Source organism: Copadichromis virginalis, linkage group LG13 (genome assembly GCF_057382275.1).
Source record: "Copadichromis virginalis isolate Kocher_CV1m ecotype Utaka linkage group LG13, C_Virginalis_male_GT1.1, whole genome shotgun sequence".
Classification (NCBI taxonomy): Eukaryota; Metazoa; Chordata; class Actinopteri; order Cichliformes; family Cichlidae; genus Copadichromis; species Copadichromis virginalis.
Window position 1 is genome coordinate 31,846,501 of NC_140630.1, and position 121,193 is coordinate 31,967,693.

Below are 121,193 nucleotides of genomic sequence, written 5' to 3' on the forward strand. Positions count from 1 at the left end.
CCATATTCAATATAAATCAGGTATCATACAAAAATAAAAATAACTTCATATTCAGCAGGGCTGGACTGGGACAAAATATCGGCATTTTGACTAGTGGTCCCACCATGGTATTATAGGAAAAGTCATAAATCCTTTGAAGCCTTTATAATTAAACTTAAACCTACACCACCTTCCCTATTCTGGTATTCTAAACAGTAACACCTCATTTATAATTACATATACCTATAACTAAAAGGGTTGCTAACTCCCAGCAAAAAAAGAAAAAAAGTAGGGAACCACTCCCCCACCCTCTGCCTCAAGATGCTTAACTAACAAAACCGATTTAAATTTAATGCGCGTATAAAACAAATGCACATAAATCTATTATTTTTCTCCAGTAATTAAATAGATTCAACATCTTTCTTCAACAGAATTGCAGACTGCACAGAAGGTACCTTAACAAAGTAAAGAATACTATAACTTACTAGGGTATATACTAACGAGACTTAATATTTACTGAATACAATAATGGATTTCTATACATTTTACATCAGATGAAAATGTTGGTTGAAAGATTCAGGTAATTATTTGTTAAAAGCGAGACATTTTAAATGAGAATAAGAAAGAAAAGTATTTCTTTGTGCCCCCCTCTCCCTGTTAATGCCCTACATGCCCCCTGGCAAAACTTTGCTAGACCCGCCCCTGCACAGTTACCAGCTGTCAGCTACTTAGAAAAGGATCCTGGTGTTATTTCTCAGAAACAGTTCATAACTTCTCTTCAACTCATGTCACCTAAAAGGTAAACCTGTTTCTCCATCACCTGTTCAGCTCTGATGATTCAGTAAGAACATCTCCTGGTTTCATCTTCATGTTTCCCTCTCACCACATATCCAAACCGACATCTTGACCAGCAGGTTTACAGCTGTGGCTCCAGCAAACATCAGCTGATACTAGAAATTAATATTAAATAAATGCTAACAACAGCTGATCAAGCTTAAACGTGCTGCTGTTGTTTAATGCGACATCAGCTGGTTTCATCTTTCTGGCGCAGAGAGAAAAGCCGATCAGCTGATCATTGATCAGTTTCATGATTGAATTAGCAACTTTCTAGCTGAAGTAGTACGGGACAAATCGCGTTCCTTTTCACCTTAACTTTAAAGTTTGACCTCCTCGGCTGTAATTGGTCCAGGCCAGAGTCGATCATGACCAACTGGCCAATCCACCACCGTTCATTTATACCGTTAAAAAAAGAAAAGGAAGAAAACCCCATCGGCCCATAAAAACGAAAAATCACGAGCGGCCCACTGGGCAAATGCCCGGTATGCCCGATGGCCAGTCCAGCCCTGAAATACAGTCATGACAATAAACATGAGTTCAAGGACTTAACAACATTACTTCAGTTATGTTGTCAGTGACCTCGCCTCTCCACCTCTGCCTCTGTCACCTGATAAATAACAGTGAGACATTCAAATACATGCAGTCACACATGTGCTTCAAATACAGTCATTGAAACAACAGGTCATCATCCAATTCCACCTGTGATCTTGTGTCACCATTACTCTCTGAGCTTTGTGTTGGTTCTTCTGTCACCTGACAAATAGGACATACATGACAATAAGAATAAAATGTGCAGCTGCTTCAGTGTTTCTGTCAAATTGTGCAGATCTTGACTCATCAGTAATGTTTGTAGGGTGAGTGCATTTTTACAACAATTTGTGCAAACTGCACTGCAAGGTGGAATATTTGCAAAATCGTGACTACCTCATGATATTTTGTCTCAAAAATTAACCCTATGAATATGTCAGTGCCATTAGGATAAAATTGTCACCAACATTTTGACTTTAGACATATAATTTTAACAGCCTCTGTAAACTAATATCCCGGCTCGCTCGAGGCTACGTTTTCTCTGACAGTTTCAATCAAAATTAGAAATGCTGCTCTTGGAGTGCTGCCTGTTGTGCAGTTAGTTTCCAAAACACGTTATTAATGGGTACATACAATTTTAGACTAATGTGGGCCAAAGCCTAGCATAGCCTGTAACATTATTATGACGGACACATTTTATGAGTGAACTTGAGTTTAAGTGACTTACAGGTTTCTTTGAAAAATACTTTCTTATATCCAGGTTCTTCCTTTTTGCTGCCATCCTCCTCTCCTCCTGGCAGCGCAGGCTTGCCGCTGCTAAAACTAAACAGAGCTCACTGAAAAGCACAGCCAATCACATTGGCCATATTTCTCACATGACGTAGGACTCAAGTAGAGAACATAATTTAACTCTTTCTGCACCGCTGGGTGAATGAGACGCTGACAGATGTTTTTTTGTTTTTTCTTTCTATCGGGTTGTTTTTCTTTACTCAAAGAGATCAAATTATTGGTGGGGACAATTCAATAATTGCCGGATATTGGTGGGGACATGTCCCTTCCGTCCATGCCAAATCTACGCCCTTGTGTGAAGTACTCAGGAACAGAAACAGAAACTACCATGTTATGTCTCTTTACGCATGACGGAACCAGGGTGTTGCGCACCTGTAACCTGACATCATCTGCTGAAAGTACTTAAACTTACTTCCATCCAGCTCACACCCAGTTACTGAAGCTACAATTACGGTGCGACAGGAAGAACAGGAATATTAAAGAGGGGATTTGGAGAGATGGGGACCGCTTGGTTCGCGGTTTTTGGCGCTTTAGTCATCGTTTTTCAGGTGAGACGTCTTCCTTTTGTTATAATTAATTTCTGCCATTTTCCATTCTGTTTAAAGTTACTTAAAATAAATATGGTTAATGTTACATTACCTGCTGCAATTAAATAAAATTAGATTCATTTTCATGTGGAAAGCACCAAGTCAAAACAACAGTCACCTCAAAACCCCAGCAATCTAAGAACCACCTAGGAGCAAGTACTTGGCGACAGTGGCAAGGAAAAACTCCCTTTTAACAGGAAGAAACCTCCAGGGGATCCAGACTCACGGAGGGGCAGACACATTTGTTGTGTTTATGCATCAAGTAAACTTTTATTGTAAGAAGAACACTTTTATTAGTCATAGCACTTGCTGATGCTCTTTAAATGGGCAGAAAAAACTTGTGCAGGATTTAAAAACTAATTAATCTGTTTCACAGGCATAGCAGGCTTTTTTCCCCATATCCCTCCACGTTGATTCCCATTATTCCACTGATGACGTTGTGTTTTGTAGTTTTATTGTTTCCTCTGAAAAATGGCATATACACATGTCTTAAAGTATTCATATTATGCGATGCAACAAAAGTATTTTAATTGTTGTTTAAAATGCCAGTTATAGTTATTGTTATATTGTCTTGTGTTATTCAGTTACTCTTATTTTCTCTTGCTTATGATTAGTCACTTTATTATTACAGGTCCAACCAAAATACTCTTTCTCCTCTTCTAGGTCTCATCACCAGAAATAGCTGCGAGGTCGACATGTGTGCCTGGATTTGAGTCAGAGCTGTTGATTTTCAGAGTGTGCAGGGAACACCTGAGGACGGGCATGAGACTGGGCAGAGGTAAGAACAACCCAGGAATCTAGTGTCTTACTGGTAACCTGAATGAAATGGTTCATGTTTCTTAACATCCAGTAGAATATCATAATAGATATGTGAGGATTTGTTTATACAAACCTGTGGGAGCATTTAGACGTGAGTTACAGCCCTACATGAAAAAACTTTTGTAAAGGATTCCTCATGCCCAGATGGCCTTTAACAGGTTAACTGCTTACGTTGTTCTCGGTTGAAACCCAAACAACATCATACCATTTGTTCCAGATTAAGTTTGTCAGAATATTCGAGTTCCCAATCAGAATTTTCATCTGGACCTCAACTCCAAGTTTCATCTTGGAAATTAGCAACATCCTCCATTTAATTGTTGTCAGTCCAAGATGGCAGCAATGAAGGTAACAATACTATAATTTTTAATCTGTTCTGCCACAAACTGTTGTTTGTGATCACTAAATAAAGCATATGTAAGGCACTGACAAGGCTGTGTCCAGACACCCATATTAACCCCCCCAACCCCAAAAAAACAAACAAAAAAACAACAACTATGATGCTGTATTGCTTGCAATGTATTAATAGCTCTACCTTGCTTTGAAGTAAAACACGTCTGTTTTTTGGTGCTTTTCCAGCTTAACTAGTTGTGGCATCCAACTGCATCTGAGTTGTAAGGTTTCTGGAATGCAGATTCAGCTCTCACACTGCTCACAAATACTTTTAACCTCAGGTCAGAGCAATGTCACCAAGCCTGTTTAGCAGGTTTTGCTATTCAGATGTTATGAAGCACTGAAAGAGAAGGAGAACTCTGTTGGTTTCATAAAACTGAAAGATGATATAAAACATAAGTGGACTGTAGCCTTTTTCAAATTAACTGTAGTTATGCAGGCTTTAACATGAATATTCACTTGTTGCCTTGCTTTATTTGCCTTTAGTTGCTTTTATATAGTGCCAAATCACAACAAAAGTCACTAAGGTGAAAACAGAGAGAAAGAAAACTATGAATACATTTTGGCACTTCAATTCAAGTGGGGATGAAAAACTGCCTTTTAAAAGGAAGTAACATCAAACAGAACCAGGCTCAGAGGAAAGCATCTGCCATCACCGGGTGGGGGGTGAGGCGAGGAACACTGAAATAATATTCATATCAAAAGTCTTGCGCGACATACAACATAATGTCGAGCAAACAATTTAATTTCACAGATGCAGGTATTCATTGTCATTCACACAATTAAATTCCTTACATGTAAACATTTCGTTACATTTAAACACACAAAGAATAAAGAGGAAGAGCAGTTAGTGAGACAGTGATGTCAGGTGGAGTGAAAGAAACTGTTTTTCTCGTATCTAAAAGAGTTTTAGATACGAGTTTAAGAGTCTCGCAGTACTTGTTACAGTAAATGACATACTGATCTTTGCTGGGGAAAATATAGCAGGATTCCTTCGTCAAACCACCTGCTTAACAAGCTGTGAAGAAGAGTTTACTTTTCAGCTCCCCCAATTCACCACTGTTTGTTTTACACAGCAAAAAAGCTACATTATAGTATTGTACTATAATCACACCTGTAGGATGTGATTATAGATGAACAGATAAGACCCACATAGTGTTTCAGTTGCACAGCAGCTGTGGCTTTCTATCACAGTGCTACCTGTGCCGTGGAGGGGTGGGTGTAAAGAGAAGCATCAGGTTTACTAGAATTTATTGTTTTATTATAATAGATTTTTAGGCTTTAGTAACAAAAATATTGCCAATTTAGGATAATACAAAAGATAAATCGTTTGTATTAAATGTTACTATTTCAAATCATAGAAATAAAAGCTTTTTTGCCTGCAAAAAATGTACAGGGGCCAGTGTAAACTCTGTGCTACTGACCTGAGGCCGTTAAACTGGACACTGAATTATTAAGATTAGTTTTTAACATTAATTAATCTACATTATCAGAGCATCTATTTCCAGCTCCAGGAAACTTCAATGTGCAGGACAAGACTCAGTTCTGAGAATGTTTATGCTCACTTTGCTTCATTTTAGCCGCCACATGTGCAACGTATGCACTCATTTACTAGTGCATGTAGACACACACACAAGAACACATGCACACGAACAACAAACATTTTTCTCTTTTTTCCCTTGTCTCTTGAAAATGTACTGTTGCTCATTAATAAGAAGTATTTCTAATCCAGTTCTACCCATTATCCAGTGGAATCATGGGTAAAACTGGTTAAGAAACAAAGAGCAGCCTCCAGCAAAATTCAGTACTTAGCAAAATAAAAAAGAAATTTCCTGCCTCGGGTGGAAACCACAAAAATATTTATCACGATATACATTTGAAAATTTGCGATAACGATATAACTGACGATATAATTGACACTAGACAAAATACTTTACAACTCCACAACTTTCTTAGTGCAAAAAAAAACATCAATGTATTTTCACTTAAACAAGCAGCTGTTTTTTGCATTAAAGCTATATAAAAATTTAACAGTGCAAATGCAAAATCCTTGCTGACAGTTTAACCAAAAGGCATTTCCAGTGGAAACTGGCTGACATATCCTCAGCATAACCATGTATAATATCCACAAAACTTAAAAAGAGCTTATACACACAATATACGGTAATGTTAAGCACAGTACGTATCACTCCGCGAGGCTCCTCCCTACGATAAACGTAATGCTCCGACAATCCATCAAGTGTTGCGGGTTTGAAGCTTAGCAAAGTCGTACTAAAGCATCAGTCAGTAAACACAACCAGAATTCATACATAAGGCACACGGGATTATATGGGGCACTGTCGATTTTCAGAAAAATCAAAGGATTGATTTTAAGTGTGCCGTATTTTCCAAAAAACACGGTAATAACGACGGCCCGCTAGCATGCGCTACCAAAAATAGTGCTTTGTTGTGTATCTGACGGCTAAACCAGTTCCACACTGAAGTTTTCACATTTTTACAAACCAATTCTGGTTCATCTGTTTCATTCAACGATCCGCTTTCGCCCTTCTCATTCTCTGTCGCCGCCGTGCCTTTTTCGCCATGTGCGTATGAAAACAAAGGCACAGCGCATGCGCGTTTTACCCAAATTCTATTGCGATACTTCATTTTCTTGTCATTGCCCAACATTATATCGGTATTACCGTGAACGGTATGATATGGCCCAGCCCCAGTGAGTATTCTGTTGGAAAACACTAAAAAATACAGCAACACTACCAGCAGGACATATGCAGCAAGGTGGTGTAGACTTGCCAGTTATTTCATTACATGTTCCACATTTATAATGATTCACTTTTTTCTATCCTTTCTCAGTGGGCTTCACTGACTGCACAAACCGCACAATATTTCTTTTCGGCACTGATGACAATCGCTTTGGTGTAAAGGCAGATGGTGTATTAATGGTGAGTTAACTTGACGGCAAAGTTGGAATTACTGTAAAAATCACAGGAAAGTTTGTATAATTGTTCTAATGAAATGTAGAAACTCATTTCTAATGAATTGAAGTGTAGTGGACGCACTAATAAAACTTTTGTTTTTTTACTTTCCAGGTAAACAGAGAAGTTGTTCTTTATAATGGACACCAGAATTTCTTCATCCACTCATGGGACTCTCAAGGTCAGAAAATAACAGTTCCAGTCAGGGTAGTTCATTATGAGCATCACCGTGGACACCATCATGGTCATCAATGTGGAAAGCACCACAATGGAGACCACATAGAATACAGTCATCAGCATCACAGTACTGAAGTGAAGTCTGCTGACCACACAGAGGTAGACACTGTTTCATACGGGACTGTTTAATGTTTTATAGACACTGTTTAATGGGGCATGAAGGAAAAGTTCAAATCTATTTATATTTTTTCCAAAACTACACATTTACAGACAGGGCAGGACTGATAATCTGGCATATTGGACATTTTTCTGGTCCACTGCACACTGACAGCATCCCATTCAATCATTCCACCTGACACAGCCTTCGCTGTGCAAGTTTAGTGTGGAAGAATTGGCAAACAGGTGGAGCTGAAAAGCTGAAAGAAAACAATAAAAAGAATATAAGTGGTACCAGCAACTAGTAACTGGGCCTCACAGTCACAGGATGATGCTGCTAGCACCAGCTGTGGAGGAGTGAGGAAGAAGTGATGGAAGATTAGATTAATGTGGTAAGAAAAGTGAAATGAATGGCTACTTTATCCATGAGCCACTGCTAACAGCTAAAGTGTAACTTTTAATGCTAGGGCCAATTTTTTTGTCGCAATCCATTCCATTCAGATGTGAAGGTTGTTTCTGGAAATCATCTCTTTATTTTGCATGAGAGGCCAGACTTTTACCTAATGTAATTTTTTTTGAAGTGTTCTCCCAGCTTCATGAAAGTCTTTCAAACTGATTTTTCGGACATTGAAAATTATTTAAAAAGTAGCCAAACTGGTCCTTGGTACCCGAGAAGGGAATGTTTTTTCAAGCTTAATTTTAACCTTGCAGCTTAACCTTAAGCTGCAAGTGTTGACTTGATGGATGTACATGGGCGTAAAACTCTTATCAGCTGTTTCTACTGAGTTTTGTGGGGCTGGGATGATGTCTTTGTAAATGTGTGACAGGACTGAACACACTAACACCTCATGGAAAACCTCAAATTTAAAATTCTGCTCCTCAAATACAATACTTGAGTAATCAATCCCCATTTTATCTTAATGACCTTAAAGTACCGTATCACCCCATTAGAGCATTTCGCTCTCAGACTCTGGGCTTACTTGTGGTTCCTAGAGTGTTAAAAGTATAATAGAGAGGCAGAGCCTTCAGCTTTCAAGTCCCTCTTTTGAGGAACAGCTTCCAATTTTTCTAATATTTTGTTCGATTTTTAATCTATGAATCAGCTGTCTTAGGTTAAAAATGGTGTAGACGATACACAGTCACAGATTCTGAGATATATTATAAGATCTGTGGTCCTCATTACAATTTCTGAGTCTTCTTCTGTTCATGCTTTTGCCAACAATATGTCTGCATGTTTTCCCAGAATGCCACTGATCCACAAGCGCATGTTCTTCAATTCCCCAAGTCTGTTGGAGGACTGAGGAGGAGGAAGAGAGACTGGGTTATTCCTCCTCTCAAAGTTCCTGAGAATCAGAGAGGAACCTATCCCCTAAAAGTAGCTCAGGTAAGGGGAACTGAATGACTTTTGTTGACATTATTTGTGGACAGGATTTCTCTGTTGTTCCTCTGCAGTCAGCACGTGTTTTTCCCATTTTTAGTTGTCACTATTGAATCTCCAGAATTTCCAGTTTTTTTAGATGCCTCTTAGTTATGAGCTAACTTTGTTAATTCTAGATAAATAAAATATCTATGAAAGAGAATGAAAAGTTATTGCTTTAGGGAAAGATCTAAAGTTTATGTGCAGTAATGAGAGCAAGATGTTGGCAGTTAGTACATTGACACTTGTTTTATTACTGTCTTTTCCATACTGTGTGTTGGAAATTGTTGGAATAACATAATTATTCTAAGAAAACTACAGAGTTGTGTTTCACGCTATATACTGTATATTGGTTAATTTATCTTACGACATCCACTACTGTGCTGTCTTTCTCTGCTCTCTTATGTTTGATATCAGGATAACCAGGATTCTGTTGAATATTAATGTGCATAGCCTCTTTGCTGTTGTATAAACGTTAAATGAACTGGTTCATGAACAGAAATTTTTTTACTTCTTCATTCTCTTTCTGAGCACTCAGAGTGCTTTATACAACTTGTCCTATTCATACGAGGACTTTTTCCCATGCTTTTTTTGTGAAAGTGCTTTCTAACATTCACAAACATTATAAAGCAAATCATGGTTAGTATCTTACTCAAGGATATTTGAAAAGCAGAGTGAAGTAGATAGGGATTGAACCACCAACCTTATGATCAGTAAATTACCTGCTTGACATCCTGAGCAACAGCTATCCCAGAACTGTTATCCTCATCACTGAGAGTGATTTAAGTCAATGTGGTTTTTTCCAGATCCGCTTAGAGAATCTAGCAATCTTATTGATTTGAGATCACAAGATGACTGAATCATTCTGATCTGTGTATCAGGATAACCAAGAATCTCTTGATATTTTTGAAGATGAACTTGCACAGCTTCTTTATTGTTGCATAACCTTTACCATAGACAGTGAGAGTGATCTAACTCAGTCCTGTGTGTTTTTTCCAGATCCGCTCCAATGAAGATAAAACAAGGAAGGTCTTTTACAGCATCACTGGTCCAGGAGCTGATCTGCCTCCTGTTGGTCGTTTCAGAATGGACAGAGAGACTGGAAATCTGTATGTAACACAGCCACTTGACAGAGAGGAAACAGCCGAATATCTAGTAAGCATCCCCACTTTGTCCAAATGTTTTCCAAAGTGTGTATCTTTTGATGATCATCAAAAGATACACACTTTCATCACACTTGATGATGAAGGCTTTTATTCTGATTATCCTTTCATGTGGAGTGACTTTGGAAAACTTTTTTATAAACATTTTATGTTATAAGTTCTGTTAAAATTGTTTGTTTTTGATGTTCTTTGTACATCACATAAAAGAATCAGCCCCCATCTTATCTTAATGACCTTAAAGTACCGTATCACCCCAATTAAGTGCTCTCAGACTGCAGGCTTACTTGTGGTTCTTAGAATATTTAAAGTACTCTTCTGTGGAACCAGCTTCCAGTTTGGATTTGAGAGATAGACACCCTCTCTACTTTTAAGATTAGGCTGAGAACTTAGAACTTTTTTCACTCATTGTGTTTATACACTGCTCTGCATTCAATTATTAGTTATTATCAATCTCTAGCTTTCATGTCAGCGTGTCTTTTGTTTTGTCTCCCTTCTCTCACCCCAACCAGTAGCAGCAGGTGGCACACAAAAGAAAAGAATCACAACAAAAGTCACATCAAGACACTAAAATCTTTGCTTTGTTTGTATTGTGTGTAGATTAAAGGTGTAGAGATAAATGAATTAATTTAAAGGTGAATCTGAAACTTTCTGAATCAAACATGTTGAAATCTTTTGCCTGTGTAGTTTGAAGCACATGCTGTGGCTGATGGAGCAGGACAAGCTGAGGCTCCTATGGAGATTATAGTACGTGTGATCGACCAGAACGACAACAAACCTTATTTTACGACAGACTACAAAGCAAATGTTGCTGAGGCCACGACCATTGGTATGTTTAAACATATTTTTGACATTATTTTGTTTTCTTGTTGGCACTTATTTGCAGTTTTCTTTATTTTTGCTACTATCTACAATTCTCATCAATAGAAATCAATGTAGTGCAGAGGTTTAAATGCAATGAATTTTAAGACATTCAGAAACCTTCAGAACCTTCAGAAAATTACAATGTGGGTTGGAATGAAATTAGACTTTTTACGCTAACTCTATTTTGATTTAATAAATACTTAAATGAAGCAATGTGAAGACCTTCTAAAACTTCTGCTCTTTATTTCCTTTTTCTGAATTCCTCCACTCCAGGGACTGAGGTGGTTAGGGTTGAGGCCAAAGATGACGATGAGCCAAATACTGACAACTCAGAGCTCCGCTATCGTATTCTGAACCAGGACCCACCGCTGCCCACTGACAACATGTTTGAAATCAACCCAATTACTGGAAGCATCAGAATCACTGGTAGAGGACTGGATAGAGAGGTAAGACCTGTTAAACACATTTAAAACACAAGTGTCCTTTTACGCCTAAGTACTGAAAAAGCATTTTTATGAATCAGGATCAGTAGTCTGCCTGTCACTGCTAGAAATCAATCACAAAGAGGGCACTGCACCAAAAACACTGCTGGTGATTTCTTGGATAATGATAATATTTACCTTTGAAGTAAAACCTGAATTTACTGCTGAAAACAAACACTGTTCTTGAAGCTTAACTTTTACTTTAGAGTCTAATGGTCTCCATTTCTAGTTTGTGTCATGCTTGTCAGTTTCACCACTGCTTGGTGAATAATACACTATATTTAAAAAGTTTGACTAAGGCTAATATCAGATAATGGCATCAGGTTTGCATGTATTTGTCATAAGCAAAATATTCTATGAGTTTATCTTCAGCTTTTCAGCAGAATGCCAGGCCTTCATAGGTGAAGGGTTTTAGTCAGTTTGAAAGCCGTGTGTTACAGAGGTCTGTAAACTGATGTCAGTGTTTCCTCCTTCCTGCTGATGAGCTGATCTACCTTAACAGTCCTCGTCTCTTAACAGAAATATCCACAGTACACTCTGACAGTACAAGCAGCAGATATGGCAGGAGAAGGGTTATCCGGACAAACAAAAGTCATCCTCACGGTGACGGACAGCAATGACAACATTCCAGTCTTCACTCAGAAATCTGTAAGTACAAAGTACTGGTAACTGGAAACTTCCTGTTTAACTGCTGCTTTTTCACTCTGTTAAAGCAGAACACATTCAGTCTGTATCTAGCTGCCTTACTAATGTTGCACTCACACATACTGCCACAGCTAATGCACACCATTTAACAAAATAAGTCCACAGCATGTGCAGTGATGCATGTGAAATAAGAAATGACACAAGGAAAAAGTATTGAACATGCTTACTGATGTTTAATACTCCATCCAAAAGTATTTTGGATTCAAGATGCCTCCTTTATGGAGAAACTAGTCGCATGCATGCACACAAGCAGTTTTCAAATCCTGAAGCTTCTGTGGGGCACTTCTATGAATTCTGAAAATGTATAGACAGAGCCGAAGCTCAGGTGGATTCTGGTCTCAGGACTGGGCCATTCTAGCAGCTTTATTATCTTTCTCTGTTACCAACTGAGTCTTTCCTTGGCTTTGTGTTTGGAATCATTGTCTTACTGAAAGCGACCATCCTTGCCTCATCTTCATCATTTTGGTAGATGGCATGGTGAGTGGGCATGCAGACCATGGCAGTTGAGTGCATTGCTTATTACTTTCTTTGAAACAATTGTAACTACTGCATCCACCCTGCAGGGGCCTGTCCTTCCATAATGGTTCCTACTCTTGCTCCTCTTTCTTGGGTTTCTGCTGCTTGAGTTATTCTCTAAGCACGTGGTCAGTCATGGCCATCTTTTAAGCAATGGTTTAACTAGAGCCAGCTTGAAAGTCTGTTGTCCATCCATCATCTTCTCCTTATCCGAGGCCGGGTTGCAGGGGACGCAGCCTAAGCAGAGAAGCCCAGACCTCCCTCTCCCCGGCCACCTCCTCCAGCTTGTCCAGGGAACACCAAGGCGTTCCCAGACCAACTGAGAGGTATAATCTCTCAAGCGTGTCCTGTCCCTCCTCCAAGTGGGACACACTCGGAACACCTCACCCAGGAGGCATCCTTGTCAGATGCACGAACCACCTCATCTGGCTTCTTTCAATGTGCAAGAGCAGCGGCTCTACTCTGAGACCCTCCCGGATGACTGAACTTCTCCCCCTATCTCTAAGGGAGATTCCAGCCACCCTTCAGAGGAAGCTAATTTCCACCCCTTGTATCCGCAATCTCATTCTTTCGGTCACTACCCACAGCTCGTGACCATAATTGAGGGTAGGGATGTAGGTCGACCGGTAAATTGAGAGCTTTGCTTTTACGCTCAGCTCTCTCTTTATCTTTTAGAGAGCTTGTCCATTCAGACACTGAGTCCGAATGGACCATGTTCAGCACCTCCATTGCCGAAGCTGCTACACTGAGCTGCAAACCGCAAGGTTGTTGGAGTCTGTCGTGATGGTAACCCCTGAACCAAATGGTGGACACCAGAGGTGAAGGGAGGCACCAGGCTAAAGAAGGAGTCCTATTGGGCTTGGTTAGCCTGTGGGACTCCGGAGGCAGCTGATAGGTATCGACAGGCCAAGCGGAATGCGGCTCGGGCAGTGGCTGAAGCAAAAACTCGGATGTGGAAGAAGTTTGGAGAGGCCATGGAAAAAGACTTTTGGTCTGGTATGAATAGCCGGTTATTAGCGATAGGTTCATCTCGGTTGTGGGCAAAAGACCTGCAACTGACAAATAAAGGCTATCTCATCTCTCATCTCATCATATTTAAGATTTTAGTATTAATTAATGGTAGGACTTGAGCCGTCTTGTAGGAATTGGGTCTGAAAGAAATGTTCATCCTTTACTAGAAGTGATTACCAAAGTTAACTCAGAAAGATCTCTTGGAAAAAATTGTCTAAATAAATATCAGTGGTATTAAAAGTAGCTGCACATAATTTTATGTTTGTGATTTGTTGGAGTGTTTTTTTTCTTTAATGGCTAAAATTTTATTTGTGAAGAAATTCATGATGTCATTATTATATACCATCAACAGAATGGTTGGCTTAACAAAGCTCTGACATTTGACATATACATGTGAGTCTGGCTGCGGTGCTGAAGAGAAACCGAGGATTGTTCTTATTTTCTTTAACCTCCTAAGACCCGAACTCTTCCACGGCATGCATTTTAATTTCCCTTTGATATTTGGGCTGGTTGGGACCTGATGAACTACCTGATTTTTTTTACCATGACTTCATCCACAGCAAGGTCCTCTGGTTTCTGTCGATGTGAATTATAATTTTACAGAATTTACATTTACCCTTAGCCAGCAGTTTTAAATGTCCCTCAGTGTCGCCTCTTCTAGTCCCTGGAAGGCACTTGACTATGATTGCTGGTGTCTCTAGCTTCACATGTCCCAGAACATCCATCTCCACTTTTCCAAGGCCGGGTTGGGGGGGGGGGCAGCAGCCTAAGAAGAAAAGTCCTGACCACCCTCTTTCCGGCCACCTCCTCCAGCTTATCCGGGGTAACACCAAGGCATTCCCACACCAGCTGAGAGATATAATTTCTCCAGCGTGTCATTGGTCTGCGCTGCAACATGCTTGGGACACCTCACCCAGGAGGCACCTAGGAACCATCATTGACAGATGCCTGAACTGACTCAACTGACTCCTTTCGATGTGGGGCAGTAGTGGCTGTACTCTGAGCCCGTTCCAGATAGCTGAACTCCTCACCCTATATCTAAGAGGCAGAGTCGAGCCATCCTTCGGAGAAAGATCATTTCCTCGATTTCCTTCTTTCGGGCCTACCCAAAGCTCATAACCATAGGTGAGGGTGTGGATGTAGATTGACCATTAAATTGAGAGCTTTGCTTTTATACTCAGCTCTCTTTTCATCACGATGGACTGGTACAGTGTCACTGCAGCCGCAGCACCAATCTTTGTTGATCTCCTGCTCCTCTTACTTGTGAACAAGAATTTAAATTAAAACTTAAACTCTTCCACTTGGGACAGTAAATTGTCCCTGACACAGAGTGGGCACTCCATTCTTTTCCGGCTGAGGACCATGGTCTCAGACTTGGAGATGCTGATTGTCATTCCTGCCGCTTCACATGGATGTGAACCGCTCCAGTGCGAGCAGGAGTCTGCACAAGTAGAAGCCTTTTGCAGCCTATTACAAGTGTTGTTATTGCTAAAGCAGGCCGATGACTAACTAAACATCTGAGCAGGAAAGTGCACGAGGCACAGGTAAAGAGGCCATGCTGCTAGCGGGTTGGCTATGAGCTAAGCTAAGCTAGCAAATCCCTAAAGACACACTGAGTGACTACTGTGAATGTAATTAGTGGCTGAATCATTCCATAAAATCATCATTCCATAAAAAACTCTGATTAAAAAAACCCCCTGAAAATCAAGTAGCAAATATTTATGTAATTCACATAGTTTTTGAGACGTCATTTTACTGGTTGTTTTCTAATGTCCTGTTTTGTGAGTGCCCCACTTCCCAATTTAAGACATCAGCCAAGTCCCCACAAAACTTAATCCAGACAGCTGATATGAGTTTCACACCCACACATCCACCAGTTAACCCTGGTCTAATACATTATAATTTGAATGACTGCAAAGTTAGAACACAGTTTGAAAAAAGATTCCCCTTCATGCAAAGGCATTGAAGCATTAAAGCAGTCAATGTCCAAAGAACAACTTTGAAATTATGGACAATCTCTACTGCATCTCTAGTACAAATGAACCATCTGTGGATGAATGAGATGCCAGAAAGCCTGATCTCCCAAGGATCCCCAGATGGGACTATTCCCATTCAAGTACCAGCCAATAACTTATCTTAGCACAACATGGAAAGGCCTGTCGGATGTCAGAGGGGCAAGACACTAGCTCGAGCAGTTGCTCAACACTGTAAGACCAGACTGACGAACTTGTGAACCACCTGGATTGTTTAAGTAGTGGGACTGAAAGATAGCACAGAAACGCTTCATCATCATAGCAAGACATGAACGAGTCCTAAGCAGAAGATTGATAGAGAGTGGGGGGCTACCACACCACTCAAGATCCCTGGTGCAGGCTGTGCAAAGAACCCCCTTGAGAGAATCCAACACATAGCAGCAGGATAAAAGATGCTAGCAGACTGGTATAGTATACAAGGTCAATTTGGGATACACCCACTCCAAGATGATTGAGAATGACCAAGCTATGATCCTGTGTGACTCCCAGCTACAGACAGCTACAACTGGTGATGGCTAACTAACTGGACATAATAGTTTTTGATAAGGAGAGGAAGAAGGCTGTAGTGATAGCAAGTAATGGTAAAGCACTTCAGAGCGTCATTATTATGGCCCAAAAAAATCATTGTCCATCCTCTTCCTTCCCTAAAGGACCTGTAGAGCACTCGCTATCTCAAGAGGGCACGCAGCATCCTACGGGACTGTACACACCCAGAATGTTTAAGCTGCTGCCGTCTGGCTAGAGATTCAGGCTGCTGAGGTCCCCGACAAACAGACTCAGGGACAGCTTTTGCAACAGGGCAATAGACCTAACCAATTCTAACAGCTGACCTGAGTGACTACCTCCCTAGACTTTTTGGGGGGCAATAACAATAACAATAATAAAAACAATGTACAATAAACATACGTTCTTTCTTTTTATTTATTAAGATAAGTTACTGTGTTGTGTTGTGTTATGCGCAGTGCTGATGCGGGACAGTTTCCAATTTCGTTGTGCTATTGTACTTGGTATGACTGTGCAGTGACAATAAAGAGTTATCTTATCTTCAATCCCTGTTTACATCCCAAATATGTTACTTTAAATAAGTATCAACTTTACATAAACGTGTATAGTGCTCGTATGCTGCTCTCACCAGAAACAGCAAAACAGCAGTTCTGTGTTACTGATGGCTTCCATATAATAACCGGCCTGTGTTACTTTTTGTCATGTTTCAGCTGTGTGCAGGCAGAAAAAGGACCCAAACGGAAAACTCACAACAACAAAATTAAACTCAAAAAGCTGCTTTATTGTAGAATAGCATGGATAAACTAAACTAAACTGGGACATGGATAAACTGACACACAGGGAAACACAGCCATGAGGGAGACTACAACACTGACAAAGAGAAACACAGGGCTTAAATACACTGAGGGATAACGAGGGAATGAGACACAGAAGGAGAGCACAGCTGGGAGTAATCAGGCTGGACCAGACAAGGGAAGCAAAACTAGAAACACTGACATAAGACACGGACCTTCAAAGTAAAACAGGAAACACACTGACTGAACCCTAGACATGTGAACTTAACAGCAACTGAGGAGAAAGAACATAGGGACCTGAAACATGGGACAGAAAGGCACAGTAGACACAACGTGGACATAACAACGCCACAGGGAAAGAGTAAGACAAAACAGAGAACACAGGACCTCTTACAAAATAAAATAGGAAACATAATGAAACGCAGACATGACTACATGAACTTGACAGCATAAGAAGAGACATGAAACACATGAAGGGCAAGGGAGACTTAACAAGGGTTGAAAACACAAGGGGAAACTAATAACAAATGAACTTAGATAACCTAAAGAACTTAAACATACCATAAACATCAAAATAAACTAAAACTCAGAACGTGACACTTTTGTAAGGGATTACTTTGCCAGTTACTAATTTGTCTGAGCCAGTAGGTGGCAGTAGGTGGCCATTGCCACGTACTGGTGAAATTAAATATCGCCTTAACACCACATCAGGTGGGAGCAAATGAGCTATTCACTCTAGGCTATGAAGTAAACTATTGTCACAACAAAAGCAAAAAAGGTGATGGCAACATTAAAAGAACTTCAACAACAATTCTTAGACTTGTTTTTGATACTTAAAATACTCAGGGTGCCAGACATGTACAGAAGAAAACAACACCCCATCTCCCATAATTGTTTTGAGGATCCTGAAAGGCAGTATAGACCATCCATTCACGTAAACAATGGAATCTACAGTATAAATAATAAATATTGTCTTATTAGAATGATTACTCTAATACAGGAGAGAGAAAACCACAGACCGAATATTTAGCTCCATTCGTTCATATTAGAAGAGAGAAAGAGAAGACTGTGCTGTGAATTCATTAACATCTGTCAAAAATAGCCGCTGCTTTCAAGGAGAAAAATAAAACAAGCATGATTTTTCAGCTCTAAGCTATTCTCTTTTTTTAATAATTTCAACAGAAATCTTTATCTTATTTAAAATAAATTAAATGCTGCATCTAGTACTATGCAAGCGTCTAGCTTTGCTTGACAATGTTTAGAATAAACCTGATGACATGACATTCCAGAAAGTCTACAACAAAAGACGAAGCAGACTGAGCCCAGAAATTGCTAAAAACTTGTGTTACTCTTACAGTAAACACATCAGTCTTGTTAACAAATAGAGAATTTGTCATCACTCTTAAGTAATTAGTTCTTTGATATTTTGCTGAGTGCTTTATGAAGTTAATGGGTTCATCTAACATGTCTGCTTTATCTTTAGATTGTGATTTGTTGTGTTGAGTTTTGGTCAGAAGACTATTGCTGGCTACTTTCCTTTTTGTGTTGTAATCCATTTGACCTTTATTTACCCATTTATTTTTGTAAGTAGAAGGTCTATATTCAGTTGCTGGAGTTGAATTGTATGTCTAGTTTAAGTAAGTTGGTATTTAAATATTAAAAATTCACATTTTTGGGCCAGGTGGGTGAGTTTGATGACTGTGCTGAAGTTTTAGTTGATAATTATGTTTGTTGATTTGGTTAATAATGAAAAGAGGTTGTGGAAGAAAGATGGATTGTCATTGCTGGGGCCACAAATGTTGACTAGCATGAATATTTTATTACTTAGGGATAAACTGATAATCTTATTGGATCACTGAGAGATGTATTACAAATTAATGTTTTTTTCACCTCCTTTACTATTATATGTTTGATATTATATCTTGTCAAACTTTGTACTTTAAGATTTCGGATTTCATAGTGAGCAAGTCAGTTTCTTGCAAGAAGTATATGTCTGCAATAAGATTAGACGGAATTGAACATGAATTATTGATGTACAATTTAAGTTATTTGGCGGTTAGGCGACCGTGGTGCTGGAGGTTGGGAAGCGCATCTGTAACCGGAAGGTCGCCTGTTCGATCCCCAGGCTCTCTGTCCTGGTCGTTGTGTCCGTGGGCAAGACATTTACCCTACCGCCTACTGGTGTTGGCCAGAGGGGCCGATGGCGCGATATATAGCAGCCTCGCTTCTGTCAGTCTGTCCCAGGGCAGCTGTGGCTGCAACTGTAACTTGCTTCCACCAGTGTGTGAATGTGAGAGTGAATGAATAATGGAATTGTAAAGTGCTTTGGGTGCCTTGAAAAGTGCTATATAAATCCATTATTATTAGACTCCGATGACCCATCACAGCAAAAACAGAACAGAACACCAAGATCTGTTTTGACTCCCATGATTCTGACCCATCCTTAATTTTCTCACAGTATAGTGCGACAGTTGATGAAAACAAAAAGGATGTTGTGGTGGTTAAGATGATAGTAACAGATGAGGATGAACCACAAACTCCAGCCTGGAACGCCATCTTCAAGATCGTCAGTGGTGATCCTGATGGACTTTTCACAGTAAAAACAGGAACTAACAAACACGAAGGAATCCTTTCTACTGCAAAGGTAGGAAGAAAATCAGGAATTCATTCATAATATTGGGAGATATTTATCATCAGTGATTAGTTGATGGAAGCATTTTCTGTGATTTGTTGGGACTTAATAAAAATCTGTGCCAACACCCTTATAATGTGTTTTTTTCTCCCTTCCTTCCAACCAGGAGCTGGACTTTGAGACGGCCAGCAAGCACACTCTGTTGGTTTCAGTGGAGAATGAGATTCCTTTTGCTCCTGGTGTTTCTGTGGTCACTTCTACCACCACAGTGGTGGTGAATGTGAGAGATGTGAATGAAGCTCCAGTCTTTGATCCAAAGGAGAAGCTTGTGGTAAAACCAGAGGACCTTCCTGTGGATGAAGTTGTGGTGCAGTACACTGCTTCAGACCCAGACACTGCACGCAAGCAGAAAGTCACGTAAGTCAACTAGGAACTAAACCCCCCCAAACATCTTTTTACTTCAAGCAACATTTGAAGTAAAAAGGTAAACAAAAAATGTGTCACCAACCTCATAAGCAAACATTACATTACTTTTGAAATATTGAAAAAAAAACCACACTATAAAACACCCCTAGTATTAGTCAGAATTTGCTTTTTAACACCCAACAAGCTGACAGACGGGCTTGAAAAGTTTAATTGTTTTCTTAATGTTTTCTTGATATCAGAGGAGAACGGCCAGACTGCTTTGAGCTCATAGGAAGCTAGCCTTGACTCAAACTACCACTAGAGATTCATATGTAGATATTAGGGGTGCAACGATACACAAAATTCACGGTTCGGTTCGGTTCGATACTTTGGTGTCACAGTTCGATATGTTTTCAATACAAAAAAATATTCATGCCTTTTTAATTTGTCATTTATTAAAATTATAAATATATATTTTAACTCAAAGGTACAGTTTTTAAGTTTAATGTTGCTGAAACAACAAAATAATAAAAAAAATAAATCGATCTGATCGAGAAATCACTCATCTTTGGCCATTTCTCTTTATTACAGAGAAATGTCTCTTTCCAAAATAAAAGTTATACTATACGCTTCTTCTGGGCTATATTCTCAGCAGCATATTAAACATATCAGGTCCCCATAAGGAGAATCATGTGCTAACAGCTGTCTAAATGACTCGGGTAAAGTTTGTAGCATGCGTGCTTGTTGTTTTGTCTGCTTCCACTTGTCTTTGCACCAGGATGATGTCAGCGTAAATACGCAGTCATATTCGTTGTGTTCCCACTAGTGCTGTCAGCGTTAATCTCGTTAAAATGACATTAACGCCATAACGCAGCAAATCTCCGTTAACAAGTTACCGCGGATCGCTGTGGACGGCGTCGACACGTTAACAACCTAACTGCGCTAACGCACTAGTTCCCACCAATTGAGCATTGCGTAGCACATCCGACATACTGTTTTACTTTTGTCCATGACTCGCTTACCATCAGGGTCATACTTCACATGAAAACCAAAATAGGTCTAAAGGCCAGATCTGAATGAGGGTGGGGGAGGTTCAATTTCGGATAGCGTTGAGGCAGTTGCCATGTTTCAACGAGCTTAGCTTCTGTCTTGCTAGCTTGCGCTGCGCTCAGTGTATATGCACTCGACAGTGCAGCCTAGGCAGAGTAGTCGAACGCAGATCCACTGAGCGCTCAACACAGACAGCATCGTCAGAAGAAAAGCTGATAAAATAAATAAAAAATGTTGTATTGTTCAATACATGTGCGTACCGAACCGAAAGCACTGTATCAAACGGTTGAATATTGATACATGTATTGTTGCACCCCTTGTAGATTTGGATAACCATCATATGCAGAGCAGCATCTCTAAATGCACAGCACATTCAACCTTAAAGCAGATGGGTTACAGCAGTTAAAGATCAAACCAGGTGACTGGGTGATTTGTTAGCTAAGAATAGATAACTGAGGCTACAGTTTACACCACACCTGGACAAACAAAGATTGGAAGAATATTTTCTGGTCCGAAGAGTTTTGTTTCTGTTGAAAGGAACAGAATTTGTCAGTAACATAAATTACACAGCCTGCTACATGTCCCTCCCTTCAGTGTACCTGCCCTTCTTATTGATGCTTCCAGCAGGACCACAGACCATATCTCAAAGCTTAGATAATCTCAAACTGGTTTCTTGAACAAGGCAGTGAGTTCACTGTACTCAAGTTGCTTCCACAGTCACGAGATTCAATCCAATGGCACGCTGTTGGGATGGAATGGGAGATTTGCATGATGGCTCCAGAGCTGACAAATCTGCATGATGATGTCATGTCAACGTAGACCAAAAACTTTGAAGAATGTTTTCAAGCACAACGGGGTCGAGCCCAAAACTTGCATTGTGCACCAGAGAGAGATAAACAGAATAAATTGGTTCTCTCATTTATGAAAACACTTGATGATAACAATAAGTGTACAATCTTAACAGTACAGAGTGTTGTTGATAGCTGATTGGTACTTCATAATCGTCACACAGACTAATTATAGATTTTAAATAACATTTGCGGAAGGGGCTCAGAGTAGAGCCGCTGCTCCTCCACATCGAAAGGAGCCAGCTGAGGTGGTTCGAGTATATGACAAGGATGCCTCCTGAGCGCCCCGGGGGGAGGCCCCGGGGAAGACCCAGGACACGCTGGAGAGATTATATCTCTCGGCTGGCCTGGGAACGCCTTGGTGTTCCCCCGGATAAGCTGGAGGAGGTAGCTGGGGAGTGGGAGGTCTGGGCTTCTCTGCTTAGGCTGCTGCCCCCTGCGACCCGGCCCCGGATAAAGCGGATGAAGATGGATGGAAATAGCATTTGGTTTATATATTTTTCTGTGATGCAAAATAAATTTGGTGCCCAAATATTTCTGAAAAAGAACATTCTCTGGCTACCACATAGATGTACTGAAATCTCTACTAACCCCAAGTGAATATGAATGTTAGATAGAACACACTTGTTATACAAAAAATGTTTGAATGGGTAAATGTGGCATGTTATGTGCTAAGGTGGAGCAGAAAAGTGCTGTGTAAGAATCAATCCATCTACCAGATTTTGCACTGTCGCTGCAATTAAGTTCTCATTAATGACAATATAAGGAAAACTGAATTATGACAACACACAGTAGAATCATAAAATGATCTCTAATGATGAAAAGCATTTTACCTAAAAAGTAGAATTTGGAACCTATGTCAGCTGTGGTAGAGGCAGCGTACACAGTGTCTCGCAGAGCCAACACAAACAATTATTCACTCTCCCCCACACTATGGGCACGCAGGTCTTTGGACAGTGGGAGAAAGCTGCAATAGCCGGAGAGAACATGCAATGTCCACACAGACCCAGGACTCGAGACCTTCTTGCTGCGAGGCAACAGTGCTAACCACCATACCACCTCCCACAAACTGCCATAGTAGCAGAAACCCCTAAATAGTTTAAAATTACAGCTCAAAGTTAAGTTTTTTCAAGAAACTGGGTGCCACGGTTGCTATACCCTCAGAGTGAAACCATACTTCAGAACTGGTTTTACTAACATGGAAGGAAATGATTCCTTCCTTTTAGCACATAAAAACACTTTGTGGTGGTAAATATGACGATTTTGAAAAGATGGTGCAGGAAGCTGCACCTGGAGAAGGCCTTTGTGGGGTAGGCGCTTTTTCTCTTAGACTCACTAGACAAGGGAATCTTCCAGTAGCCTTTAGTTGAATCCAGTGTCGTCAAAATACGAGCAGTACCAAACTGGTCCAAGAGCTCATCAACCCAGGGTGTCATGGCCAAAAACCAAAAGCCACCAGGTCAGTGGGTGACCTGAACAACAGCACAAGAGTCCATGGTCACCAAGCCGACGAGACATGCTGGCTGCTTGTCTCCTGAACCTCCAGCTGAGGCAGACAGTGGTACTGGGGCCACTGGTTGCTGGGCTTGACCTGTACGTCCAGCAGAAGTTGATGCAGGACCGGTATGGAGACCCCTGGCAAATCAGAGAGCTGAACAGGAGGCTGAGCTGGTAGCCGAGCTGAAGCCTGAGGGGAAACAGTCTGTTGGGACATAACTCCACACTCCGAGAGGGCAGGTGAAAAACAGTCCTTAGTGCCCACAGCTTTTAAGCAAGTGCCAATAAAGTGAACAGTCTTAATGATCACAGATCCTGAGCAAGGAGTCTTTGAGTTCTCAGAGTCTGAGTAAACAGTCTTAGAATCTTTAAAGCCAGAGTTCATTTTCTCAGGCCTAATGTGAGATAATTAGGTCACATGAACAACATTTGCATTGCTGCTAGTGAAAACGTCTTGATGCACTCTCAATCATCCAGGAAAGTAAATCTCCAAAAAGTTGATTCTGTTCATCTGGACGTAGCGTTTTGTGGGAGAAATGTTTGGTCACTCATCCAAGTGACTGGATGGTTGTTTCCATGCTTTCTGCTCAGGTGCATGTTCATGTTTTTCTTTTCCACATGCACCGTTTCAGATTCATGTTTATGCTCTAAAGTCACAGTTAATCATAGTTTATTCCCAGTTTAGATTTTTAGTTAGTTTATCTCAGTGCGCTTTTGCCTTTGTTTTTTCCGGCCTCCAATAATTTTTTTGGTAAATCAGATTCCTGCCTTCAGCATCTTAAATAAGCTCAAGGTCTGCTGCTGAGGCCCCGTGACGTTTATCTTCCTTCTGGTCCTGATGCCCCTGAAATAACTGAATTGCTTTCAGCTGCCCTGCCAGCCTCTCTTGTACTGTCCCTTGGGCCTGCTGAACCAAACCCCCTCTGCAGCAGAGCCACAGACCACACCTCCCTCATGACTTTTAATGACTCCTAATACTACTTTGGATTATCGTTATCAGTAAGGTCTTAAAAGCCATTATTAATATTATTATTATTTCTATTTTTTTCTCTGTTTTTTATTTCTTTTTCTGAAGAAAAGCATTTTTTTTACCCTTCAGCCGTAAAATCCTGATTAATAGGTGTGTCTACTAATGAGCTCAGGGGTAGCACTGGTAGGATACAGGAACCCTGTGACAGTTAATGTGTTTCATGAGATTTGCAAATTGAATTGACTGTTGTTGTGATTTATCACAATATAAATAATACTGAATACTGAATAAATGGCATTCTGCGCCTAACCTGTCACTGTGTATTTAGCCTAAGGAAAAAGTAAGTCTATGTCAAAAATCAAATAACACATTGCGCCACATTGTGAAACATGCTAATTGCAATCACCCCGCCTGCACAGTATTGCCATCTTTTCTGTGACTGTCTTGTGCAGGTACAAAATGATTAATGACCCTGCAGGCTGGCTGAATGTGGACAAGGACACAGGCCTTATTAAAGTGAGAAGATTCATGGACAGAGAAGCTCCTTTTGTCACAAACAGCAGATACATCGCAAACATTGGTGCATGTGATGATGGTAGGTGGGAGTTAAGACTGCTGCACACTATTATCATCATTTGACTCCCATACACAATGACCACTGATATGATTTTATTAAATTACAAGTGTCTGAATAATTACACTGGTCAACAAGAGTTTTGCTTCTGGGATTCCTTCACCTTTACTTCAGGAACTTTCACTTGCTGAATAAGAATCTGAAAACTGTTTTTGTCTAACACATCCTGGTTTACAGTATGATGTTCCAAGTACTGAACAACGAAGATGACTGGACAGAAACAGCAGCGCGTTTCAGCATTTAGGAAATACGTTTTGTTTCAAGAAATATGTTCTGTCTTTAGAAATAAAGTGAAAAAAAAGTGAAGCTAAAATTAGGTTTGTCCTGAAATCTGTGAACTCATACTTGACATTGAGCTCAAAAGGAAACTGAGGCCAACTAAACGATCAGTTTGTGAAGCATTCATGCAACCAATATCAGGGAAAATTGAGTATGATGGGTGAATACTGTTGGTTCTCACAAAAAGAGAGATGTGCAGTACAAGCACAAAAAAGGTGCCTCAGACAGGTTTCAGCTGACTGACCTCATTTTATTTTGAGCTGAATTGAAAGAAATATATTTTAACACATCTGCGGTATTGTCATCTAATTCGCTTTCATAATAAAGACATTAAAACAGTTTTCATGAGAAATTATTAGAAATCAATACTTTCTGTTGATTATACTATTTTGATCTTCACAAGTATTAAAACGATGTGTATCTTAAAAAAAACAGAGGCTCAAGCTTAAATTGGATATCACATCTGAAATCAGTGTAAAAGCTGCAATAGCTGGTCTGAAGTTCCCAGTAGCAAAATAATAGTGATATGAAAGTGTGTTATTGCCCTGAAGTTTTTTTCTTCTCCTTAAACAAAATTCCAGTACAAACTGATGTCCCTTGGATGCTCATAGCTAATAACACTGTAGCCCTTAATTGCTCTGCCTTTATTTGTTTAACAGCCAAATGTTAGTTATAAGAATCAGTCCAGAGCAAAGTTTTTGAGCAATAATACAGATTTTATTTAAATACATTTTGGTCTCCTGATGTGTTTGTTCTGTGACCAGATGCAGTCCCAGCTACAGGAACTGGTACCCTGATCATTCAGCTGGAAGATGTCAATGACAATGCTCCGTTTATTGAAGAGCGTGAAATCACGGTGTGTCTTATTTCCAATAGCTCAAGAGTCGTTTTGTGTTGAACTTGTCTAATTGTGGTGCAGGATGGGTGTGTTTGTAAGATTTCCAACTACAGGATGGTCATCAGCATGAAGAAAAGCTTCACTGTGACTTTGTTTCCTCAGGTGTGCAACAAGGATCCAGCTCCTCAGCTGCTGTCAGTAACAGATAAAGACGGACCAGAATTTGGACCTCCCTACTCGGTGTCTTTACAGGGCATGTCAAAGACCAACTGGACCGCTAGGATGAACGACACCAGTATGTACACTGCTAACATGTGACAAGTACAAACTTATGCTATCCAATAAGATGGCCAGAATTTGAAATATTTTGGTACATAAATTTCACTGATATTTTATCAGCTGTGTTCTTTTGCGATAACAAAAATATTTCCTGTTGTGAACATCAGGGCTGCTTCCTTCCAAAGGCTAAAGTTTAGCTCATACATGATTCAGTTTTCATCACTGAGATTAGAGTGATTGGTGCTTGTGTGAGGAGAGTGAGTACTGCCAGAAAAGAAACCCTAACACAACATACTTAAAAGAAGGATGATTGGCTTTATTCAGATGTCTCATTTTCAAAAATATGTAACAAAACAAATCCATCAACACAGAACTATAAAGCTACATTTCTGCTGTCTTGTTTATTTCAGGAACAGGGGTCATCTTAAATTTAGGCACTGAGCTGCCCAGTGGAGATTACAGTGTTATACTAAGAGTGGCAGACAAGCATGGCCTGGAGCAGGACAGCATCATCAAAGCTGAAGTTTGCCACTGCAAGGGCAAGGGAGCAGAGGCGACATGCACAGACCGTGCTATAGGTGGCAGCAACCTGCCCCTTATCCTCGGAATACTTGGAGCCATCCTGCTGCTCGGTGAGTCACACATCTGTAGTCTCAGGTCAGAGCATTTCTTTCCTTTCCCAGCTAAGTAGGTTTTGGTTGGTTACTGTGTGCTAAACTTTACACTCTGTGTTCAGCACTGGTGCTGCTAATGCTGCTGTTTGCAAAACAGAGGAAAAAGGACAAAAAGAAGCCACTGCTGCTAGATGATAGTGTCAGGGACAACATCTATTACTATGATGAAGAAGGAGGTGGAGAGGATGATCAGGTAAATGGACACATTTACGCGATTACACATTTACACAAGTACAAAGTAATCAAAGCTGCACACGCAGGAGCAGAAAACCTTGGAAAATATGTCACTGTGTTTATTGGAGTACTGGAGAATTCTGCCATTGCCGTTCCCAAGCCTGGATGAAAAAGGAGGGGAGTTGGGTGAAATGCCAAAAAGAAAAACGGAGAGTTTTAAAAGGCTGATTAAATTTGCTGTATTATTTCAGTGATTTGACCCAGGCCTTTTAGTGATAGAAAAGTATGAGTACACAACAGGCCTAAAGCAGTGAGTGGATGAAGAGTGTGGATTGCAGAAGTACAGCATAAAATATTCCATATAATAATGCATCATTAAATCACTTTCTATCAGGACTATGACTTGAGTGTTCTCCACCGTGGTCTGGACAACCGGCCTGAGGTGTTAAGAAGTAACGTGGTGCCAAACTTCATGCCTGCTCCTCAGTACCGACCTCGGCCCACCAACCCAGAAGACATGAACAACTTCATTGAAGATGTGAGTGAGATTCTAAAGTACCTTGAAACTTACTCAAGCATGGTTACAAGATTTCACTTAAGTGGGCTCACCACCCACGGGAGGTACCATAGGGGTTAAGGTGCATTGTGTGTTGGATGGCTGTTATGTGTGCAGGCCCTGGCAGTCTGATCCCTGGCTGTTAAGACTGGCTCTGAGGACATGATGGAGTTGGTTGCGTGGTAAGAAAGGAGCAAGTGCATGAATTTAAAAGTTTAATCTGGTTCACAACTTGGAACCAGTGTCCTGGAAAACAGCTAGACTCTACTCTAGTCTGGAATTTCCGTTGGCAACATGGCAAGCAGGGACGGGTCCTGTTTCACCTTCCCACTGTCACCAGAGGCTTGTTCACAGGTCATCTGATTATTGGGGTTTCTTTCTAATATTGTAGGATTAACTTGATAATTCCAAGTTTCTTGAGTACTACTGTTTTTGTTCTGATCATGAAATGCTGTACCAGCTCTTTATGCTCTAGAGTATTCCAGAATGCCTAAACAGCTTACATGTGCTTTGTCACACTTGGAGAAAGCATTTTGTGCCTTGTGGGCAGTTCTTTTCAAATGAAGGTTTTCTTAGGGGAACTGTGGCTCAGGAGGTAGAAGGGGTTGTCTAAAAGTCATAATCATGGCTGGCTTCCTGGCTCCAGTCCTCATTTTCAAAGGATCCTTGTGAAAGACACTGGACCCTGATGTATCCACTGTGAGTGTGTGAATGCTAGACAAGGCACTTTAGTACAGATAAGGTTTGTATGAATGTTTTTGTTATTGGGTGAATAAAACTAGGTTTCCCCCTGGCGAGGTGTTTAAGGCATCTCCTACCAGGAGGACGCCCTGGGCATGAGCTGGAGATGGTGGCTGATGAGGGAAGTCTGGACTTCTCTGCTAGCAGACGATAGAGGCATGGATGTGGATAGATGTGTACGTCAATTGTACGTCATGTCTGGGCTTTAATAACTTCCACATTCATTATTCTGTTATCTTTATCCAGGCTATGTAAGGTAACCAAAACAAGTTGTGTAAAATTTCTAGAAAAGTTATCTTTGCTCCTCCCTCAGAACCTGAAGGCTGCAGACAACGACCCAACAGCACCCCCTTATGACTCCCAGATGGTATTTGACCATGAGGGAGGTGGTTCTGATGCAGGAAGTCTCTCCTCTTTGAACTCTTCAAGTAGTGGAGACCAGAACTATGACTGCCTCAGTGAGTGGGGCCCTCGCTTCAAGAAACTGGCCAACATGTACGGAGGAGGAGAAGATGATGATATGCTGTAATCGTACCACATGGCATGGCCTCATGTTTCATTCAAAGCAAGCCAGAAGGGACTTTCAACTACACATTAGTGTTTTGTCTTGTTTTTCATAGATATATATATATGCATTGTGGTTTGCCTTCTCACTGAAATGCCATTATCAGTTATCGGCCACTGCTGAGAAGCCAAAGGATGAGCGCTTTTGTTTTGTTGTTTTTGAATTTCCTGTTTTGATTGCATTAGGCTCTGTATGCCTTTTTTACATCCCTGTTTGACCTGCAGGCTGAACACATAAATACTTTGGTAGTTTTCTGTTGAATGAGTGCTGGAGCCATGTGTTGCCTTTTTCATAGGGTTTGTGTTTCTGGTCTCTATCTGTTTAATAAGTACTCTTGTGTATTTTCATTTTTTCATTTGAACACAATAACACACTTTAGTTCCTGATCAGCCATTATATATATCCGTGTGTGTCATTTCCTGTTTAGGTCAGTTATGTTTGTTTGGGCAGTCATTTGGTAAGTTTGCAGTTCTTTGCCTGAGTTTAGTTTTGTTTCTTTGACCTCTTTTATGAGCTCAACATTTATTACTTTTGTAAATATAATTTTTTGGTTAAATAAATGGAAACCCTATTTTTCTGATAATTCCTGTGACTCCTCTCGTCCATCACAGACAGTAATCTAACCTTTGATAAACAGATTAATGCTGTAATCAAGACCCGTTTCCTTCACCTCTGGCTACTTGCAAAAGTGAAGCAATTCCTCTGTTTTAGAGACTCTGAGAGAGCTATCCATGCTTTCATTTCATCTCACCTCAACTTTTGTAATAGTCTTTACTTAGGTGTCAGTCTGTCATCAGTTAGCTGCCTGCAGCTGGTCCAAAAAGCTGCAGCATGGTTACTAACTGGCACGACATATCTCACATACTAGCATCCTTACACTGGCTGCCAGTTAGTTTTTGAATTGATTTTAAGATTTTATTATTCGTTTTTAAGGCGTTGCACGTGTTAGCACCCTCATAACTTTATGATCTTTTAAATTGGTACACTCCTGCAAGATCACTGAGCCCTGCAGTTCAAATGCTCCTGGCTGTCCTGAGGTCCAGATTAAAGCACAGAGGTGACCGGGCCTTTGCTGTGACTGCTCCTAAATTGTGTAACAAAGTGCCCCTTCATGTCAGGGCCTCCTCAACATTAGACACTTTCAAAACGCATCTGAAAACCCACTTTTATTCCTTGGTTTTTAAATCAGAATGATTTTGTACTACTTTTGTCTTGTTTCTTACTCAAATCTTCTCATTTCATGCTTCTTTTTCTTATTTTTTTGTCGTGTATTTATAGAGATAAAAATCTTTTTTGATTATCTTAAATGTTGTTCAACAGTTGTTTTAAATGTGCTATACAAATAAATTTGACTTTAACTTTAATACGACTGGATTTGTGTGGTCTCTAATTTCATGTGAGCCTGGTTCTGCCGGAGGTTTCTTCCTGTTAAAAGGGAGTTTTTCCTTCCCACTGTCGCCAAAGTGCTTGCTCATAGGGGGTCATATGATTGTTGGGTTTTTCTCTGTATCATGAAGCGCCTTGAGGCGACTTTTGTTGTGTTTTGGCGCTATATAAATAAAATTGAATTGAATTGAATTTGAATGGAGGTCTCGCTGACACAAAGTACAGGTTTTCATTTTGTGAATAACTCGAAAATCTTAGCTCAAACAGCTGCAAAACCGATTTCCCCAGCATGGAGATGCTGGCGGTGACATTTAACGTATTTTATCCGATAAATAAACCCTGTAAAATGTATTTACCCCCCCCAACAGCCCTTTTGATTGTCTCCCTAGTATGGCCACAAGACCTCACTCTTGGAGCACTTTTTTTGCCACATGTATCGCAAACGACGTCTCAGCTGTTTGTGGACGTAAAATAAGTCCGCACATGACCCCAATTGCGCTCAGCCATAGTTGTGAGTAGTGAAGTGCGAATCATGAACGAATCGTTCAGTACTCGAGAATCACTTTACTGACTCATGAATCATGATTCACAAGCCCAACTGACTCACTGACTCATCCCTGTTGCTGTTAGCAGCAATGTATCTAGCTTATAATTAAAATTATGGAGAAAAACACAACATTACAGCAGAGAGACTGGATGTGATGTCAGAACCCTCTAAATCTTGTAATTTACAGATGTAAATGGCCTGTATTTGTATAGCACTTTACTAGTCCCTAAGGACCCCAAAGCGCCTTACACATCCAGTCATCCACCCATTCACACACTGGTGATGGCAGCTACATTGTAGCCACAGCCACCCTGGGGCGCACTGACAGAGATATTTAATTCCAAATGATTTGACTGCATCATTGTGTCTTTGAGTTATGACCCAAACTCTCTATCAACTTTGTGAGAAAAATTCATGTGTGCCCAGGTGTATGATGTGGCTCTTTGCGGTGACACAGTAAAAATTGTGGCTCTTTGTCTGTGCCTGGTTGGCTGCCCCAGCCCTGGCCCTTCATGTATTTCAGTAATGTCTTTTTCTCCCGTCTCCTCCTCTCGTTTACATGTTTTGCCCTTGTGACCCATCCCTTCTGTCACGTGTGTTTTCCCCCCCAGCCATCATGTTCTGTTTGTGCTTAGTTATGTCCATGTCTCATCCCCAGTCCCCTTTTCCCTCTCTATGTATTCACAGTGTACGTGTTCCTCGTCGGTTCGTCATGCTAAGTCTGCGTGTCTTATTCCGTCATGTTTCATGTATCACTCCAAATCTCACTACCTTTAACTGATAATAACTGTTTCCTGAGTGTTATGTCTAAAAGGTATTGCACAATTGCCTCTAGTAGAGGATCAGGTTTGTTTTCCACTGATAATGGATTTTAACATGACTGACCAATGATTGTGGAGCACGTCCATGTAGGATCTTACAAATACAACGAGCAAACTTAAATGTTTTAAAATGTTCAAAACTTAATATATTATATTTCTGAAGTATGACGGAAGGAAAAAGTTTCACATTTAAAAAAAATCCAATTTCATATGATCAAATTTATGTCAAAAAGTTCATATTTATTCCCTCCTACGTCATGTGTGAGTACTGTACTGTAAATGTCACATATATCAGATGATACTGATAACCTAATGCTAATTGCAATAACTATGCAGAGGTCTCTAGGCCTCGACTTTTATGGAGCATGTGAAGTTTGGGGCAGAGTGGACAAAGAAAAGTTTCTCAGCAGGTTCAACAGGTTGCTACAACACAGGCCGATGGAGTATTGCACTCACTCATCCAAACTGGCAAACATGTAACATACACCCTAAGACTGATCCTGCTTTTTACTCCTTTGCTATGATTTAATTTGATATTATGTAGCCTTGGAGACAGTTTGCATAGATTAGAATGTTAGATTCCTGTGATGTCATCAATGCCCGATGTTTTGTTTTAATGCCTTGTGATAGTTCTAAGTGCAGACAAAGTCAGAGTTCAAGTGAGTTTAGTCCAATTTTGAACCAGTTTCTGACATGTGGTCAAAATCTTGGCCGACCTTTACCACACCACGTGCTGTGGGTGTGCGTAAATATCTGGATGAGTAAAGTCTCCTTTACCTGTTAAATTCAATTTGTTTGGTCTCTCTGTAGAGGACTTTGAAGAAGACATTAAGCCAGACAAGAAGAAATGGTAGGTTGTCAGCCTCACTGTTTAAATGTCCTTGCCTGCCCACACGCTTAGTGTCCACATGAATTCCTTACCATGAATAATTACTTTCTGGATTTTAGGGACCAAATCAGCCGCTGTAAACTGGCAGGACTTTAATGCCACCACAGCAGATTGTGTCACAGTTTTGCAGCTGGGTGCGGTGATGGTTTGGCTGGTACGTCACATCATCCCTGATGACAACAACACATCTGAGATGCACACTGACATTTCAGAGGGTAGAAACCTCAGGACTCCCTACAGTTTCTGCAGAGCTCCAAAACCTCCTCTTGTCATGGTCCTGGGTCATTTTGACCCAGCGTTTTGTGTTTCCTTGAAGTTCATTTTTGTGCCTTGTGTTTATTCTGATTTTGTACTAGTTTAGGGTTGAACCTGAAGTTTGGTGTATATTCAGCCCTACCTGTGTCTGTCCTTGGTGCTCTGTTCATGTCCCCGTGTTGTGTTGTAAATCAGTCTGTGTGTTTCCTGCTTTACTTTGAAGGCTCGTGTTCTGGATTAGGGTAGAACACTGCTCACCAAAGCCGAGGGTTTGTCTCGTCTGACCTATGCTGCTCAATCTTTACATGTCAATAATTCTACATGCAAATCTGTTGATAAAATATTATTTATTTTTCTGTGGAAAAACAAAGTTCACTACATTTGCAAATCCGTAGTTATGAACGATTATAACAATGGTGTCTTAGATTTTATAGATTTCAGCTCCCTAAATTACACTTTTAAAATAAATTGGATTAAAAAACATCTCAGCTACTCTGCAAGTACAATATTCAGAAAATCCCAATTAACTCTCAAACTTTCATCAACAAGCTCTTTTGGCATAGTCCTTAATCTATAAACATAACTTTTCTTCACAAAGGTTTTATATTTGGAACAACTGTAACACTAATTACAAGAATAAGTCGCTGATCTTTGAAAACTGGTTTAATAATGGTATTCTTCTGGTGAGTCAACTATTCAATACCGCGGGCTTATTATACAGTTCCTATCCAGATATAACATCCCAGTATCCCCAAGGGAGTTTTGTATTGTTTTTGATGCCATACCGTCTGGTCTGTCCATGTTGTTTAGAAATACCACTGCCTCCCCACTCCTGTTCTTGTCCCGCCCTGTCCTGAGAGGCTCCTTTAGGTTAGGTTTGTTTCTCCTCTTGTAAAGGTGTGAATTTGTGGAAAGATATCGCTAGTTTCATCTCTAAGAATATCTTATCAAATGTTGTGCTTTTTTACCAAAATGTGTTATTTGGTTACACTGACTTTAGTCGAAAAGACTCGAATGCTTTTTACCTCATTAATCTGATTTTACTCCTCGCCAAATACCACATCCATAAATGTAAGTTCTCAAGCAAGGAACCTCAGTAGTAATATACCTATAGCTATCTTATCATGTCAGAGGCCAACAGAAACCATGTCCAACAGAGTCTCCAAAGGCTTTCCACCTTTCTCTTTACAACCTGCTCTTTATATCTGCATCTCAGAGCCCAACTGAAACCAAGTCCACCTATATAAAAACACCCCATCAGACACACAGTATTTTCCTCAGCACTTCACAACTGCCGCAAGGTATAGCGTTTTAACTTTTTATTTTTTCACCTGAATGTGCATTGGAGCCGACTTTGCTACCCGCACAGAGCGTTTCTGACAGTCGGGCGCTGCTTATACAATAGAGAAAAGCAACAATACAGAGTGTCTCTCTGCTCCAAGAACTCCGAGGGCCTTTCACAAGGTAAGCATGTCTGTTATACCCAGGGCATAAATGTCTGTATGTCAGTGCTGATTATTCAAACCCTGTTTAAAATGTGACACATATGTTGTCCGAAAACAATTCCTCTAAATTTGCAAAGTTACTGATTTAAAAAATATATATTTTCGAATTTTTAGTTGCATGTCAAACATATGATAGACTCTTGAGCATATTTGTATAGCTAAATTCACAATGGTATAACCGTGCTAAATAAAAGAGGCCCAAGCACCAATGCACTCTAATCCACTCCGCTAAACTGTATGTTGATAAGTACATGAAGCGTACCTCTACCTCTACAGCTGAAAACAGTTTGTATCCGCACTCTGAGGGTCTGCTGAATTGTTTTTAATACGGCACTTTTTGACGAACAGCAGATGATGAAATCCTCTTTATTGTAGAAACTGTCCCTAAGCTATTGTTGCTCATACTTACTGAGGTCCCTAGCTACTTCCTTACTATGTCAGTAAACTTTTTTGAAAAGGAAGCTGTTGTAGATTTAAAGAAACATCTTAACTGAAGCAAAGGCAAAAAAACTGGAATGAATTTTATGTGACTGTTCATATTAATAATGACTTTAAAACATCCATCCATCTTCATCCGCTTTATCCGAGGCCGGGTCGCGGGGGCAGCAGCCTAAGCAAAGAGGCCCAGACCTCCCTCTCCCCAGCCACCTCCTCCAGCTTATCCGGGGGAATACCAAGGCGTTCCCAGGCCAGCTGAGAGATATAATCTCTCCAGCGTGTCCTGGGTCTGCCCTGGGGCCTCCTCCCGGTGGGACATGCCTGGAACACCTCACCCAGGAGGCGCCCAGGAGGCATCCTTGTCAGATGCCCGAACCACCTCAGCTGGCTCCTTTCGATGTGGAGCAGCAGCTGCTCTACTCTGAGACCCTCCCGGATGGCTGAACTTCTCACCCTATCTCTAAGGGAGAGGCCAGCCACCCTTCGGAGGAAGCTCATTTCTGCCGCTTGTATCCGCGATCTCGTTCTTTCGGTCACTACCCACAGCTCGTGGCCATAGGTGAGGGTAGGGACGTAGATCGACCGGTAAATTGAGAGCTTCGCTTTTACACTCAACTCCCTCTTCACCACGACAGACCGGTGCAGCGTCCGCATTACTGCAGCTGCAGCCCCAATCCGTCTGTCGATCTCCGGCTCTCTTGTCCCATCACTCGCGAACAAGGACCCCGAGATACTTGAACTCCTCCACTTGGGACAGGAACTCATCCCCGACCCGGAGTGGGCACTCCACCCTTTTCCGGCTGAGAATCATGGCCTCAGATTTGGAGGTGCTGATCCTCATTCCCGCTGCTTCACACTCGGCTGCGAACCGTTCCAGTGCGAGCTGGAGGCCCTCACCCGATGAAGCCAACAGAACCACATCATCCGCAAAAATCAGAGATGAGATTCTGAGGCCACCGAAGCGAAAGCCCTCCGCCACTTGGCTGCGCCTAGAAATCCTGTCCATAAAAATTATGAACAGAACCGGAGACAAAGGGCAGCCCTGGCGGAGCCCATCACCCACCAGGAACGAGTCCGACTTATTGCCGGCAATGCGAACCAAGCTCTTGCAACGGTTGTATAGGGATCGAATGGCCCGTAGCAATGGGCCAGACACCCCATATTCCCGCAACACCTCCCACAGGACACCCCGAGGGACACGGTCGAATGCCTTCTCCAAGTCCGCAAAACACATGTAGACTGGTTGGGCAAACTCCCATGCACCCTCAAGTATCCTGGAGAGGATAAAGAGCTGGTCCAGTGTTCCACGACCAGGATGAAAACCGCATTGTTCCTCCTGTATCTGAGGTTCGACTAGCGGACAAACTCTCCTTTCCAGCACCCTTTAAAACACTTAACTCTAATTTCTGTGGTTTATTTTAAGTTTACAGAATATAACATGTGGTAAGACGACGAGTTTTACTTCTCACTGTCCGTGTTATGTGTATCTATTTATCATGTATGCTACTTTGCTCTGTGGACTGTAAAATGTTTCATTGTGTTCATGAAATAAACCAGACTTTCACCGTCTGCATCTTTTACTGTTTTTCTGCTTTTGTTCACTCCAAGTTTGACAAAACCTACAGATATCCAGAGTTAACTCACTAACAATGTGGAGCAGTCTCAGTGTATTTAGCTGCTTTTTCCCTGAACACAACCAACTGAGAGAAACGCCTGTAGGCCTCACTTTGGTCATTTGAACGCTGAAGGAGATTTGTTCCATAGACACATACCGTACTAGTGTTTCCTGCACTACTATGTTCTATTTAAATCCAGATTCCTTTTATAGTTTGCAGTGAAATTTGTTAAACCGTTGCTTAATGGGGCAGAAGTACACGTCACTCTTTACTAACACATTTGTAGATGAGTTTATTGCTGAACAACACAGCTAGCAGTCTCACACACTCTTTAGGTTTTTCAAGTTATGTGTGTAAGGGTTTAGTCTCTCAAACCTTACCCTTTTCTCCCCAGTATCACAACAGTACGACTCCCAAAGTACGGCTCAGTAAACAACCAATGATTCTAAAGCCAGAACAGAAAGATACAGTTGGAAGATGAATGATTGCGTTTTTATGATGCGTAGTAAAACGACCCCCTCTTCTTCTTCTCTGTGTTGTTCGTGTGTGTGTGTGTGTGTGTGTGTGTGTGTGTGTGTGTGTGTGTGTGTGTGTGTGTGTGTGTGTGTGTGTGTGTGTGTGTGTGTGTGTGTGCCTTAGAAGTCAAATAATACATTAGCCATACTTAAAAAAACATCAGAATTTCATTTAGAACTGAGATTCTAAGTTGTAAGCAGAAATCTTATGCACAGCCAGAAACATGTTTCCCCACTTTCACAATGCTGAGGTGACAAATCCACAACCCCCAACAAATGGTTTGTTACACGCGGGTGTGAAGGGCAAGCTTTACTTACACAGCCTCACACACAGCAGATTTTTAAAGTTGTTGGGTACAGGGGTTTAGCCACAGATGCAACTTCCACTTTTGATAAAGATCACTCCACCTGTTTATTTCTTAAGAAATTAAGCATCTTTATTAAGCTCTTATTTATAAAAGTCTACACAATAATAGACACCGTGTGCTCTGTGACATTACAGTCTTCTACTTCTGCTTCCATCGGTTTGCATTTTAAACTCCCAGCCTTTCAGTTTGTTATGAGCGACTTATATTTCTAACATTTTGTGATATAAAAGTGAACCATGCGACTTTTTTTATTTTCTGTTTGATGGAAGGACTTAAGACACGAGTTATTTAAACAATTCTAAATGACCGTGTGATGGCCATAGTACTTTATGTGGGCCAAATGTGTTAAGGATAATGTTTATCAATGTAAAATTGCAAAGAACTTGTGAATAGATTATAACATTTTGTAAACAATTACCTCAGAAGCTGTACTGGCAGATCTATGTATGTAAGGTAAAACTTTCCAAAGTACTTCCACTTAAACACATAAAGTCACCCTTAACCAATAATCCACTGCTCCTTGAAAAAGTAGCACAAACAGACAACTGACTGAGCAATGATAAGTAGAGCTACCCGAGGCCGATACTCAAGCAGAAGAAAATTAAAAGTTGTTTTTGTGGCTCGAAAAATTAAAGAAAGTATGTTTAATAATTCAACAAGACCCGCACCTTCAACACATGTACATTCAAATTTTGGAACAGGCTCAACATTGCTGCTGTTCAATAGTTTTAATCCGTTCGAAAAAGTCATTTTACGGCTTTAATGTTTCCAGCTGATAAGGAGAATGAGTGCGTTTCAAATGAGCGTCCAAAGGCTTTAAACATCTGCTTTGTCTGTAACGACAGTATCAAACTACAGAGCATTGTTTTTACTAAAATTCAACATTTTCAGATGAAAATTTGGCTGCTTTTTGTTTTTTTCACTGTAACACCCACCTCAACGCCGTTTTTAGGATATTCTTGGTGATCCCACCTTTTTCATATTTATGCTTTTGGCACTGAGGGTATCTAATACGCATGTTGTCACTGTGTTTGTACTACCAGCTGCGAGGGCTCTGCTTTTGCTTTGAGCAGTCTGTTTTTATTTTGTCTCGTGACTGTGTGTTTTTTCAAACGAGATCCTCGTCAGTTTGATTTTGTTACCACAAACTTTGTGTGAAGTTCACAACAGAGGTAAAGAGATTTAAACACCCCAGTTTAAGGAGGCAGGCAGGGGTTGGACCACCTGCACAGGACAGGTGAAGCAGAGAGTGTCCGGGGAGATGTGCAACAGAAGCAGAGGGAACATTTTACAAGATGATAAATGGCAGATTTAGGTGATTAAGGACTGTTGACAAGATTAAAAGACACGTCCGTCAGAGTTCAACAACATTACAGTTTGATTAAATAAAAAGTTTTTAAACTACACAAGGTTCATTTTCTCCTCTGATAGTAATCACATTAAACATGTCAAGAAAGAAAGAGTATAAAGAAAATAGTAAATGTGTGTCTAATTAAACTCTTCCTGTGAGCCTTACATCATCCTTTAATATGTTGTCATGTTTCGGCTGTGTGGCAGGCAGGAGAGGACCCAAACGCAAACTCACAGAGACAAAAGGTAAACTCAAAAAACACAGCTTTATTGCTGGCGTGAAGTGGGACACGAAAAACAATACAAAATAAACTAAACTGGGAAAACTAAAGAACAAAGAGCCACAGGGAAAAATCACACAGCTATGATGGAGACTACGACACTGACAAAGAGAAACACAGGGCTTAAATACACAGAGGGATAACGAGGGAATGAGACACAGGAGGGCACAGCTGGGAGAAATCAGGACTGGACGAGACAGAGACGCAAAACTAGAAACACTCACATGAGGCATGGACCTTCAAAGTAAAACAGGAAGTATCACACAGAGACGCGAACTAGACACAGTGGAGACAGCAACTAAGAAACAGAGACAAACCATAAGGCAGAGGTCTAAGAACCAAAATACACAGAGGGAAATACTCAGCTTTGAACACAAGAGACTAGACTAGAGGGAGTAACAAAAGACCAACCATGAGAACATAATGCACAATGCAGGGTGACAGAAAACAAGAAACTCAAACATGCAAAGATACACAATAAACAGAACAGAGGGGGCACAGAGAGACATGAAGGGCAGGGGAGACTTAACATGGGTTGAAACACAAGGGGGAACTAATAAGCAAATGAACATAGGAGGCCTAATGAGCTAAACATACTATAAACATCAAAATGAACTAGAACTCAAAACACTGGGTCCTAAGACCCAGGATCGTGACATATGTTCGGTGTTACAAACTTGAAGAAGCACAGAAAAGATCATCAGACATTAATCTAATCACTTTTCAGCCTTCATTCATATTGAAAAGTTGAAATCTTCCCTGCTAGACCCAAGTGCAGCGTTTAACACCGTTGGCCATAACATTTTATTACAGCTATTATTAAATGGAGAGTCCTCTTCACACACTGAGGTTAATTATGAAGCTCCACAGGCTTCTGTGCAAAGACCAGTTTTGTTTACATTATACGTGCTTTAGAAGACATAGCATACATTTTCACTGCTATGCATATGATACCCACTTTTATTGGTTAAACTGCCGGGATGTCTTAGACACATAATGAGCTTTAATTTTCTGCTTCTAAGTTCAGATAGAACTGAGGTTATTGTAACGGGGCGTAAACATCTTAGAAACACTGTGGCTAACAAGATCCTTACTCTGGATGGCATCGTCTTGAGCCGCCTGTTGTAGTGATTTGGCACATTATAAGTAAAATTGAAACATACAATCCCATAGCACAACATCAACATTTATATAAAAAAATAAAAATGCTCTGTAGTTTGATACTGTCGTTACAGACAAAGCAGAAGTTTAAAGCCTTTGGACGCTCATTTGAAATGCACTCATTCTCCTTATCAGCTGGAAACATTAAAGCCGTAAAATGACTTTTTCGAACGGATAAAAACTATTGAACAGCAGCAATGTTGAACCTGTTCCAAAATTTGAATGTACATGTGTTGAAGGTGCGGGTCTTGTTGAATTATTAAACATACTTTCTTTAATTTTTCGAGCCACGAAAACAACAGCTTTTAATTTTCTTCTGCTTGAGTATTATTATTAACATTATCCTTAACACATTTGGCCCACATAAAGTACTATGGCCATCACACTGTCATTTAGAATTGTTTAAATAACTCGTGTCTAACGCTACCTTGTGGCAATTGTGAAGTGCTGAGGAAAATACTGTGTGTCTGATGGGGTGTTTTTATATAGGTGGGGCTACTTTCAGTTGACCTCTGAGATGTAGAGATAAAAGAGCACGATGTAAGGAAGAAAGGTGGCAGGCCTTTGGAGACTCTGTTGGACATGGTTTCTGTTGGCCTCTGACATGATAAGATAAGATAATGGAATTAACTGTTTGTGAAGAAACACCTTTGGGCTGGGATGCTCTTGATAAGGGAGCCTCTTTTGTTGCATCATGACTTCTTTTGCAGACTGTTGGGAGCCTAAACCCCCTCTGTCTAACTGTTACAGGGTGTGGTTAGGTGTAAATATGTGTTTTTTAGAAGTATCTGGGATGGGTGCTGGGATGCTCTTGATAAGGGAGCCTCTTTTGTTTGCTTCATGCCTTTTTGCAGACTGTTGGGAGCCTAAACCCCCTCTGTCTAACTGTTACAGGGTGTGGTTAGGTGTAAATATGTGTTTTTTAGAAGTATCACAGTTTATTTCTAAAAGAATACATGTTCTGTCACCATGTAACCGTATTCTGTTTAAATAGATTTTCCCTGAGAAAGTTACTCTTTAGTGCCCCCTTTTGGCATGACCTGGTGTAACGTGCTCAAATCTGTTCTATGATGTCATCAGAAAGCGCATGTTATTGTTTGGGGAAAGGACTGTCACTACCCGATCCGTACCGGAAACCCGATCGGTACCCCGCATGCGCAAATCTTACGTCACTTCCTCTCTTTGCCAACATTGCGACATTCAATATATTTGAATGGTACGGTTAGCGCCCAGTTAGCTCCTAGCATTTCTCAACAGCTCTGCCTCCTTTTCGACTGCCCGGGACATTTAAACAATGGATAATCCGTATACAAAGAAATTCATGCTTTTCTCCTCAACAGAGAGCGTCCCCCGATTGAGCAACAGCGCCGTAAAATAAGAAGAATGGCGCCTAATTACAGAGTTAATAATGCAGACTTTGTAATATCTCACGTGTAGATTCATCAGCCAGATTAAGTGTTTACTGACAATTGACAGTGATAGCGCACATCATCATCACTATTCCAACAATCCTCTCCTCACAGACAAGCATAAACACACTCGACTATCGCTAAATCAGATTTAACACACGTTTGTAATGACGATAATTCAGTTTATAATAGGGTTTATTCGCTCGGTCAGCAGGTGGCGGTATCCTCGTACACTGGGGAGTAAACTGCCATTAAACGAACAGAAGAAGAAGAAAACATCTGCACATGCGCGGTACGGATCGGGTAGACCCGATTTGTACGGTCAGACTTTACACATGCGCAGTAAGGATCGGAGAGTCCTGATCTGTAACTTTCTTTTTATTTTTCGTTTTTGTCTACATCGTACTGAAATGCTTCATTATTGCAAACATTTTAAGATATACTTGTTATTCTTAACATTTTAACAGATACGCTGACCCATAACTATCGTAAAACGCTACGACCGGAAGTAAAAACCTTTCGCGCATGCGGGGTACCGATCGGGTTTCCGGTACGGATCGGGTAGTGACAAGTAGTGATGGGCAGATGAAGCCCCATGAAGCACTGAAGCTTTTCATCCAATTGGTTCACCCCAACGCGAAGCTTCATGAAGCTTCATTTGCTCTAGCAGGACACCTACTGGACGTAAAAATAATAGCTGGCATGAATTTTAAGAGTGTGGCATTTTGCACACAGCCTGTAAATGTCAACAACAAAAGGAGTGTGTAAAACATGTATATTGTAGTGATGGCAGTATACTGTGTATATTTATAGTGGCAGTATGGGAAATGATTATTTGGAAATGCTTGAAATGGAAATGATCATTTACTGTGAGGTGAGGTATGGTTGGGGTGTGGACAGTAGTTGTGCTTTTGTAACGTTGAGGTATGGACAGCTACACACTGAGGCTTTGAGCCTCAGTCCTGCCTGTTCACATTTTATTCTGTAAAAACAAAATTTTCACTGCTTTTATGACCTTTTTAGTGGGGAGAACATAGCTAGGATTTAATGATTTAACAAATCTTTTGAATCCTTTGTCCTCCACAATGCTAAATAGCTGGGAGTCCTCAATCACCATGCTGACCAGGTCTTCATCTATTTGAGATTGTTCTCCTGAGGAAAGACAATAAAGATAAAGCACAAATATAAATATCACACACGTAACTTATAACAGTTGTATAATATTGTTATATCATTTAGTAACATTACTGCATCCTATATTATCATTGCATTTGATGGCTCACCTGGTCTTGCTCCACAATCGGTGTCCCCCTTATTCTCATGCAAAGCTCTGTAGTGCCTAAGCATGGATGAGGTGTTGTTGTTATATCCCAGCTCCCTGGCACATAGCAAACACTTCACCTTGTACAAAAGTCAAGACAGCTCAACATAAATTGTATTGCACCATCAGTATCATGAAAATACATCTTCTGTAGAAATTTACATACCTTGTTGGGAGGAATAAGAGCAAAATGTTCCCACACAGGGGAGGACATCCTCCTCTTCTTAGCTGGCTCCATTCTCTCCTGACTTTCCTCACTCTCATAAACCTCCAAACGGTCTCCAAACTCTCACTAACCGCAACTCTCCATCAAACACCCACATTTTTGAATGAAGTCTGAGGGGTTTATATCGCTGTCATATCTCGCGGCAAAGTTCGAACCACTTCATGAACCAGTCACGTGGTACAGCCGGGCAGCGAGGCTTCGGACGTCATCATTTTCAGCTCCTCCCATAAATGAGGCAAGCCTCGATACGCGCTTCGCGGAAACGCCCCCTCCATTACTCGACACACGCTCCGAAGCCTCGGTACAGAACGTCCCATCACTAGTGACAAGGACTTCTCCCGTTCTCCCGTCCGCTGCTGTAGTGGCATTTGTCTCCCTTAAGACGGTCTTTAAGAGCATTGTCGGTATGTTATTCTGTTCCATCTTTACTAATGAACAATCTACTTGAAGAAATGTGATTGCAGTGTTTGCTTAATAGAAAAGTTTGTAAAGAGGGAATTAGCTAACGCTTTCGGCTAAACAAGTCATTGTACTGTTATTGTGTATTTCTCCTCATCTATGGTTTCTAAGAGCATTTCATGTCATGTTGTTTCTCAGTTTTACCCTACTTCAACTGGCCTAAGTAAAGGGAGTGAAGTCAAACCCTCTTGTCTGCGTGGTCATTTTGAAGAGGAGTTTAGTCTGAATGTCGACTCTAGCAAGGCGTTAGAGGCAGAGGACATGACAATACATGTTGTTTGTGGTGCTCTATTTAAAACTGTTGGCCTGTGAAACTTTTAGAAAAGTGAAATGCCCCTAAAGTAGTTAAATCATCTATGTGTAATCATCGAGTCTAACTGTTGCAGACTAGTAGATAATTATAAGACTAGTTGCATTAAAGCCACATTGGGGTTGATACAGGTGAATATGTACTTTTAGAAGTATCACAGTTTATTTCTAAAGGGATACATGTTGTTTGTGGTGCTCTATTTAAAAACTATTAGCCTGTGAAACTATTAGAAAAGTGAAATCTTCCTAAACTAGCTAAATTAAATGCTGTGTGGGAATACACGGTTTTTAGAAGTATCACATTTCTAAAGGGATACCTGTTATTTGCGGCACTCTGTTTGAAAACTATTTGCTCCTAAAGAAAAAGCAAAATGCTCCTAACTAGTTAAAATACCCCCAAAGTAGTTAAATTAAATCATCTATGTCTAAATAACAGAACTCTGAGACCTATACAATCCTTTAAAAATAGTTTTAAAAAAAAGTACAGGTATATTACTACTGACATTGTAAAGTTCTTCTTTAGATGTTGGCTGCTTTTTCTTCTGTTCTGTGTCAGGACTATCTTTTTGGGGTCTTTCTGTTGTATTCCTGCTTCAGTAATATTGAGATCCGGGCTCTGGGAGGTCAACCCATCATGGATAGTGTTCTACTGTATGTTTTTCTATCCGGGCCTGCTTTTACTGCATTGGCAGTGTATCATTGGCATGCTGAAAAAACAAAGCTGTTGCCAACCAGATGCTCTTTAGATGGTAGATCAAAATCTGAGGATACGTTTCAGCTTTAATAAGACACTCACTGTTGTATCTCTTCTCCTGACAGTCCTCACATTTTTAAGGATACACTGCACAACATGCAGAGATATGCCAAGATATTCTAATAGCATTTTAACAGAAAAACTAAAATTTTATACCTGTCACACTGTGTCCTTTGTCATTTTTCTTTTTTACAGAATCAACTAAAGAAACGGGAACAATTATGTGTTTTTGTGATTAACAAAGTGCTCAAAGATTTGGTTTTACCTGTGCTATTTGTCAACTAACACCGATTCACCTGTGTTACTTGCCGTTTTATGCTTGACTGAGTAATATATAAAGAAATGAGGAGTAGATCAAGACTGTTTGCACAGGACTGGATATCAGAGATTGTAGCTTTCCTAAAATGCAGCCACAAAAGGATATAATAGTATTACCAGCTAAAATCTGGCAGACAAAAACAAATGCTTGTTGAGTTAAATGGTAATTAGACTGATTGTTATATAGTGTTTTTCTGCTCTCCTGGAGCCCTCAAAGCGCTTTATACAACATACCACCTTCGACTATTCACACAAGCACTTTCTTCTATGCTTCTAAGCACTTTCCAGCTAACCTTCACACACATTCATACTTGAGGGGGGTTAAGACTACACTGAAATATTTAAGTCCACTGGGTTTCCTTAACCAAAACAATGCCAAGATGTGTGAAAAGTAAAAAAAAATAAACAAGAACCCTAACCCTAATTACTTTTCCAAGAAAATAGAAACTTGATGGAAGCTAGCAGCTAACATTAGCTTACTCTTTAGCTTTCAGGAAATCACACCGATAAGCACATAAAACTGATATTAATTAACTTCATATTTAATACACGACTTAGCAGATTTTTAATGAATTGAAAACTGAAATAACATCTATGAAACCATCTAATTAATTTAGGTTTTTGACAGACCTTTACCTAACTAAAGTTTGCCAAAATGATAGTTAACTCTTGTAATGATGACAGCAAATCCTTATTTGCCTAGTATCATGTTTTATGTTGTTAATACTCCTAGACTGTAGGGGGAGCTAGAGAGCAAGGGGAGTTACCTCAGAGTAGACTGTGATGGCGAAGCTTTGTTTACATGTGAACCACAGTTCGATAAAATACCTTCTCTTCAAGTAATGGTGTCATTCTTAAGAACCCACAACAACATAAAGAAACAAGACATGGTGTCAGAAGATGGACTTGAAGAAAGGTAACGGACTACAATATAGCAGTACCGACGGATCAGCTTAGCAGTGAACGTAGTGTAGCTAACTCGCCGAGGGAGAGAAAAGAGACCTAGCGACGTAAGCATGGACGGCTTACACCCACCACCGATTCTTCAGTTGACTGGAAATGTGGCTGAAAATTGGAGAAGATTTAAGCAACGTTTCACGTTGTACCTATCAGCAATTGGACTTGACGAGGCAAGTGAGAGAGGAAAATCTTGACCTGGAAAAAGCATTAACACTGCAGAGCAGCTGAAACGGTGAGGGCACAAGCTAAAGAACTGCTTAGTGACAGCTGCAGAGTGGATGCTGTGAATAAGAACACACACAGAGTCAAAAAGGAGAGTGCTGCCGCTGAAATGAAACTGCAATTGAAATCGCCAGCAAACAGGGACAGAAAAGAAAAGACTTGTGGTCGCTGCGGAATGCAACATCCTCCTAAAAAATGTCCAGCATATGGGAAAAGATGCAATACATGTAACAAAAATAACCATTATGCTAGGTGCTGCAAAGCTCAAACCCTGAAACAAAGTGCAGTCCATACTGTGGATGAAGAAGACACAGAGGAACTCTATGTAGCTGCAGTGACAGACAATAAGACAGGTGAAAAGGACTGGATAATGACACTCAAAGTGAATGACACACTCATGAAAGTCAAGCTGGATACTGGAGCTCAAGTGAATGTCATATCAGAAGCAGAGTTCAAGAAAATCAGACCTAGACCTAAAATGCATGCAACGAAGGTGAAAGTGAGTGGATACTCAGGTGCAGAAATACCTGTGAAAGGAAAATGCATGGTTAAAGTGACACACAAAGAGAAGGAGCATACGCTAACATTCATTGTGGTGCCGAAGACTGTGCAGCCTATACTAGGGTTACATGCCTGTGAGAGTCTGAACCTAGTGAAAAGAGTGCTCGTTGTGGAACCTGATGATGACATGGACTATAATGAGTTGATGAAGGAATATGGTGACCTATTTCAGGGACTTGGTTGCCTTGCTGGAGAACACACAATCAGAGTCGATGAAAGTGCAACACCAGTCATTCATCCATGCCGCAAAGTACCATTTGCTCTACAAAAGCCACTGAAAGCCGAGTTGGACAGGATGGAAAACCTGGAAGTGATTGAAAAGATCGATGAGCCAACAGAGTGGGTGAGTTCTCTTGTTATTGTGGAGAAAAAGACTGCAAAGCTCAGAGTTTGCATGGATCCTAGAGATCTGAATAGAGCAATAAAGAGAGAAGATTTCAAACTACCTACAAGAGAGGAGATAATGTCACAGTTTGCAAAAGCGAAGTACTTTAGCAAGCTAGACGCTTCATCAGAATTTTGGCAACTGAAGCTGGACGAAGCAAGTTCAAAACTGTGCACGTTCAACAGCCCATTTGGCAGGTACAGATTCCGGCGACTGCCGTTTGGCATTGCTTCAGCACCTGAGGTGTATCACAAGACAATACACATGATCTATGAACACCTGGAAGGAGTCGACACGTCAATGGATGACATCATTGTGTGAGGTAGCACAAAAGCTGAACATGACATGAGACTGAGAAATGTTCTTGAAGCAACCAGAAAAGCCAATCTGAAGCTGAACAAAGAGAAATGCCAGCTTGGGGCGAAGGAACTGACATTCGTTGGAGATATCCTGAGCAGTGAAGGCATCAGACCAGATCCTCAAAAGGTGTCTGCAATTGAAAACATGCCGAGGCCGCAATGCAAGAAAGATGTGCAGAGATTTAATGGCATGATAAACTACATGGGAAAATTCATACCCAATCTCTCAGAAAAAATGGCGCCACTGAGACAGCTAACTGAAAAGAGAATCGAATGGGAGTGGAATCATGAACATGAGAAAGCATGGCGTGACTTGAAAGATCTGCTTACAAAGGAACCAGTTCTGAAGTTTTATGATCCAATGAGACCTATTAAGATCTCATCAGATGCATCACAGAGTGGGCTTGGAGCTGTTCTTCTGCAGAAGTATGATGAGTGGCAGCCTGTTGCATATGCATCGCGATCCATGACAGACGCAGAGACAAGATATGCACAGATTGAAAAAGAACTGCTCAGCATAATGTACGCATGTGAGAGATTTCACCAGTTTGTGTCTGGGCAGGCCATCAGTGTTGAAACTGACCACAAGCCACTGATAGCATTGTTCCAAAAACCACTAAATGACTGTCCACTGAGAATCCAAAAAATGATGATCCGGCTGCAACGTTACACGCTTAACGTGATGTACACACCTGGCAAGCTGATGTACACAGCTGACACATTATCCCGAGCTGTTGATCCGAATGAGCCAGCGAACACCAAGATGGATGATGATGTAAGAGCATATGTGAGCATGGTCACAAGTGCACTTCCTGTTGCAGAAGGGAAGATGGAGCTCATCAGAACGGAGACAAGCAAAGATGGAACGTTACAAGCACTGCGCAAAACCATCATAGATGGATGGCCCAGCTGTAAGCAAAACTGCTCACCTGTTATTCAAGAGTACTGGAACTGCAGAGCAGAACTGTCTGTAGTGGATGATGTGGTGTTCAAGGGAAGTAAAATTGTCATCCCAAAGAGCCTGTGAGGAGAGATGCTCAAAAAGATACACGCAGGGCATCTAGGCATGGAAAAATGTAAAAAGGAGAGCACGTGAGGTGATGTACTGGCCACGGATTAATCAGGATGTGACAAATGAAGTGTCGAACTGTTCAACATGTCTGACATATCAAGCAAGCAATCCTGCCGAGCCACTAAAGCCGCACCCAGTGCCAGACCGACCATATCAGAAAGTGGGGGCTGACCTCTTTGTGTCTGGAGGAAAGGACTATATTATGGTCACAGACTACTACTCTTTGTATCCGGAAGTATGTAGACTGCAAACAACAACAGCAGAGGCTGTAATCACCTCTATGAAAGCTGTATTTGCACGACACGGTGTGCCAAGTGAAGTGTTCACAGACAATGGACCACAATTCTCCAATATTAGGTTTGGGCAGTTTGCCAAAGAATGGGACTTTGTTCACACAACATCAAGCCCGCACTACCCACAATCTAATGGACTAGTGGAAAAGTCCGTCCAAACAGTGAAGAGGCTGATGAGTAAGGCGAGAGACAGTGGTGCTGACTTCTACCAAAGCCTGCTAGTATACCGCACAACGCCACTTGAGTGTGGTATGCCACCAGCACAGCTTCTTATGGGACGACGCCTGAGATCAAACCTGCCCATTCAGGATAATCTGCTTAAAACAAAAGAGGGAAACAGCGTGAAGAAGTTTAAGGAGCAACAAAAAGCAAAGCAGAAGTTCTATTATGACAGAGGAACAAAAAACCTACCTGAACTGCATGCTGGGGATCAAGTGAGATTCAAAGACAAAACCAACACATGGGCATAGAAAGCAACTGTTCTAAGGAAAGATCAACCACGATCATACATCATTCAGAGAGAAGATGGAGCTATGCTGAGAAGAAATCGCCGAGATCTTCTTAAGGGACCAGTAGTAGTGGAGCAGAGGTTGGAGGCTGCTGAACAACCCCAACACACACATGAGACACTATCACCTGAAACACCTATGCATACACAAGAACAAACACTGAGAAGATCTGTAAGACAAGTAAAGCCACCTATGAGACTGATTGAGCAGATGTAATGTGTTGACATGTTGTTTGGAAGATGATGTCATAGTATCTATGCAAGTTTCACTATGTTTGGTTACTAGTGTTGAATGGACCATAATTGTTGAAAACTAGTTGTGTTGTTAACGTTACTTTGATAAAGCCTGGTTTAACAAGTAAAAAACAAATAGAGACTGTTTATGTTTGTGAAAGTAGGTATGTTATTTTATTGTTGAAAAAAAAGGAAGATGTAATGATAACAGCAAATCCTTATTTGCCTAGTATCATGTTTTATGTTGTTAATACTCCTAGACTGTAGGGGGAGCTAGAGAGCAAGGGGAGTTACCTCGGAGTAGACTGTGATGGCGAAGCTTTGTTTACATGTGAACCACAGTTCGATAAAATACCTTCTCTTCAAGTAATGGTGTCATTCTTAAGAACCCACAACAACATAAAGAAACAAGACAACTCTGGGAACAGATATTCTTGCTTGAATGTTAGCAGATCCTATAAATATTTGCTAGTTTAGCAAATTTCAGCATACCCTGATTACAAACAGTTTCACAGCACTGTTCAAATGCTGTCATTGTGATGCTGAGGAGCAAATAAAACACCGTTGGCAAATAGTTTACTCACCATGAATGTAGCCAGGCTCAGCCATAGCTAATGTTAGCTGCTGGATTCCTCTTCCCTGCCTCCTTTCTTTCTGAATTCTGTGCTTGGTATGTTTTTGGTACCAAGCACACCATTGCTGATGGATATTTAATTAGAATATTAATACATTACTCAGCAATTCTTCTTTGTAAAATTACAATAGATGATTGGAAATGTGTTATTAGAATTTACATGCAAGGTCTAACTGAATATGCTCTGACTTCCGAAAACATTTTATAGAAGCAAAATTATGAAAATCAACCAGTGCATGAAGCTACTGTTAAAATGACAAGTTAAGCTGAAGATGGTTATTTCAAATACCCTTTATATCATATGTTGTGTAGTCTAATCCTCACAGTTTAAGAGTGAACAGGCATGGAAGATGGGGGATTTTTGAAAAGCAGTTAAGTGATGTTATCTTTTGCGCCTTTCTTTCATCCCTGGTACACAGAGATGTGGGGGTGGGAAGAATGGTCAGTTTACAGTGACCACCACTTAGCCAATAAAAGATCAGTGTGTGACAGAGAGGGAGGGAGAAAGAGGAAGCAAAGAGAATGTGAGGGCAGAGAAGGAAGAAGGCAGTGAAAAGTGTCATGTTGCATTATCAGTTTCTTGAGATGGAAGAGTGAGTGATCCTTTTAAGTCACTGTGTAATGTGTAATCATTCCTTTAATGTAGAAGTTGATTCTCTTTTTGATTACATTTTTTTTAACTACCACGACTTTGAAACCACCTTCATAAATACACTTTATTTATTTATACATTACATACTGGAAGATTAAACTGGAAGAATTTAAGATTTAATGTTCACAATAAATGTCTGTTCAATGCAGGATTATGACACTATAATGTTCTCTAATGATGGCTGTAGAGTTGCACTTTCAGGTATCCATGTTTGGTAAGACTGGAATATCTCAAGGACCATTAGATAGAATTCCATGAAATGTTAAACAGGCATCCTTGGACTTTAGAGCAGGAACTAATGAGATGCTCAAATCTTTCTTCAAGCACTTGGCTGACTTTAAATGGATGCGACAAACATGTCACATTATGCTACGTGAGAGTTGGGGTGGACTGACAAAAACATTCTGGTTTAATTAGATGTTTAATATTAATAACTCTGTGTAATAGAGTGGATTGTTGCCCCCCAGTGTTAAAATACAGAAGTGCCTGTTACAGGGCTAGTTCTTGGTTGACCAATATATAACAACAAAAAAGGGTAGTTTCTGCACCGCTAAGAAACAACAAGTTAGTGTGTGATGTCCTGCTGTTCAATAAAGGCACCTATCCACGTCCTTCTGTCCTGATCTTTTTAAGAGCCTAATCCAGAATATCACAACTGGCGACGAGGATTCTAAAGATTTCCACAGCGTGACAGAGGCTGTAGAAGGGCTGTGTTCACATGTAAAAAAAAAATACAAACAAAGACGTTTTCTTCACGGCTGCAGCGAAACAGCTTTTGGTGAGCTAACATGGCGATGCATGTGGGTCGTGTTGAAGAGTATAATGAATCGAAGGAAGATTTTGAGTCATATTTGGAGCGGTTGGAGCAATGGATGTTGGCAAATGATGTTTCCGATGAGAAGAAAGTGTGCACGTTTCTCTCTGTGATCGGAGCAGATACATACAGGCTGCTAAAGAATCTTGTGTCTCCGAGGGTACCGAGTACCATGGGATATGCAGCGCTGACTGGGGCGTTAAGTGCGCATTATAAGCCGACTCCAGTGGTGATAGCTGAGCGTTTTCGTTTTCAGAAACGTAACCAGAAAGAAGGGGAGGCAGTTTCTGACTATGTTGTCGCCCTGAGGCAGTTGTCAGCCACATGTGATTTTGGACAATATTTGGATGAGGCCCTGAGGGATCGTTTTGTTAGTGGGCTGCGTTCTGATGCTGTGCAGCGCAAGCTACTATCGGAAAAAGATCTTACATTTCCACGTGCATGTGAGATTTCCGTATCCATGGAACTCGCTTCGAAAAATACGATGGAGTTCTCAGGACGCCAGGACCCTCACCACGTAAATGCCTTGACAAATGCTCCAAATTTTTTCAACAAAGGATGGAAAGGACAGAACAGGCAAGAGGGCAATAACAAGCCAAAGAACTGGAAGGGACCTAAAAAAGACACAGGAATGAAGCAACCATGTTATCGTTGTGGTGGAAAGCATTCAGCACGTGAGTGCAAATTTAAGAGTGAAAAGTGTCATGTTTGTGCAAAAATAGGACACATTGCACGTGCTTGCACGAATAAAAAATTCAGTCAGCAAACTCAGTATTTGGAAACTGAGGATGAATGCTCAAGTAGGAATAATGAAGCTGAACTTTTTGGAGTTTATTCAATGTACTCCATCACCTCCAGTGAGAAGGGATACACGGTGGATGTTGCGCTTGGGAGCAAGAACACCACCATGCTGCTGGATACAGGATCAGCAGTGTCGGTGGTATCAGACAAGTATTATCAGATGCATCTCACTCATTTCCCTATAAAACCAGCCAGTGGGCTAAAGCTCAAGTCCTACTCAGGCCAACACATTGCTGTGCGTGGATATATTATGTTACCAGTACAGTATGGGACTCAAAACATCACCCTACCACTGATCGTTGTTCAGGGAGACAGACCAGCTCTGATTGGACGAAACTGGTTAAAGAAACTACAGCTGAACTGGAAACAGATTTTCACAGTACACAAGGTACTGGTGCAGAAAGAAGCAAAGCCAGGAGTACTAGAAGTGATTCAGCGCCATCAGGCAGTGTTTTCGGATGACCAAGGCTGCATAAAAGGATTTAAAGCTAGAATCCACACTAAACCAAACACCACACCAATTTTCTGTAAAGCTCGCCCAGTTCCTTATGCACTAAAAGAAGCTGTGGAAAAGGAGCTGGACAGATTGGAAAAGGTGAAGGTTATTTCAAAGGTTGAGAAAGGTGAGTGGGCATCCCCTATTGTTACTGTGCCAAAGGCAGACAAAACAATTAGGATATGTGGTGACTACAAAGTCAGTGTCAACCAGTGTGTTGAAGAGGAAAGATATCCACTTCCAAATACTGAAGATTTGTTTGCCACTTTAGCTGGAGGAACATCCTTCAGTAAACTTGACCTTTCTCATGCCTATCAGCAGCTACAGTTAGATGAAGAATCAGAGAAGTATCTGGTCACCAACACACACAAAGGTCTCTATAAGTACAATCGCCTCAGCTATGGTGTTTCCAGTGCTCCGGCTCTTTTCCAGTCTGTGATGGATCAAATCCTTCAGGGGATGGAGCATGTGACCTGCTTTTTGGATGACATCCTCATCACTGCTTCATCTGAAAGGGATCATTTGAAGAGGTTGGAGGAAGTACTCACACGTCTGGAGAAGCATGGTGTCAGAGTGAAGCTTTCCAAGTGCCACTTTCTTCAGAGCAGTGTGGAGTACCTGGGACATCGTATTGACAGGGATGGTCTGCATCCTTTAGAGGAAAAGGTAGCAGCCATAGCAAATGCAACAGAACCAACAAACGTCACTGAACTGAAGTCCTTTCTTGGTCTTCTAAATTACTACAGTCGATTTTTGGAAAATCCATCCACCATTCTTCAGCCTTTGCATAACCTGTTGAGAAAAGATGCTAAATGGATTTGGACCATGGAATGTGCAAAAGCATTCAGGGATGCAAAAAGTCTACTGCTGCAGAACAAAGTGTTGGTGCACTACAGCACAAACCTGTCATTGAAGTTAGCCTGCAATGCATCACCTTATGGATTGGGCACAGTCATCTCTCATGTCATGGAAAATGGAGAGGAAAGGCCTGTGGCTTTCGCATCAAGAACATTAACTGAAGCTGAGCGAAAGTATGCCCAGATAGAAAAAGAGGCCCTTGCCATAATTTTTGGAGTAAAGAAATTCCATAAATATCTGTATGGAAGGAAATTCACCCTCATAACAGATCATAAGCCACTGCTGGCTATACTAGGGCCAAAGTCAGCTGTCCCAACACTCGCTGCACTAAGAATGCAACGCTGGGCTCTTATTCTAATGGCATACAATTATGACATTGAATATAGAAGATCAGCTGAACATGCTAATGCAGATGCATTGTCACGTCTACCTCGGAATACGCCAGAAAACATTGCCGAGGAGGGAAGTATCTTCTATTTCTCACATGTGGAAGAGCTACCAATAGTAGCTAAAGACATTGAGAGAGCAACCATGAAGGATCCAATCCTCAGCAAGGTCTGGAGCTACACCATGAATGGGTGGCCGAGTTATATGCAAGACGAATCACTTAAGCCTTACTTTACACGCAGACATGAGCTGTCAGCAGAACAAGGATGTGTTCTTTGGGGACAACGGGTCATCATTCCACCGGTTTACCAACAGAAAGTGCTGGAAGACCTGCATCATGAACATCCAGGTATCTGTCGTATGAAAGCACTCGCTCGCAGTTACCTGTGGTGGCCAGGCTGTGATGGTGATATACAAGAACTGGTTCAAAGCTGCTCAGTCTGTCAGGCTGTACAGAAGTCACCACCCGTTGCACCACTCCATCCGTGGAAGTGGCCTGAGAGAGTTTGGCAACGGATTCACATTGATTTAGCTGAAAAAGGCAAGCAGTACTTTTTAGTTGTCATTGACAGTCATTCAAAATGGTTGGAAGTGTTCCCTATGCCATCCATTACCTCACACAACACCATTGAGGTTTTGAGAGGGTTATTTGCTTCATATGGACTTCCAGAAGAGCTTGTTTCAGACAATGGACCTCAACTTGTGTCAAAGGAATTCAATCAGTTTCTGGAGTTAAATGGGATCAGACACACAGCTGTTCCTGCCTATCATCCTGCATCAAACGGGGCAGCAGAGAGGTCAGTACAAATCCTGAAACGATCCCTGATGAAAAATGTGCTGGAAGCAGATGGTAAGGCCACATTGCCACTCAGTCATCGTTTGGCAAACTTCCTTATCATGTATCGCAGTACACCGCACACTGTGATGGGTCGTACACCAGCAGAGTTGTTCCTGAAACATCAGATCCGGACTCGCTTCAGCCTGCTGAAACCTGAACTAAGCAGACACATTGAACAGAAACAGTGTGAGCAGAAGCGACACCATGATTACGAAACCCAACCTGTTCGTGTTTTTTCAGAGGGAGACGCTGTGCGTATCCGAAACTTCAGGGGGGGGGGGGAAACAAAATGGACTCAGGGAACAGTTCTGAAGAAAATGGGAAGTGTTACTTACCTGATACAAGAGGGACAGAGAACACGCACAATACATGTGGATCACCTGTTACCATGGTAAAAATACTCTTTTGCAAGGTAAAAATACTCTTCTACTTTACTGGAAGAGAGATACCTATAGTCAGCATTTAACCGGTTTACTTCTTGTGCAGTTGTAGATGTTTCATTGCAATGTTTTTGTGAGGTATTTGTGAATTTTTGCAGTTTTTTTAATTCATCCTTTGATGGTCTGGGAGCAGACACACTCTTTATGGGAATGGGAGTTTTGGGGGGATGTCAGGAGGAGAGAAACTGCAGAGAGGCAACTCTGGTACCTGGATATCTGGATAATCATGTTGTGGGGTGTTTAATATAAAGACAACTCCCATTTCAGTCCAGTAACAGCTGCAAACCTGCCATGCAACATGAACAGCGTCAGGACGAGTAAGAGAACCCTGGGAGAATTTCACAATACAAGTTTCTGACATTCACTCTTCTTTTCTGTCAGCTAAGAGACAAAATGTATTTTAACCAGATATCTTATCTTTTGTGGAATTTCTGACAATGAACCATTATTACATTGTCTCACACATACACACACACAGACACACACACTGTGTGCACAATGTGTCCTTGCGTTATCCTTCTGGAATGTCAACACGTTCTCACTCCCAACTCGTCAAACTTGTGACGCATGCTCAGGCTCCCTCTGCTGCACTTATGGACGCGCAGGGTACCCCTCTCGCGTCGGGAATTGACGTGAAGGGTCCTCCGATTGAAGAGATTGCCGCGGAAGTGCCTGTTGTCGGTATATTTAGACATTTTCCAAATCACATTGTAGTGACGTATACAGAACACAATAAATTATATAATGTAAACAACTACCTGAAAAACAGGTAGAACGATACTTTTGTATGGTTTATTGCATTTATGGAGGGAGTGGTGTATGCTGGGTAATGGCACAGCTAGCTACTGGGTGACTTTATTCACCCGCTTCGGCTGTTATCAGTCCATAGATATGGGCCATCTCCAGCTAGATTGTTCAGAAGGTTGTTATCATCCATCCAGATGGAGGATCACTAACAGGAGCGTGGGAAGACTCCAGAATCCACTCTGGCTGCAATCCGGTGGATACAGCAGTGTTTACAGGTAAGACCGTTTAAACGGACAGCATTTATAGAATGACTATTAAAAGTCAGACCAGCGAGTGTCAATAATGTTAATGTGGTTATGTTAGTAATACACCGAGTGCTAATATAACAGCTTTAAGATGCATTTGTAGATGTTATTACGTGTTTTACCGTCTTTATGGTGCTAGCTTAAAGTTACGGTGTAAACGTTAGCTTATATTGGAGTAAAGCTGTTACTGGTTAAACGATGTTAGCACAGAAATATTAGCTTCTGTCATGACTGACGAAGTTACTAGTTAATAAAGTTTCCATTAAAGTGTTTAATCGCAGCCACAGATTGACAGCAAATATCTCGATTAGCTTCAGTGCATCTGTAATAAATATGTGCAAGTTTCAGTGCTTCATTTAAACTGTATGATACTTATACTGACCCAGGGTCAGTGTAAAATACAATCCTAGCTGTGTGAATAAAGCCTGGCTCCTTTAATCCTGCATGAAAAACCTCAGGATGCAGGCTATTATTACTCTTTCCTGCTGGCACACCTGTCACACCTGAGAGTCAGCTAGAAACTTACAGTGACGTGGACATCATGCAAAGACTGCCAGACTCTGTAATGCTGCAAATGATCAGTGACTCAAGTTAACACTAAACTTTAAACGGCACCTCTGTGTCTCTGTGTGCTGAACATCTAGGATTGAGTCAGGCTGCATCAGCTGAAGCTGTTATTTGTATATATCAGTATTTTTTATTCAGGTGTGGGGAAAATACGTAAGACTGCAGTGAAGCGATGCACCAGATTAATCCCTGGCCAAAGGTATCGTACTTAAATCAGACTACTGATCCAGCCACATCAGCCTTTTGTGAGGTCTGTTTAAAGTAGACTAAAAGTGAACTGCAGGTTCCTGAGAGGTGGACTGTGAGCACAGAAACACATGTTAATACATACAGCTGCAGCAAACTTACATTAATTTTAAATAGATTTGTTACTCTGATGTCTGTCTCTGTGTTAGTCCTCTGACAGACTGGTGACCTGTCCAGGTGTGCTCTACCTATGACTACTGGGACAGGCTCTAGCCTCTGTAAAAGAAATTTTCTGTTATTCTCATTTAAAGTATTTAAGTGCTTATGCATGTGCTTAGTTGTGACACTGTTACTGTTCAGTGAAAGTTTCTAAAACTAGATGAACTTACTTCAGCGTCAGCAGTTTGAGAAAACAACTCCCTTTACAAGTGCTGATAAGGCCAAGGGCACCAAACAGCATAACCATTGATCCGTTAGGTTTCATAGCGAGACACGTGAAGTGTGGTAGGATCAGTTCGTAACTTCCTCCCTCTTCCTTGGAATGCATAAATGAGTAGGAGCACCACTTCTGTGGCAGCGCTGACTGTGAACTGTGATGTTTGATGTGTGTTGGCGCAGTAATAAATAGCTTGATCACAGCTCTTTCTGTGTTGCAGACTTTATTTTAAAAATTCCACGACCCCCCCCCCACCCTCCCACTGTGAACATGAATTGAATATTCAGAAGACATTTGTTTAAATAGTTCTACAAATCTGAGCTGTTGGTGTGTCCTTGGATTGTGTGGTAATAATATTAGAGCCTGCAATCTTTCTTACTGAATCTCTACTATGAGTCATGTTACCTGAGATTAATTCTATGTTTACCTGTCAGCCTGGACGAATGTGCTGTGTGAAGGAAATTAAATTAAATCAGATCTGAACATTTAAGGAACCTGTTCATATTTAATTGAAATATGAACCAGTGATTTTTTTGATTGCTGATTCCAAGAGAGTCTTTGTGGAAATCCTGTTTGGTTTTTTGTTATTTTAATTCTCTTCTCTGTTTTCCAGAACAGTTCTCCACAGTCACTGTCCATATGGGTCAGTGGGACCAAGAAGCACTCTGCTAATGTGTGGACTCTGACCAGCAACATCCAGCAGGACCCAGACAGCGTTTTCTATCTCCCAGCTGGAGGTTTTTGTTTGTCTGTGACTGGAGAGTCAGATTTTTGTTGAGCTTCACACTTGCAGAGGTAAGTCAGTTTGCAGAGATCCCTCCCACCCTGGCTTTTATGTGCTAGATTTCTTATCTGAAACAGTAATATTTCAGTGACTGCTGCTTATACCACAGGTTAATACACGCTACTGATCCCTCATAGGAGAATCATCAATTTTGGCAACAAAGAAGCCTGGTGGATGTTTGTTTACAGTCTGATGATGGGACATCATGCTCTGCATCTTCAAAGTTTGCCTCCTCATTATTATTCATACCCAGTAATGTGAAGTATGCTCATATCTACTATAACTGAACCAACCTGGTGCTCTTCATTGAGTCTGAATGTTGGATGTTGTGTATCTCGTGTTCTCTGGGCTTTGTTGTCCTCAGTCTTTTCGCAGGATCAGAAAACAAAACCAGGAGGCGCGTAAATGTTTCTTCTCCATGATGTTTCTTCAAATGTTTCTTCTGGATGATGATAAGACTGACACGGGATGCCACCTTTGGTCTTGTGATGAAGCAAAGCTCAGGAAGAAGTGGGATTAAATGGTACCCACATGTTGAGAAGGATGTACAGGGGCCAAATCTGCAGCCAAATCCAAGCTTCAATTGCAGAACGCTATAGACTGAGACATCTAAGGCATCAAATGTTTGATTAAACAGATGAAAAAGAGAAGTTTCTTCCCTATAATTATCACTTCTTAAAATCTGTAGCAACTTCAAGTCTGTCAGCGTGCTGAGCATGCTCAGAATGTGACAATATATTTTTGTTCAATATTTAATTTCTTTCAGTTGCAATTGTTAAAGGAAAAAAAAAATTCTTATAATTTAGCAAACGAATTTATCAAAAAAAAAAACACATATATCTGTATTAGTTTTAGTAAATTAATTTGACACCTGTATTGAAAATACCATATTGTATTCATACAGAATCAGTATGGTATCATTGTTTGTCTGTTCACTGATTGTTGAAGCTAAGAGCTAGTTTGATCTGTTTAGATCTAAAGTATCCAAAGTTGAGCTCTAATGTTTCTTCACCCCTGTGTGTGTGATATGTGATTCCTACATGCTGGCAGAGCAGCAGTTTGTGCTCACAGATGGTGACGGTGTGGAGAGACGGTGGTATTTCCTCAGAAGAACCAGCAGAGTCACAAAGGACACCAGTCCATCTCACCACCTTGACTTGCTGACTGATGTTCGTCTGCACTGCACAGAGGAAATCAACTGACCGAGGTTTGTCCAGTGGCGTGTTATGAAATGTATATTTGTTTTATGCTTACAGATATGTTTTTCTTGACAGAGGCTCTGCAGAGGTCAGACAAAGCAGAGAAAACATGTGCTTTACATTTTGCTGTGATTTATTGAGATATTTGTTGCCTGATGTTCAGCAGGAATGGAGAAATGGAATCAAAGGGAGATGTTTTTCCTGTTTTTGTAATGATGTAAGTAAATCTTCAATATTATTTATTTGCTTGGTTATATTAGGAGTGTTTCTGAGTGAGGGGGAGAGGAGTCATCATCCAGGTAAAGTGACGTAGATCAGTGGATACACTTGTCTCCCCTTTAAAGGAGACGATCCAAGTCATCCTTAAACGTTAGTGCTTTCAAATACACAAACATTTTTAAAGGACAAAAATGAACATCCAACTTTGACTGTAACACAAAATAAATCTTTGCATGTGTGTTTTCAAACTCTCAGATGGGCAGTATATCAGTCTTGGACTGTCTAACCTGCCGGAGCAGCACTGAATGACCACCGCACATGTGAGCATGTTCCTGCAACATTCAGCATCTGATCCTTCATCTGTGTGCTGCTGCTTTTGGTAAGTAGAGTTACCCAACTCCAGTAACTCTAAACACATGCCACCCATTTCTAATGGCCTGGTTACTTCCTGTCAGTTACTTTAGAAACCATGTGGTCACCTGACCTAACACTGTTTCTTCTTCTTCCCCTTAATGTTCAAGTGTCACATGTCAAACAGCTGGAGAGGAAACTACACCAGTGTACTGGGATGTTTCACCAACACGTGCCAGATGCTGTTCCTTCATGGTGACATTACCAGAGACAGCCCCGCCCACCTCAGGACCTCGCCATTGATCATGATGATTATAATGATGACAGCGAGCGGAACTAAGACTGTAAAAATCCACGACCAGAATTTTTCTTTCTAATAATTAATGAATACTGAGAGCCTCTTTCTGTGTTTTGTCTGTTTTGGGTTTTTACCTCATTTGTTACTAACAAAGTTCACAAACTCACACAGTTTACATTCTGTATGTTTCCATCTTTACCAGCCACTCTAACTGCATTTAAGAAAATAATCGTTAGAAATCGTCGTTTTTCTCTTTTGTAATTGATGATAATTCAGTGAATATATTGCGCTGCTTCCTTTTATTGCGTCTCACATTGCTTTATGTTTTTCAGTGTCCAGTTATTTTTTTACTGCTGTTTGAATTCTCTGTATGTTTGACCCTGTGGACTGTTTGATGGACTGCTTGTCTTCCTGTTTGTAACCGCTGCCTGTTTTTGGCTAAAGATTTGGATTTCTGACTTTAACACAGCCTCTGCATGTCCTCCCTTTGTGTCCTCTTCCTCTGTGAATGTGTTGCATGTGAGATTCATTTTATTAACAGCTTTCCCACAGTGAGTTGCATCAGCATTCATTCACAGCACATTTCAGAAGGATTCAGATTAATACAGTGATCTTACAGTCAGAATGATCCTGACAGAGTGCCACTGTAAATGATCTTTCATCAGGTAAATTTTAAAGTTCAGTATTTCAAAGCAGGAGTTATGAAGAATCATGCTGGCATTAGGACTAATAATATGTACTTACAAAGTCAAAGTTTTTTAATTATGCTAGAATATTGGAAGACAATCAACTTTTAGTGTTTTCCGCATATTAATTATTCTGAAATAGAGACGTGACCCTAACTGTACAGAAGCACTAAACAACTGACAATCTAACAGACATCATTGGCCTGAGCTGTCATGCACAGTGAGTCTGATCCTTTGCTGTGAGAGTCTGACAAGCATGTTTCTGGTCAGTTTGGAAGAAATAATATCACAATGTTGATCTTTTTTTCAATATTCCTTCTCTTTTACAACATAAACTGTGATCAAGGATGTTCACAGCATGTAATAATACTGACAGTCCAGGGCATTGTGGTCTGTTGGGTTAGGGTTAGCAATTCAGACATATGTAATCAATATTAAACGTCTCTGACGTGGGCCACTGTCCGCAGTGTTGGGAATCCATACCAGGCTGGAACGAGTCAAGGTAGGTGAGCATCCACGAGAAGACACAGCAGATGCATCCTACTGACAGGACCAGGAGACTCCAGAAACCGAGCATCTTCTCTTCAGTGCCATCCTCTCCTGTCACCCTCTCTGCCCGCAGCTCTTTGAGTATGGGGTAGATAAGGGCGCAGAGAAACCCTTATTACTAATTCATATTATAATTCAATTTTCATGAAATATTCATATTCAGTATTGGTCCTTTTATATTAATAACCACGTATCCACCCAGGCTCATGGTGGGGCAGGGCTCTGTCCTGGGATGCTTGAGTACAAGGTAATGTAGACCTGACCAGGTATCCAGTCTGTCAGAATTATAATAATAATAATAATAAATTTTATTTATGAGCGCCTTTCAAGTCACCCAAGGACACTTTACAATAGGATAAAACAATTAGTGTTGAATAATTAGAATTGTTTTCAATATTTGGTTCAAAAACATGAGTGACAACAAAAATCCAACTAGGATTCTTGCATATGATGAATGAAGTCTGTCTTTGACTGTATTGTCCAGCTGATCCATCAAACCCCCAGCAGGTGAACCTTATTCATGACATAACACGGCAACAATGTAAAAAAATGAAACAGCAACAGTCTAAATATAAAGTGCATTCTAAACTACTCTTCAATAAATCATATGCAAAGAGTCATTCAGGACTGTAAAACGCGAACTACAGAACCCAGAGTCTTCATCATTAAATCTCTGGTTGCTTCATTTTTCTATCCTATGTCAGATACTTTAAGGTTAGGTTAGGTAAACTTGCATTCTCATGGTGAGGCAACGTGCTTTATGTGTGTGCGTGTCATGAACGGCTATAAAAGGCCTATAATTAAAGAAAGCGGGGTTTGAGTTCGAGTTACGACAGACTGTCACTACTTGTAAATGGAACGCAGCCTTCCTACGGCGGACAGCTAATAACAGGAATCGGACGCGGTCCAGCCAAGTCCACAGCAACCACCATAGCAACCGCCTAGCATGACCTTCATTCATTCATTTAATTCAGGAGGAAGAAATGTCAGCTGGGTGCAGGCTGGTTACATGCATTTGGTCCCATGCTGTCTTGAATTAAATGACTTGGTTCATTTTATGGCTGGGCTGTATGTGGGGTTATATCATGTTACTTGGGCAGGAGTACCTGTCCCCTGTTAGACTTAGAAAGTTTCTCCATAAGTAGAGCTTCTAACTCTGAATGAATGTGTTACAGTTAAACTGACACTGGTCAGTGTAAATGGCTCATTGGGACACAGAAACCTTTAAATTAAACCCTATCACCTGATATCGAGTGTCAAACAATATCAAAGCTGTAAAAGATGTTTACAGTCAGAATTTATAAAACTATGATTGTAAATAATTTCAAACAAGTGAGCTTTTCTCTTTGTGCTGAATATCAACACTGTGATTTCTTAGACTGTAAGCTTTACTTTAGCACAACCAGTTGTAGAAGCTGTCACTCCAAATGTCTTTTGATAACAAGAAAAAAATACCTTTTCAGTCCACGGCCTGAAGTTCTTCTCTGACATCTTCTGCCATCAGCTTTGTCTGCTGCTTTAAAGACAATAAACCACAAAAAGATGATTTAGTCACTTTGTCTGCGTCATGCAGCTCGAATGTGTCGTGTAACGATGTTGAATAGCCGTCGTTATCCCTCTGCTGTGAGGCATGCAGGAAAAGTACAGAATGGTGAAGGCAGAGTTGGAACAAACATTGGTCCAAAATAAAGACCTCCTTCAAGAGAGAGAGCAACAGAAAGAAAGACTGCCAGAAGAAAAGTGCATTATCAAGGACTTTGAGAGTAAAAATCAAAAGTTGCAAGGATTCTGTGATGAACTGAAGGTCAAAACAAGTGAGCTGGAGGGAGAAAAGGAAACACTAGAAAAACGATGCTCACACATGCAGAAAAAGATTGATCACATGGCCAAAAACAACTCAGAGCTCATTAAGGGGATATTGTTGGAATTCAACAACTTGAAGCGGGAAAACACAGAAATGCAGGCCCAAAAGCAAAAACAAGACAAAACGCATGAGGACCTGCAGTGTACGCTCCGCGATATCCAGAAAAGAAATGAGCAGCTAGAAGGCCTGCACAAAGAAGATCAAGTGAGAAATGCAGACCTGCAGAAGGCAAAGCTGACACAGGAGGCAACATCCAAAGACCTCAAAGAAAAGCTTGAAGAAACACAAGCAACATTAGAACAGGTGGAACAAACATGCAAGAAACTAGAGAGGCAAAACACAGAAACCATCGATGAGTTGAGAACCCTCATCCTGGACAAAAAGGCGCTCGTGGAAAAGTCCATGAAAAAGAAGAAAAGATTCTTCAGCTTTTTCCGGTAGAGGGACAATACTGCTTCTTCAACTGATGTAGCCTCGTCTTGCTCCATAGTGATGGGTCGTTCGCGAACGAAATGGCTCTTAGAGCCGGCTCTTTGACGTGAACGACGCGAGCCGGCTCCTTATCGCGAGCCGTCACGTGGGTTTTTTTTTTTTTTCTCTCAGCCTCTCTCTCGCACTTTTTTTCCGCTTCACTCTGCACGCGAGCCTTGTGCTTTACGCTGGGCAGAGGGGGGAGGGGCGGTAGTTACACTCAGTAGCACAGGAACAGAGCCAGAGAGAGAGAAAGAGAGGCAGGGACAACAACATTAGAAAGGTATAGTAATCATCCACAACTATTTTCGGTTGCAGATGATAAAGGATTGAGAAAGTTTATTCATGCAGGTCCATATGACAGAGAATATGCATGTTCTTTTAGTTTTCATATTATAATTTATATTTAATTGTGTTGTGGTTTGCAGTGTTTTGTGTTCTTTTCACTTTAAATTTGTGAAAGGAAAAAGCTGAAAATTTAAATAGTTAAAACTTGAAATGTGAATAGTTGATTTTTGTATTATATGATTTATTTATTACATTTTATGTGGAGTGAATAAATAAAAGTATATTTACGGTGGCCCCTAGAGACAAAGCACATAAAAACTTCAAATCACGTACGAACTCTGAAGCATGTACAAACTCCAAAACACGTAAAAACACGTACAAACTCCAAAACACGTAAAAACTCCAAAACACGTAAAAACACGTACAAACTCCGAAGCACGTAAAAACTCAGAAGCATATAAAAACTCAGAAGCACATAAAAACTCAAAACACGTACAAAAGACAACAGAAGTGCTCCAGGATGCTGGGCGCAGTGTTGAGCCTTTGTTATCTTGTGGCTACACAAGCCAGCAAGTACCAACGACCGGATTTGATGTGTGGTAATAACAGGTAAATGAACTTTTTTTTAAAATTATTTGAATATATATATGAGTGCCTGTGTATAAATACACAAACAATACACACATGCTTTCAATTGTGTAATTTAAGTGATCTAGTAGCTCTGCTTTGGAAGTTCAGTTCATGCTAGAAATGTGTTTTGGAGTTTGTACGTGTTTTGTCTCTAGGGGCCACTGCATATATTTATATATAAACATATATAAATAAAACCACTTTTTACGTTAGTAATTCCTTTTGTGCATAATTTTATATTATTGTTAATAATAAATTAATTAAAGCAACAAAACAACCTGAAGAGCCGGTTCGGAGCCGAAAGAGCCGGCTCTTTTTAGTGAGCCGAACCGAAAGAGCCGGATCTCTAAAAAGAGCCGGAAATCCCATCACTATTGCTCCACCTCTGTTCACCCCCCCAACCAGTCCCGGCAGTTGACTGCCCCCTCCTGAGCCTGGTTCTGCCGGAGGTTTCTGCCCGTTTAAAGGCAGTTTTTCCTCCCCACTGTCGCCTAGTGCTTGCTCAGAGGGGATTGTTGGGGTTTTCTCTCCTCTACCTTGTTTCGTTATTTACTTGTTAACTTTTTGCTCTTACCTCATTTAACCTTGTTTCGTTATTTACTTGTTAACTTTTTGCTCTTACCTCATTTAACCTTGTTTCGTTATTTACTTGTTAACTTTTTGCTCTTACCTCATTTAACCTTGTTTCGTTATTTACTTGTTAACTTTTTGCTCTTACCTCATTTAACCTTGTTTCTTTATTTACTTGTTAACTTTTTGCTCTTACCTCATTTAACCTTGTTTCGTTATTTACTTGTTAACTTTTTGCTCTTACCTCATTTAACCTTGTTTCGTTATTTACTTGTTAACTTTTTGCTCTTACCTCATTTAACCTTGTTTCGTTATTTACTTGTTAACTTTTTGCTCTTACTTCATTTAACCTTGTTTCTTTATTTACTTGTTAACTTTTTGCTCTTACCTCATTTAACCTTGTTTCGTTATTTACTTGTTAACTTTTTGCTCTTACCTCATTTAACCTTGTTTCGTTATTTACTTGTTAACTTTTTGCTCTTACTTCATTTAACCTTGTTTCGTTATTTACTTGCTTGTTTAACTTTTTTTTCAACTTATCTAACAAAATAAAACAGTTGAATTTATCCTTTGAGTATTGTTCATCTAATCTTTACAGAGTTTTTCCAAAACACTTTCAAACATTCAGATCTGTCTTTCATTTTCTTCTTGAAACCTCATGAACGGTGAACTAAAAACTCTGGAACATGGTTTGAAACACTGAAATTGTTTCAGCTGAAACTGGCAAAGTCATACGTGCGTGTGTGAGTGTCACAGGTGATATGGTGTCATTAGTCCGGTCATCATGTTTAGGCTCATTCACTCCAGAATTATTTAGGCCAAATCTTTAAAACAGTGTCACTGCACACACATTTCAATCACACAAATGCAGGATTAATTCTTTGCAGTATTTTATCTGATTTATTATGAGAATGTCACGCCTGATCATTTGCACCCACAACATCAAAAATGGGGGCAAAAGAGAGGAGACCACGTTTAATCGATTATAACACGAGGTCAGAAATATAAGTGCTGACATGAGTAGTGTCCACAGAAACCTCTGAATCTCAGCTAAAAACTCATGTAAACCATGTCTACAAACACCAAACAAAGCAAAGACACCAGACAGTTAAAAGAGCAGTTACTGCACCATGAATCTGTGGACAGGTAATATCCCTATTTTGATTTATGATTTTCTGGAGTTAAATGTGAACCAAAGCATATTTTCAAACGTGTTATATGCTATAAAATACTTTTAAAAATTAGGTGAGGGAAATAAAAAATCATTTTTTCTATGTTTGAGTCACAGTAACTTTGACATAGTAACATCTGCAGTAATATTTACAGCTCTGATGACATCTCACCAGTGTTAGCTTTATTTTGACACCAAGACTGTTTACACAGAGTTTGTAATTGCAGAGAAATACATTTATTTTGGTCATTTCCTTTTCAAGCAGGAAGCTCACCCTTCTTGGTATACCCTTTAGATGAATACAGAGTTTTTAATTAAATACATATTCTTTAAATAATGTTCCCTTTTAGAAAAAGTAGGATAATTAAAAAAACAAAACATTTATTATAGCTCTGTCACGTAGAAAAAAACCTGTCTTTTTTCTGTGGTCTGTTATATAACATTAGGGGTGTTCGTGGCAATTAACTTTTTAATCGACTAAGCGGGTCAAGTAAGAAACACTTAAATATTAAGTTACATTTGAAAACTGTTTAAAAAAAAACATATCCCCATTCCACATTCCAAAATGTCATGTGACAATCTGATTGGCTTAGGAGTGATGATGTCACAAGGATGTCACAAGGATCCTTTGAAGTTTTTCTATAAATAGGGGTGAGAAACAGCAATTTTCAGTTCGTTTCTTCGCAGCCTTTGTGTTTGCAGCCTTCAAACGTTGACTACAGAAAAATTTGGAAACCTCTCAGAGTCATCGGATACAAACGCCAACATGTATCCAAGATTACGGCAACCGAGACAAAAAGATTTCGCCGCCTCTCCTTCCACGCGTGGCCGGCCAATTTCTCCAAATGGCCTCTTATCCATCCAAAGGGCATTACAGGAGAGTAGGAATGAAAACAACCATCTCCAGAACAAAATTCGACAAATTGAAGAAGAAAAACGTCACCTGGAGAAGAAGTGCTTACAGATGGAAGCACAAAACAAACACCTGGAAGAAACACTACAGCGCCAGCCCGACATCAACATTATTAATGAGGGCTGGGGGATCAAGTTTGCTCAAGCCAGAGAGCAGATTGTATCCCTCATCAAAGAAAACAAGAAAAAGAGCGCTGAAGTTAAAGAAATGTCCGAGCAGCTTCAAGGCAGGAAAGCGACGATTGATCAAATGGAGTGGGATCTGCAATACATGGACCAAATGAATCACCTGCTCCAAAGAAAGCTTGATGAAGCTGAAGAAAAAAATAAAGAAGTCCTCCAACAGAAGGAACAACAGGACACAAAGCAAAAAGACCTGCAGCGCGAGCTCCAAGGCATGCAGGAAAAGTACAGAATGGTGAAGGCAGAGTTGGAACAAACATTGGTCCAAAATAAAGACCTCCTTCAAGAGAGAGAGCAACAGAAAGAAAGACTGCCAGAAGAAAAGTGCATTATCAAGGACTTTGAGAGTAAAAATCAAAAGTTGCAAGGATTCTGTGATGAACTGAAGGTCAAAACAAGTGAGCTGGAGGGAGAAAAGGAAACACTAGAAAAACGATGCTCACACATGCAGAAAAAGATTGATCACATGGCCAAAAACAACTCAGAGCTCATTAAGGGGATATTGTTGGAATTCAACAACTTGAAGCGGGAAAACACAGAAATGCAGGCCCAAAAGCAAAAACAAGACAAAACGCATGAGGACCTGCAGTGTACGCTCCGCGATATCCAGAAAAGAAATGAGCAGCTAGAAGGCCTGCACAAAGAAGATCAAGTGAGAAATGCAGACCTGCAGAAGGCAAAGCTGACACAGGAGGCAACATCCAAAGACCTCAAAGAAAAGCTTGAAGAAACACAAGCAACATTAGAACAGGTGGAACAAACATGCAAGAAACTAGAGAGGCAAAACACAGAAACCATCGATGAGTTGAGAACCCTCATCCTGGACAAAAAGGCGCTCGTGGAAAAGTCCATGAAAAAGAAGAAAAGATTCTTCAGCTTTTTCCGGTAGAGGGACAATACTGCTTCTTCAACTGATGTAGCCTCGTCTTGCTCCACCTCTGTTCACCCCCCCAACCAGTCCCGGCAGTTGACTGCCCCCTCCTGAGCCTGGTTCTGCCGGAGGTTTCTGCCCGTTTAAAGGCAGTTTTTCCTCCCCACTGTCGCCTAGTGCTTGCTCAGAGGGGATTGTTGGGGTTTTCTCTCCTCTACCTTGTTTCGTTATTTACTTGTTAACTTTTTGAACTTACCTCATTTAACCTTGTTTCGTTATTTACTTGTTAACTTTTTGCTCTTACTTCGTTTTACCTTGTTTCGTTATTTACTTGTTAACTTTTTGCTCTTACCTCATTTAACCTTGTTTCGTTATTTACTTGTTAACTTTTTGCTCTTACCTCATTTAACCTTGTTTCGTTATTTACTTGTTAACTTTTTGCTCTTACTTCATTTAACCTTGTTTCGTTATTTACTTGTTAACTTTTTGCTCTTACTTCATTTAACCTTGTTTCTTTATTTACTTGTTAACTTTTTGCTCTTACTTCATTTAACCTTGTTTCGTTATTTACTTGTTTTTTTTTTGTTTTTTTTTTAATATTTTTGGATGGACAGAAACATTAATAAATAAATATACAACTGCAATAATCATACTGTCAGTTCTCTGTCCATTTCTAAACAAACAAACAAACTAAGACAAGCAAACAAACAACACACTAACAAACAAAAAAAAAAAAAAAAAAAAAAAAAAATTACATAAATAAATAAATAAATAAAATAAATAAAACCCAGGAGAAACAAAATAATACACCGCCTCCTGGAAAACATCAGCAAAAACAAAAACGAATAAGGGTAAAACCCCCTGGTGCAAAAAAAAAAAAAAAAAAAAAAAAAAAAAAAAAAAGACAACAACCAAAATACCAATGACACATGAAATATCCCTCTAAGAGACCATTTATCATAATGTCTAAGAGACATTGTCAATGTACCGCAAAAAGGGACCCCAGACCTGCTCAAAAATATCTTCTCTTCCCTTCATTCTATACATAACCCGTTCATATGATGCCATCCTAGACATTTGTTCGGTCCATTCCTTGAAAGAACAGGGGCTGGATGACTTCCAATGCCTAAGAATTACCCTGCAACCAGTTATAAAAGCCAGACGCATCCACAATCTCTGTTTTTTTGAGAGAATGTTATCGTCAGGTAGTAGGCCCAGGACGCATATAGCTGGAGATTTAGAAAGATTAAGTTTAAAAATATCATTCACCAAGTTGATGATCCCATCCCACAAATAATCATTTTTCCGACATGTATACAACATATGAACTAGAGTCCCGACTTCCTGCTGACATTTCCAACAAATGTCCTTATCTGCGAGCTTCAACCTGACTAATTTACTGGGTGTCCAATAGTTTCTGTGAAGCAACTTGTACTGGATAAGTTGAGACTGTGTTTCAGGTGAGCAAACATACCATGATGAGATCAGCATCTTCCAACTGTCCTCTGAGATCTGGATACCCAGATCTTTCTCCCAACACCGCCTCAGTCCCCCCAAACTGGGAGCGTGTGCCTCTCTGAAGCTCCCATAAAATTTAGATGCCCTGATTCTGTTATTGTCAGGGGTTGCAAACATCTTCTGAACACTAGATGGAGGGTCTAGATTATTTTTCAAAATGGCTTTAATACAATGTCTTATTTGAAAAAACCTCCAAATTTCCCTTGGATCCAAATTGAATTCTCGTCTGATTTCTGCAAACGATTTCATGCCAGTCTGCCCAAATAGGTCCCCCATCTGATTAATACCTGTCCTAGCCCAGGCCTCCCACCAGACCGGTTTCTTACCTATTAATACTTTCTTATTATACCAAATAGAGGCTCTAGCGGTGAGATAAGGGCTGCTGTTGGTATATTGGTGAGCTCTAAGCCAGGTCTCTTGCATGAAAGACAGTACTGGATCTTTAAACGGTACTGGCCTTCCCTTCTGAGTAAGGAAGGCCTCTAAAGACGAAGGGGCCACAAGACTTTCCTCAATCCCAACCCATGATGGCTTATCAGTAGAGGAATTATGTATCTTAACTAACTGAGAGAGGGAGAAAGCATAATGATACCAGACCATCTTAGACAATGCCAACCCACCACTCTCTTTAGCAGCATATAATTTAGACCGATTAAACAATGGCTTTTTACCTGCCCACACAAAACCCTCTACACATGTATTATAAAGCTTTAGCAAATTATGTGGGACTGCTATCGGTAACATGTGAAGAAAGTACTGAAGTTTAGGGGCAATAATCATCTTCACCAAATTAATTCTGCCCAAAAGGGACAGATTTATTTTAACCCAATTCTGCAACAGCGAACGGATTTTTTGAATCACTGGGGAAATATTTACTTTCATTATGTTGTCTAAACCAGGGGTCAATTTAATCCCCAAATAAGTCAGACCCTCGGGCATCCACTTAAAATGCCATGAACTCCTCATAACAGGCGGACACAATTTAGAAATAGGCATAGCTTCAGACTTAGACCAATTTATAGTGTATCCAGAGATTACAGAGAAAGAATCAATAATTGAGGAAATTGCAGGAACGGCCTGTTCTGGGTTAGTTGAGATCAGTAAAATATCATCTGCATACAAAAAAGTTTTATGTTCTTCTTACCTCATTTAACCTTGTTTCGTTATTTACTTGTTAACTTTTTGCTCTTACTTCATTTAACCTTGTTTCGTTATTTACTTGTTAACTTTTTGCTCTTACCTCATTTAACCTTGTTTCGTTATTTACTTGTTAACTTTTTGCTCTTACTTCATTTAACCTTGTTTCGTTATTTACTTGTTAACTTTTTGCTCTTACTTCATTTAACCTTGTTTCTTTATTTACTTGTTAACTTTTTGCTCTTACCTCATTTAACCTTGTTTCGTTATTTACTTGTTAACCTTTTGCTCTTACCTCATTTAACCTTGTTTCGTTATTTACTTGTTAACTTTTTGCTCTTACCTCATTTAACCTTGTTTCGTTATTTACTTGTTAACTTTTTGCTCTTACTTCATTTAACCTTGTTTCGTTATTTACTTGCTTGTTTAACTTTTTTTCAACTTATCTAACAAAATAAAACAGTTGAATTTATCCTTTGAGTATTGTTCATCTAATCTTTACAGAGTTTTTCCAAAACACTTTCAAACATTCAGATCTGTCTTTCATTTTCTTCTTGAAACCTCATGAACGGTGAACTAAAAACTCTGGAACATGGTTTGAAACACTGAAATTGTTTCAGCTGAAACTGGCAAAGTCATACGTGCGTGTGTGAGTGTCACAGGTGATATGGTGTCACTAGTCCGGTCATCATGTTTAGGCTCATTCACTCCAGAATTATTTAGGCCAAATCTTTAAACAGTGTCACTGCACACACATTTCAATCACACAAATGCAGGATTAATTCTTTGCAGTATTTTATCTGATTTATTATGAGAATGTCACGCCTGATCATTTGCACCCACAACATCAAAAATGGGGGCAAAAGAGAGGAGACCACGTTTAATCGATTATAACACGAGGTCAGAAATATAAGTGCTGACATGAGTAGTGCCCACAGAAACCTCTGAATCTCAGCTAAAAACTCATGTAAACCATGTCTACAAACACCAAACAAAGAGCAAAGACACCAGACAGTTAAAAGAGCAGTTACTGCACCATGAATCTGTGGACAGGTAATATCCATATTTTGATTTATGATTTTCTGGAGTTAAATGTGAACCAAAGCATATTTTCAAACGTGTTATATGCTATAAAATACTTTTAAAAATTAGGTGAGGGAAATAAAAAATCATTTTTTCTATGTTTGAGTCACAGTAACTTTTAAAGTGTTTGTGCTAATAACATCATGTACAGTAAGACAGGCATGGAGAACAGCACTGACTGGGAGAGCCTTTGAACAGATGACATTCAGTTCAATTCAACATATAAGACTTTAAGAATGAACAAGCATCTAAGTAAAATCTATTTATTTAGTCTATCATCTGTGATATTATTATGTATAATTATAATGTATTGTTCACCTCTCTTAAATAAACAGGCAGCCTTAATGTATGAAATATTCATTCATTAAAACACTAAAATTTGTCTGTTGTCTCAGTGGCTGATAGTGCCCACAGGCATCAATAGCTTGAAATAGCTTGAAGCTATTTATAATTTTTATGTTTAATGGGTGGGTGCTCACGATAAACAGATTTTGAATGAAAGCCCGGGAACTTCAGTACCACAAAAAGTGGCTATTCTCTGTGCCCATATGGATCAGTCCCTCTTATTACCACTATTCCCTTAAGCCTCAAGTTGGCTAGTTAAGTATCAGACTAACGTTTAAAGCTTTTACTTGAGTGAAGTAACTCACATTACTGCTACTGCTAAGTAATGTTAGCTATGTTTACAGCATATACCATAAATCACCATGCCATAACCAACTACTGTACTATCACACTCAGTGCATTTCTCCAGCACGTTTGATAGCTAGCAAAATAATAATAATAGTTTTAAAATTAGCATGTGTTATGTACACATACTCGAAAATTATTTACTAGGACTCACCTGTCATGTGACTCAGAGTGCAAATTCCACCAGTGTCGTTTTCCATCAAACACTCATTAAAACAGCAACGTCAAGTTAGTGCACTCATCCCCAGGGGGAGGGCGGGGTCACACATTGAAACAGACTGGCACGCAGAGGTGCAAGGCAGACCAGATGGAGAAATTTTGCTTTCACACTTTGTGACTCATTCAGTTATTTGTGTTGAATGAAATATGGTTTCAACCACGTTTAAGCACCACATCTAAAATTCAAGCACTATTCAAACCTTGAAAAGACAATATTTAAATTCAAGCCTTTTTTAATGATTTCAAGCACCCATACAAACCCTGCATATGAAAAAGCCAGAAATCCAGAAAGATGGCCAAATGAAACCAAATGTCTATGATCACAAGAAAACTACATCAGTAGAGTTGTCAAGTAGTCACAATATGAAAAGTCCTCACCTTAGCCTCCTTTTTACAGAGCAGCATGACTTGTCCCAAGTGTCCTGCAGCAGCTGAGAAGCAGAGGGGGCTCATGCCGTTTTCTGAAACAACATCCACGCTGGCGCCGAACTCGAGCAGCAGTGAGACAATTTCCTGGTGACCGAGGTGACACTGGACGCAAATGGATGGGATGGTAGCTAGCGGGCAAGCAGAGGTCTGAACTAGGGCTCACATTTCAATCTGTGTCCCAGGGGTTGGAGAAATCAATGCACCTTAATCCTCCAATCCTCTGCCTGTCTGAGGCTAGAGAAACATTGCCTCCGCAAGATAACATTTTTCCTCTCCCTCATCATGAGAAGGCAGCGCAAACAGACAAACACACACAAGCACATGTATGCACACGCTCAATAAAACATACCGAACACAATCCACAAGATTGGGGGGAGGGGGTGCAAACAACACCTCAGAGATTGTCCAGATATTAGTCTAGCAGGCAAGGGCCAATATATTGAACCCTTCCTCCGAGGTGAGATGCTATTTGTCTGTTCAAAGCACAAAACAATAGCGTGACAATTTCATCTCTATGCACAACTCTGATTCTGTCTGCAAATAAGAAACATTTCATGCCTTCATATTTTCTTGTCTTAACAATGCTATCTTGATTATTCTTCCATGATTCATTTTTGCTATGCCCCGAGTTAGTCGGGCAGTAAAGCAGATAAGCTTTATTTATTCACTGAGGGGTTTTTTGCAAGAGACACCTGAGTACAAGCGACAAGTACAAATGTACACGCATAATATTACAAGTATGAAGTGATAATGCTTTAAAGTCGATCATTTAGTGCTTCCAATTTCAAGCTAAATTGCAGCTTATACAAACACTAAGCTGCAGAGTTTCTGAACTTGTAGCCGAAAGCTTAGATAGCAAAGCCATACACACACAGACGCAGGTTTACCGATGGCTTTTGCATATTAATGATGGCCAAATGGTTCAGATAACTTACAAAGCCAAATGTAACCACTGTCTGCACTGAATGGCAATGCTGCTGACTGCTGTGTCCAGAGCTTTAATGTTAGGGGAAACGGTATGAGAATACAGCATGGAGCGTACAGTTTGTGCTTTTGATCTTTTGTAGGAACTTGCTCTAAAAACTTTTGAAGGAAGTAGGAACCATCATCATTAGCTCATATTTCAGTTTCAAGAACCTTTGAGTAATGCAAGTGTATGGTCATTATAGTCTATTGCATGGAGCAGGACTGACAACCATCATGTCCAAACAACATTTTATATACATTTTCTTTATTTACTGTATTTATTTCTCTATTTATTTTATTTTGAATGCTGTGCATGGTCCAGTTATCGTAGAATATCTTCAGTTTATCATTAATTCTGTTATTAAGCATTGTGCTGTCGTTATGTGTCATGGCATGTGGTTGTACGCAGCCCTGTTTGTTCATTGTTTTCATTTTGAATTCTGCTTTTGTAATATTTCTCATCACGTCCCACCGGACATAGAGAATTTAATTTTGGAATTTCTTTGTGATTTTGCAACCATTTCCTGCATCTTACCCAAATATGTGGACTCGTAGCCCCCCCCCCCCCAAAAAAAAATAAACAATAAAAAGAGAGGACATACAGGGTTTTTCTGCAAAAGACTGCCAACTCTCTTAAAAACTATTTAACTGACTTCTGTTACATTTTTGGAAAATTAGACATTTTCAGTCAGTGACTAACAGCCTTTCCATTGCACTTAAAGGGAACTTACTGAACATCATAGGAGCCTGATTTACAAAAACATTGTCAAACCGACTCCGAGGTTTTCACATGCGAAGTCGTCATATAGCTCCCATTAAAACAACAGTGCCATTCGATTCATTACTGCAGACAACTGCTAAGTGGTTACAGTGGGAATGTGAACAAAACAGAAATATAACAAGAAAAATATGATTACAAGAAAGTAAAAGACACATATGGCATGGTTAACAATGTGCTATCCTTTGCCACAGACCAGCATGTGCACAGGATTCACTAACAGAGGTTATAAAAAAAACAGCTACTGTTACATATGCCTTAAACCACACGTTTCCTTTCCAGCACAGTTGTTACTATGAAATCTACCACACGGACAACAAAAACACATCTCCGATAACCGACTGCAACCTTGTTGTTGTTGCTGTTCTTGCTTTGCCAGCCTCCAGGTGGCTAAAAACGTCACCCTAGCAAATTCACACAAACAGTAACTCCCTCTCATTAAACACTGTTTCACTTTGTCAGAAGACATTACAACACATATGTTGCAGTCTTCTGCTTATGGATGGATGGATGGATGGATGTTGCAGTGTAGTCGAAATGTATTACTTTAAGTGCAGTCACCTGGAACATCTTTCCACGTCAAAAAACCAATTCTAATGCATTAATAGAAGAGCATAAGAGGTGAATACAAAATATCAGCGCTACAATATATTGATTCACCACACTGACAGGGCCTTGCCTGAATTCTTAATAGCTAGGCTGAATTCACTATATAGTACAGCCCACACTGATGGACAACACTCGACCCTGGCTTCTGACTGAGCAATAATAACTCAAATTCCAGATGTCAATCAAAAACCACATTATTATCCAAGGCTCAGTGCTTTCTTTTTTCCCCCAGCAAGGAAAATAAGTTTTCATGTAGTTCATCAGTAGTGTCAAAGCCTCAGTTGTCAGCAGCGTGAATTTAATCCAAGTCCATAGCATTTCTGGAACTGGTCAACCTAGTGTCAGCTCAAAGTGACTGACTCATCTCTCTCCTGCCCTGCAGGTCATGTGTCTCAATTCTTTCCTGAATGTTGCTGGATATGCCTGACTCTGTAAAGAGTAGAATAACAAGCGGGAGCAGCTCAGGAAACACTTGTCAAAATGTAAAAATGTGCAGGGTCTGGTGACAGTGAGTGAGTGCCTAGAGAGGTGACGGCATGTCCAGCTAGACATTTGTTAAAATGAGAGAATTTTGATTCATTTCTTTTCTAGGGTTGCCACAGTGTTAGATTTTCCGATTTAGGATATGAAATGTTCTGGTCAACAAATCAATAAATGTGTTTTACAGTGTTTTATGGATTGGGAAACAGGGCCAGTGTGAACTGTAAGTGCAGGAGGACTGTTGGCTACAACCGGCATACTTTTTTTTTCTGCACTATAAGCCGCACTTAAAATCCTTTAATTTTCTCAAAAATCGACAGCGTTGATGCTTTATCAGGTGTAACTATTAAGTTCAACATCCAAGCATCCATGAAAACAAAATTTATTAAATTTAACGGAGTTAGAAGTTAGCTCACTAGTTCCACCTAAACATGATATACATGACTAAGAGATTTCTGAAAAAATTTAAATGTACAGCTCTGCCGTCCCTTTCGACATAAATGAAGACAGAAAACTAAACAGCAGTGACATTTATAGGGTTACTGAAGCTTGGCTAGCTGGTATAAAATGATATGCTAGCGACACAGCTATGTTAGCATAACATAAACACAGTGAAGCTAGAGGATGAAGGCTAACTTTTTTTCACTCATAAAAGTTAATGTGAGGGTTCCCGAGGGTTAGGGACAAATGCAATCGCATGGCGGGATGCTGTAAACGGACCAAACTTCAATCAGGAGAACAACTGAGGTAATCCATCCACAATACAAAGGTTAGTCATTAATATGCTGCAACAACATGGGAATAGAGCAGCTGCAAGAGAATTCAGCATTTATGAATCAATGTGGATTGGAGGAAGCAAGAAAAATGAGTTGACTTATCTGACTGTTTTGTTTCGCTTAATGCGCCTTATAATCCGGTGTGCCTTATGGTCCGAAAAATACAGTATATTAAGTAAGTGAAAACTAGCACTAATAACATTAAAATATATTAAAAGGTAAGACTGTAAAAGCACTTAGTTAAAGATGCTTAGTTAAACCAGCCTGTGCAAATTTCATTCAATTTGTATAAAAAAATATAACAACAGAAGTCTTGAGTGTTCAAACTTTTTGATAAGCTTCAGCTCAGAGCGCTTGGAAAGCAGATAGTAGAGGATAAGAGCAGACACGAAACTGGTAATTAAGTTAAGAATCAAGCCCTTAACAGCTTGCCTGTATCCAGTACTTCACTCAACAGTGTAACAGCCAAACTGCACCTGTGTGAGTTCATTGTGGGAAGCGAGTCTCTGAGTGTGTGAGAGAAGCAGCTGCAGCAACAGAAGAGTGAATGCCATTAGCAGTAGTTACTTTAATCAGCCGTAAAGTGTGCGGATAAGCAGAGTAGTTACCGAGAGGGAAGAAAGAGTGATAAACTTTTTAAAACTAAAACTCATCACCAGTATAATGTGACATCTGTAATTCTGACTCGAGGTGATTATAACAGTGAATATTTTGTCATCTGAGTGAACTCAGAGCCATGCTTTATAAGTTCTTTCTTACCACCAAGTTGATTCGAACAGTGACAACCAGTTTTAGCCAGGAGGGGAACTTGGCAATGATTTTTGTGATGAAGGATGCAATGGTGTCTCCATAGTCTGGTTTGTGGAACTCCGCTTCATTCAGCCCGTCTATTAAGATTATGTAATCTTCCTCTGGAATCCTTCGCTCTGCAAAGACATTTACAAATAAACTAAATATTAAAATACTATGAAATGAGATTAGTGGTCTCATACACGATGAAAATGAAATAGTGCAATATACAACTACAGTGTTTTACCTTTCCGAAGGTTGGCCAACGGTTCCAGGACTCCTCTCCGGAAAGCAGCCATGGGGTATTGGACACAGGAGCGCAGACTGAGCATGCTCTGGAGGTGGGGCTCTTTCAACAACAGCTCCCGGTACGCACTCAGTTGATGAGCTCTGCACAGAAGGGCTGCGATGCTGTGCACAAATTCTGGGACCAAGCAAGTGTACGTGTTATCTGCCTGGCAATAATGATAAGCCACCACCTGGAAGACAAAAGGAACGAGAACAAACGCGAGTGAAGCCATTGCTTTTTGAGAATCAGGAAGAATTAAAAATATGATTCACTGACTGATGGGTACATTTGATAACTTTAAAGCGTTTACAAACACCAACATCTCTGGTGACTGAAAAACTACCATGACAAAGTAAGTAAGTGAGGCTTTTGATACCAACAAGCCTCCATAAAACTACATATTATCTCTACAATGTCAAAGACATGATTTTATCCTTTCATTATTTCACACAGAAGGGATGATGAAGAGATTGGGCAACGGATGAAAAGCTATAAAAAGAAGTGAGTAGATCCCAGGTGGATATCTAAAGGTAGAATCTTCTGTACCTGAGCAGGTTTCCGCAGCATTCAAAGGAGGTCTGATTTAAAAGGAAAATGTAGGGACAGAGGTGGAGAAGAAGGAAGATGACTGTACTAATTACAGTCCAACCTGGAGGAGCTGACACACTTCCAGGCCCACAGGAGGAGGAGCAGGTGATCGGTTCCTCTGACGGCTCAACCTCAGCTGTTGCTGTTTAGTTCTCCACAGAAAACCGATGACCAGCTTCTAGAAAAATGACTAAAGCCTCAAGATATGAGACTTTTTTTTTTAACATTTAGCATCAATAAATGTTTTGGACCCAAACTTCTCCCCACAGCACAGATCTAAATGCATATTTATGGTTCTTTCTTTTTCAAATAATAACATATAACTCACATGCCAATAAAGGCACAATTAAAGCTAGCGCAAATTAGAAAAGAGGGAGGTAAGATTTTAAAAATTATAGCTGAACTCCCTGGATGTATATAACCCATCTTTAGTAAGGAAAACATGTGACATCCAGTCAGAAGATGGACCAACTGAAACAATAACACAACCACTGATTCACATCTTCTCCAGAAACTGTCAAAAATCACGACCACCAGAATTTTTCTCTGATGTTATGCTTTACCCTAAAAGCAGCAAACGTCTGAGAGAAGTCCGAACACTCCTTTCTGTCATTTTTGCGTCACGCGTTTTTTGAGCTTCATCACAAATGTGACATAACAAAGAGGGAAACTGATATATTGAATGCCTATTATTGTACAAAGTCAAGTAACCTGCTGTGTGCATGAACACAACTCTTAATAAGCCCCCTACTGCAGTGATGATTTAATTTAGCATACAAGTCACGCAGACTACCGCCTCATCAATGAGCAATACGAATCTCGACACACGATGATGCAAGGCTCTGCAGTCAAACCTCGGTAGCTCATCTGCTGGCAAAACAATAAATGCATTTTCAGAAATGTTACCTAAAGGCACGTCTCGATAATAAGAATAAAGCAGAAAGGGTAGTAGCCTCAGTGCTCCTGTTATGAGACCACTTTTAAATCAATGATTAAAAAAGCACTGGCAGAATCTGACAGAAGCTGCTCAGCGTTGCATCACACATCACAGGAACAGAGCCCCTGTGAAGGCGCCTATTGGAAACACTTTTCACCATAATTGGCTCAAGAGATACTGCTTGAGTTTCACAGACATTTACATGAAGCTCACTGCATTACCCTAGCTGTCTGGTGCATGAACTGTCCCCTTTGACAGGGTCACTAATTAGGAGGCCTCCCTGACAGGATAAGAGTATTAAATTCTAAAGGTGTTAGAAGGACAACAGGTTGTAATCAGTACCATTAAACGCAGCAGAATCAGTAGGAGACGTCACATCCACTGAGAAAGTCCTTCACAAAGCTGCCACCTATTAAATTACCTTACAACCTACCATCACAGCACTATTCAAACTCAACTGACTACAACAGTGGATCACAAATCTTCTCTGAATCCCGGTGGCCCCCAATCATCTTTATTAGACCTGCTACAAGGCAATAGCAGTGCCAAAGTCATCAAATGGTGCTTTTAGCAAGCAGTATTTCCAAAATGTAGTGAACGTGCACCTGCTATGTGACTGAACCCTCAGCAACACAAGAAGAGGTGGTGCGAGTAAAGATGCGGGAGTGAAAAATCGACAGAGAAATTTCAGTGGAAACAGAGCGAACAATTCCAAAACTAAAATAAAAGAGTCATAGGCAAAAACCGCACACTGCTTAGTCGGCGTGCATCGAGAGAGGAACATTTTAAAGTGAAACATCGAGGACTTGTCTGTCCACTTCACAAGTCTGAAAGAGAAAGATGTGCAGAAATATGCTCAGTGTCTGGTATGCATGTTTGGGGGGGGGGTTTCGGTCACAGACAAGTGGTTAACAATGTTACTGACGGTGTGGGGGAGTAACAGAACACATGTAAAGCTGTTACCGTGCAGTACTTTATATCTTGTGAAAAATGTTGACAAGCTTATACAAGAAAACACTTAATCTTCTGCTCAACAGCGCTGACACGTAAACTTCCCAGAGAGGCAGTATTTAGACTTTATTTTGCGATCCTTGTAACGCCAGAAAAATCAACAGATGGAATATTCATCTGTCAAAAAAGTAAGCACTGTCCTCAGTAGTCAGTGTTGCTCCGCTTCATGGAATTTTGAGGATCCTTATCATGTTCAAACATCCCAGTTCAACACGTGAACAGGCGGCCTTACAATATATTTAAGCACCTATTTGAAGTTGACACAGGAACGGATACCAACCAGTAATTAAGCAGTAGTAGTGCCATACATGTCGGTATAACTGATAGCCGCCTAGATAAATGGTGTTGCTATTTGAAACGTGTGTTGATGTTTGTAAATTCCTAAATGACGTCTAATATTGATGAAGCTGGCTCTGTTTGACGTTGGTGTGTGTTTACATTCTGTGCTCTCAGGTCATGGCTGACAGGGCTCGCTGTGGGTTGTTGCTCCCTGAGGAGGTTCTAATCACTGACTAGTAAACTGCAACCTACCCTTATTGTTATGTATAATTTTATGCATCATTCAACAGAATATATCACAATTATCTGTGGTCACTATTAAAGAGGAGTTTTCAGAAGTCAGACTGAAGCTGTTGTAGAAGTACTTGGTAAAACCTGAGATGCTTTTTGGTCGATTTTCCTTCTTTTTCCTTTTTTTTTTTTTTTTTTTTTTTAAAAAGAAAGGAAGAAACAACAAATCCATCCATCAAAAACAAAAAATAATCTACTCACTGTTGAAAATTGTTAAAATTACTTTTTTTGATCCAGTGCACACACCAAACATTTTTTCCCTGAGTAAACACCACCATAACTAGTGCAATCTTTTTTCAGCTTCTTTGATTCCTGCTTCTTTGTTACTGTGAGCTCTCTTAGATGTTGAAAGGCGCACCTTTGCAGCCAGGCGTTTGACAGCCTCCTCCCTGTGCCGCTGCATCTCGGGAGTTCCTGGGCAACTGCTGGTCCTCAGTGTGTTGGCAGCACTGGATGGTGGAGTGGGCTGTGGAGGCTAGCTGAGAGGAAGTTCTGTGCTTTGTCCTGGGCCAGCTGGAAGACATGCACATGGTCACCAATATATAAAGTTATTACATTAATATAAACTAACATCTCTCTATATATGTATATGCTAGCATTAATAACATTAGTTGTGTGTGAGGGCATTCTTTTGTAAGGTAAATGTAATATTAGTCAACTTGATTTTATATTGCCAACGAATATATAATTACTTCCCTCCCACACTTTGCAAGCTAATGTTGAAATGAAATTATAATAACATTAGCTAAACACGAGCAGTTAATGTAGTGCTCACATCCAAAGGCAAATACTAAAACTAATTACTTTTCGGGGAGGCGCTGGGACTGTTGGAGGCGATCTGACGCATGCGTCCTCCATGGCAGCTCAGCGCCACAAGTCGGGAGATGATGGCCGTCTTCCCATACCCCACGCTGCCCACCACCACAGCACCGTGGTTCTCTGTGGACTCGCCGGCCTTCAGGACATCTTCCAGATGCTGAAAGAGCCCATCTCGGCCCACAAACACAGAATCTGTGGTGATGCTGGGAACCTCGAACAGCAAAGGTTTGAGCATGATGTCCACGGGTTTGTAGGGAGCAAAATGCGCTGAAGGAAACGGGAAAAGAAATGAAACAGATTAAAATTGTTTACACTACTTCTATTTTTTTCCCCCATGTCTCCGGGAAGTTAACAAATGATTACTTCTTTTAAATGCTGGAAACTTTACTGTAATAAATCGTTTTCCGTTGCAGTTAACCTACAAACATGCTTTGAGCATCTCCCGCATTCTTCTTCCTAGAAGGAGCCACATACATGAAAAACCCTGAACACTGTAGAGGATACATTTTCAATTAAGTGGAATCAGAGTGAAGACCTGAAAGAGGACTCTTATCTGGTCTACTTCAGCACTAATTAGATCTCATAACACTTGTTAACTAACATCACTAAATGACTGCTACCTTTAGTGCTAATGCACCTTTCAACATTACAACTATCACTGCTGTTAGCTGCTAGTGTTTTCACCTTGCGAGTTTGCCTGTGTTCACAAAAGCCTATTGTAATTGGAGGGGCAGTTGAGAGTGTTTATATTGGCAGGTGTAGGTCTGTTTATGTTTCTAGTGCCCTACAATGAAACCAAAAAGCGAACGAGCTGGTTCTGAGACACTTGAAATGATCACCACCTTCTACTATACCAGCAAAATAAGTACAGTGCTTGAAAAACTCTAACTTGAGCAAAAGGAGTATCGACGGGAACTAGAAAAAGAGTTATCTTTTATTAACCTCTCTTTATTGGATCCCCTTAGATTTCAAATCCATCTTCTTGAATATAAAGCCCCTAATGACCATGACTTGCTTTTTCAGTATCCTAAGCCGGAATGACAAGCAGAGGCTAAAGCTGCTTCGCTCCTGTGGAACCAGCTGGCTGTTTAGGGTTGGGAGCCAAACCCAATCTCTAATTTTAAGATTAGCCTCAAAACCTTTCATAGATTTATAGTTAAAGCTCACTCAGCTAACGTCTGAATCACCCCTTACTTATTATGCTGCGACAGGCCTTTGCTTTCAGGAGGCCTCACATGGTGCACCAACATCCTCACCTCTTCTCCATTTCATTGTTCATGCATGTCAGTTTGTGTATTCTCTCTCCCACAGTTGAAGCTTTTCTCCTTCTCATCTTTTTTCCCCCCTTTCTTTTCACTCTCCTCTCATGGCAATCAAACGAGTGCTGCTCATCCCGAGTCTAGTTCTGTCGGAGGGTTCGCCCAGTCAAAAAGGAAGTCACTAAATGTTGCTCAAATCAGAACTGTAAGGTCCTCAGCGTACTAGGTTGAGTTTCCTAAGATGGCACATGTTGGGATTTTTGCAATATATGAATACAACTGCAATGAACTGCACTGAAATGTTGACCTACTGTTGCAAAATTTAGGTAAAGGTGGTGCCATCACACCCAAATCTGAAAAACAAATACCATAAATCATATAGATAGGGCTGGATCAGCTGACCCTGAATCCTCCCTTAAGTATGCTGCAATAGGTGTAGGCTGCTGGGGGATTCCCATGATGCATTGAATATTTCTTCTTCAGTCACCTTTCTCCCTCAAGATGTGTTAATAGACCTCTCTGCACTGAATCATACTTGTTATTAATCTCTGGCTCTCTTCAACAGCATGTATGTTATCCTGTCTTCCTTCTCTCTCTCCAACCGGTTGCTACAGATGGCCGCCCCTCCCTGAGCCTGGTTCTGCCAGAGGTTTGTTCCTGATAAAAGGGAGTTTTTCCTTCCCACTATTTCCAAAGTGCTTGCTCATAGAGGGTCATATGATTGTTGGGTTTTCATCTGTATGCGTTATTGTAGGGTCTACCTTACAGTACAAAGTGCCTTGATGCGACTGTTGTTGTGATTTGGCGCTGCATAAATAATACTGAATTGAGTTGAACTGAATCTCCCATAAAATTTATAGAAAAGAATCCAATTGTTTAAGATTGTTGCGTATGTACGAATTCATGTAGAAAAAACCTGCTCAGAACCACTGACCATATGCTTATGTATCAGCTTCATGTTTGAGACTGAGTGAAAATGAAAGAGGACATTTTCAAAAGGAAGACTAAATAGTCTGAGTATATATCCAGTGATGACTTATTCAGTAATTCATGTTCCCATGAAATATTTAATCTGCAGGATCTCTCAGAGGATTCAAAACACATAACCAAGATAAAAGTTAGCTGGGAAAAAAGGCATGATTTAAAAGCCAAAAAAAGGCTTTTGAGGATAATGTTAATACCCATAAGTGCTGCATTGTTTACATTGCAGTGTTCAAGTATTTGCACAGTTTTGTTGTTGGCTCTGCACTCAGACGTGGTACTTTGGAAACTTCAGAACTACCGTTGGCTGCCTATTAACTTCAGGGTTTTTCAGAGTCATACCACATAACATTATCCTATGTACTGCGATATTTTACATGTTTATTTTACAAATATCTCCCCTGAGTGCCTACAGCAGTAGTATGAATAGCCCAGTCACCTTTAGCGTCCTGAGGGGGCCTTCCTCCTGTATTATGCCAGGGTAGGCGAATGGATGTCCGGAGGGGGGTATTGCGCTGTTCATCAAGAAAGCTCAGGTCTTCAAGCTTTGTGGAACTGGTGGCTGTAGACAAGAGAGAAGACATACACACACACACACAAAGAGTGAAGCTGACAGTCTAGTACCTCCCGAGTACATTTGTCATCACAACTATAAAGAGAAAGACAGAAACACACACTAGAGTAAAACCTTGTGGCACTTATGCCATGTCTGAGGGTGGATGAGTGAGGAAAGAACAAAGCCAGTGCGCTCTGACATTTGCAGGGGCAGTGTGAGCAGCTACCAGCATATACTGTGGCAGGAAGAATAGCAGTATTCTAAAGTCAAGAGCAATATGCACCGATTCTCTTTGATTTGAGCTGACAGCTGGACACGATATAGCAATGAGAGGTCCATCCCCACAAGCACGCCTGCTAGGCTGTACGGAGAGGGCAGATTACCTTTACCTTTCATAAAACTACAACGAGTTATAGAAATGCTTCACCGCGGGTTTGGCACTCATCACTGTCAATCTACAGGACGCACAGGTGTAATCTCAGGACTTTTGTGTACTACAAACTACAATATCTGTAAGTCATTTGACGTGAAATGAAATAATAAAATTAATTAAAACCAGATCACAACTTGAGTTGTTATGGAGTTCAAATCTACTGAGATTTCATTAGGATTTAGCTTCATTTTGAAGCAGAGAGAGAACAAGTCTCAAAGCAGGCAATGATTTCCATCCCCAAACACAGGATATCTCCTGAAACTACTAGTCTACAGATTAAAACCACTTGATGAGCCAGTGATTACAACTCAGCTTTTAATTTGAAGTCTAAGACACGGTCTGTTAACATAATAAAAATGTGCATTAGTGCGGCGAGGCCTCTCCTCCAACTGCTGCTCGTTTTTCAACTATGCTATCGCCGTTGCGATCCACGCTCTCCTGGGCTTAGTGAAGAGCAGAATCAAAGCCTCTCTTCTTCTTCTTTATCAATATCAGCTGGGAAAGACTGTCACTAACGCTCACTTCACTCCCTCACTCGGTCGCTAACTTACTCTCCGGAATGTCCCGCTAATTAAAACCGGTCTGCTGGCAAAGGGAACTGAGGAAGCTGCCATCAACGCAACTTTGACTGGAACAGGAGAAGGGCCTGATGTTACTTTTACTGCAGTGCATTGTGCATACACAAACATCTACACTGGATAAAGCTTAAGGAATTGCAAACAAAGAGAAAAGAAAACAATAAAAGCAAACGCGCATGACCTGGAAGACCTTTTGCTGTAAAGCAAATGCCACTTTTCATCAGCTACAACTACTTACATCTAAGACCAAAGCAAGGAAGGATGGTGGGAATTCTCAAAGCCCTCTCTATCTCCCCAGTGACGAGATACTTGGGCAGGCATACAGTCAAGTAGGCAGGGTGTAAACTCACAGCTAAATCTCTGGAGAGTGTTCCCAGTGGACGAGGGCACAAAAGCGATTCCTCCACCCCGGTGCTCCCATGCCGGCACTCTGGGAGCCGAGCCGAGTGCTTGGCTGCTTCCTCTCTAGTGTTCAGTCAGTCACAGCACCCACAGCATTAGGCACTTGCTAAATGAACGCGCTGCCTTCCAACAGAGCATCACCCTCTCTACAATTTTAACACGTATGCGTACATCATCTCTGTCCACATGCTGCACGTACACACACACACATAAATAACTCGGTATGCAAGCAGCAGAGGGGGAAATTGAGAATATTAGAGGAAATATAAACGGAAAACCAAGAGATTCACTTCGCAGTGGTTGATTAAAGTTTGTTATCCAACGGCTGCAGTATTAATCAACAATCCAGACTGCACAGAGATGGGGTTAAAAGAGGGGAATGTGGAAAAAAATGAAGGCGAAAAAGCAGCAGACTCATAAATGAGTGCAACAAAGAGTATCACGTGGATTTTGTGGGAGGTATGGACAAGACTCAAAAGAGAATAAAGAGAAAAATCAGCTTTATGCAACAAATCGCCACTAAATCCTCATGCTGACATAGGAGGGCCGCAAGATGTCAGTCTATTTTCCCCCCTTCCTTCTTTGTTTTGCATGGAATAAAAGAAATAGCACAGTAGAGCTTTATTCAACAGACACGTAATACCGAATTTGACTTGCTAAAGGAGCTGCATAGCTGCATAGACTCCTTGATTCACGTCCGTGGCAGACAGCGCACCCAGCACCATAACTACATTTCTCTTTTGTTGAGTCGTTATCAACATTTTTTCCCAAGGCCAAGATTTCCCACACGATTCCTCCTCATCCCTCAAATCCTCCCCTTCATTTCTTCTCCTCTTTTTACTCCCGAGTTCCCTCCTATTCTTCCTCACCTCTACTCATTGATAAAACATACATATGATACCTTGAAGTCTGCACTTGCAGTCACTTTGAAGCTGCACAAATGTGTCAAGACTGTATTCTGATGAAAATGGGATTCTTTTTTCCTCGGGCAGATCTGCCCTTTGAAAACCCCCTGTTCTGTGTTTCCCATGACAGAACAGAGAAGAGGACTGAGCTCCTTTGATCTAACCACCCCCACCCTCCCTCCCCAACTTGACTCCCTCTCGCCTCCTTACAAGGTGAATCTACTAAAGAGGAGAAGGGAGTCAAATACTCCCTTCACATATCTTCCTGTTTTTATAGTAGCCAGTTACACTTTACCCATTTTGTGATTTTGTATGAATAAATCAGTTCTTGGCTGTTCTCGGCTTATAGCCAATGCAAATACCCATTTTCCTTTTATTTGGTTTGATTTTGCTGGTATAAACACGCCTTAATAGCTTTTCATGACGAACGTTTGAACATTCAGACACAAATGAGAAAATCTGATCCCTCATATCGATAAACGTTGTTTTATTTGCAAAGAGGCTGATATCAGCACGCACTGATGTTTGGTCCATTTGTCTGCCTATTACTCCTAAGACCCGAACTCTTCCACGGCATGCATTTTTAATTTCTCTTTGATATTTGGTCACATTGGGGCCCGATGAATGTAAAAACAAAGAATTACCAGATTTTCTTTTTAACCTTATTTTTGTTTTTTTTGAAAAATAAGAGCCACATATGAGGATATTAGTTTAAAATTTTGAGAGAACAGTAGCAGTATAATGTCCTCATAAGTGGATATCAGGCCCTTGTAGAGCAGAATTGAGTATTTTGGTCTAAATAACCCAAAATGTGATGTGGTAAATATTAAGGGATAATTATTATTGTAATAATTGCATAGCCTTATGCTAAGATCAACAACATTTACTTTAAAAAAAACAAACCACCACTGTAACTGCTCCATAAGCTATTTCATATATATAAATGCCTCTGTGGTTAGCTAACGCTCTGTTCCTTTTAAGATTGGGCATTTGATAAGCCCTAATCTGTCAATGGAGTGCCGAGCACAATTTTAAAAGGGGCTTTCAAACGGATTGATCTGTAACAGATTTTATTTTTCTCCTGCTGTGACAGCTGGACCAAACAATTCTCTGAAAAAAGGGCACGTTAGAAGATGTCTCTGTGACCTTTTCATGCTCGAGAAAATGAATGGGCTTTCTTTCCTCTTTTTGTTTTCATTTTAAACTCTGCACTAAACAGATCAATATATACATGAAGCCAGAAGCAGAAGTGACTCCCGTGTCTACCTGGAGACATCGCACACACTGTTGGCATGTCTTTAAACATGATCACACAGCCTAAAACAATACAATAGACCACATGGTCTCAGAAACTACCGGGAAAGACAGCAAATGAGAGCAAATGAGATAAATCAGTGTGAGATTATTAAATTTAAGGGCTACGCCACTTTATGAGTTTGTAATTACTGTGTGACCTTTGCAAACATCTTTAAATCATAGGTTGTATTTATGTGGAAAAGGTTAAGATGATTTTAGTCGTTCTAATAAAACACAAAAGCATTCAGATGTTACCTCATCAGTGTTTTAGTAGACAAACAACATATCCTCGAATTTGCCTGTCAGCAGTCCACAGTCTTGGCTCCGTTATCATTCGTGAAGAGAGCCCGGCGCACGAGCTTTGCCAGAGGAATGTATGACTTTGGAGTACAAGCGAGCAATGAGTGCGCCATACCTGACTTTGTCTCAAACCACAAAGCTCTGCTGAATAGCTAAACACCACACAAGCATTGTAGCACCATTCCTCCGCCACGGTGACCCTCACTCAAATCTCCCTGTCTGAGAAACCCAACCACAAGCAGCTCAGGCTAAGATTTCAAAACCATGGAATTCCAGTGGCCAACACTAATATGGCCCTTTGACTCTGTAAGCCTTTATAGAGGAAAAAAGAAAAAAGCTCAACTCCAATTACTCAAAATTAGGATTCTTATAAACTGAGTATATCACCTCAGAGAGGAGGTGAAATTCCATCAACAACTCTAGTTTATACAGAAGATCTTACAATAGAGGCGACAGATAGATGTAAATAGTGGATTGCAAATAATAAAACAAAGAAAACACCAGAGCATAGAGTTAATTTACAAGTGCTTATTACTAATCCTGATGCTGAAATTTGACATCAAGTTTAATTTACCACAGCACTGCTTTTTGGTTTGATGGAACTATTTGGGGGAAACAGGGCAGACTGGCTTCACTTTCACAGAAACTGATATAGAGAAGTTCACAAAGCACCTGGAAGCCCGGGAAAAAGCTGTTCCCATTTATTTCAGGCTCTTAGTGCATCTTACACCCAATGCACCTGCCACGTTTGTTAGATTTAATGAACAGCTGTTGTAAACATGATTACACGTAGATTATTTCACGTATTAGATCTTTAAATGCAATATTTCGATGCCAGATGAAAATCAGTAACAATTTTAACAACCTTTTAAATCTGCCTCAGCAGCAGTTTCCTTTAGGAGGTGGACAGTAATATACAATCCCTAATATAAAGCTCTGCTAAAGACAAATCTAAATGAATTCATGTTGTTCTTGTAACATTTGTGCAATTTGTCACAGGACATGTTGGCACCAAAAAGTGGCGCTCCCACCAAAACCTAGGGACACCCACGCTACATGCAACATCAAGGCAGTGCAAACGACAGTTCTCAGCAATATGCAGACATTCCTTCTACATAATTACGGAGACTTCAAGAGGCCCAGCAATGCATCTGTTGATCGGCATCAGACAGATGGCCAAAATACACTCTGACACTAAGAAAGTGTGACCTTTGTCCAACAACGAGCCATTTTACAAACAACTGTCTGGTGAGTCTTGATTTCTGCTGTGACACTTGAATGCTTAAGGTGAGAATTTAGCTTAAACAACATGAAAGCATTGATCCATTCTTGGTGGTGGTTCTCTGCACTTTTTAGCCTGTTAGTACCAACTGAACATGGTTTTAAATGCCACAGGCCACCTGGGTATTGTTGCTAACCATGTCGATCCCTTGTGTCCAAAGTGTACTCATCTTCTGTCTATAAAAACGAGTTTACAGTACTCACTCTACCTCCACAGTCACCAGATCTCAATCCAATAGAGCACCTTTGGGATGTAGTGAAACAGGAGATTCACATCATGGATGAGCAGCAACTATATCATGCCATAATTTCAATCACTCTGAGGAATGTTTCCAGCACCTTGTCTTTTTGGTGGAGATAAGATAAGAGAGATAAGATAAGATAGAACTTTATTAATCCCTCGGGTGGGTTCCTCTGGGAAATTCCACTTCCAAAAAAAGCACAGCAACGACCGAAGTTACAGTTACAGAACTGTTATATATATATATATATACACACACACACACACATATAAATACAGAGACAAATATAAATAAAATATACAAAGGGGATAAATAGAATAAATAGGAATAAAAAATAAAAATACAAGTGAATTGCACATTTCAAGTATTGAGTCTATTGCACTGTTGACTATTTACAAAAAGTATTGCACAAGGTATTGTACAGTGAGGTGCAGAGGCACTACAGCTTAGTTGTTGATAATCATAAGATAAAATTAAAAACTAATAGCAATACTGTAGCATGAAGCAATTATGCCCTAAATGAACTCATGATTATTTGTTTGCTTCTGCCTTTAATCTCTGTGCTCCTATTTAATATCTATCAATAAAATAAAGAGAAATTTATAGATTAACCAGACAGCTCATTATCTCAGATGCTGTTTCACAAACACAGGACAAACAATAGTCACCAAGGTTCTGGCACAGAATGAATGCACTAATGATGAATACATATTATGTTTCGCCGTGGTAGCTTCTTTTCTCTCATTGCTTCTTTAGACTCGTTACTTTTTGGGGGTTTTTACCGAATACAATTTCCTTGAACAGAAGTGCCGTCTCTGCTATGCTGTGACCCCAAGAAAGATTTTACACTGTGTGACGAAACCCTGGGAGAGAGCATCAAGGACGCGATGAGACAACTTCATTTATGGCCTGAACCAATCTAAGGTGCGTGTTCTGCCGGTCTCAGAGGGCAACACTGCATAACTATGACATCAGCCCATAAACTCTGGGAGGACAGACAGACACAAGCACACCGGTGCTCACACGCAAACCAACACACATAAACAGCCAAACATTTTCTGGTCTGTTAAGCTTTATGAGCCACTGTGCGCCTGGACCGTCCAGGTTTATGTCACACACAATAATGATGAGATGTAAAAATGGTACGGACTCTTGGAACAATAGAATCATCAGGGAACAACACATCCAACTGTGGGCTGCAGAAAATATCAAAGCAGTGGCCACTGTGTAAAATACATGCGCAAGCTATGAGCTATGGTATGCAAGGAAATATCAGTACCGTGAGCCTACCATGTACTACTCCTTACTTCTTCTATAGCTTGTCCTCATCCCATCTTACTCCATTACTGCCTTCACAAGTTAAATTGCTTACCTGCTTCTAATTGTAAGGGCCTAGAGTGGACATTACACAGTTGCATTTCTCTGGTATGTTGAATAGGAACTGGGACTAGATTTTACCAAAGAGAGAAAACAGTCTAGAAGTAGACACACGGGAACTGTTACTATATTTCATCAAGAATAAACCCAAGGGAGGCAGGAGTCAAGTATCTGAACTTCAAAACATTGGCAGCTGCTACATACAGACTAAAGAGGTAAAGCAAAACAACATATTCAAGGAAGATTCTAGAGGAAAAAGTCTCATGAGGTCTTTTAAACTTTGAGTCGTCTCTGTCTAGGCCAGGTGTTTGACCTGAGTCACTCATGTTTTTATGCTTCTTTTCACAGCTCAGCCCAGGTTGCCCCTGCTGTGATTTTCCCTCACTGGCAGAATTGTCTGCTTTCAAAATTCAATGTAACAAACATTTCATCTGTGCTCTAAACTGTTTGTCTTTTCTTCTCTTTCTGTTTGCTCCTTTGAGTTGGACTCTAATGTAGTCTCACTCTTTTGTTTCTACAGCCTTACAGTTAACATACCACTCTGGTCCGTCAACGTTTATTCAAGTGTACATTCATTCTATCAACAAGCATGGGCAGCCCTGCTAATTATGGAGTAAAATCATTAGCATAAGCTTGCATTAACATTTGAGCCATAAAATATACTCCTGATTAGTTCAAGATTCACTTACGTGTCAAAATACAGATGCACCGAGTCTATGTCCATGCGGAACATGTACACGGCGGTGCAGGCAAATAGTCGCAATCAAACTTACAGCTACATGCTAATATGTTGCTAGTGTGAAGTATGTCAGGGAAAGCTGGGTATAATTCTTTGTGCCTCTTTGCAATAGCAGAGCACTTTATTTTCAACTAAGTGTGAGAAGATCTTGCAACTTACTGCAGCTTGAGGGAAAGTTTGATCATGTCTTTTGTAATAAAAAATAATATTTTGCATTTGAAAGGTAATTTTTGGGGGGGGGTCCTGCGCATCTCTAGTCAAACCTGTCCAGGGCGTACCCCACTAGGATAAACTGCAGGCAACGCCTCCAACCCTGAATGGGATAAGGAGTAAAGAAGGGAGGTGGGTGAGTGAGTGGATGATAAAAGCTGTACATGACTCATACTGTCAGCTTAGCTACAAACTGCATTTAGGCAAAATTATATATAGGAAAATGCTAAACGTACTGCTGTTTGATTCACCAAAAATAGGCCGAGGTCAAAAGCAATAAGGTATGAGGAGACCTGGGAATAGTATGGGTGAAAAGACATAAGGGAAAAGGGGGTGAAGGGGGAAATATCAACAACTGTGACAGCTGTGTGGATATGGTAAGCTGAACCACAACAGGGAGGCTCCAGGGCAGGAATGCAGAACAGATCAGCCAGACCGGAGCGTGTGCTTAGGTTTGACATGGCGAGGCAGTGGCGAGCCACACCACACAGCAGCTGTCTAATCCCAAACTTCTGCCTTGATACTCCTGTTCTGAAAAGCACAGTCCGTTCTTTGAACTATTGACTTCTTATTTCTTCTAAACCTACTACAGATGCTCTCACTCTTCGGTGTCTATCACTCGCTTGGATTAAACTGACATGCCACATGTCAGCCTCTGGCACGCCACATGTCAGCCTCTGGCACAGGTCGTATCTCACGGTTACGATCTTGACAGGCAACACAATGCAGTCACAGATGAAAAGTATACAGAGCATTTCCTGTATACTTCTTGAGCTCCAGATGTCAAGACCTCAAAAACCAAGGAGTCTTACCTGCTACAGAGTTTGGCCTCGGCATCATGAGGGAAGCTGATGTCTGTGGCGGGTACGCAATGGGTCCCTCAGGTGAGTGACTTGGAGGGTGTGGTGGCCCTGGAGCACCCGCAGATATGTTAGGGTGCTGCTGGTCTGTCCTGGATGGGGTGTCTGCAGGTGTTGCTGTGGCACTGCTGGAGTCTTCTTCGGCCACAGGAGAGCAGGTGTCCGCCCGCACGCTCTGTGCCAGGCCATGGCGACCGCTGCCTCTTAGGCTGCCATCTTTACTCCACTCCAGGCTGGAGCCGCTGCGGTCATCATTCTCTGAAGAACTAGTGATGGTGGCTGAGAGCAGATTTAAATTTAAAAAAAAAAAAAAAAAAGAGAGAGAGAGAGAGAGAGAAGGGATTTTCAGCAAGTGAGGGAGGTGAAATGAGGGGAAGAGGCACAAGATATATCTGAGTAATGGTCTTTATGTGCGATGAACATTTATCCGTCTTAATCTCTAGTGAGACACCGAGCTGTAATTTAACTTTCAGCTTTGAGTGGCTTGGTGGTTTTGCTGATTGCCCTATCAACAGTTCTCAGAAGCTCATTTTATATTTACAGCGATCGTCTTCCTATACTCGTGAAACTCGGAAAGTAATATTGCACAGATTTATAGAACGTAATGTATTGTTATTGTTAAGAATCAGCGTTTGAATGATTTGGAATCATCCAGTGCAAACAGCAACTGCAACTGCAACAACTAGTCGGAGGGGAAAATGCAAAAGAGCAGGAATAACAATATAAAACCAAACATGGACATTTTTTTTTTACCCCTTCAGTTTAGACAGGTGTCTCTTCTAGAAGAAGAACTCCTTTAATCTCCCCTCGAGCCAACACAGCGACCTACCACAATCTTAAACGCAAAGGAAAGGACTAACTCTCCATGATGACAGGCAGCTGGATACAGGAACATCAGCACTGTTAGTGGACTGGAGCCGGCCAGCCAGCTGGCCATGTTTGCATCACACACTACTAATCTGGATTTCATAATGGCGCAGCACGTTGCATCACCACTAATATTAATACAACAAACACATCTTGGACCCTGTGATTCCTGCGCTGGTTTCCTGGGCAAACATGAAGTCCTCTCATGGCAGCAGTCACGATAAACCCTGCTCGGACCACGGCATTAAAAGTCATCGTGATCTGACTGGCTAAACTACAGGACCTTGCTAAGAAGAATATGTAATTATTTATTCAAGCTTAGTGAAAATTTGAATTTTTATTTTATAAACAACTACATGCAGTCAAGTCCAGGCCCCTCGTGAAGGACCTTCTGAGGGAGCTGTTTTGTAAATGTTAAGACATTGCAAAGTCTCACTAATTCCATCAAGGAGCTTTTAATGCAAAACAAAGCCAAATTAATGTGCTTCTGAAATCAGAGTCAAAGTGAAACTTCAAAGAACAGAGAACATTAATCACAGGCATCAGTCTGACTTGTGGACGCACTGTGACTTTGTTCTTTCTTTTCCTTCCTGCACAATTTTATTAAGGAGTGTGGGTGGGATGTTGTAGACCAGTGGTACTTTACACCCCCTTCCCAAAAACACTCCACCCGCCCACTCAAGTACATAGCAGACTAGCATGCCATAGTCACCGATGTAACAATTTAATTTAACATCACTCTGCTGCAGATTTAAAAGCCCTCTGCTGCAGATACAGCTCAAGAATCTGCTGTTAGCAGTGAAGCAGCCAGTCAGTCACAGCTTCAAAGGATAGCTAAACACAGCTAATTAGACTCGAAAATTACATGCACATGGCATTTCATAGTTTGTAATGGGTGTACAATAAAGGGGTCGTAGAATTAGGGATCAAGAAAGGAAAACAAGCTGACCATAGTTATAGCACATGCTGCATTTCTGCAAAACTGTGTTCTGTCCGTTTCAAAGTTCAGGTGTTTGATAGTTGCTCATAACGTCTTCATTACTGACAGATTTTGATGCACAACTAGTGTTACTTTCTGCATGTCTGTGTGGGTCTGTGGGTTTGAGCAGCTAATGCACCCTCCCAGCAATCTGTCTGTGACCACAGCAAAGAGCTGAGAGAGACGGAGGCACCGATTTCCATTAAGAACTGGGTTTTATGCAGCATGACTTTACTTCATACCAGCTCGTTTCGCTAACTTTCCTGAAACCTGCTTACTGAAGTTAACAACCACACTTGCAGAGATGGCATTCTCTCACAAAACTCATTTTGAGTAACGTAATTGCGTGCAACTGACAGCAACACATTTGGCACCAGTGCACATCTTATCCTGGGTGGTGTCAAAGCTGCAAGCTGGAAGATACTATATCGCAGCTTACATAAATTATTCAGCACGTTAGCAATGATATTGCTTTGGGGGGCAGAATGACTGAATCATGGTAATCATTTATGTCAACTCTGGAGTATTGGAAATCCAAATTGTTGTGTTGGATCTTGCTTTGGCATGCATTGCTTTCTCCTGCATAACTATAATTTTCATCAGCAAGTCCGATATTCTTATTAGTTCAAGAATATCAGACAAATATAAGGGCAAGGGAAAAGTTTAAAATCTGGCACCCTGTCCTCTAGTCTAGGAGTGCAGTCAGGGAAAAAAAAAAAAAAAAGGGGGGGGGGGGGGTTCAACAGTGGATAAATACAGCATCATAGAGTTACAATTTGCTATTCATTCCTCACTCAGAATGGAATCCCAGCATTTTTATAGGCACTGGAGGCTTTGTGAGTAGAAACGGCAGTTGAATTAATGCATCAATAGACTATGCCATCTTCCTGTCAGCTTGAGTAAATCCCCTGACGTCTTTTAGGGCTATTACTACAGATACAGCACAACGTCACACTGTGGCAACTGTCACCTTAACGCCGTCTCATGCCGATACAGCTCTGTCTAAACCCAATGACGTACATGGGGAAGGATGAATATAATGTGACACAGATGGTATTCGATCCCAAAAGGTTTCACACAACGAGTAGTGACTGACACTGCACAGGTGTGTTTTCTTTGTTCTAACTCATAGTGCAGATGAAGCAAGTCAGATTGCAAATTAAAATTAGAAGAGCTTCACAGGAAGTGATTAGTGATTATAAGCAATGCTGCAAAGGGGACTGGGTGTCCATGCTAAAGTGCAAACTAATAGACTACTAAGGAATCAGCAGAGCTGTTGGTATTATTAATGTTCTCATCAAACCCAGAAACCAGTGCAGGCACTGGTAAGCTACAAGTGATAAATTGGAGGCTGGTGTTACATTTTTGTCATTGCTATGAGCTGTGCTACTAGTGCATCTCGCACCAAGCTGCTCAGTCATGCAGGACACATGGTTGAAAGGGTGAGGTGGGGACTAATTTGCACAGGTCCATGCAAACTAAATGAGGAGGCAATGGTGAGGCCATATTTCTGAGCTATGCACAAAAGAAATTATTTTCACTGAAAATTTCTTTTTTAGATTTATGTAATTTGGATTAAAAGAGATGATGTGAAAAGTAACAGTTTAATCAAAGACCATTCATTTAAATGAAATTTAAGTGCCACCTACTTCCACCTCTGACCTGTGTATAGCTGCTAGATTATGAACAAAGTAAGACATTTTTAAATGCATACAGCGCAACCCTGAACTTCTGTACACATTACCCCGTAAAGAGTATTCAAATATCCTTCAAAGTCGACATTAAATGTTGTTTAATCTGTCAGATCCTTAGTACAAAGTACAAATGGACCGATCAACTGGCCAGGGATCGGAATCAGACGATATTCAACTTCTCGACATGGAGTAGTGACTGGCTGATCAGCTTCCAGTATGTCTGATTACAAGCCAGCTAGTTTCATATATGTGCACAGTGCCACAGACATATAGGCACACACACTCACAGACACACACTAACCTGTTGTTAGAGGCAAACCGCCTCACTGTGTTTCCAACATCAAACTCCACAGACCCTTAAATCACCCTCACCCAGCTGAACATTGAATATTTTAAAGAAGGTAAGGAAGAAGAAGATGTTGTTAAAGTTAAAGCTATCCAGAGCTCATAGCCAGCCCCAAGCCAGCAGCCTTGGTATGAGTAAAGATCAACACAAAAGAAAAATTCCAGAGATGAGTAAAAAAAAAAAAAGCGAGAGAGAGAAAGGATCAATGCCCTGTGATCTGGTGAAGTTCCTGACATTTGTTTTGGTATATGAATCTGTTGTACCTGCTTTATTTGTAAAGGTAAAATATGTCAGGCAGTGTGGATGCACAGCAACTCATTATTAGACAATTCTTTGAACTTGTTTCCAATAGACACATCATGCTCATCTGATCTGATCTTCTTTTGCTTCCTTAAAAAACCAGTCATCTTTAACGGTGTGTTCACACCGAACGCGATGGACGCGAATAGAGCGTCAGGTTTACATGTAAAGTCAATGGAAAGGCGCAATGACGCGCGATTGCGGGTCCCGCGAAAATTCGGAAGCAGATTTGCGTCGCGAAAATGCCAAAACGCGTGAAACGCGCGTCAGTGTAGCGCGTCTGGCGCGTTTGAGTCGCGAATAAAACCACGCGCGTGAGTTTTTGTGTTGCATTTTGTGCATACGCGCGTTTCGCGTCTACCGCTCGAGTTGGAAAAATCTGAACTCCAGCGTCAAATCGCGCCGCGACAACCAATCAGGAGCCTGGTGACGTGGCTGTTACCTAGGTCAAAGGGGCAGATCCAGCCAAAGCCTTTCATACTTCAATGGAGGGGAAGGCTAATCAATGTGGTAGCAAACAACTCGGAGCTGTACAACACCAGCTGCTTTCAGTACCGAGACAGGAATAAAAAGGACCGAGCTTGGAGGAAGATATGTGAAGAGATCGGGCAACCTGGTAAGTTCATTCATTTCTCTTTTGAAAGTTTTCACTGACCCGGGGAAGCCGCACAAAAGCTAGCAAGCCACCGCTATTTTCCCACTGACGTACAAATACCGTTCTGCTTTTATGCATGTTGTCATTTAGGAATATATTTTATTGTTTATTAATAAACAGCACACAGTGGTCCCGCTGTTCATCCGTCACTGCTTTGCTTTTTCGCTGATTTTTTATTGCACAGTACAGCATTGCATTCTGCAGCCTGATTGACAAATCTCCTGCGCTTGCCAAATTTATCACGTTTGGTTTTGATAACCATCGCGTCCAATAGAAAAAACAGCACAAAAACACCCATAACTATGAGCCTCATTCGGAAATAGACACCTGCACCGTGAGGGAAAAAGGCGCACGAAAGTGGCGGGCAGATGAAGACAAACCGCGGCATAATAATACTTTTACGTTTTGCAATCTACAAAGGTTTGCACTTTGAGAATCAATTGTGAGAACTGTGGCCAGGGGCTAGTTATTCTGAGAACCCCTGCAATAAATGAGGGACCACTGTCTACTCTACGATTATTATATCCAACCTGTTAACATTTAATACTGTATTGATAGAACCAACTGATTCTGCAGCAGAGCATCCCCAGTCCCTGAGCTCCTGCTGCTGCACCCACAGATATGTACAGCAAGCACTGATACCTTTTTAGTCGGTGGGATTCCCTTGTGATCACCTTTACTAAATATCTACAACCAATCTGATTATATCCTGTTATTGTTTTTTTTTTTTTTTCAATGTTGAAATTAAAATCTAGTAGCAGCCTTCTCATTTCTTTGTGTTTTGTGCTGTTTTACAGGCCCACAGAGGAGGACGGCTCCGAGGCAGATGAGGGACGGGTCCCAGGACGGTCCATCGGCGGTGGAGCTGGCCATCCTGGAGTCCCTGAAGAGGCCACACCAGTCTCCAATGGAGCATTTCCTCCTCAGCCTTGTTCCTGCTCTGGAGAGCAGCTGGTCCTTTTTATTCCTGTCTCTCTGTAAATTCTTATATTTTATATATTTATGTTTAATGTTTTTCTGTTTGAGACTTTTAATATTATTTCAAATAAATGTTTATAATGACTAATGTCTCAGTTCTACTACACAGCAAATGTTGGCACACAACTTGACACATGTAGAATTTATTTCATATTATACTAATGACAAAATATACTGATACAGTGGGATGCAGAAGTTTGGGCAACCTTGTTAATAGACATTATTTTCCTGTATAAATCGTTGGTTGTTACAATAAAAAATGTCAGTTAAATATCATACAGGAGACACACACAGTGATATTTGAGAAGTGAAAAGAAGTTTACTGGATTTACAGAAAGTGTGCAATAATTGTTTAAACAAAATCAAGCAGGTGCATCAATTTGGGCACCACAAAAAAGAAATGAAATGAATATTTAGTGTATATCAATGTGTGTGTCTCCTATATGATATATGGGGTGCCTTTGTCTGGATGTGCTTCCCATCCAGAGCTGCACAGCACAGAGGAAAGTTCCAGCGCTCCTGGAATCCCTCTGTGATGGACCGCCAGTCTCCAGGTGAAGGCACAGCCATGAAGTCGTCCACTAGACAGTCCCAGATGGACGTCGCTGCCTGGGGGGTGATCTGGCTCACCGTGGACACACCGACTCTGAAACTGAACGCGATGGTCCTGAAGGAGTCCCCGGTGACAAGGAACCTGGACAAAATTGTTCAAAATCAGTATTATGTGTACTGCAGTTACAAAATACATTATTCAAATTCCAAAATACTTTTGTGATGTCAGATTTAAATCACAAAACATGAATCTTACATAAAACATTTTGTAATTATAAGGATAATTACAAAATGTATATTAGATAATATCTAAAACAGTTGTGTTTTGTTTTAACTTTAACATATCATAATTTGATTGGTAGCAACTTTTGCCACTACAGTGAGCCAATCACTCATAATTCCTAAACATGTCAATCAGGTAGGAATGAAGTAAGACATTAATAGAAATAAAGAGTTGTATGTTGACATGTAGCCCTTTCCTTGCTTAAATCATTAATATTTTTGAAAAATTAATCTGTGATAAGACAGCTTATCAAGATAGAACCATGTAACTAGAGATGAACCAAACTGTTCACAGTTTTATCTAACTCTGTTTTAATAAAGGCTGTGACCCCTGCTATAGAGTCTGACAGCTGCAGGGATTATATACAAATATTCAACTATCCCAGAATTAAACCAGGTCTAAATAAAAAGGAGTGAGTATCACTACAAAGGTTAACTCAGTGGTCCTAATGCTACAGTTTGCTATCAGCAAACACCGAGCGCATACATTGATGTGACACCACAGCCATGCTATCATCGCAAACACTGATAACAGCATAAATCGAATTAAATCGGGGCTTGATGAGACCTTCTGAGTATCACTAGAAATATTATAAACAATCGTCTCTGTACCACAGTTTGCTTTCAGCAAACACCGACAGCATTCACTGTTAGCATAGCACATCCATGTTAGCCGTGTATAACTGGATGGTTTAGCATATATTAGCACAGGTATCAATAAAGGACTACCGTATTAAACACTTTTACTAACCTCAGGCAGACGGACAGGCGCTCTGCAGGTGGGATTGAGCACCTGTAATTGGTGTCTACACTCTAAAAAGTGAATTTCAGCAGTAGTTGAAGTTATGTAAAGTTCAGAGTCAGTTTCATTAAGATTTCTGCTTTAGTGGAGCCAGTCTAAATTTGTGGAGTATATCAACTTGTTATTACGTGTTGTTCCCTCAGTACACATGTAACCTGCTATTCTCATTAGAGTCAACCTGCATCAATTAGGTTTCTCGTGACGCAGTCTGATGTCATGACGTCTCCGCCTTCTCCAGAATTTTCTACTTGCGGTTGAGAACAACAATTTGAGAGGCACTTGGCTGCAGGCAGGACCTCGTGAACAATTTGGTCAATAAGGTAACGAAGATATTACTTTTTCCATAGTCCTTGAAGGTAAGTCAAATGTAGAACACATATTTTAATATATTAGATATAAAAATATTCCAACTGCATTGTTAAGTTTGTTAAGTGTTTAGTAAACTGACCTGACCAAACCGCTATCATTCAGCCCTGCTAACATTAGCGAAATGTCAGACCTGTTGGTAGTTTGTGCTTGGACATGTAGGTTAAGTTAGTAGTTTTCCGGCGGTACTCTCTTGTTTTAATATCGTAATGCTAGCTTAAAGTTGTGTATTCATGCAGTGTGTCGGTGTTGGCTTACTGTTAGTTATTCATTAGCATTAGCACATTATAGCGGCAAGCTGGGCCGCGGTTCTCTTCAGACTACGTTACTTCGGGCGCGCGCATTTATACACGAGTGGTTGTTCGCAGTATGCCTGTCGGCGCGAATAGTTAATGCGGTCACGGCCACGGGTGATGTAGGAGGTAAAGTTTAGCTGTGGTGGCTCCAGGAAGCATGCATTTACTGCCGCTTGCATTGCTTTCAATGTACATGACGTTAAGAAGGCGAGGAGAAAGGGTGCGTGCAGCGCTCGTACACGCACGGATCAGCCGTGTGAGAAGGAGATGGTGTGCGGCAGAAAATCAAAATTAGAAATCATAGAAGAAAGTATTACACTATTGAACACAGAAAATACAGCCATCAGATTTCTTGTAGACCTAGCACACTTCTGGTCTGTGTCTGAATACATATATAAGTACATAGATGCAGATGAACACTGTAAACATGATGAAAGATCGACAGACTAACTCGAACATATCTTTAATCTTTAGGATCTTTAGGTAGCGCTTCCTTTCCTTCCTGTCAACCTCTCTAGAGGGGTGTCTGCTGATGGCAGAAAGATTACATCACCTCTGGTTGGAACCCTGGACAGTGCCACAACCTTTGGCTTGGTGTCCAATGTGATGCCCCATCGCCACCTTCTGACCTAACTTCTTCTCAGCTCTGTGACTACTTCAAGAGGGGCATTCCTGTGTGGAGGCGTGCCAGGCAGCTCGTTTTACCTGTGAACTTGCGTACTTTCACTTCATCAACAACAAAGGTATGCAAGTTCAAAATAGTAATGTCTCATTTAAACTTAATTCAGTTTTACACTGAACAGGAATCGGCTTTATATATAAAACAATTGCAAAAAAAAAAAAATGTACCTATGGGCATTTGGGTTTTGTTTTTAAACTTTTGTTTTGAACTTATCCCTTTAAAATCTAATTAGAGAGGGCTGGCTACATTTGATGAATACATTTTGTGTTTAAATGATTTGCTTTGTGTTGGGCAATGTGGCAAAAAGCTGAGATGAGATCTAGTCTCATATCACCATATTGATATATTGTAATATTGCCCAACTCTCCCTCTGTGTTTTCTCAAATTATTTATATACACCCAGTAAAGCGTGTCTCTTTGTTTCTCCAGTGCTATGCTTCATGTGGAGATGCGAGGACTGTGGGACAACATTAACAAAAAGATCTGAATTGCTCAAACACTACAAACTGATTCATAGGCATTACGGACGAGGCCACTCATATCCATGCACTTATTTAAATTGTGCATGTAGGTTCAAGACTTGGAACGCCCTACTGAGCCATCTATCAAGAAATCACCCTGCCCAACAAGCAGTCTCCAAAGCTGCGTCCACATTCACTTGCCATATTTGTGGCCATAATCAACTCTCCACAGAAAGAGAATATTTTCAACATATCTATCAGCATCTTAAAAATAAGGAGACTGTAACATGTGTGTTCCAAAACTGTGAATATAAAACCAATGTCTATGAGAACTTCAAAAGTCATAAATACAGAAAACACTCTGGTACAGTGAACACATTTAAGCCTGGAATAAGTTCTGTTGATGAATCTTGTGCCAGTGTTGCCAGTGATATTTCAGATGTGGAAATTATAGAGAGTGATGTAAATTTAAATTCTGCTTTTGACAATGGGTATTCTGATAACTTAGAGAAGGATATTGAGCTTAAAATTGCTTCAGTGCTCCTTAAGTTGGAACACATCTTTCTTGTGTCTAATGCAGCTGTAGATGAGCTTTTGCAGGAGTTAAACTATTTGATTGGTTCTGTTTCTGTGGCGATTACCCAAAAGACTATTAGCCAAGTATTACAAGACAACGGATGCCAATTTGACCAGTCAGTTGTTGAAAAGCTAGCCAGTGTACTCTGTGAGACAAACCCTGTAAAAAAAGCAATTGGAGATAAAGGTCCACTTTCCAGTCCTTGGAGACGAAAAGCATACTATAAGAGCCACTTTAAAGTAGTGGAACCAGTGGAATATATACTTGACCGAAAAAATAACAAGTCATTCCAATATATTTCAATTTTAAAGTCTTTGCAGCATATTCTTGACTGCCAGACAATCTTGGATCAGGCTGTTAATTTGAATACTGTAGATAATCAGCCTCAAAAAACTTCTGTGCACTACAAAACTATCTTCGATGGTGACTTCTTCCATGAAAATGGACTGTTGTCCAAGCAGGAAAGCATTTCATTGATATTATACATTGATGAATTCGAAATATGTAATCCCCTTGGTACATCACGGAGGAAGCATAAAATTTGTGGATTGTACTGGGTTTTGGGTAATTTGCCACCAGGCTGTAATTCTGCTTTAACCTCAATCTATTTGGCTGCTTTAATCAAAAGTAATGATCTGAAGTGCTATGGGTATGAGAAAGTGTTAAAACCTGTAATTAATGATCTTGTAATTTTGGAACAGAGTGGGATATTTCTGTCAAAGTTGGGCAGAACAGTAAAAGGCACTGTTCAGTGTGTTGTTGCCGACAACCTTGGTGCACACAGTATTGCTGGATTCTTTGAAAATTTCTCAGGGACATACGTATGTAGATTTTGCACTGCAGAAACATCAGAGTTCCAGACTATTGAAGTCAGAAGTGAAGTCTTTACTTTAAGAACAAAAGACATTCATGCAGATCATTTACGAATTATCGAGGAAAACAAATGGCCCAGTTATTATGGTGTGAAATCAAAGTGTATTTTGTCAAAGCACCTCTCACATTTTGATGTTACCACTGGGTTTCCACCTGATGTTGTACATGATCTTTTTGAGGGAATTGTTCCTTTTGAACTTGCGCTTTGCCTCAATTTGTTAATCAAAAAAAAGTATTTCACATTATGTACATTGAATGAAGCAATATCATCTTTCAACTTTAAGTGGGCTGACAAAACAAATCGACCTCATCCTGTGGCTCTCAGTTTTGCATCCAAAAAAAGTGTAGGAGGGAATGCACACGAGAACTGGAGTCTTACCAGATTTTTGCCTTTGTTCGTTGGGCAGAGTGTACCCTGTGAGGAGCCTGCTTGGCACATCTTAACAGACTTGAAGGACATTGTTGATCTTGTTGTCAGTCCTGTTCATACTGAGGACTCCATTGCATATCTTGGTTTTAAGATCTCCGAGCACAGAATCAAGTTTCAAGAGGTTTTCCCAGATGTTAATCTTAAACCAAAGCACCACTACTTGGAACATTATCCATACTTGATCCGTAAGTTTGGGCCACTGGTTGCACTATGGACTATGCGATTCGAAGCAAAGCATAGTTTTTTTAAAAGAGTTGTAAGGAACATCAGATGCTTCAAAAATGTACTTCTTTCCCTTTCACAGAGACATCAGTATCAGATTGCATATCATTTGCATGCAATTAGCTTTGCCAAACCCCCACTGGAAGTAACAGATGTTTCCACTGTTCACATTGATGTTCTTAACAAGGACATCTCAAATGCACTGAGACAGAAGTCTCCAGATATGGACAATGTGTGCTTGGCTAAAAGTGTAGCATATAATGGACTAATCTACAAGTGTGGGATGATCTTGATCCACGGCTCACTGGGAGGACTGCCAGAGTTTGGTGAAATCATCCAAAAGGTGATACTGCAGGACAAACTAATCTTCATTCTGAAAAAGCTTAGCGGATGGTATATGGAACACTACAGAGCTTATGATCTCAAAACATCACCAAGCAAAGAAGTGGAACTTGTTGAGCCACAAGAACTGCATGATACCTACCCACTGGCAGACTACAAAATTAGAGGGATGCGTCTTGTCACCTTGAATAGATATGTCCATGTTTAAAGGGTGAGGCCTCAAAATATGATAAAGTATTTTCTTAAGTGGGAAAACAAAACCCAGACCCATACAATACTAATGTGTTCTCAGAACATATTTATTTTATACTGCAAGCCAAAGTGGTGTGATGATGTCATTGGCAATTCATCAGTTATGTCATTTTTTTAATGCAGGTTGCTGGATTCCAGTCAGTGAATGCTAATCCTATGCTCTTCCCCCCTTCTGCTTCTCTTCTCTTTTTCTTCTTTCCTCTCCTTGTTGTCTCCTATATTCTCCTCACCTCCTCTCCTTCTCTCTTCTCTTCAATGTCTCCCATATTCTCGCCATCTCTCTTCTCCTCCCTTCTCCTCTTCATTTTCTCCTCCCCTTTCCTCCTCTCTTTGCCTTCTCTCTTTTCCTCTAGTTTGACATTAAATTCTCCTAATTGGAAATGTCAGTGGTTTACATGTTGATCCTCACTAACTGTGCTTGTGCTTTGTTCTCAGACCACCATGGCTGATTCAACACCTGCAAGACTGAAGGTGATTTTAGGAGAGAACAACATTGAAAAGCTGACTCTTCCAAATGGCATCCCAGAGTCACTTGAAGACCTTCTCAGCACGATAAAGACTACCTTTGGGTTAAAAGGTAACTTCAGACTGCAATACGTGGACCAAGACTTTGGCAACGACTTCTTCAATCTGAATTCTACCACCGAACTTCGGAATTTGGGGACAATCAAAGTGATCCACCAGCAAACAAATCCACCTTTGATCAGTGCCGATCAGTCCACTTCATCTCTGTCTCTTTCATTTGAGTCTGATGACGGTATTTCGGTGGCATCAAATGACACAATTATCCTCTCATCCCCTGAATCTATGTCATCTCGAACACAACAGTGGCCAGAAGACTTTACAATTCCCCAATTTTCATATGACACAGAGCTACAGCTAGAGAGGGGGAATACTGAGTACCGTGTGAGCCAAAAAATGTTGACTTTAAGCGCCCGAATGCTGTCTGATATCCTGAAAAGAGTTGCAGAAGAAATTTACCGTTACAAGGCCTATCCAGAGGATGCACATTTCTGCGCAGCTGCAGAGGCCCTTATCAAAAAGCACCCATGTTTGAAAGAACCTGGATCATTCAATGGTTGCTACGGTTGGAAACAACGACTGAAGTACAAAATGGCAAACTACAGGACCCAGCTCAAATTACAGGGGTGTCCAGAGCTGTGTGTAAACTCACTGAAATCTAAAGCTACTACAGATGCTTTCCCTAAGTGAAGAAGCCAAAACGTTCTGAAGCTAACTTTTATCCATCCTTTCCTACTGGTGAGACTCTGGACAGCATGGAAAAAGTGAGATTAGAACTTCTGACAGAGATCGGGATAAGGGATAATGAAAGGGTCATCGCAGACAAAATGGCTAACACGTTTGCCTACAGACGACATGAGGTGGTAAACCAAGAACCAAGCATTCAGGAACTGAAGGACAGATGGCCTGCACTCTTCACACAGAAAGAGGTAAGAATGGAACTGAAGTGATCGAAGTCTGTATGCTTCAGGATTTATTGCAGTTAACTTTCATGAATCGGTCATAACTTGATGTGGTTGAGATTTTATAACACTGAACTTAATGAAAGAATTTACATTTTGAATTCCCATATATGTTATACTTTTTGGGATATAGACATTTTGGCATACAATCAGTTTCAGCATTTTGTTCCATAATACAATATCTACTGTCATTTGTGTTTTGTTTTTAGATAAATACAGAGTTCCAGAGGCTCATGGCTGTTCCTCTTGAGTGGAAGTTCATGGCCCAGTTAGACATGCACTCAAGTCAGCTGATCAAAGTCATACGTGCCAAAGGAGGAGCAACACGCCAAAAGATTGCGAACATCATGGATACATTGGACCAGGTAAATCTGTACCATCAAACAAGATACTTCGTAACTAAGAGGGCTGTCAAAATATATCTGAATCCTTCATAAAGACAATATGGGCAGGCCAGTGCTAATCATGGCTTTCATATGCATGAATGTTTTTAGCGACTCAAAAAATACACCACTGAACTCATCCCCTTTTCTTTCTGTAATGAATCTCTGGGCTTGTGAATTACTGTTTTTAAATAAAGTACATGTAAGTTAAGCAATAAGAGTAAGAATGTCTGTCTTATGAAATTTAGAGTTTAAAATTAATCAACATTTGTTGTTCTAGACTGTGGACATTAATCATCGGAGGGAATGTGTGCTGAAAGCCCTCACCATCTTCCTGGGAGAAGATGCAGATGGCCTGATCAAGGAATACCTTGTAAGTTTCAACAGTTTGTCAGCACATCTTGTCAAAGGGACACAAAAAAAGTTAACTGTTAGAACAAACATAACACGTGAACCCTAGTTGGATTGCTGACATGTATTTATTATCATGACCATATTGGACATTATGTAATTCCCAGCAACAACACATTACATATTGGATTGACTTTGTTTTAAGTAAGACGGGCTTACTTGATTATTTAAGTTCAAAGGAATAGTTTGACATGTTGGGAAATCTTATATTTCTTGCTTACAATTTGTTTAGAGTCAGATTGATACACCTCTCTCTGCTGTTTCTGGTGTGTGATGACACCCAGCCAAGAAATAGCCCAGCACATAACACATATTGGTACATCACCCAAACACTTAATCACAGTAAGAAGTGAGGCTAATGATGATTTGTGTTTGTGTCTTGTACCCCTCTGTAGGACTGTGGAGCAGATGATGTTCAGAGGGACCTGGAGGAGGTCACCATGGCAGTGTATGTGATTCGGAAGGAGGGGGAGGGACTGCAGGAGCCACCTGAAGACATTGGCATTGTCATTGAGGGTGTGGAAGTGTTGCATGAACTAACTTCGGTTGCCTCAGCTTGTGCCCTGCTTCTAGGTTTGATCTATGCACTCAACCTAGCTTATCCAAAACCCTTTCGCTTCACTTTTGAAGTGCTCCAAAAAATCTTCATGCAGCTTGATCAGCACAAGATGTCCCCCAAAGTCCAAAATCTGTATATCAAACTTCAAAGCTCCCAGTAATGGCACAGAACAATGACCAACAAATGGCCCTGTGCCATCCCAGCCAACATGTATATATGGGCCCCACCTGGTTTTTGCTCGGGCTAGATGGGTACCATATGGGCATGGGCTCAAACTGGTCTTTTTGTATGGGGCCTACTTGGGTTCTTCACATTAAACCCATGTGGGCAATGCCAAGTGGGCACTTTTAGTAGGTCCTAGCTGGGTCAAACATGGGAAACACTTAACTTGGTACAAAATGGGAAACACACGTAGGACCCACTTGGGTTTTTCACATGGGTTAGATATGTGCTAACATAGTCTTTTAAAGAAAAGCTGTTTTTGTGTGCCCCAGGTGGGGCAAACTGCATCATTCCATGTTTGGCATTGATCACCACCTGCACTCATGTATCTATCTACTTAGCACTTTTAATTCTTATTCTTATTTTTATATCTATTTAAGCGTTTATGACAGTATGTTTGCACCAAGCACCGCAGCAATTTCCTAATGTTGTAAACCTGCTCAACATTTGGCAATAAAACCCTTTCTGATTCTGATTCTTTTAAGTGAGGTGTTGCTATTGTTATCATTACGATATATTCTGTCAATTATGCTTTTATTATTATGTTGTTTTATTTTTATGTTATTTGACAATTATTACATATGATTTTTTAAAACATAATAACCATTCCTATACTTAAAAAACTAAGCAAAACTAAAATTTATCTGTTTAACTTGTGCATGGTTTGCCTTTTAAAATGTTTGTATCAGGCATAAAATGACTTTTTAAATAAAGTTGTTTTTTAAAGTGAGCGGTTCCTATAGGGCTTTGGAGAAACATCGTGACTGGGTTCCAGCGCTACACAAGGGACCTGCTTCAAACATACCACCATGCCAATCAGATTACTTCTTCTGAGGGTGAAGAGGTGACCCTCCTGGATAAGATGGTGAAGGTTTGCTGCGTTTGGTGAACAGTGTGATAATAAAACCAGGGAAGAATGAAGCCTGCTCCTGTTAAATATTCTTAAGTCTTGTGCTGTTAAAATTGCTGTATTTTTTCAAAAGATACAGTAAATAAAGTAATGTTAGTAGTGGGTGATATCATGTAAACACTCATGATTTGTGTAAACATTTTGTCATTTGTAAACTATAAATGACATGGATTCTACACTGTAACTGATGTGATGTTCTATAAAGTGGTTTTAATAAAAAAAGAGGCAAAATTAGTTTGTTTCTTTATTCAACTTTTGAACAGTGGGACTCAGTCAGTAGATATTCAGTAAATGCAAATTATTTACACGGCAGTGCACTACAGGCATAAATCTAGACCCCTAGATAAAACATTATGGGTCATTCCCACAACCCACAGCTTTACTGTGTTCCAGCAAAGTATCCAATAGCAGTGACAACTCCACAGTAGCAGGTGGGATTTTTCTTTTTTGAGGATGGCTCCTTTTACCTTTCAATACGGATGGTCTGTTTATGTTTTGATCAAGAGTCTTTTTTTAGGCAGCTGAAGAGGAGAAGTCTATCTTATGGCCAACCTCTGGCTGTATCTTGGTATTATTACCCAGCAAAACCCAGTATGCAGGTTCATCTGTAACAGTCCTTGTGCCACGGATCAACACTGTTGCTTCTACATTAAACAGAAGAGCAGCGACATGGCTGCAGGTCTCTGCGACTCCGGCCTTACAGCTGCAGTGGGCGGCTTCAACCTTCCCTGTGATGCTCACAGTGACTCATGGCTGCAATGCTGGTTCATTCAGTCTTTGAGAGTGCAGGACCTGAAACACACACAAAGTTCATTTAAAGACAAGAACTAATGAGCCAAGGCCGACACAAATGTGTTTTATCTACTTTATCATAAATGTAACAAAGTGTTTAGAAAGTTAGCACATACATGTAATTTTTCATTTCTTTATGTGTCCATCTATAGAACGCTGCATGTTATAGTGTAAATCTGTCTGTTCTCTGTCAGAAACCTGGCTGCAGAAAATGAACCTAAAGTATGTAATGCAAGGATGTCATCACTTTAGCGATGTAGAAAGCATAAAGTGACAATTATGAATCACTTAATATGATAAGGAGATTCTGCAGGTCATTAATCAATGTATAAAATTAAAATAAAATGTATTTTTAGTGACACAGGATACAAACATGGAAGCAAGATGTATAATTAGGATTATTTATGAATAAATTAGTGCAATTTCTTTAACCATAAATAATAACTAAATCCTTCAGGACAATGTCTCATCAATGCACTGAACTCACTATGTTATCCCTCTAACAGCCTCCACATGTTCTCACTGTAATTTCCCCTCATGAATGAATTTATGCTGCACTAATGTGAATGTTTGCAGGGAAATCAAATGCATTTCACACGCAGTACTCGAGCTGACTTACCTTTGTTTGAATGACGACTTGTACGCGCTGACTCCACATTTCCTATGCACGCTATTTTCTGCAAGTACCGCTGCTTTGCCTCTTGACGCAATCGGTCTCTATACAGTCCATTCTCTTTTGAGCTGCTTTTAAGCATCTTTCTTGTAGTCGTCGTTCCAACACAGTTGTCGTGTCCAAATTCATGGGCTGCATCCTCCTGAGGCCGCATTTGTAGACAGATTACGTCACAGCGACGCGCCGAAGGCTGTCCAAATTCGTAGACCCCTCCGAATGCAGCCGACAAATGCGTGCTCCTTTTTCCAAATTTGAAGGATGGGTCGGGTGTGTCCTTCGTGGCCCACCATATCCCAGAATTCATAGCGCGGCCCAGCCAAGCTCCAGTTTCCGGCTAATGGCGGCCGCTACTAAGTTTTAAAATTACTCTTATTAATCTTTCTGGGTCACAAAATAAACTTTTAACATATTTTCAGGCGAGAATGTGGGTGTGTAAACTTCAAATATCTGCTTTGTTTGTCAAGATATTGCATATTTGCAAAAGTGCATGGAACGTTTTCGGTGACGTCTGTCACCCCACCGGCTCGATAGCTTGCCAGCCCAGAACAACTTCATTCACGTAACGATGGCGGCACAAGATAAACCGGGAGACGAATACACTTTTAAATGTAAGTATGTGAAAATATGGTGGTACAAAAATTAAATTTTTATAGCGGTTATGTTGTTAGGGTTGTGAATTTGCATAGACTTGTAATATTTATTTAAACAATCTTCATAAAAAGTGTCCGTAAACTAGCTTGTATGGTGGGTCCCACGGTTTTTCATTGGCGCTTACATTTTTCCCAATCAACGTTTTTGTGATATGTTTATAGGGAGCAAAGAGCAAACGGCAGACTTTATTAAAACTAGAGGAGAAAATGATCACCTCTTCACCGGGGTAAAAAATTCAGTGACTGTGGGATGGAGGTACACGAATAAATCAATTTACACATCATATTCATCTGAGTACGGTTTCAATAACCCTCATTCTGTACAGAACCTGTGATGTCCAGACGTATTCCTCTTGTGTTCTGCTGTGAAAACTTTTGGATTTAGGGATTATCATAGTTGTTATGGTTTTCTCTCTTCTCTTATTTTTTTGTGTGCGATCAGGACTATTCTTGAGAAGATGGGCCTGCAAGGGAAAGTCACCCCCTTACAGGCCAAAAAGAAGTGGGACAACTTAAAGAAAAGATACAAAGTATGTGTGCTGTCAAGAAGATAATTTTTAAGAATGAAATTTAATAAATGTACATTTACTAAAAGTTGTATTGTTTACATTTGTCTGTCATTTCTGATTTCCTCTGCCTTTAGGATTGCAAGTGTCCAGGGTCAGGTGAGGGAGTCAGTGGGAAGCCCACTGCTGCTACTTGGCCCTGGTTTGGCCTCATGGATGAGGTGATGGGACAGAGGCCTTCCATTAGGCCCCCTGTCCTTATTTCCTCTCTCCCTGAGGACACTCCAGGGCCAAGTATAGCAGTGGATGACCAAAGCGAGATGGTAGGGGAGACGGATGAGGAAGGAGGTCAGCCAGCAGCAACGGGAAGGAAGAGGAGAAGGGAAAGACAGGATGAGCTCCTTGAGCTCATCAAAGAGGACATGCAGTACCAAAGGGAGGCTGAGGAGAGGAGAGAACGGGAGAGCAGGGACAGGATGGACAGACTTTTTTCCATACTAGAAAGATTAGTTCCGAAATAAGTTAAAAATATATTTTGATATGCTCTTACTTGTCAATTTGTCAATTTAAAACTCTTCAAAGGTAAATAATAATAAAACAAGAATATTTCTAAAACATGAATTTTAGTCAGAGAAGGATAAATATATACAAATATTTACAAATTTTCACACAGGATTAACCAAAGTGACCTGTTCCTGGACCGTTTTTTTTTTTTTTTTTCAAATATACTTTAAAGATCACACAAACAGAAAATCTCTGGCAGTGTTGCTGGATTTGCCGAAAGAAGATCAGACATGGATGGGGTGCTGCGACTGTGACCCGTGGTTTGTCTTTTCTGGTCAGAAAGTGGAGAATGGCACAGGGTGGTGTGCAAATAGTTTTAGGATGCTTCCTCCCTCTGTCCACTGCATCGTCCATCCATGGGTTTGCAGGGCTGACTCAATCGATGGCTGCCACACGACTAAGAGGTTTTTCAGAAATATGCAAACCAGAGAAAGTGGATTCACTACTAGTATAATACTTGTGACTCTGTAGCAGACAACAGTTTGAAAAAGTGGTATTAAAAAAGATGCTTAGATAAATGTTTACTTGCCTGTTAACAGTAGTCATGGTCTGGTGGTACCTCCTCCAGGGCAGACACCTCGGCAGACAGCTGGTCCCGCCACAGAGCACCACTGACTGCCTCCAATCCAGCCTCCCCCTCATCATCCTCTGCTCCATCTTCCTCAGGTTCATCCTCAGGAGCCACAATGTCACCAGCACTGAGGCAAATGTTGTGGAGGATGGCACATGCTGTTACTACCTGTAGTGATATACATATACACATTATTCTTTCATACACACACACATACATACATATATACACACACACAATTAATTTGACATTGGGTGGTCACTTACATGAGGTACAAAGGTGTGGTGCACCTCCAGCGCTTGCAGGAAGATGGCCCTGAACCTGTTCTTCATCATCCCAAAAGCACGCTCTATTATGGAGCGTGCCCTGGAATGATGGCTGTTAAAGCGCTGGGCTCCCACACCTTGGACTGGCCTCTTGTAGGGTGTGATGAGGGGGAGTGGACGCCCGAGGCATGGGTACCCTCCATCTGCGAGGATGAAATGCCCTGGAGGAGGGTAGACGGACTGTCTGTACAGTGGGCTGTGGCGGAGCACCCTGGAATCATGCACCGACCCAGGCCAGCCCACGTATGTGTCGATGAAGCGGCCCCGATGGTCACAAACCGCCTGCAAGATGATTGATGGAAACAGTTTTCTGTTCCTATAGCACTGACCATCAGGGCCACTTGGACACTTGATGGGTATGTGGCAGCCGTCGATTGCACCCACCGCTTTCATAAAGGCTCTGTGGCGTGCCAGCCCTGCAAACCCACGGGACACTACCTCCAGGTCCTCTGGAGTTGTTGGGAGGTGGATGACCTGGTAGCAAATGGCCAACACCTCTTTCGTGACTCGGTGGACGATGTAGTGGACAGTAGAACGCGGCATCCCAAACACTCTTGAGACCACCCTGTAGGATGCTCCACTTGCCAACCAGAAAAGAAACACCAGGATCTCAATTGTGGCACCCCATCCATGCCGCCGATCCTGGTTCAGGAGATTTAACAACACTGCCAGAGACTCCCTGCTTAGCCGAAAATCAGGCCTTGGATCCTCCTGGCTAAAAAAATGGTCCAGGACTGGTACACTTTGGTTAATCCTGCAGTACAACGGCCTTTTCTGGTTAAGGAAAAGGTGGAGAACAGCATAAACAGTTTTAATAGAAAGGTATGACTTCATTTATTTTATGACATCAAAGCATTATTCTGATTACTAAGCTTGAGTAAAATATACTAACACTGAGAAATAACATTTTATACATTTCATCTGTGTAGCTAAGCTTTTTTGTGAACTCAAAAATAACGCTGTTTTTGGCTTTCTGACAATTTTACTGCAATTTTATGTACAAAAATAAGTAACAGATCATATGAATAACTGAAAATAAATGTAAACTTATAGAAGAACATTTTCTAAGAGATTTTGTTCATATATTTTGAATGACCGCCGTCATTCAGTCACTGAAATTATCCATAAAACTAGCTAAGTAATTCCTAAATGCGTCTAGTTTTACCTGGATATGATTTTCTCTGATGAGCCTGGAGTACAAAACATGCCGGCGATGACGACCGCGACACAGTTTTTTTAGATCGTTGATAATTAAAAATGAACACAAAAAACGGAGAAAGATTTCGGGGTCCATTTTCGTGCCCTGGCGCTGACAACCGGAAATACTTTGAATTAAGGGCGGGAGTAGATCGAGAAGGCTAGACCGTCCAATTTCACGGCCGTTTACTTCCGGCCTACCCGATCTTCTGAGGACCCGGCCCACATAGACCGCGAAGGCCGGGTCCTCAGGAGAATGCAGCCCATGAATTTGGACACGACCAGCGTGTTTGTTTTGATTCGTAGACCCCGAAAATGGCGCTGCGCTCCCACAATGCATTGCGGCGTGACGTCAACTCCAAAGCCCTTCGCGGTATTTTTTGTTTAAATGAGGGAGGAGCGGATTGCGCCGCCTATGAAAAAAACAACTTTTTAAATAAAGTTGTTTTTTAAAGTGAGCGGCAACCAGTCTTCGCAGTCTTTTTTGTTGAAATGAGGGAGGAGCAGATTGCGCCGCCTATGGACTAGTGTGGTCTGTCCTCAGTTGCGAGCAGATTTTTGACTTGCTGGTTCCTGGAGGACATCGATTATTTAAAGGAATTTAAAACTAACACCAAGGTAAATACTGAAGGTTTGATAAGTTATCATCAATGGTTATTTTAGTTGCTTTCTATACTTGTCCTAAACGGTATAAGGGAGAGAGGCATATAACATCCTTAGCTAGCAGGTGAAACTGGGTTAATTTACTGTCATTGTCTTTGGCGAATATAATTAAAAGTTACTCACAAAACTCCTACTGCCTATATTCTACTCAGTAAAGTACATTTTATCTTATCTTATTCTGTTTCCATCGCACCAATATCTCTATGCAGTTTGTGAATTTACGTAATATAATGTACACCGCGTTTTTTCTCCCTCTGTGCATCTGCAACCAGCTATTTTTAATTAATTCAAAAAGTAATGATTTTTTTATTTTTTAGTACTGTGCTTTAGTGGATTCCCGCTCAGGTAATGCGGCCATTATGCACTACTCAGTAAACAAAATGGCAGTTAGTCGTACAGTACCACGTGACATACATGTGCAATGTGGCAAGCTCACTTTATAGGGGTGTAAAATATGAGATGATTGTTTAAATTACTGCAGTAGATGCCTGCAGCTTAAATGGTAATGTTATCAGATGCATTTATGGTATGCAAAAAGAAGGGGGGCGGGGGGGGGGGGAACAAACACAGCTTTTTCAGCCTAAACACTGCCTGGATCACTCTCTTAGGCTACGTCCACACGTACATGGGTAATTTTGAAAACGGACATTTTCTGTTTTCCTTAAAAAAAAAAAAAAAAAAATCCCATCCACTCGTAAAAGCCAAAACGCTGCTGCTAAAGCAGCAGGTGGCGATATATTCCTAATGTGTAGAAATGTTGGCCAATCAGAAGTCATGAAGCCTGGGTGGGAAAGAGTAAACAAAGATGGTGCATAGAAGCAGAACTGAGTCCTATGTGTGGAGGGACAGTAACTGTGTGTATGTAAGCATATTAACACTGCATAGAGTAAAATTAACAGTAATGGTATTTTTTCTAAGTCATTGTAGAAATTCATTTCACCGAAGCAATAACTTGGCACATGGTGTGATGTCAAAAAAGGCACAGACCTTTGATGCAGCGTTTCCTCTGTTTCCCTCATCCACACCTAAACGCAAAAACGTTTTTTGAAAATCTCCACCCTTGCATGAGTTTCAAAAAAGTCTCCGCTTTCAAATACTGGTGTACGTGTGGACGTAGCCTTAAATACTGTGCTGTTCCATCTAGTTATTGGTTACTGAAAAATGTCCAAGGCAGTTATTAATTTAATAAGTAAGTGCAGCTGTTCAGATCAGATGGTGATGTAGGAAAATGCAGAACATCTTACTATAGCTGAATGCTGTGTAAAACACTAGTATTAAATCTAACTCCCATTGATGGCTTAATTAACTATTTAATAAAATTAAGTCTTTCACTAAATATCCCCCTATGCATAGTTAAGTAGTCTATGTAGCAGTCTACTGCAGGGATGTCCAAAGTGCAGCCTGCAGGTCATATGTGCCCCCCTAAGTGATTTTGTGTCATTCAACTGTAAATGAAACATGTTAAAATTTTATAGTGCTTGTACAGCACACAGTTGCTGAAGATAGACAATTAATAATATTTTTATGTTCAGATTTGTTCTGGGATATGTCACCATTTATATATATATCTTCCCGTGACTTTAAAGTCTGTCAGCTAGTTAGGTACATTTTTGCACTGCCAGTGTTTGCTGTTGGAGTTGATCAGTTTACCATATAAACACTTGCAGTGCATTTCAAACTTATAATTACACTGTTCATTTTGTGGATTAGTAAGTAAATCTCCTATATTGAATTATCCTGGAAAAAATGGAAACGTTTGCAACTTTTTCTTTCTCATGTACTTTCTTTTATTTCCTTACGACATTTAGATTCTTTGGGATCTCAAACACCATCTTTGACATGTAAGTCATTTTCATATTATTTGTATTACTTATTAGCCATATTCATTAGCTTGCACGGATTATTTTGAAAAGTGATGGTTAATGGGACATCTGTGAAAGGAGTGCATTACTATTTTTTTTCTTCTGGTAATCGGTATAAATGTTTATTTAGCTGCAGGAGTCAATGACCAATTTCATAATTAGACATCTACTGAAATTTCAATGTTTTGTGCTAACATAATGCCAACAGTGCTCTCTTCACATGTCCCACAACTCTGACAGTTTTGCTCCTCCCCTCACAATTGGAGTTCTCTCTGAGCTGCTGCTGTCAGGTGCATCAAAACATTTTACATTCCCTTGTTATTCTAATCTCTATCTGAGTTTAGGACTCCAAACATTCACACCTGCTGTCAGTAACCAGAGCTCACAGGACTGTAAGTAGTGCAGCTCATTAAGGTGAATTGAATTGAAATCTATACTTTATAGGAAGGTTTTTACTGATAAAAGTGGTAATAAACATGGTAACCAATAAAAATGCAGTGCCGCTTTAAAAAAAAAAAGAAATTACTCCTGTAATTTCTAACAGTTTTTTTTAACACCAGGTGTGAGCATCCATAGTCGTTAAGCTTTGGTAAAGATTTAAAAATAACATAACATTAAACATTAAATAAGTTTGATGGTGTTGACAGCAGCAGCTCAGTGTTAATCAGCGGATGGTGAGGGGAGCAGGAAAGCACTTTTCGTCATAGTTGTTGGAGTTGTTTAAGATGCTGGTATTCATGGGAACAAAAATTAACTGAGTTGTTTTCCATTCTATAGAAATTGTGTATCTACTTTTTAATAAGTCTTTATGCTGATGTTCTTAATTATCATGTATTGCAGATTTTATTTTTAAGCAACAACATTTTAGAATGCAATCAGATCAGATGCAATCAAAATCAATCATCCCATGCAATCAGCCTTACAGTACAGTTTTGTAAGCTGTGCACACAAACAGACTGTTAATTTACAAAATTGATCATTCAACAAATGTAAATCACTGCAGATTTTTTGTTTTAGGTGCACTGTATGGGCTCAAAATGTGGTCATAAATATTTTGTATTTGTAAATCAGGATTTGTATGTGTAAAAAGAATTTGTGTGTGTGTAAAAAAAGATTTGTCTGGGATAAAAGCACACACACTCACAGCTGATTTTATGACACTTTTACAGCTAAAACAACAAAATATTCACAGGTGTCCTGCTTAACATTATGGATAAATGATAAAGGGGTAAGGAATAGGGGTGGGTTTTGATTATATATTTATCAAATAAAACCTATTTTAGTTTGGAGAAAGTAAATGAGAGCAGACACGCATTCTGCACAAAGATGTAAACACAAAGCGCGGACCCGCCGACAGATCAGAATCAGTGAGATGTGGCCTTTCTCAGCCGACGGCACTTTGTGTTTTTTGTGCTAGATTCTGAAGCTGCAGGTTTTATCTTTCTCAAAACAATATTGACTGAACCAGCAGCAAAAGAAGATCCAAACTACACTGAAAATTTCGCTTCACGTAAACATCGTCATGAATTCCCTCTTACTTTTGCTGTTTTGGTTGTCCACCATGGTGGTTTTCCATGACGGTACTGGAATATTTCTAACATTTTGAGTTATTTTCCAGTATTAGAAAATCAGCACTGCTCAGTGTTAACCATTGTTAATCTTCAAAACTGACTAGGTTACTTTTAAACATATAACACTGTCAAAAGTGTTAATTTAACACTCAACAGTGTTGTATTTAACACTCAGAGATGTGGACCCATATAGACACTCTCCAGTGTTAATTTAACACTGGAGATTTTGCTGTGTAGTATTTCTTATCTCCACACAATTAACATTAAGTAATATGTAAAGCGTCCATTTATCCTCCATTCCTGGTCCATTATCTTAAGCTTAGGCTGCTCCCCCTGTGACCCAATCCGGTACTAAGTAGAGAGGCCCAGACTTCGCTTTCTCCAGTCTCTTGGCCCTGCTCCTCCAGCGGAATCCCAAGGCATTTCCAGGCCAGCAGAGAAACATAGTCCCTTTAGCATGTCCTGGGTGTTCCTCTGGGTCTCTTCCTGGTTGGATGTGCCCAAAACGCCTCCTCAGGGAGGCATCCTACCCAGATGCCAGTATCTAATCCAGGGGTGTTAAACTCAAATACACAGTGGGCCAAAATTCAAAACTGGAACAAAGTCCCGGGCTAACGTTAATTTTTATTGAAATATATTTATTCCTCCAGATATAGGAATGAATCTTTTCTTATGGACTCAAACACATTTTGCTGAAAAACTGAATATGGAACAAGCAAAGCTTAATACTAAACAATATATATATATATATATATATATATATATATTAGCTGTATAATACCAGTAGGCCAGCTCTAATAGTAATTTGGTATGGCTTCGCGGGCCAAATGTAAGTAGGCTGCGGGCCAAATTTGGCCCGCGGGCCAGAGTTTGACACTTATGATCTAATCTGTCCTTTTTGTATGTTCCCCTCAGGTTGCCATGGTAGCAGATATAGGGGGAACAAGCGTAGATGATGCTACAAGGAGAATGATGAAATTCCTCATATCACCCGAGCTTGCCGTGGAGTACAACTTGCTTGGCCGACATGGGAAGAAAAAGTTCCGAGATTTGCGCCTCTTTAATGTTGTGTATGGTAAGTTAATTTCACTTGAGACACTTTTTTTAATAAAGTGTTTGAAAGTGTAAGTGAGATTGGTTATTGTGCCATCTTATATATTTGAGGCAAGAAAGTGAAATAAACATTGTTCTTTGTAAATCTTTCCGAAAGGAAGTAAGCTACGGTTACCTTTACTTTGGCTTACCCATTTTTCCTCTTCATTTGCAGAGGCACTGAAGAAGAATTCTTTGACTGCAAAAGTCAACCTGCAAGAAGCAGAGAAAGCTCTCTCCAAATGGTTCACTGAAGCTAGAGACAGAGGAGGACTGAGGGCTGCTAGGGGACAAAATAGACTAACGGCTCTGTAAAAAACATAACAGACACCTCTGCTGATTCAAGTCAAGGTTCTGAGTTTCCCTTCTTATTTTTTCCCATGTTGCTACAGTTCCAACTCTAAGCAATTTGAATGTAGTTTGATATTTCGAGTTTTTTAAGTTCACACTCCTTGGAATAGTTACTTAAACCCACAGTTGTGTGACAAAATTAATGTGAACAAAATGTGTTTTGTGTCCCCTCTTGATTTCTATTTGCAGTCAGCTTTAATATATTTAGTGTCTTTGTGTCACAGAAGCCGTATTGGCTGTCTGTTAAATTGATTTTGTGGCTGTTTTTCTACATGGGACCCACCCAGTGCCAGAAATTAGCTAATTCAAACAGGTAGTAAGATGCAACTACAGAACCCACTGATAATGCCATTCCAACTTTTTAGCTCATGTTTTCCTCATGTTGTACACACTAAGAACTTGAAAAATGGGGCCCGGGTGGGTTTATGAGTACTTTGCCCAGTTGGGGTCCATTTAGTTCCCAGATTTTACCAATATAACACCAAGATGGGCTTATAAAATGGGGCCATTATGGAACCCGTGGACAATCCCACTTAAAACCCACTTTTTAGCCTATGTGATGCCCACATGGTACCCACAAAAACTGGAAAGATGTTGGCTGGGATAATGCGAAGGAACAACTGTGTTTGGACATATAGCATGTAAAATATGTAGTCTCTTTTGGATGTTGGGCCTTTTTTATGCTCCAAGAGACCTCAAACCCCAATTTAATGTGCTTTTATACATACTTTGTATGGTATTTTTATTTATTT

At 40.5% G+C, this 121,193-nt stretch overlaps 5 protein-coding genes and 3 long non-coding RNA genes across 10 annotated transcripts; 5 read left to right on the forward strand and 3 right to left on the reverse strand.

Moving 5' to 3' along the window:
• Positions 1-2,542: 2,542 nt before the first annotated feature.
• On the forward strand, positions 2,543-29,445 carry LOC146695977 (B-cadherin-like). The gene is made up of 18 exons (XM_085478478.1): positions 2,543-2,681; positions 3,384-3,498; positions 6,780-6,868; positions 7,016-7,237; positions 8,478-8,618; positions 9,651-9,806; positions 10,499-10,640; positions 10,949-11,121; positions 11,677-11,805; positions 19,179-19,364; positions 19,519-19,769; positions 24,575-24,717; positions 25,800-25,891; positions 26,036-26,168; positions 26,563-26,784; positions 26,889-27,019; positions 27,395-27,538; positions 28,611-29,445. The coding sequence occupies exons 1-18, from the start codon at positions 2,631-2,633 to the stop codon at positions 28,824-28,826; spliced, it is 2,736 nt and encodes a 911-aa protein (XP_085334604.1). The 5' UTR covers positions 2,543-2,630; the 3' UTR covers positions 28,827-29,445.
• Positions 29,446-42,366: 12,921 nt separating this feature from the next.
• On the reverse strand, positions 42,367-43,224 carry LOC146695978 (uncharacterized). Its single transcript, XR_014923477.1, has 2 exons — positions 42,687-43,224; positions 42,367-42,555 (listed from the first exon to the last, which is right to left on the reverse strand). It is a non-coding gene; the product is annotated as an uncharacterized LOC146695978 (long non-coding RNA).
• Positions 43,225-60,558: 17,334 nt separating this feature from the next.
• On the reverse strand, positions 60,559-81,930 carry LOC146695979 (protein TANC1-like). Its single transcript, XM_085478480.1, has 5 exons — positions 81,819-81,930; positions 78,313-78,544; positions 78,036-78,202; positions 63,087-63,147; positions 60,559-61,706 (listed from the first exon to the last, which is right to left on the reverse strand). Exons 1-4 carry the CDS (start codon positions 81,861-81,863, stop codon positions 63,091-63,093), a joined length of 501 nt encoding a protein of 166 aa, XP_085334606.1. The 5' UTR covers positions 81,864-81,930; the 3' UTR covers positions 60,559-61,706; positions 63,087-63,090.
• Positions 67,215-68,931, forward strand: LOC146695980 (uncharacterized). Its single transcript, XM_085478479.1, has one exon. It carries the CDS (start codon positions 67,392-67,394, stop codon positions 68,607-68,609), a length of 1,218 nt encoding a protein of 405 aa, XP_085334605.1. The 5' UTR covers positions 67,215-67,391; the 3' UTR covers positions 68,610-68,931.
• A 16,278-nt stretch (positions 81,931-98,208) lies between the features above and the next one.
• Positions 98,209-100,534, forward strand: LOC146695981 (uncharacterized). The gene is made up of 2 exons (XR_014923655.1): positions 98,209-98,500; positions 99,337-100,534. It is a non-coding gene; the product is annotated as an uncharacterized LOC146695981 (long non-coding RNA).
• Positions 99,645-101,142, reverse strand: LOC146695982 (uncharacterized). The gene is made up of 2 exons (XR_014923654.1): positions 101,103-101,142; positions 99,645-100,211 (listed from the first exon to the last, which is right to left on the reverse strand). It is a non-coding gene; the product is annotated as an uncharacterized LOC146695982 (long non-coding RNA).
• Positions 101,143-101,377: 235 nt separating this feature from the next.
• On the forward strand, positions 101,378-109,443 carry LOC146695983 (uncharacterized). Of its 3 annotated transcripts, none has more exons than XM_085478482.1 (5): positions 101,386-102,558; positions 106,090-107,105; positions 107,348-107,503; positions 107,802-107,894; positions 108,328-109,443. In XM_085478482.1, the coding sequence occupies exons 2-5, from the start codon at positions 106,932-106,934 to the stop codon at positions 108,649-108,651; spliced, it is 747 nt and encodes a 248-aa protein (XP_085334608.1). In that variant the 5' UTR covers positions 101,386-102,558; positions 106,090-106,931; the 3' UTR covers positions 108,652-109,443. The 3 variants fall into 3 exon arrangements, with proteins under 3 accessions (XP_085334607.1, XP_085334608.1, XP_085334609.1); XM_085478483.1 differs by lacking the exon at positions 101,386-102,558 and adding an exon at positions 105,195-105,613; XM_085478481.1 differs by lacking the exons at positions 106,090-107,105; positions 107,348-107,503; positions 107,802-107,894; positions 108,328-109,443 and adding exons at positions 102,927-105,023; positions 105,143-105,607 and having other exon boundaries at positions 101,378-102,558.
• A 2,210-nt stretch (positions 109,444-111,653) lies between these two features.
• LOC146695984 (uncharacterized) lies at positions 111,654-112,772 on the forward strand. The gene is made up of 4 exons (XM_085476680.1): positions 111,654-111,696; positions 111,901-111,994; positions 112,181-112,268; positions 112,382-112,772. Exons 1-4 carry the CDS (start codon positions 111,654-111,656, stop codon positions 112,763-112,765), a joined length of 609 nt encoding a protein of 202 aa, XP_085332806.1. The 3' UTR covers positions 112,766-112,772.
• The last annotated feature ends 8,421 nt before the right edge of the window (positions 112,773-121,193 follow it).

Bases quoted from the DNA above. Each gene is read 5' to 3' on its own strand.
- LOC146695977 (XM_085478478.1), top strand. From the start codon at position 2,631: ATGGGGACCGCTTGGTTCGCGGTTTTTGGCGCTTTAGTCATCGTTTTT. The intron at 27,020-27,394 runs GTAAATGGACAC...ACTTTCTATCAG, and splicing joins GAGGTGGAGAGGATGATCAG to GACTATGACTTGAGTGTTCT. The intron at 27,539-28,610 runs GTGAGTGAGATT...CTCCTCCCTCAG, and splicing joins TGAACAACTTCATTGAAGAT to AACCTGAAGGCTGCAGACAA.
- LOC146695980 (XM_085478479.1), top strand. From the start codon at position 67,392: ATGTATCCAAGATTACGGCAACCGAGACAAAAAGATTTCGCCGCCTCT.
- LOC146695979 (XM_085478480.1), bottom strand. From the start codon at position 81,863: ATGCAGCGGCACAGGGAGGAGGCTGTCAAACGCCTGGCTGCAAAG. The intron at 78,203-78,312 runs GTAAAACACTGT...ATGTCTTTGCAG, and splicing joins GTTGGCCAACCTTCGGAAAG to AGCGAAGGATTCCAGAGGAA. The intron at 63,148-78,035 runs GTAAGAAAGAAC...TTGTCTTTAAAG, and splicing joins CTGTTCGAATCAACTTGGTG to CAGCAGACAAAGCTGATGGC.
- LOC146695983 (XM_085478481.1), top strand. From the start codon at position 102,938: ATGTGGAGATGCGAGGACTGTGGGACAACATTAACAAAAAGATCTGAA. The intron at 105,024-105,142 runs GTAAGTTTGGGC...TCCCTTTCACAG, and splicing joins ACATTATCCATACTTGATCC to AGACATCAGTATCAGATTGC.
- LOC146695984 (XM_085476680.1), top strand. From the start codon at position 111,654: ATGGCGGCACAAGATAAACCGGGAGACGAATACACTTTTAAAT. The intron at 111,697-111,900 runs GTAAGTATGTGA...ATATGTTTATAG, and splicing joins AGACGAATACACTTTTAAAT to GGAGCAAAGAGCAAACGGCA. The intron at 111,995-112,180 runs GTACACGAATAA...GTGTGCGATCAG, and splicing joins TCAGTGACTGTGGGATGGAG to GACTATTCTTGAGAAGATGG.